The following is a 144,179-nucleotide window of genomic DNA, read 5'->3' as shown; positions in this document are numbered from 1 at the left end:
CCTGATTTTTGCTATTGGGCTCTATTGAATAATGAATGTTTTGAATTTTCTCCAAAAGTAAAGTAGTTGCAAACTCATGCTTTTAGAGACTTGTTTGGGCTTATGAGAGGAGTAGAAAAACATCAAAAATTTCAGTCCTGCATGATTCTACCAAGAAATGTGTGTTCATTGAAACCGCTGGTTTTTGATAGTTTGGGCCCTATTGAATAATGAATGTTTTGAATTTTCTCCAAAAGTAAAGTAGTTGCAAACTCATCCTTTTAGAAACTTGTTTGGGCTGTTGAGAGGAGTAAAAAACCATCAAAAATTTCAATCCTGCATGATTCTACCAAGAAATGTGATTCTTCATTCAAAACCTGATTTTTGCTATTGGGCTCTATTGAATAATGAATGTTTTGAATTTTCTCCAAAAGTAAAGTAGTTGCAAACTCATCCTTTTAGAAACTTGTTTGGGCTGTTGAGAGGAGTAAAAAACCATCAAAAATTTCAATCCTGCATGATTCTACCAAGAACTGTGATTCTTCATTCAAAACCTGATTTTTGCTATTGGGCTCTATTGAATAATGAATGTTTTGAATTTTCTCCAAAAGTAAAGTAGTTGCAAACATGCTTTTAGAGACTTGTTTGGGCTCATGAGAGGAGTAGAAAAACATCAAAAATTTCAGTCCTGCATGATTCTTCCAAGAAATGTGTGTTCATTGAAACCGCTGGTTTTTGATAGTTTGGGCCCTATTGAATAATGAATGTTTTGAATTTTCTCCAAAAGTAAAGTAGTTGCAAACTCATCCTTTTAGAAACTTGTTTGGGCTGTTGAGAGGAGTAAAAAACCATCAAAAATTTCAATCCTGCATGATTCTACCAAGAAATGTGATTCTTCATTCAAAACCTGATTTTTGCTATTGGGCTCTATTGAATAATGAATGTTTTGAATTTTCTTCAAAAGTAAAGTAGTTGCAAACTCATGCTTTTAGAGACTTGTTTGGGCTCATGAGAGTAGAAAAACATCAAAAATTTCAGTCCTGCATGATTCTACCAAGAAATGTGTGTTCATTGAAACCGCTGGTTTTTGATAGTTTGGGCCCTATTGAATAATGAATGTTTTGAATTTTCTCCAAAAGTAAAGCAGTTGCAAACTCATCCTTTTAGAAACTTGTTTGGGCTGTTGAGAGGAGTAAAAAACCATCAAAAATTTCAATCCTGCATGATTCTACCAAGAAATGTGATTCTTCATTCAAAACCTGATTTTTGCTATTGGGCTCTATTGAATAATGAATGTTTTGAATTTTCTCCAAAAGTAAAGTAGTTGCAAACTCATGCTTTTAGAGACTTGTTTGGGCTCATGAGAGGAGTAGAAAAACATCAAAAATTTCAGTCCTGCATGATTCTACCAAGAAATGTGTGTTCATTGAAACCGCTGGTTTTTGATAGTTTGGGCCCTATTGAATAATGAATGTTTTGAATTTTCTCCGAAAGTAAAGTAGTTGCAAACTCATCCTTTTAGAAACTTGTTTGGGCTGTTGAGAGGAGTAAAAAACCATCAAAAATTTCAATCCTGCATGATTCTACCAAGAAATGTGATTCTTCATTCAAAACCTGATTTTTGCTATTGGGCTCTATTTAATAATGAATGTTTTGAATTTTCTCCAAAAGTAAAGTAGTTGCAAACTCATGCTTTTAGAGACTTGTTTGGGCTCATGAGAGGAGTAGAAAAACATCAAAAATTTCAGTCCTGCATGATTCTACCAAGAAATGTGTGTTCATTGAAACCGCTGGTTTTTGATAGTTTGGGCCCTATTGAATAATGAATGTTTTGAATTTTCTCCAAAAGTAAAGTAGTTGCAAGCTCATCCTTTTAGAAACTTGTTTGGGCTGTTGAGAGGAGTAAAAAACCATCAAAAATTTCAATCCTGCATGATTCTACCAAGAAATGTGATTCTTCATTCAAAACCTGATTTTTGCTATTGGGCTCTATTGAATAATGAATGTTTTGAATTTTCTCCAAAAGTAAAGTAGTTGCAAACTCATGCTTTTAGAGACTTGTTTGGGCACATGAGAGGAGTAGAAAAACATCAAAAATTTCAGTCCTGCATGATTCTTCCAAGAAATGTGTGTTCATTGAAACCGCTGGTTTTTGATAGTTTGGGCCCTATTGAATAATGAATGTTTTGAATTTTCTCCAAAAGTAAAGTAGTTGCAAACTCATCCTTTTAGAAACTTGTTTGGGCTGTTGAGAGGAGTAAAAAACCATCAAAAATTTCAATCCTGCATGATTCTACCAAGAAATGTGATTCTTCATTCAAAACCTGATTTTTGCTATTGGGCTCTATTGAATAATGAATGTTTTGAATTTTCTCCAAAAGTAAAGTAGTTGCAAACTCATGCTTTTAGAGACTTGTTTGGGCTCATGAGAGGAGTAGAAAAACATCAAAAATTTCAGTCCTGCATGATTCTTCCAAGAAATGTGTGTTCATTGAAACCGCTGGTTTTTGATAGTTTGGGCCCTATTGAATAATGAATGTTTTGAATTTTCTCCAAAAGTAAAGTAGTTGCAAACTCATCCTTTTAGAAACTTGTTTGGGCTGTTGAGAGGAGTAAAAAACCATCAAAAATTTCAATCCTGCATGATTCTACCAAGAAATGTGATTCTTCATTCAAAACCTGATTTTTGCTATTGGGCTCTATTGAATAATGAATGTTTTGAATTTTCTCCAAAAGTAAAGTAGTTGCAAACTCATGCTTTTAGAGACTTGTTTGGGCTCATGAGAGGAGTAGAAAAACATCAAAAATTTCAGTCCTGCATGATTCTACCAAGAAATGTGTGTTCATTGAAACCGCTGGTTTTTGATAGTTTGGGCCCTATTGAATAATGAATGTTTTGAATTTTCTCCAAAAGTAAAGTAGTTGCAAACTCATCCTTTTAGAAACTTGTTTGGGCTGTTGAGAGGAGTAAAAAACCATCAAAAATTTCAATCCTGCATGATTTTACCAAGAAATGTGATTCTTCATTCAAAACCTGATTTTTGCTATTGGGCTCTATTGAATAGTGAATGTTTTGAATTTTCTCCAAAAGTAAAGTAGTTGCAAACTCATGCTTTTAGAAACTTGTTTGGGCTCATGAGAGGAGTAGAAAAACATCAAAAATTTCAGTCCTGCATGATTCTACCAAGAAATGTGTGTTCATTGATACCGCTGGTTTTTGATAGTTTGGGCCCTATTGAATAATGAATGTTTTGAATTTTCTCCAAAAGTAAAGTAGTTGCAAACTCATCCTTTTAGAAACTTGTTTGGGCTGTTGAGAGGAGTAAAAAACCATCAAAAATTTCAATCCTGCATGATTTTACCAAGAAATGTGATTCTTCATTCAAAACCTGATTTTTGCTATTGGGCTCTATTGAATAATGAATGTTTTGAATTTTCTCCAAAAGTAAAGTAGTTGCAAACTCATGCTTTTAGAGACTTGTTTGGGCTTATGAGAGGAGTACAAAAACATCAAAAATTTCAGTCCTGCATGATTCTACCAAGAAATGTGTGTTCATTGAAACCGCTGGTTTTTGATAGTTTGGGCCCTATTGAATAATGAATGTTTTGAATTTTCTCCAAAAGTAAAGTAGTTGCAAACTCATCCTTTTAGAAACTTGTTTGGGCTGTTGAGAGGAGTAAAAAACCATCAAAAATTTCAATCCTGCATGATTCTACCAAGAAATGTGATTCTTCATTCAAAACCTGATTTTTGCTATTGGGCTCTATTGAATAATGAATGTTTTGAATTTTCTCCAAAAGTAAAGTAGTTGCAAACTCATCCTTTTAGAGACTTGTTTGGGCTCATGAGAGGAGTAGAAAAACATCAAAAATTTCAGTCCTGCATGATTCTACCAAGAAATGTGTGTTCATTGAAACCGCTGGTTTTTGATAGTTTGGGCCCTATTGAATAATGAATGTTTTGAATTTTCTCCAAAAGTAAAGTAGTTGCAAACTCATCCTTTTAGAAACTTGTTTGGGCTGTTGAGAGGAGTAAAAAACCATCAAAAATTTCAATCCTGCATGATTTTACCAAGAAGTGTGATTCTTCATTCAAAACCTGATTTTTGCTATTGGGCTCTATTGAATAGTGAATGTTTTGAATTTTCTCCAAAAGTAAAGTAGTTGCAAACTCATGCTTTTAGAAACTTGTTTGGGCTCATGAGAGGAGTAGAAAAACATCAAAAATTTCAGTCCTGCATGATTCTACCAAGAAATGTGTGTTCATTGAAACCGCTGGTTTTTGATAGTTTGGGCCCTATTGAATAATGAATGTTTTGAATTTTCTCCAAAAGTAAAGTAGTTGCAAACTCATCCTTTTAGAAACTTGTTTGGGCTGTTGAGAGGAGTAAAAAACCATCAAAAATTTCAATCCTGCATGATTTTACCAAGAAATGTGATTCTTCATTCAAAACCTGATTTTTGCTATTGGGCTCTATTGAATAATGAATGTTTTGAATTTTCTCCAAAAGTAAAGTAGTTGCAAACTCATGCTTTTAGAGACTTGTTTGGGCTCATGAGAGGAGTAGAAAAACATCAAAAATTTCAGTCCTGCATGATTCTACCAAGAAATGTGTGTTCATTGAAACCGCTGGTTTTTGATAGTTTGGGCCCTATTGAATAATGAATGTTTTGAATTTTCTCCAAAAGTAAAGTAGTTGCAAACTCATCCTTTTAGAAACTTGTTTGGGCTGTTGAGAGGAGTAAAAAACCATCAAAAATTTCAATCCTGCATGATTCTACCAAGAAATGTGATTCTTCATTCAAAACCTGATTTTTGCAATTGGGCTCTATTGAATAATGAATGTTTTGAATTTTCTCCAAAAGTAAAGTAGTTGCAAACTCATCCTTTTAGAAACTTGTTTGGGCTGTTGAGAGGAGTAAAAAACCATCAAAAATTTCAATCCTGCATGATTCTACCAAGAACTGTGATTCTTCATTCAAAACCTGATTTTTGCTATTGGGCTCTATTGAATAATGAATGTTTTGAATTTTCTCCAAAAGTAAAGTAGTTGCAAACTCATGCTTTTAGAAACTTGTTTGGGCTCATGAGAGGAGTAGAAAAACATCAAAAATTTCAGCCCTGCATGATTCTTCCAAGAAATGTGTGTTCATTGAAACAGCTGGTTTTTGATAGTTTGGGCCCTATTGAATAATGAATGTTTTGAATTTTCTCCAAAAGTAAAGTAGTTGCAAACTCATCCTTTTAGAAACTTGTTTGGGCTGTTGAGAGGAGTAAAAAACCATCAAAAATTTCAATCCTGCATGATTCTACCAAGAAATGTGATTCTTCATTCAAAACCTGATTTTTGCTATTGGGCTCTATTGAATAATGAATGTTTTGAATTTTCTCCAAAAGTAAAGTAGTTGCAAACTCATGCTTTTAGAGACTTGTTTGGGCTCATGAGAGGAGTAGAAAAACATCAAAAATTTCAGTCCTGCATGATTCTACCAAGAAATGTGTGTTCATTGAAACCGCTGGTTTTTGATAGTTTGGGCCCTATTGAATAATGAATGTTTTGAATTTTCTCCAAAAGTAAAGTAGTTGCAAACTCATCCTTTTAGAAACTTGTTTGGGCTGTTGAGAGGAGTAAAAAACCATCAAAAATTTCAATCCTGCATGATTCTACCAAGAAATGTGATTCTTCATTCAAAACCTGATTTTTGCTATTGGGCTGTATTGAATAATGAATGTTTTGAATTTTCTCCAAAAGTAAAGTAGTTGCAAACTCATCCTTTTAGAAACTTGTTTGGGCTGTTGAGAGGAGTAAAAAACCATCAAAAATTTCAATCCTGCATGATTCTACCAAGAACTGTGATTCTTCATTCAAAACCTGATTTTTGCTATTGGGCTCTATTGAATAATGAATGTTTTGAATTTTCTCCAAAAGTAAAGTAGTTGCAAACTCATGCTTTTAGAAACTTGTTTGGGCTCATGAGAGGAGTAGAAAAACATCAAAAATTTCAGCCCTGCATGATTCTTCCAAGAAATGTGTGTTCATTGAAACCGCTGGTTTTTGATAGTTTGGGCCCTATTGAATAATGAATGTTTTGAATTTTCTCCAAAAGTAAAGTAGTTGCAAACTCATCCTTTTAGAAACTTGTTTGGGCTGTTGAGAGGAGTAAAAAACCATCAAAAATTTCAATCCTGCATGATTCTACCAAGAAATGTGATTCTTCATTCAAAACCTGATTTTTGCTATTGGGCTCTATTGAATAATGAATGTTTTGAATTTTCTCCAAAAGTAAAGTAGTTGCAAACTCATGCTTTTAGAGACTTGTTTGGGCTCATGAGAGGAGTAGAAAAACATCAAAAATTTCAGTCTTGCATGATTCTACCAAGAAATGTGTGTTCATTGAAACCGCTGGTTTTTGATAGTTTGGGCCCTATTGAATAATGAATGTTTTGAATTTTCTCCAAAAGTAAAGTAGTTGCAAACTCATCCTTTTAGAAACTTGTTTGGGCTGTTGAGAGGAGTAAAAAACCATCAAAAATTTCAATCCTGCATGATTCTACCAAGAAATGTGATTCTTCATTCAAAACCTGATTTTTGCTATTGGGCTCTATTGAATAATGAATGTTTTGAATTTTCTCCAAAAGTAAAGTAGTTGCAAACTCATGCTTTTAGAAACTTGTTTGGGCTCATGAGAGGAGTAGAAAAACATCAAAAATTTGAGTACTGCATGATTCTACCAAGAAATGTGTGTTCATTCAAACCGCTGGTTTTTGATAGTTTGGGCCCTATTGAATAATGAATGTTTTGAATTTTCTCCAAAAGTAAAGCAGTTGCAAACTCATCCTTTTAGAAACTTGTTTGGGCTGTAGAGAGGAGTAAAAAACCATCAAAAATTTCAATCCTGCATGATTCTACCAAGAAATGTGATTCTTCATTCAAAACCTGATTTTTGCTATTGGGCTCTATTGAATAATGAATGTTTTGAATTTTCTCCAAAAGTAAAGTAGTTGCAAACTCATGCTTTTAGAGACTTGTTTGGGCTCATGAGAGGAGTAGAAAAACATCAAAAATTTCAGTCCTGCATGATTCTACCAAGAAATGTGTGTTCATTGAAACCGCTGGTTTTTGATAGTTTGGGCCCTATTGAATAATGAATGTTTTGAATTTTCTCCAAAAGTAAAGCAGTTGCAAACTCATCCTTTTAGAAACTTGTTTGGGCTGTTGAGATGAATAAAAAACCATCAAAAATTTCAATCCTGCATGATTCTACCAAGAAATGTGATTCTTCATTCAAAACCTGATTTTTGCTATTGGGCTCTATTGAATAATGAATGTTTTGAATTTTCTCCAAAAGTAAAGTAGTTGCAAACTCATGCTTTTAGAGACTTGTTTGGGCTCATGAGAGGAGTAGAAAAACATCAAAAATTTCAGTCCTGCATGATTCTACCAAGAAATGTATGTTCATTGAAACCGCTGGTTTTTGATAGTTTGGGCCCTATTGAATATTGAATGTTTTGAATTTTCTCCGAAAGTAAAGTAGTTGCAAACTCATCCTTTTAGAAACTTGTTTGGGCTGTTGAGAGGAGTAAAAAACCATCAAAAATTTCAATCCTGCATGATTTTACCAAGAAATGTGATTCTTCATTCAAAACCTGATTTTTGCTATTGGGCTCTATTTAATAATGAATGTTTTGAATTTTCTCCAAAAGTAAAGTAGTTGCAAACTCATGCTTTTAGAGACTTGTTTGGGCTCATGAGAGGAGTAGAAAAACATCAAAAATTTCAGTCCTGCATGATTCTACCAAGAAATGTGTGTTCATTGAAACCGCTGGTTTTTGATAGTTTGGGCCCTATTGAATAATGAATGTTTTGAATTTTCTCCAAAAGTAAAGTAGTTGCAAACTCATCCTTTTAGAAACTTGTTTGGGCTGTTGAGAGGAGTAAAAAACCATCAAAAATTTCAATCCTGCATGATTTTACCAAGAAATGTGATTCTTCATTCAAAACCTGATTTTTGCTATTGGGCTCTATTGAATAGTGAATGTTTTGAATTTTCTCCAAAAGTAAAGTAGTTGCAAACTCATGCTTTTAGAAACTTGTTTGGGCTCATGAGAGGAGTAGAAAAACATCAAAAATTTCAGTCCTGCATGATTCTACCAAGAAATGTGTGTTCATTGAAACCGCTGGTTTTTGATAGTTTGGGCCCTATTGAATAATGAATGTTTTGAATTTTCTCCAAAAGTAAAGTAGTTGCAAACTCATCCTTTTAGAAACTTGTTTGGGCTGTTGAGAGGAGTAAAAAACCATCAAAAATTTCAATCCTGCATGATTTTACCAAGAAATGTGATTCTTCATTCAAAACCTGATTTTTGCTATTGGGCTCTATTGAATAATGAATGTTTTGAATTTTCTCCAAAAGTAAAGTAGTTGCAAACTCATGCTTTTAGAGACTTGTTTGGGCTTATGAGAGGAGTAGAAAAACATCAAAAATTTCAGTCCTGCATGATTCTACCAAGAAATGTGTGTTCATTGAAACCGCTGGTTTTTGATAGTTTGGGCCCTATTGAATAATGAATGTTTTGAATTTTCTCCAAAAGTAAAGTAGTTGCAAACTCATCCTTTTAGAAACTTGTTTGGGCTGTTGAGAGGAGTAAAAAACCATCAAAAATTTCAATCCTGCATGATTCTACCAAGAAATGTGATTCTTCATTCAAAACCTGATTTTTGCTATTGGGCTCTATTGAATAATGAATGTTTTGAATTTTCTCCAAAAGTAAAGTAGTTGCAAACTCATCCTTTTAGAAACTTGTTTGGGCTGTTGAGAGGAGTAAAAAACCATCAAAAATTTCAATCCTGCATGATTCTACCAAGAACTGTGATTCTTCATTCAAAACCTGATTTTTGCTATTGGGCTCTATTGAATAATGAATGTTTTGAATTTTCTCCAAAAGTAAAGTAGTTGCAAACTCATGCTTTTAGAGACTTGTTTGGGCTCATGAGAGGAGTAGAAAAACATCAAAAATTTCAGTCCTGCATGATTCTACCAAGAAATGTGTGTTCATTGAAACCGCTGGTTTTTGATAGTTTGGGCCCTATTGAATAATGAATGTTTTGAATTTTCTCCAAAAGTAAAGTAGTTGCAAACTCATCCTTTTAGAAACTTGTTTGGGCTGTTGAGAGGAGTAAAAAACCATCAAAAATTTCAATCCTGCATGATTTTACCAAGAAATGTGATTCTTCATTCAAAACCTGATTTTTGCTATTGGGCTCTATTGAATAATGAATGTTTTGAATTTTCTCCAAAAGTAAAGTAGTTGCAAACTCATCCTTTTAGAAACTTGTTTGGGCTGTTGAGAGGAGTAAAAAACCATCAAAAATTTCAATCCTGCATGATTCTACCAAGAAATGTGATTCTTCATTCAAAACCTGATTTTTGCTATTGGGCTCTATTGAATAATGAATGTTTTGAATTTTCTCCAAAAGTAAAGTAGTTGCAAACTCATGCTTTTAGAGACTTGTTTGGGCTCATGAGAGGAGTAGAAAAACATCAAAAATTTCAGTCCTGCATGATTCTACCAAGAAATGTGTGTTCATTGAAACCGCTGGTTTTTGATAGTTTGGGCCCTATTGAATAATGAATGTTTTGAATTTTCTCCAAAAGTAAAGTAGTTGCAAACTCATCCTTTTAGAAACTTGTTTGGGCTGTTGAGAGGAGTAAAAAACCATCAAAAATTTCAATCCTGCATGATTCTACCAAGAAATGTGATTCTTCATTCAAAACCTGATTTTTGCTATTGGGCTCTATTGAATAATGAATGTTTTGAATTTTCTCCAAAAGTAAAGTAGTTGCAAACTCATGCTTTTAGAAACTTGTTTGGGCTCATGAGAGGAGTAGAAAAACATCAAAAATTTGAGTCCTGCATGATTCTACCAAGAAATGTGTGTTCATTCAAACCGCTGGTTTTTGATAGTTTGGGCCCTATTGAATAATGAATGTTTTGAATTTTCTCCAAAAGTAAAGCAGTTGCAAACTCATCCTTTTAGAAACTTGTTTGGGCTGTAGAGAGGAGTAAAAAACCATCAAAAATTTCAATCCTGCATGATTCTACCAAGAAATGTGATTCTTCATTCAAAACCTGATTTTTGCTATTGGGCTCTATTGAATAATGAATGTTTTGAATTTTCTCCAAAAGTAAAGTAGTTGCAAACTCATGCTTTTAGAGACTTGTTTGGGCTCTTGAGAGGAGTAGAAAAACATCAAAAATTTCAGTCCTGCATGATTCTACCAAGAAATGTGTGTTCATTGAAACCGCTGGTTTTTGATAGTTTGGGCCCTATTGAATAATGAATGTTTTGAATTTTCTCCAAAAGTAAAGCAGTTGCAAACTCATCCTTTTAGAAACTTGTTTGGGCTGTTGAGAGGAGTAAAAAACCATCAAAAATTTCAATCCTGCATGATTCTACCAAGAAATGTGATTCTTCATTCAAAACCTGATTTTTGCTATTGGGCTCTATTGAATAATGAATGTTTTGAATTTTCTCCAAAAGTAAAGTAGTTGCAAACTCATGCTTTTAGAGACTTGTTTGGGCTCATGAGAGGAGTAGAAAAACATCAAAAATTTCAGTCCTGCATGATTCTACCAAGAAATGTATGTTCATTGAAACCGCTGGTTTTTGATAGTTTGGGCCCTATTGAATATTGAATGTTTTGAATTTTCTCCGAAAGTAAAGTAGTTGCAAACTCATCCTTTTAGAAACTTGTTTGGGCTGTTGAGAGGAGTAAAAAACCATCAAAAATTTCAATCCTGCATGATTCTACCAAGAAATGTGATTCTTCATTCAAAACCTGATTTTTGCTATTGGGCTCTATTGAATAATGAATGTTTTGAATTTTCTCCAAAAGTAAAGTAGTTGCAAACTCATGCTTTTAGAGACTTGTTTGGGCTCATGAGAGGAGTAGAAAAACATCAAAAATTTCAGTCCTGCATGATTCTACCAAGAAATGTGTGTTCATTGAAACCGCTGGTTTTTGATAGTTTGGGCCCTATTGAATAATGAATGTTTTGAATTTTCTCCAAAAGTAAAGTAGTTGCAAACTCATCCTTTTAGAAACTTGTTTGGGCTGTTGAGAGGAGTAAAAAACCATCAAAAATTTCAATCCTGCATGATTTTACCAAGAAATGTGATTCTTCATTCAAAACCTGATTTTTGCTATTGGGCTCTATTGAATAGTGAATGTTTTGAATTTTCTCCAAAAGTAAAGTAGTTGCAAACTCATGCTTTTAGAAACTTGTTTGGGCTCATGAGAGGAGTAGAAAAACATCAAAAATTTCAGTCCTGCATGATTCTACCAAGAAATGTGTGTTCATTGAAACCGCTGGTTTTTGATAGTTTGGGCCCTATTGAATAATGAATGTTTTGAATTTTCTCCAAAAGTAAAGTAGTTGCAAACTCATCCTTTTAGAAACTTGTTTGGGCTGTTGAGAGGAGTAAAAAACCATCAAAAATTTCAATCCTGCATGATTTTACCAAGAAATGTGATTCTTCATTCAAAACCTGATTTTTGCTATTGGGCTCTATTGAATAATGAATGTTTTGAATTTTCTCCAAAAGTAAAGTAGTTGCAAACTCATGCTTTTAGAGACTTGTTTGGGCTTATGAGAGGAGTAGAAAAACATCAAAAATTTCAGTCCTGCATGATTCTACCAAGAAATGTGTGTTCATTGAAACCGCTGGTTTTTGATAGTTTGGGCCCTATTGAATAATGAATGTTTTGAATTTTCTCCAAAAGTAAAGTAGTTGCAAACTCATCCTTTTAGAAACTTGTTTGGGCTGTTGAGAGGAGTAAAAAACCATCAAAAATTTCAATCCTGCATGATTCTACCAAGAACTGTGATTCTTCATTCAAAACCTGATTTTTGCTATTGGGCTCTATTGAATAATGAATGTTTTGAATTTTCTCCAAAAGTAAAGTAGTTGCAAACATGCTTTTAGAAACTTGTTTGGGCTCATGAGAGGAGTAGAAAAACATCAAAAATTTCAGTCCTGCATGATTCTACCAAGAAATGTGTGTTCATTGAAACCGCTGGTTTTTGATAGTTTGGGCCCTATTGAATAATGAATGTTTTGAATTTTCTCCAAAAGTAAAGTAGTTGCAAACTCATCCTTTTAGAAACTTGTTTGGGCTGTTGAGAGGAGTAAAAAACCATCAAAAATTTCAATCCTGCATGATTTTACCAAGAAATGTGATTCTTCATTCAAAACCTGATTTTTGCTATTGGGCTCTATTGAATAATGAATGTTTTGAATTTTCTCCAAAAGTAAAGTAGTTGCAAACTCATGCTTTTAGAGACTTGTTTGGGCTCATGAGAGGAGTAGAAAAACATCAAAAATTTCAGTCCTGCATGATTCTACCAAGAAATGTGTGTTCATTGAAACCGCTGGTTTTTGATAGTTTGGGCCCTATTGAATAATGAATGTTTTGAATTTTCTCCAAAAGTAAAGTAGTTGCAAACTCATCCTTTTAGAAACTTGTTTGGGCTGTTGAGAGGAGTAAAAAACCATCAAAAATTTCAATCCTGCATGATTTTACCAAGAAATGTGATTCTTCATTCAAAACCTGATTTTTGCTATTGGGCTCTATTGAATAGTGAATGTTTTGAATTTTCTCCAAAAGTAAAGTAGTTGCAAACTCATGCTTTTAGAAACTTGTTTGGGCTCATGAGAGGAGTAGAAAAACATCAAAAATTTCAGTCCTGCATGATTCTACCAAGAAATGTGTGTTCATTGAAACCGCTGGTTTTTGATAGTTTGGGCCCTATTGAATAATGAATGTTTTGAATTTTCTCCGAAAGTAAAGTAGTTGCAAACTCATCCTTTTAGAAACTTGTTTGGGCTGTTGAGAGGAGTAAAAAACCATCAAAAATTTCAATCCTGCATGATTCTACCAAGAAATGTGATTCTTCATTCAAAACCTGATTTTTGCTATTGGGCTCTATTGAATAATGAATGTTTTGAATTTTCTCCAAAAGTAAAGTAGTTGCAAACTCATGCTTTTAGAGACTTGTTTGGGCTTATGAGAGGAGTAGAAAAACATCAAAAATTTCAGTCCTGCATGATTCTACCAAGAAATGTGTGTTCATTGAAACCGCTGGTTTTTGATAGTTTGGGCCCTATTGAATAATGAATGTTTTGAATTTTCTCCAAAAGTAAAGTAGTTGCAAACTCATCCTTTTAGAAACTTGTTTGGGCTGTTGAGAGGAGTAAAAAACCATCAAAAATTTCAATCCTGCATGATTCTACCAAGAAATGTGATTCTTCATTCAAAACCTGATTTTTGCTATTGGGCTCTATTGAATAATGAATGTTTTGAATTTTCTCCAAAAGTAAAGTAGTTGCAAACTCATCCTTTTAGAAACTTGTTTGGGCTGTTGAGAGGAGTAAAAAACCATCAAAAATTTCAATCCTGCATGATTCTACCAAGAACTGTGATTCTTCATTCAAAACCTGATTTTTGCTATTGGGCTCTATTGAATAATGAATGTTTTGAATTTTCTCCAAAAGTAAAGTAGTTGCAAACATGCTTTTAGAGACTTGTTTGGGCTCATGAGAGGAGTAGAAAAACATCAAAAATTTCAGTCCTGCATGATTCTTCCAAGAAATGTGTGTTCATTGAAACCGCTGGTTTTTGATAGTTTGGGCCCTATTGAATAATGAATGTTTTGAATTTTCTCCAAAAGTAAAGTAGTTGCAAACTCATCCTTTTAGAAACTTGTTTGGGCTGTTGAGAGGAGTAAAAAACCATCAAAAATTTCAATCCTGCATGATTCTACCAAGAAATGTGATTCTTCATTCAAAACCTGATTTTTGCTATTGGGCTCTATTGAATAATGAATGTTTTGAATTTTCTCCAAAAGTAAAGTAGTTGCAAACTCATGCTTTTAGAGACTTGTTTGGGCTCATGAGAGTAGAAAAACATCAAAAATTTCAGTCCTGCATGATTCTACCAAGAAATGTGTGTTCATTGAAACCGCTGGTTTTTGATAGTTTGGGCCCTATTGAATAATGAATGTTTTGAATTTTCTCCAAAAGTAAAGCAGTTGCAAACTCATCCTTTTAGAAACTTGTTTGGGCTGTTGAGAGGAGTAAAAAACCATCAAAAATTTCAATCCTGCATGATTCTACCAAGAAATGTGATTCTTCATTCAAAACCTGATTTTTGCTATTGGGCTCTATTGAATAATGAATGTTTTGAATTTTCTCCAAAAGTAAAGTAGTTGCAAACTCATGCTTTTAGAGACTTGTTTGGGCTCATGAGAGGAGTAGAAAAACATCAAAAATTTCAGTCCTGCATGATTCTACCAAGAAATGTGTGTTCATTGAAACCGCTGGTTTTTGATAGTTTGGGCCCTATTGAATAATGAATGTTTTGAATTTTCTCCGAAAGTAAAGTAGTTGCAAACTCATCCTTTTAGAAACTTGTTTGGGCTGTTGAGAGGAGTAAAAAACCATCAAAAATTTCAATCCTGCATGATTCTACCAAGAAATGTGATTCTTCATTCAAAACCTGATTTTTGCTATTGGGCTCTATTGAATAATGAATGTTTTGAATTTTCTCCAAAAGTAAAGTAGTTGCAAACTCATGCTTTTAGAGACTTGTTTGGGCTCATGAGAGGAGTAGAAAAACATCATAAATTTCAGTCCTGCATGATTCTACCAAGAAATGTGTGTTCATTGAAACCGCTGGTTTTTGATAGTTTGGGCCCTATTGAATAATTAATGTTTTGAATTTTCTCCAAAAGTAAAGTAGTTGCAAGCTCATCCTTTTAGAAACTTGTTTGGGCTGTTGAGAGGAGTAAAAAACCATCAAAAATTTCAATCCTGCATGATTCTACCAAGAAATGTGATTCTTCATTCAAAACCTGATTTTTGCTATTGGGCTCTATTGAATAATGAATGTTTTGAATTTTCTCCAAAAGTAAAGTAGTTGCAAACTCATGCTTTTAGAGACTTGTTTGGGCTCATGAGAGGAGTAGAAAAACATCAAAAATTTCAGTCCTGCATGATTCTTCCAAGAAATGTGTGTTCATTGAAACCGCTGGTTTTTGATAGTTTGGGCCCTATTGAATAATGAATGTTTTGAATTTTCTCCAAAAGTAAAGTAGTTGCAAACTCATCCTTTTAGAAACTTGTTTGGGCTGTTGAGAGGAGTAAAAAACCATCAAAAATTTCAATCCTGCATGATTCTACCAAGAAATGTGATTCTTCATTCAAAACCTGATTTTTGCTATTGGGCTCTATTGAATAATGAATGTTTTGAATTTTCTCCAAAAGTAAAGTAGTTGCAAACTCATGCTTTTAGAGACTTGTTTGGGCTCATGAGAGGAGTAGAAAAACATCAAAAATTTCAGTCCTGCATGATTCTTCCAAGAAATGTGTGTTAATTGAAACCGCTGGTTTTTGATAGTTTGGGCCCTATTGAATAATGAATGTTTTGAATTTTCTCCAAAAGTAAAGTAGTTGCAAACTCATCCTTTTAGAAACTTGTTTGGGCTGTTGAGAGGAGTAAAAAACCATCAAAAATTTCAATCCTGCATGATTCTACCAAGAAATGTGATTCTTCATTCAAAACCTGATTTTTGCTATTGGGCTCTATTGAATAATGAATGTTTTGAATTTTCTCCAAAAGTAAAGTAGTTGCAAACTCATGCTTTTAGAGACTTGTTTGGGCTCATGAGAGGAGTAGAAAAACATCAAAAATTTCAGTCCTGCATGATTCTACCAAGAAATGTGTGTTCATTGAAACCGCTGGTTTTTGATAGTTTGGGCCCTATTGAATAATGAATGTTTTGAATTTTCTCCAAAAGTAAAGTAGTTGCAAACTCATCCTTTTAGAAACTTGTTTGGGCTGTTGAGAGGAGTAAAAAACCATCAAAAATTTCAATCCTGCATGATTTTACCAAGAAATGTGATTCTTCATTCAAAACCTGATTTTTGCTATTGGGCTCTATTGAATAGTGAATGTTTTGAATTTTCTCCAAAAGTAAAGTAGTTGCAAACTCATGCTTTTAGAAACTTGTTTGGGCTCATGAGAGGAGTAGAAAAACATCAAAAATTTCAGTCCTGCATGATTCTACCAAGAAATGTGTGTTCATTGAAACCGCTGGTTTTTGATAGTTTGGGCCCTATTGAATAATGAATGTTTTGAATTTTCTCCAAAAGTAAAGTAGTTGCAAACTCATCCTTTTAGAAACTTGTTTGGGCTGTTGAGAGGAGTAAAAAACCATCAAAAATTTCAATCCTGCATGATTTTACCAAGAAATGTGATTCTTCATTCAAAACCTGATTTTTGCTATTGGGCTCTATTGAATAATGAATGTTTTGAATTTTCTCCAAAAGTAAAGTAGTTGCAAACTCATGCTTTTAGAGACTTGTTTGGGCTTATGAGAGGAGTACAAAAACATCAAAAATTTCAGTCCTGCATGATTCTACCAAGAAATGTGTGTTCATTGAAACCGCTGGTTTTTGATAGTTTGGGCCCTATTGAATAATGAATGTTTTGAATTTTCTCCAAAAGTAAAGTAGTTGCAAACTCATCCTTTTAGAAACTTGTTTGGGCTGTTGAGAGGAGTAAAAAACCATCAAAAATTTCAATCCTGCATGATTCTACCAAGAAATGTGATTCTTCATTCAAAACCTGATTTTTGCTATTGGGCTCTATTGAATAATGAATGTTTTGAATTTTCTCCAAAAGTAAAGTAGTTGCAAACTCATCCTTTTAGAGACTTGTTTGGGCTCATGAGAGGAGTAGAAAAACATCAAAAATTTCAGTCCTGCATGATTCTACCAAGAAATGTGTGTTCATTGAAACCGCTGGTTTTTGATAGTTTGGGCCCTATTGAATAATGAATGTTTTGAATTTTCTCCAAAAGTAAAGTAGTTGCAAACTCATCCTTTTAGAAACTTGTTTGGGCTGTTGAGAGGAGTAAAAAACCATCAAAAATTTCAATCCTGCATGATTTTACCAAGAAATGTGATTCTTCATTCAAAACCTGATTTTTGCTATTGGGCTCTATTGAATAGTGAATGTTTTGAATTTTCTCCAAAAGTAAAGTAGTTGCAAACTCATGCTTTTAGAAACTTGTTTGGGCTCATGAGAGGAGTAGAAAAACATCAAAAATTTCAGTCCTGCATGATTCTACCAAGAAATGTGTGTTCATTGAAACCGCTGGTTTTTGATAGTTTGGGCCCTATTGAATAATGAATGTTTTGAATTTTCTCCAAAAGTAAAGTAGTTGCAAACTCATCCTTTTAGAAACTTGTTTGGGCTGTTGAGAGGAGTAAAAAACCATCAAAAATTTCAATCCTGCATGATTTTACCAAGAAATGTGATTCTTCATTCAAAACCTGATTTTTGCTATTGGGCTCTATTGAATAATGAATGTTTTGAATTTTCTCCAAAAGTAAAGTAGTTGCAAACTCATGCTTTTAGAGACTTGTTTGGGCTCATGAGAGGAGTAGAAAAACATCAAAAATTTCAGTCCTGCATGATTCTACCAAGAAATGTGTGTTCATTGAAACCGCTGGTTTTTGATAGTTTGGGCCCTATTGAATAATGAATGTTTTGAATTTTCTCCAAAAGTAAAGTAGTTGCAAACTCATCCTTTTAGAAACTTGTTTGGGCTGTTGAGAGGAGTAAAAAACCATCAAAAATTTCAATCCTGCATGATTCTACCAAGAAATGTGATTCTTCATTCAAAACCTGATTTTTGCTATTGGGCTCTATTGAATAATGAATGTTTTGAATTTTCTCCAAAAGTAAAGTAGTTGCAAACTCATCCTTTTAGAAACTTGTTTGGGCTGTTGAGAGGAGTAAAAAACCATCAAAAATTTCAATCCTGCATGATTCTATCAAGAACTGTGATTCTTCATTCAAAACCTGATTTTTGCTATTGGGCTCTATTGAATAATGAATGTTTTGAATTTTCTCCAAAAGTAAAGTAGTTGCAAACTCATGCTTTTAGAAACTTGTTTGGGCTCATGAGAGGAGTAGAAAAACATCAAAAATTTCAGTCCTGCATGATTCTACCAAGAAATGTATGTTCATTGAAACCGCTGGTTTTTGATAGTTTGGGCCCTATTGAATATTGAATGTTTTGAATTTTCTCCGAAAGTAAAGTAGTTGCAAACTCATCCTTTTAGAAACTTGTTTGGGCTGTTGAGAGGAGTAAAAAACCATCAAAAATTTCAATCCTGCATGATTCTACCAAGAAATGTGATTCTTCATTCAAAACCTGATTTTTGCTATTGGGCTCTATTGAATAATGAATGTTTTGAATTTTCTCCAAAAGTAAAGTAGTTGCAAACTCATGCTTTTAGAGACTTGTTTGGGCTCATGAGAGGAGTAGAAAAACATCAAAAATTTCAGTCCTGCATGATTCTACCAAGAAATGTGTGTTCATTGAAACCGCTGTTTTTTGATAGTTTGGGCCCTATTGAATAATGAATGTTTTGAATTTTCTCCAAAAGTAAAGTAGTTGCAAACTCATCCTTTTAGAAACTTGTTTGGGCTGTTGAGAGGAGTAAAAAACCATCAAAAATTTCAATCCTGCATGATTTTACCAAGAAATGTGATTCTTCATTCAAAACCTGATTTTTGCTATTGGGCTCTATTGAATAATGAATGTTTTGAATTTTCTCCAAAAGTAAAGTAGTTGCAAACTCATGCTTTTAGAGACTTGTTTGGGCTTATGAGAGGAGTAGAAAAACATCAAAAATTTCAGTCCTGCATGATTCTACCAAGAAATGTGTGTTCATTGAAACCGCTGGTTTTTGATAGTTTGGGCCCTATTGAATAATGAATGTTTTGAATTTTCTCCAAAAGTAAAGTAGTTGCAAACTCATCCTTTTAGAAACTTGTTTGGGCTGTTGAGAGGAGTAAAAAACCATCAAAAATTTCAATCCTGCATGATTCTACCAAGAAATGTGATTCTTCATTCAAAACCTGATTTTTGCTATTGGGCTCTATTGAATAATGAATGTTTTGAATTTTCTCCAAAAGTAAAGTAGTTGCAAACTCATCCTTTTAGAAACTTGTTTGGGCTGTTGAGAGGAGTAAAAAACCATCAAAAATTTCAATCCTGCATGATTCTACCAAGAACTGTGATTCTTCATTCAAAACCTGATTTTTGCTATTGGGCTCTATTGAATAATGAATGTTTTGAATTTTCTCCAAAAGTAAAGTAGTTGCAAACTCATGCTTTTAGAGACTTGTTTGGGCTCATGAGAGGAGTAGAAAAACATCAAAAATTTCAGTCCTGCATGATTCTACCAAGAAATGTGTGTTCATTGAAACCGCTGGTTTTTGATAGTTTGGGCCCTATTGAATAATGAATGTTTTGAATTTTCTCCAAAAGTAAAGTAGTTGCAAACTCATCCTTTTAGAAACTTGTTTGGGCTGTTGAGAGGAGTAAAAAACCATCAAAAATTTCAATCCTGCATGATTTTACCAAGAAATGTGATTCTTCATTCAAAACCTGATTTTTGCTATTGGGCTCTATTGAATAATGAATGTTTTGAATTTTCTCCAAAAGTAAAGTAGTTGCAAACTCATGCTTTTAGAGACTTGTTTGGGCTCATGAGAGGAGTAGAAAAACATCAAAAATTTCAGTCCTGCATGATTCTACCAAGAAATGTGTGTTCATTGAAACCGCTGGTTTTTGATAGTTTGGGCCCTATTGAATAATGAATGTTTTGAATTTTCTCCAAAAGTAAAGTAGTTGCAAACTCATCCTTTTAGAAACTTGTTTGGGCTGTTGAGAGGAGTAAAAAACCATCAAAAATTTCAATCCTGCATGATTTTACCAAGAAATGTGATTCTTCATTCAAAACCTGATTTTTGCTATTGGGCTCTATTGAATAATGAATGTTTTGAATTTTCTCCAAAAGTAAAGTAGTTGCAAACTCATGCTTTTAGAGACTTGTTTGGGCTCATGAGAGGAGTAGAAAAACATCAAAAATTTCAGTCCTGCATGATTCTACCAAGAAATGTGTGTTCATTGAAACCGCTGGTTTTTGATAGTTTGGGCCCTATTGAATAATGAATGTTTTGAATTTTCTCCAAAAGTAAAGTAGTTGCAAACTCATCCTTTTAGAAACTTGTTTGGGCTGTTGAGAGGAGTAAAAAACCATCAAAAATTTCAATCCTGCATGATTCTACCAAGAAATGTGATTCTTCATTCAAAACCTGATTTTTGCTATTGGGCTCTATTGAATAATGAATGTTTTGAATTTTCTCCAAAAGTAAAGTAGTTGCAAACTCATCCTTTTAGAAACTTGTTTGGGCTGTTGAGAGGAGTAAAAAACCATCAAAAATTTCAATCCTGCATGATTCTACCAAGAACTGTGATTCTTCATTCAAAACCTGATTTTTGCTATTGGGCTCTATTGAATAATGAATGTTTTGAATTTTCTCCAAAAGTAAAGTAGTTGCAAACTCATGCTTTTAGAAACTTGTTTGGGCTCATGAGAGGAGTAGAAAAACATCAAAAATTTCAGCCCTGCATGATTCTTCCAAGAAATGTGTGTTCATTGAAACCGCTGGTTTTTGATAGTTTGGGCCCTATTGAATAATGAATGTTTTGAATTTTCTCCAAAAGTAAAGTAGTTGCAAACTCATCCTTTTAGAAACTTGTTTGGGCTGTTGAGAGGAGTAAAAAACCATCAAAAATTTCAATCCTGCATGATTCTACCAAGAAATGTGATTCTTCATTCAAAACCTGATTTTTGCTATTGGGCTCTATTGAATAATGAATGTTTTGAATTTTCTCCAAAAGTAAAGTAGTTGCAAACTCATGCTTTTAGAGACTTGTTTGGGCTCATGAGAGGAGTAGAAAAACATCAAAAATTTCAGTACTGCATGATTCTACCAAGAAATGTGTGTTCATTGAAACCGCTGGTTTTTGATAGTTTGGGCCCTATTGAATAATGAATGTTTTGAATTTTCTCCAAAAGTAAAGTAGTTGCAAACTCATCCTTTTAGAAACTTGTTTGGGCTGTTGAGAGGAGTAAAAAACCATCAAAAATTTCAATCCTGCATGATTCTACCAAGAAATGTGATTCTTCATTCAAAACCTGATTTTTGCTATTGGGCTCTATTGAATAATGAATGTTTTGAATTTTCTCCAAAAGTAAAGTAGTTGCAAACTCATGCTTTTAGAAACTTGTTTGGGCTCATGAGAGGAGTAGAAAAACATCAAAAATTTGAGTCCTGCATGATTCTACCAAGAAATGTGTGTTCATTCAAACCGCTGGTTTTTGATAGTTTGGGCCCTATTGAATAATGAATGTTTTGAATTTTCTCCAAAAGTAAAGCAGTTGCAAACTCATCCTTTTAGAAACTTGTTTGGGCTGTAGAGAGGAGTAAAAAACCATCAAAAATTTCAATCCTGCATGATTCTACCAAGAAATGTGATTCTTCATTCAAAACCTGATTTTTGCTATTGGGCTCTATTGAATAATGAATGTTTTGAATTTTCTCCAAAAGTAAAGTAGTTGCAAACTCATGCTTTTAGAGACTTGTTTGGGCTCATGAGAGGAGTAGAAAAACATCAAAAATTTCAGTCCTGCATGATTCTACCAAGAAATGTGTGTTCATTGAAACCGCTGGTTTTTGATAGTTTGGGCCCTATTGAATAATGAATGTTTTGAATTTTCTCCAAAAGTAAAGCAGTTGCAAACTCATCCTTTTAGAAACTTGTTTGGGCTGTTGAGAGGAGTAAAAAACCATCAAAAATTTCAATCCTGCATGATTCTACCAAGAAATGTGATTCTTCATTCAAAACCTGATTTTTGCTATTGGGCTCTATTGAATAATGAATGTTTTGAATTTTCTCCAAAAGTAAAGTAGTTGCAAACTCATGCTTTTAGAGACTTGTTTGGGCTCATGAGAGGAGTAGAAAAACATCAAAAATTTCAGTCCTGCATGATTCTACCAAGAAATGTATGTTCATTGAAACCGCTGGTTTTTGATAGTTTGGGCCCTATTGAATATTGAATGTTTTGAATTTTCTCCGAAAGTAAAGTAGTTGCAAACTCATCCTTTTAGAAACTTGTTTGGGCTGTTGAGAGGAGTAAAAAACCATCAAAAATTTCAATCCTGCATGATTCTACCAAGAAATGTGATTCTTCATTCAAAACCTGATTTTTGCTATTGGGCTCTATTGAATAATGAATGTTTTGAATTTTCTCCAAAAGTAAAGTAGTTGCAAACTCATGCTTTTAGAGACTTGTTTGGGCTCATGAGAGGAGTAGAAAATCATCAAAAATTTCAGTCCTGCATGATTCTACCAAGAAATGTGTGTTCATTGAAACCGCTGGTTTTTGATAGTTTGGGCCCTATTGAATAATGAATGTTTTGAATTTTCTCCAAAAGTAAAGTAGTTGCAAACTCATCCTTTTAGAAACTTGTTTGGGCTGTTGAGAGGAGTAAAAAACCATCAAAAATTTCAATCCTGCATGATTTTACCAAGAAATGTGATTCTTCATTCAAAACCTGATTTTTGCTATTGGGCTCTATTGAATAATGAATGTTTTGAATTTTCTCCAAAAGTAAAGTAGTTGCAAACTCATGCTTTTAGAGACTTGTTTGGGCTCATGAGAGGAGTAGAAAAACATCAAAAATTTCAGTCCTGCATGATTCTACCAAGAAATGTGTGTTCATTGAAACCGCTGTTTTTTGATAGTTTGGGCCCTATTGAATAATGAATGTTTTGAATTTTCTCCAAAAGTAAAGTAGTTGCAAACTCATCCTTTTAGAAACTTGTTTGGGCTGTTGAGAGGAGTAAAAAACCATCAAAAATTTCAATCCTGCATGATTTTACCAAGAAATGTGATTCTTCATTCAAAACCTGATTTTTGCTATTGGGCTCTATTGAATAATGAATGTTTTGAATTTTCTCCAAAAGTAAAGTAGTTGCAAACTCATGCTTTTAGAGACTTGTTTGGGCTTATGAGAGGAGTAGAAAAACATCAAAAATTTCAGTCCTGCATGATTCTACCAAGAAATGTGTGTTCATTGAAACCGCTGGTTTTTGATAGTTTGGGCCCTATTGAATAATGAATGTTTTGAATTTTCTCCAAAAGTAAAGTAGTTGCAAACTCATCCTTTTAGAAACTTGTTTGGGCTGTTGAGAGGAGTAAAAAACCATCAAAAATTTCAATCCTGCATGATTCTACCAAGAAATGTGATTCTTCATTCAAAACCTGATTTTTGCTATTGGGCTCTATTGAATAATGAATGTTTTGAATTTTCTCCAAAAGTAAAGTAGTTGCAAACTCATCCTTTTAGAAACTTGTTTGGGCTGTTGAGAGGAGTAAAAAACCATCAAAAATTTCAATCCTGCATGATTCTACCAAGAACTGTGATTCTTCATTCAAAACCTGATTTTTGCTATTGGGCTCTATTGAATAATGAATGTTTTGAATTTTCTCCAAAAGTAAAGTAGTTGCAAACTCATGCTTTTAGAGACTTGTTTGGGCTCATGAGAGGAGTAGAAAAACATCAAAAATTTCAGTCCTGCATGATTCTACCAAGAAATGTGTGTTCATTGAAACCGCTGGTTTTTGATAGTTTGGGCCCTATTGAATAATGAATGTTTTGAATTTTCTCCAAAAGTAAAGTAGTTGCAAACTCATCCTTTTAGAAACTTGTTTGGGCTGTTGAGAGGAGTAAAAAACCATCAAAAATTTCAATCCTGCATGATTTTACCAAGAAATGTGATTCTTCATTCAAAACCTGATTTTTGCTATTGGGCTCTATTGAATAATGAATGTTTTGAATTTTCTCCAAAAGTAAAGTAGTTGCAAACTCATGCTTTTAGAGACTTGTTTGGGCTCATGAGAGGAGTAGAAAAACATCAAAAATTTCAGTCCTGCATGATTCTACCAAGAAATGTGTGTTCATTGAAACCGCTGGTTTTTGATAGTTTGGGCCCTATTGAATAATGAATGTTTTGAATTTTCTCCAAAAGTAAAGTAGTTGCAAACTCATCCTTTTAGAAACTTGTTTGGGCTGTTGAGAGGAGTAAAAAACCATCAAAAATTTCAATCCTGCATGATTTTACCAAGAAATGTGATTCTTCATTCAAAACCTGATTTTTGCTATTGGGCTCTATTGAATAATGAATGTTTTGAATTTTCTCCAAAAGTAAAGTAGTTGCAAACTCATGCTTTTAGAGACTTGTTTGGGCTCATGAGAGGAGTAGAAAAACATCAAAAATTTCAGTCCTGCATGATTCTACCAAGAAATGTGTGTTCATTGAAACCGCTGGTTTTTGATAGTTTGGGCCCTATTGAATAATGAATGTTTTGAATTTTCTCCAAAAGTAAAGTAGTTGCAAACTCATCCTTTTAGAAACTTGTTTGGGCTGTTGAGAGGAGTAAAAAACCATCAAAAATTTCAATCCTGCATGATTCTACCAAGAAATGTGATTCTTCATTCAAAACCTGATTTTTGCTATTGGGCTCTATTGAATAATGAATGTTTTGAATTTTCTCCAAAAGTAAAGTAGTTGCAAACTCATCCTTTTAGAAACTTGTTTGGGCTGTTGAGAGGAGTAAAAAACCATCAAAAATTTCAATCCTGCATGATTCTACCAAGAACTGTGATTCTTCATTCAAAACCTGATTTTTGCTATTGGGCTCTATTGAATAATGAATGTTTTGAATTTTCTCCAAAAGTAAAGTAGTTGCAAACTCATGCTTTTAGAAACTTGTTTGGGCTCATGAGAGGAGTAGAAAAACATCAAAAATTTCAGCCCTGCATGATTCTTCCAAGAAATGTGTGTTCATTGAAACCGCTGGTTTTTGATAGTTTGGGCCCTATTGAATAATGAATGTTTTGAATTTTCTCCAAAAGTAAAGTAGTTGCAAACTCATCCTTTTAGAAACTTGTTTGGGCTGTTGAGAGGAGTAAAAAACCATCAAAAATTTCAATCCTGCATGATTCTACCAAGAAATGTGATTCTTCATTCAAAACCTGATTTTTGCTATTGGGCTCTATTGAATAATGAATGTTTTGAATTTTCTCCAAAAGTAAAGTAGTTGCAAACTCATCCTTTTAGAAACTTGTTTGGGCTGTTGAGAGGAGTAAAAAACCATCAAAAATTTCAATCCTGCATGATTCTACCAAGAACTGTGATTCTTCATTCAAAACCTGATTTTTGCTATTGGGCTCTATTGAATAATGAATGTTTTGAATTTTCTCCAAAAGTAAAGTAGTTGCAAACTCATGCTTTTAGAGACTTGTTTGGGCTCATGAGAGGAGTAGAAAAACATCAAAAATTTCAGTCCTGCATGATTCTACCAAGAAATGTGTGTTCATTGAAACCGCTGGTTTTTGATAGTTTGGGCCCTATTGAATAATGAATGTTTTGAATTTTCTCCAAAAGTAAAGTAGTTGCAAACTCATCCTTTTAGAAACTTGTTTGGGCTGTTGAGAGGAGTAAAAAACCATCAAAAATTTCAATCCTGCATGATTTTACCAAGAAATGTGATTCTTCATTCAAAACCTGATTTTTGCTATTGGGCTCTATTGAATAATGAATGTTTTGAATTTTCTCCAAAAGTAAAGTAGTTGCAAACTCATGCTTTTAGAGACTTGTTTGGGCTCATGAGAGGAGTAGAAAAACATCAAAAATTTCAGTCCTGCATGATTCTACCAAGAAATGTGTGTTCATTGAAACCGCTGGTTTTTGATAGTTTGGGCCCTATTGAATAATGAATGTTTTGAATTTTCTCCAAAAGTAAAGTAGTTGCAAACTCATCCTTTTAGAAACTTGTTTGGGCTGTTGAGAGGAGTAAAAAACCATCAAAAATTTCAATCCTGCATGATTTTACCAAGAAATGTGATTCTTCATTCAAAACCTGATTTTTGCTATTGGGCTCTATTGAATAATGAATGTTTTGAATTTTCTCCAAAAGTAAAGTAGTTGCAAACTCATGCTTTTAGAGACTTGTTTGGGCTCATGAGAGGAGTAGAAAAACATCAAAAATTTCAGTCCTGCATGATTCTACCAAGAAATGTGTGTTCATTGAAACCGCTGGTTTTTGATAGTTTGGGCCCTATTGAATAATGAATGTTTTGAATTTTCTCCAAAAGTAAAGTAGTTGCAAACTCATCCTTTTAGAAACTTGTTTGGGCTGTTGAGAGGAGTAAAAAACCATCAAAAATTTCAATCCTGCATGATTCTACCAAGAAATGTGATTCTTCATTCAAAACCTGATTTTTGCTATTGGGCTCTATTGAATAATGAATGTTTTGAATTTTCTCCAAAAGTAAAGTAGTTGCAAACTCATCCTTTTAGAAACTTGTTTGGGCTGTTGAGAGGAGTAAAAAACCATCAAAAATTTCAATCCTGCATGATTCTACCAAGAACTGTGATTCTTCATTCAAAACCTGATTTTTGCTATTGGGCTCTATTGAATAATGAATGTTTTGAATTTTCTCCAAAAGTAAAGTAGTTGCAAACTCATGCTTTTAGAAACTTGTTTGGGCTCATGAGAGGAGTAGAAAAACATCAAAAATTTCAGCCCTGCATGATTCTTCCAAGAAATGTGTGTTCATTGAAACCGCTGGTTTTTGATAGTTTGGGCCCTATTGAATAATGAATGTTTTGAATTTTCTCCAAAAGTAAAGTAGTTGCAAACTCATCCTTTTAGAAACTTGTTTGGGCTGTTGAGAGGAGTAAAAAACCATCAAAAATTTCAATCCTGCATGATTCTACCAAGAAATGTGATTCTTCATTCAAAACCTGATTTTTGCTATTGGGCTCTATTGAATAATGAATGTTTTGAATTTTCTCCAAAAGTAAAGTAGTTGCAAACTCATGCTTTTAGAGACTTGTTTGGGCTCATGAGAGGAGTAGAAAAACATCAAAAATTTCAGTACTGCATGATTCTACCAAGAAATGTGTGTTCATTGAAACCGCTGGTTTTTGATAGTTTGGGCCCTATTGAATAATGAATGTTTTGAATTTTCTCCAAAAGTAAAGTAGTTGCAAACTCATCCTTTTAGAAACTTGTTTGGGCTGTTGAGAGGAGTAAAAAACCATCAAAAATTTCAATCCTGCATGATTCTACCAAGAAATGTGATTCTTCATTCAAAACCTGATTTTTGCTATTGGGCTCTATTGAATAATGAATGTTTTGAATTTTCTCCAAAAGTAAAGTAGTTGCAAACTCATGCTTTTAGAAACTTGTTTGGGCTCATGAGAGGAGTAGAAAAACATCAAAAATTTGAGTCCTGCATGATTCTACCAAGAAATGTGTGTTCATTCAAACCGCTGGTTTTTGATAGTTTGGGCCCTATTGAATAATGAATGTTTTGAATTTTCTCCAAAAGTAAAGCAGTTGCAAACTCATCCTTTTAGAAACTTGTTTGGGCTGTAGAGAGGAGTAAAAAACCATCAAAAATTTCAATCCTGCATGATTCTACCAAGAAATGTGATTCTTCATTCAAAACCTGATTTTTGCTATTGGGCTCTATTGAATAATGAATGTTTTGAATTTTCTCCAAAAGTAAAGTAGTTGCAAACTCATGCTTTTAGAGACTTGTTTGGGCTCATGAGAGGAGTAGAAAAACATCAAAAATTTCAGTCCTGCATGATTCTACCAAGAAATGTGTGTTCATTGAAACCGCTGGTTTTTGATAGTTTGGGCCCTATTGAATAATGAATGTTTTGAATTTTCTCCAAAAGTAAAGCAGTTGCAAACTCATCCTTTTAGAAACTTGTTTGGGCTGTTGAGAGGAGTAAAAAACCATCAAAAATTTCAATCCTGCATGATTCTACCAAGAAATGTGATTCTTCATTCAAAACCTGATTTTTGCTATTGGGCTCTATTGAATAATGAATGTTTTGAATTTTCTCCAAAAGTAAAGTAGTTGCAAACTCATGCTTTTAGAGACTTGTTTGGGCTCATGAGAGGAGTAGAAAAACATCAAAAATTTCAGTCCTGCATGATTCTACCAAGAAATGTATGTTCATTGAAACCGCTGGTTTTTGATAGTTTGGGCCCTATTGAATATTGAATGTTTTGAATTTTCTCCGAAAGTAAAGTAGTTGCAAACTCATCCTTTTAGAAACTTGTTTGGGCTGTTGAGAGGAGTAAAAAACCATCAAAAATTTCAATCCTGCATGATTCTACCAAGAAATGTGATTCTTCATTCAAAACCTGATTTTTGCTATTGGGCTCTATTGAATAATGAATGTTTTGAATTTTCTCCAAAAGTAAAGTAGTTGCAAACTCATGCTTTTAGAGACTTGTTTGGGCTCATGAGAGGAGTAGAAAATCATCAAAAATTTCAGTCCTGCATGATTCTACCAAGAAATGTGTGTTCATTGAAACCGCTGGTTTTTGATAGTTTGGGCCCTATTGAATAATGAATGTTTTGAATTTTCTCCAAAAGTAAAGTAGTTGCAAACTCATCCTTTTAGAAACTTGTTTGGGCTGTTGAGAGGAGTAAAAAACCATCAAAAATTTCAATCCTGCATGATTTTACCAAGAAATGTGATTCTTCATTCAAAACCTGATTTTTGCTATTGGGCTCTATTGAATAGTGAATGTTTTGAATTTTCTCCAAAAGTAAAGTAGTTGCAAACTCATGCTTTTAGAAACTTGTTTGGGCTCATGAGAGGAGTAGAAAAACATCAAAAATTTCAGTCCTGCATGATTCTACCAAGAAATGTGTGTTCATTGAAACCGCTGGTTTTTGATAGTTTGGGCCCTATTGAATAATGAATGTTTTGAATTTTCTCCAAAAGTAAAGTAGTTGCAAACTCATCCTTTTAGAAACTTGTTTGGGCTGTTGAGAGGAGTAAAAAACCATCAAAAATTTCAATCCTGCATGATTTTACCAAGAAATGTGATTCTTCATTCAAAACCTGATTTTTGCTATTGGGCTCTATTGAATAATGAATGTTTTGAATTTTCTCCAAAAGTAAAGTAGTTGCAAACTCATGCTTTTAGAGACTTGTTTGGGCTTATGAGAGGAGTAGAAAAACATCAAAAATTTCAGTCCTGCATGATTCTACCAAGAAATGTGTGTTCATTGAAACCGCTGGTTTTTGATAGTTTGGGCCCTATTGAATAATGAATGTTTTGAATTTTCTCCAAAAGTAAAGTAGTTGCAAACTCATCCTTTTAGAAACTTGTTTGGGCTGTTGAGAGGAGTAAAAAACCATCAAAAATTTCAATCCTGCATGATTCTACCAAGAACTGTGATTCTTCATTCAAAACCTGATTTTTGCTATTGGGCTCTATTGAATAATGAATGTTTTGAATTTTCTCCAAAAGTAAAGTAGTTGCAAACATGCTTTTAGAGACTTGTTTGGGCTCATGAGAGGAGTAGAAAAACATCAAAAATTTCAGTCCTGCATGATTCTACCAAGAAATGTGTGTTCATTGAAACCGCTGGTTTTTGATAGTTTGGGCCCTATTGAATAATGAATGTTTTGAATTTTCTCCAAAAGTAAAGTAGTTGCAAACTCATCCTTTTAGAAACTTGTTTGGGCTGTTGAGAGGAGTAAAAAACCATCAAAAATTTCAATCCTGCATGATTTTACCAAGAAATGTGATTCTTCATTCAAAACCTGATTTTTGCTATTGGGCTCTATTGAATAATGAATGTTTTGAATTTTCTCCAAAAGTAAAGTAGTTGCAAACTCATGCTTTTAGAGACTTGTTTGGGCTCATGAGAGGAGTAGAAAAACATCAAAAATTTCAGTCCTGCATGATTCTACCAAGAAATGTGTGTTCATTGAAACCGCTGGTTTTTGATAGTTTGGGCCCTATTGAATAATGAATGTTTTGAATTTTCTCCAAAAGTAAAGTAGTTGCAAACTCATCCTTTTAGAAACTTGTTTGGGCTGTTGAGAGGAGTAAAAAACCATCAAAAATTTCAATCCTGCATGATTTTACCAAGAAATGTGATTCTTCATTCAAAACCTGATTTTTGCTATTGGGCTCTATTGAATAGTGAATGTTTTGAATTTTCTCCAAAAGTAAAGTAGTTGCAAACTCATGCTTTTAGAAACTTGTTTGGGCTCATGAGAGGAGTAGAAAAACATCAAAAATTTCAGTCCTGCATGATTCTACCAAGAAATGTGTGTTCATTGAAACCGCTGGTTTTTGATAGTTTGGGCCCTATTGAATAATGAATGTTTTGAATTTTCTCCGAAAGTAAAGTAGTTGCAAACTCATCCTTTTAGAAACTTGTTTGGGCTGTTGAGAGGAGTAAAAAACCATCAAAAATTTCAATCCTGCATGATTCTACCAAGAAATGTGATTCTTCATTCAAAACCTGATTTTTGCTATTGGGCTCTATTGAATAATGAATGTTTTGAATTTTCTCCAAAAGTAAAGTAGTTGCAAACTCATGCTTTTAGAGACTTGTTTGGGCTTATGAGAGGAGTAGAAAAACATCAAAAATTTCAGTCCTGCATGATTCTACCAAGAAATGTGTGTTCATTGAAACCGCTGGTTTTTGATAGTTTGGGCCCTATTGAATAATGAATGTTTTGAATTTTCTCCAAAAGTAAAGTAGTTGCAAACTCATCCTTTTAGAAACTTGTTTGGGCTGTTGAGAGGAGTAAAAAACCATCAAAAATTTCAATCCTGCATGATTCTACCAAGAAATGTGATTCTTCATTCAAAACCTGATTTTTGCTATTGGGCTCTATTGAATAATGAATGTTTTGAATTTTCTCCAAAAGTAAAGTAGTTGCAAACTCATCCTTTTAGAAACTTGTTTGGGCTGTTGAGAGGAGTAAAAAACCATCAAAAATTTCAATCCTGCATGATTCTACCAAGAACTGTGATTCTTCATTCAAAACCTGATTTTTGCTATTGGGCTCTATTGAATAATGAATGTTTTGAATTTTCTCCAAAAGTAAAGTAGTTGCAAACATGCTTTTAGAGACTTGTTTGGGCTCATGAGAGGAGTAGAAAAACATCAAAAATTTCAGTCCTGCATGATTCTTCCAAGAAATGTGTGTTCATTGAAACCGCTGGTTTTTGATAGTTTGGGCCCTATTGAATAATGAATGTTTTGAATTTTCTCCAAAAGTAAAGTAGTTGCAAACTCATCCTTTTAGAAACTTGTTTGGGCTGTTGAGAGGAGTAAAAAACCATCAAAAATTTCAATCCTGCATGATTCTACCAAGAAATGTGATTCTTCATTCAAAACCTGATTTTTGCTATTGGGCTCTATTGAATAATGAATGTTTTGAATTTTCTCCAAAAGTAAAGTAGTTGCAAACTCATGCTTTTAGAGACTTGTTTGGGCTCATGAGAGTAGAAAAACATCAAAAATTTCAGTCCTGCATGATTCTACCAAGAAATGTGTGTTCATTGAAACCGCTGGTTTTTGATAGTTTGGGCCCTATTGAATAATGAATGTTTTGAATTTTCTCCAAAAGTAAAGCAGTTGCAAACTCATCCTTTTAGAAACTTGTTTGGGCTGTTGAGAGGAGTAAAAAACCATCAAAAATTTCAATCCTGCATGATTCTACCAAGAAATGTGATTCTTCATTCAAAACCTGATTTTTGCTATTGGGCTCTATTGAATAATGAATGTTTTGAATTTTCTCCAAAAGTAAAGTAGTTGCAAACTCATGCTTTTAGAGACTTGTTTGGGCTCATGAGAGGAGTAGAAAAACATCAAAAATTTCAGTCCTGCATGATTCTACCAAGAAATGTGTGTTCATTGAAACCGCTGGTTTTTGATAGTTTGGGCCCTATTGAATAATGAATGTTTTGAATTTTCTCCGAAAGTAAAGTAGTTGCAAACTCATCCTTTTAGAAACTTGTTTGGGCTGTTGAGAGGAGTAAAAAACCATCAAAAATTTCAATCCTGCATGATTCTACCAAGAAATGTGATTCTTCATTCAAAACCTGATTTTTGCTATTGGGCTCTATTGAATAATGAATGTTTTGAATTTTCTCCAAAAGTAAAGTAGTTGCAAACTCATGCTTTTAGAGACTTGTTTGGGCTCATGAGAGGAGTAGAAAAACATCAAAAATTTCAGTCCTGCATGATTCTACCAAGAAATGTGTGTTCATTGAAACCGCTGGTTTTTGATAGTTTGGGCCCTATTGAATAATGAATGTTTTGAATTTTCTCCAAAAGTAAAGTAGTTGCAAGCTCATCCTTTTAGAAACTTGTTTGGGCTGTTGAGAGGAGTAAAAAACCATCAAAAATTTCAATCCTGCATGATTCTACCAAGAAATGTGATTCTTCATTCAAAACCTGATTTTTGCTATTGGGCTCTATTGAATAATGAATGTTTTGAATTTTCTCCAAAAGTAAAGTAGTTGCAAACTCATGCTTTTAGAGACTTGTTTGGGCTCATGAGAGGAGTAGAAAAACATCAAAAATTTCAGTCCTGCATGATTCTTCCAAGAAATGTGTGTTCATTGAAACCGCTGGTTTTTGATAGTTTGGGCCCTATTGAATAATGAATGTTTTGAATTTTCTCCAAAAGTAAAGTAGTTGCAAACTCATCCTTTTAGAAACTTGTTTGGGCTGTTGAGAGGAGTAAAAAACCATCAAAAATTTCAATCCTGCATGATTCTACCAAGAAATGTGATTCTTCATTCAAAACCTGATTTTTGCTATTGGGCTCTATTGAATAATGAATGTTTTGAATTTTCTCCAAAAGTAAAGTAGTTGCAAACTCATGCTTTTAGAGACTTGTTTGGGCTCATGAGAGGAGTAGAAAAACATCAAAAATTTCAGTCCTGCATGATTCTTCCAAGAAATGTGTGTTCATTGAAACCGCTGGTTTTTGATAGTTTGGGCCCTATTGAATAATGAATGTTTTGAATTTTCTCCAAAAGTAAAGTAGTTGCAAACTCATCCTTTTAGAAACTTGTTTGGGCTGTTGAGAGGAGTAAAAAACCATCAAAAATTTCAATCCTGCATGATTCTACCAAGAAATGTGATTCTTCATTCAAAACCTGATTTTTGCTATTGGGCTCTATTGAATAATGAATGTTTTGAATTTTCTCCAAAAGTAAAGTAGTTGCAAACTCATGCTTTTAGAGACTTGTTTGGGCTCATGAGAGGAGTAGAAAAACATCAAAAATTTCAGTCCTGCATGATTCTACCAAGAAATGTGTGTTCATTGAAACCGCTGGTTTTTGATAGTTTGGGCCCTATTGAATAATGAATGTTTTGAATTTTCTTAAACAATATTTTTATTGAGTTTTCAAAATAATAGGAATGTATAAACATACCTCATATATATCATGTTCGAATAGAGTCAAGATAATGTACATCAGGACATCATCATATGGTATCTGAACATCATATCATCATTTAAAGTATGTACAATTAACATTAATTGAAATAGATTTGAAAAACAATTACAACAGTACAGGCAAACACCAAATACATGTGAAATTTTGGCACACAAAAAGAGCAAAAATCAAGATATCAAGATATAAATTCTTCTTCTATCTTAGATTTGAGTTTCAACCATCTATGCCATCTGTCGTCAAATAACTTTATTGACATATTGTTAATATAATGAATTTTTTCATAAACACAATGTTTGTCCACCAACATGATCAATGTGGCAATGTTCGGAGGTTGCTTGTTGTTCCAACCTTTCGCTATAAGGTATATTGCAGACATGAGTATGTGGGCAACCAAATACTTTGTTGTTTTGAATCTGCAAATATCTATGAGTAGTAAGGCCAAGGCAGGGTGCAACTGAACACGCCAGTTGCATATGATCGAAATCAAATTGGAGACCTTAAGCCAGTATGGTTTCAGTACCGGGCATCCCCAGAAAATATGGAGTAAGTCAGCCTGAGACCCGCATCCCCGCCAACACAGATCAGATCCCCCTTCCCCAAAATGTTTAATCCTGTTTGGGGTCAAGTAATATCTGTGGACTAGTTTGTAATGTGTTTCCAAAATGTTCATGCAATTTGTAGACCTCACTGCAGTCTTAAAAGACAATGTCCACTGTGGGGCACAAATCTGCTTCTGCAGAGTAGTCTCCCATTTTTCAAAGCATCCACCCTTAGAAAAGGTGTATTTGCCGGTCAGGAAGTTATACAGGGGTTTAAGAGAGCTCTTGTGCCTGGGGGTTGTGCTGGTTAGGAAATTATAAATGGTATGGTTGACCAAAACTATCTTGCAGAAATATCTCTTAAATTTGTTATATTCCTCTTTGAGTATGAGGTATTTCATATATTCCGTATTAGGGATTTTAAATTTAGCCTTGACCAACTCAAAAGGCATGACTTTATTATTGTCCAATAAATCATCCACATAAGCAATGGGGAATGTTTTCCAGTTATCAAACATGGGTCTCAAAGAAACCTTGACAGGTGCCAAAAAGTGAAGTCTCAGTCTTTTGGTTGAAACAGGGGAGACATTAAACCTTCTCCTGCACATATGTGACCAGCTCTGCACAGAGGCTCTGAGTATTGGGTTTTCTATGTCTCCAATCTCTCCTCTGTGCAGAAGAAAATAGGAAACATAAAGTGTCGGTTCTTTATTAGGCATTAAATCTCTTTCAATTTTTGGCCATCCCAATTCTGTCTGTTCTGTGAGCCACATTTTTGTCAATTCAGTTGTGGTGGCAAAGTAATACGCCTCCAAGTCTGGAAGGGCTATCCCCCCATTTTCTCTAGATTTAAGTAGTGTGTGTTTCTTTACCCTAGGCTTTTTATTATTCCAAATAAATCTGTTCATTTGATGAGTTAATTTTTGTATGTGTTGCATTGATAAAGGCAGAGGGACATTCCTGTACAAAAACAACACCTTTGGGAGGCAGAACATCTTATATAGTACTATTCTTCCCAACCAAGTGGCTGGGGTTTTTGACAATTCTCCCAACTTAGTGTCAAGGGATTTCAAAAGGCTATCTATGTTTACCTCACTTGTGTGTGTGAGGTCGCTTGTGAGCCAAATTCCTAGATATGGGATTTTAGTGCAGTCCCAAGTAAAAGGGTACTTATCTTGTAATTGCTGTTTTATAGGGGCTGAAATAAATAGTGACAAAACGTTAGTCTTTTTTACATTGAGTTTATAATATGATATTGAACCAAACAACTCTATGATGTCCCAAGTCGCCTTCAACGACTCAACAGGATCTGTCAGTGTGAGTATGATATCGTCTGCATATAAATTTATTTTATGCTCTACATCTCCCAACCGTACTCCCCTCACCTCACTCGAGTCCCTTATCCTTTGAGCCAGTGGTTCCAGACTCAGGATAAAAATAATTGGGGACAGAGGGCATCCCTGTCTTGTTCCGTTTGTTATGTCAAATTTCCCTGACATCGTGCTATTGACCAGCACAGAGGCAGACGGTTGGGAGTACAGAGCCTGAACACTTTTCAACATCTCCTCACCAAAACCCATCTTCTTTAATACTGCGAATGCATATGTCCAATTGATGCGGTCAAAAGCTTTCTCCGCATCAAGGGCCACAAACAGACTGGGAATTTTTTTCTTGTTACAAAAGTGTATATGGTGCAAGACACTTCTTGAACTGTCAGAAGTCTGTCTAAATTTTACAAAACCCACTTGATCGGGATGTATGAGATATTGGATAACATCCTGCACCCTTTCTGCCAGTATTTTTGCATAGACCTTGATGTCTGCATTCAGGAGGGATATGGGTCTATAGTTTTCTATCTTGGTGGGATCTTTGTCCGGTTTGGGGATTACCACTATGGTGGCTCTCAGCATATCTGCACTACATGTTCCTTTTGATTTTATAAAATTTAGGGTGTTTGTTAAATAGGGGACCAGATTTTCCTGAAATGTTTTATAATATTCCACAGGGAATCCGTCTGGACCAGGAGCCTTATTACATTTGAGATTTTTTATTGCCAGAGAGACCTCTCCCTCAGAGAAGGGTGCATCAAGCATTTCCCTTTGCTCAGAAGACAGAGATCTCAACTCTACTCCTCCCAGGAAATTATCTATCATCTCCTCTGTAGGAGGGGGATAAGTCCCATTTTTCCCTATATTGTAAAGGTTTGAGTAGTATTTTTCAAAAGCCAAAGCTATGTCCCTTGGCTTTTCTATATTCACTGAGTTCTGGGAAAGTTTTTTAATTAAATGCTTTTTATTTATGGGTTTGAATCTATTTGCCATAGTTTTTGAGTTTTTGTTGTTATTTATGTAGAACCCTGCCCTGTTAAACAGAGTCTTTTTTTCGTAAATATTTATGAGAAGATTTCTAAATTCCAATCTAAGGGAGTATAACTCCTTGTATTTAGTAAAAGATTTTTCCACTTTGGCCTGGTCTTCAAGTTTTTTGATTTGTTCTAGTAACAGCCTCTGTTTGCTCTCTCTTTCCCTCTTTTGTCTTGAGGCCATCTGAATTAAGTGGCCTCTAATGACACATTTATGTGCTAACCATAAGGTTTCAGGGGAGATTTCCTGGGAGTCATTTTCTTTAAAATAATTCATTATAGTGTTTTTTATTGTTGCTATATTATCTGGGGAGTCTACTACAAATTTGCTATATCTCCAATTGTAGTGTCTTTGAGTCGAAGAGGAAACCTGTAATGTTAATAGAATTGGAGCATGGTCCGACCATGTGATGGGGCCAGTTTGGAAATCTATATACGAATCTAGTAAGGAAAAACTGGTAAATATATGATCTATTTTGGTATAAGATCTGTTGTGTGGGCAGAATCTGGTGTATTCTCTAGAATTAGGGTTCAATATTTTACAACTGTCGTGCAGGTTAGCATTGCTCAGCCACTTCCCCAAATTCACACTTCTGTAGTATGGAGCAGAGGATGAGCAATCAGTGCTTGGGTCAACAATACAATTAAAGTCTCCCCCCCATATGATTTGTCCCTTGCTAAATTTGGATAATTTTCTTTTGACTTTATTGAGAAAGCTAATTTGTCTCACATTAGGGGCGTATACATTAACCACAGTGTATTCCATTCCCTCCAAGGTAAAATTGATGATTAAATATCTGCCTTTATTGTCTTTATAAACATCTGAAATAACCACTGGTAGGTCTCTGTGGAAGGCAATGGCCACCCCAGCTTTTTTCCCTCCCTCGTTGTTGGAGAAGAAAATCTGAGGATAATCTTTGTTTTTAAATCTGTTATTATCAGTTTCCAGGAGGTGGGTTTCCTGTATCATAGCAACATTTGCTTTCAATCTTTTGATCTCCTTCCACAGAGCATACCTTTTAAAGGGACTATTAAGCCCATTTACATTAAATGATAGGATTTTCAACTCCATAATATATCAAAAAGAAAGAAATGTGTTAAATAACTCAATAAGATAGAATAGTCCATCTGGACATATATCCAAGAAGAGTGGTATTTCTCTAGAAATTTGTTGTCAGTGCCTGGTGTGCCTGTGAATAGAAACATGTTATAACCTGGAATAACCTAGAACAAAACAAACTTGTTAACAAGGAAGGTGAATTTCTCAAAAGAAATGATACCAAGAGAAATCTCTCGGTTAGTGTTTGGGGATGAAAGTTCAGGCCAAGAGCCAGGGTCAACACCTACCAAGTCCATTATCTTTTCTTTTGTGTGGTCCAGGACTGTGACAAACGTCTTGGCTGTCGTGAAGAGTTGCTCCTCTCTTGATTGTAGGATAAAGATGAGTTCTTCATTGGAGGAATACCAAGGTCCTGAAAGAATCTATCACAGTTATCAATGTTAGATAAGGCAAAAGTAGTGTTTTCCTTCATGACCAATATTTTTGTAGGAAAGCCCCATCTGTATAGCACCCTGTGCTCCCGTAGGTGTGCAGTGATAGGGAAAAAGTCTCTCCTTTTTTGCAACGTGGCTTTTGAAAAGTCTGCAAAGATCTTAATACCCTCATATGGTCTTGGTAAGATGGGTGACTGCTTGCTCTTCCTCAAAATGTCCTCCTTTGTCAGAAAATAGTGAAAGAATGCAATAACATCCCGCGGAGCTCTTTCAGGGGCATATTTGGACTTAGGTAGTCTGTGTATGCGTTCTATTAAGAGGTCTCCTTTGGAAGCACCTGGGAGCATAGCATGGAGCATTTTTTGCACATATGAATCAAGATCTCTGTCCTTGACATTCTCAGGTATTCCTCTGAATTTAAGGTTGTTTCTCCTACTCCTGTCCTCTTGTTCTATCAGTCTTGACTTTAGGAAGGTAACTTCTTTCTCTAAGGCATAATGTTCGTCTATCAAATTGTTGTGAGACTGGACTATCTCCTCCATTTTCGACTCCAAGTGATTCACCCTCTGACCCAGACTGTCTATATTGTTTTGGAGGTTTGTATTATATCCCTCTAGTTGTTTTTGGAATGTCTTTGCAAGAAGGCACACCATATTTTTTATGAACATTTCTGAAGCTGCTTTGTTGGTAGCCTCTACCTCAGTCAAAACATGTAAAAAGTTTTCAGGCATGGGGTTATCTGGAGTGCAGAAGTCCTCCATCTGCGTCTCACTTTGCAGCTCAGCCGAGCTACTGCTTAATCTGCAGCTATTTTGTGAGGCAGGGGACAGTTCCCTCTGTGGTGGCGTTAGAGGGGTGTCTGAAATTGTGGAGATATCTGGACAAGATGAGGAGGCCCTTATTGTATTTGTGGCCTCCATAGCGGCTGTGAGCGTTGCTGCTGTGCAAGATTTCACAGGCTGCGCAAGATTTTTGCTTAAGGTACGCAATTTGCGTACTTGCTGCGCAATCCCGTCTGTTTCCCGGTTAATCTCGCGATATTTTGCCTCCTTCTTCTCAGCGCTACTTTTAACACTGAATTTAGCGCTTTCTTTAATATATGGAGCGGCGGTTTTTGCAGGGATGGGGGCAGACTTACCCCCTGACTTGAATACTGCGTGTTTCAGTCTCTGTGGCGTTCTCTCCCGCTGTGCGCCGCTCAGGCTGGGGCTGCAGGCTGTGGCTGCTGTGTGGCGGGCGCCATCTTGGCTCCTCAGCATGAGGGGAGAGCGCTCCAGATTTTTTGATTTTCCTGCTTTTCTATTAAGCGGATCCATTATGTGGGGGCACCGCTGGTGCCTATGGAGGTTCCCACAAGTTTTCAGCCAGTCCTGGCTTGTAAGTCGCTTGTTAATAGCGCTTGGTAGGCTGCCCTGTGGAGGAGCTCAGAGCTCAGGCTTCCATTCAGCTCAGACGCTGGCCACGCCCCCAATGTTTTGAATTTTCTCCAAAAGTAAAGTAGTTGCAAACTCATCCTTTTAGAAACTTGTTTGGGCTGTTGAGAGGAGTAAAAAACCATCAAAAATTTCAATCCTGCATGATTTTACCAAGAAATGTGATTCTTCATTCAAAACCTGATTTTTGCTATTGGGCTCTATTGAATAGTGAATGTTTTGAATTTTCTCCAAAAGTAAAGTAGTTGCAAACTCATGCTTTTAGAAACTTGTTTGGGCTCATGAGAGGAGTAGAAAAACATCAAAAATTTCAGTCCTGCATGATTCTACCAAGAAATGTGTGTTCATTGAAACCGCTGGTTTTTGATAGTTTGGGCCCTATTGAATAATGAATGTTTTGAATTTTCTCCAAAAGTAAAGTAGTTGCAAACTCATCCTTTTAGAAACTTGTTTGGGCTGTTGAGAGGAGTAAAAAACCATCAAAAATTTCAATCCTGCATGATTTTACCAAGAAATGTGATTCTTCATTCAAAATCTGATTTTTTCTATTGGGCTCTATTGAATAGTGAATGTTTTGAATTTTCTCCAAAAGTAAAGTAGTTGCAAACTCATGCTTTTAGAAACTTGTTTGGGCTCATGAGAGGAGTAGAAAAATATCAAAAATTTCAGTCCTGCATGATTCTACCAAGAAATGTGTGTTCATTGAAACCGCTGGTTTTTGATAGTTTGGGCCCTATTGAATAATGAATGTTTTGAATTTTCTCCAAAAGTAAAGTAGTTGCAAACTCATCCTTTTAGAAACTTGTTTGGGCTGTTGAGAGGAGTAAAAAACCATCAAAAATTTCAATCCTGCATGATTCTACCAAGAAATGTGATTCTTCATTCAAAACCTGATTTTTGCTATTGGGCTCTATTGAATAATGAATGTTTTGAATTTTCTCCAAAAGTAAAGTAGTTGCAAACTCATCCTTTTAGAAACTTGTTTGGGCTGTTGAGAGGAGTAAAAAACCATCAAAAATTTCAATCCTGCATGATTCTACCAAGAACTGTGATTCTTCATTCAAAACCTGATTTTTGCTATTGGGCTCTATTGAATAATGAATGTTTTGAATTTTCTCCAAAAGTAAAGTAGTTGCAAACTCATGCTTTTAGAAACTTGTTTGGGCTCATGAGAGGAGTAGAAAAACATCAAAAATTTCAGCCCTGCATGATTCTTCCAAGAAATGTGTGTTCATTGAAACCGCTGGTTTTTGATAGTTTGGGCCCTATTGAATAATGAATGTTTTGAATTTTCTCCAAAAGTAAAGTAGTTGCAAACTCATCCTTTTAGAAACTTGTTTGGGCTGTTGAGAGGAGTAAAAAACCATCAAAAATTTCAATCCTGCATGATTCTACCAAGAAATGTGATTCTTCATTCAAAACCTGATTTTTGCTATTGGGCTCTATTGAATAATGAATGTTTTGAATTTTCTCCAAAAGTAAAGTAGTTGCAAACTCATGCTTTTAGAGACTTGTTTGGGCTCATGAGAGGAGTAGAAAAACATCAAAAATTTCAGTCCTGCATGATTCTACCAAGAAATGTGTGTTCATTGAAACCGCTGGTTTTTGATAGTTTGGGCCCTATTGAATAATGAATGTTTTGAATTTTCTCCAAAAGTAAAGTAGTTGCAAACTCATCCTTTTAGAAACTTGTTTGGGCTGTTGAGAGGAGTAAAAAACCATCAAAAATTTCAATCCTGCATGATTCTACCAAGAAATGTGATTCTTCATTCAAAACCTGATTTTTGCTATTGGGCTCTATTGAATAATGAATGTTTTGAATTTTCTCCAAAAGTAAAGTAGTTGCAAACTCATGCTTTTAGAGACTTGTTTGGGCTCATGAGAGGAGTAGAAAAACATCAAAAATTTCAGTCCTGCATGATTCTTCCAAGAAATGTGTGTTCATTGAAACCGCTGGTTTTTGATAGTTTGGGCCCTATTGAATAATGAATGTTTTGAATTTTCTCCAAAAGTAAAGTAGTTGCAAACTCATCCTTTTAGAAACTTGTTTGGGCTGTTGAGAGAAGTAAAAAACCATCAAAAATTTCAATCCTGCATGATTCTACCAAGAAATGTGATTCTTCATTCAAAACCTGATTTTTGCTATTGGGCTCTATTGAATAATGAATGTTTTGAATTTTCTCCAAAAGTAAAGTAGTTGCAAACTCATGCTTTTAGAGACTTGTTTGGGCTCATGAGAGGAGTAGAAAAACATCAAAAATTTCAGTCCTGCATGATTCTACCAAGAAATGTGTGTTCATTGAAACCGCTGGTTTTTGATAGTTTGGGCCCTATTGAATAATGAATGTTTTGAATTTTCTCCAAAAGTAAAGTAGTTGCAAACTCATCCTTTTAGAAACTTGTTTGGGCTGTTGAGAGGAGTAAAAAACCATCAAAAATTTCAATCCTGCATGATTTTACCAAGAAATGTGATTCTTCATTCAAAACCTGATTTTTGCTATTGAGCTCTATTGAATAGTGAATGTTTTGAATTTTCTCCAAAAGTAAAGTAGTTGCAAACTCATGCTTTTAGAAACTTGTTTGGGCTCATGAGAGGAGTAGAAAAACATCAAAAATTTCAGTCCTGCATGATTCTACCAAGAAATGTGTGTTCATTGAAACCGCTGGTTTTTGATAGTTTGGGCCCTATTGAATAATGAATGTTTTGAATTTTCTCCAAAAGTAAAGTAGTTGCAAACTCATCCTTTTAGAAACTTGTTTGGGCTGTTGAGAGGAGTAAAAAACCATCAAAAATTTCAATCCTGCATGATTTTACCAAGAAATGTGATTCTTCATTCAAAACCTGATTTTTGCTATTGGGCTCTATTGAATAATGAATGTTTTGAATTTTCTCCAAAAGTAAAGTAGTTGCAAACTCATGCTTTTAGAGACTTGTTTGGGCTTATGAGAGGAGTACAAAAACATCAAAAATTTCAGTCCTGCATGATTCTACCAAGAAATGTGTGTTCATTGAAACCGCTGGTTTTTGATAGTTTGGGCCCTATTGAATAATGAATGTTTTGAATTTTCTCCAAAAGTAAAGTAGTTGCAAACTCATCCTTTTAGAAACTTGTTTGGGCTGTTGAGAGGAGTAAAAAACCATCAAAAATTTCAATCCTGCATGATTCTACCAAGAAATGTGATTCTTCATTCAAAACCTGATTTTTGCTATTGGGCTCTATTGAATAATGAATGTTTTGAATTTTCTCCAAAAGTAAAGTAGTTGCAAACTCATCCTTTTAGAGACTTGTTTGGGCTCATGAGAGGAGTAGAAAAACATCAAAAATTTCAGTCCTGCATGATTCTACCAAGAAATGTGTGTTCATTGAAACCGCTGGTTTTTGATAGTTTGGGCCCTATTGAATAATGAATGTTTTGAATTTTCTCCAAAAGTAAAGTAGTTGCAAACTCATCCTTTTAGAAACTTGTTTGGGCTGTTGAGAGGAGTAAAAAACCATCAAAAATTTCAATCCTGCATGATTTTACCAAGAAATGTGATTCTTCATTCAAAACCTGATTTTTGCTATTGGGCTCTATTGAATAGTGAATGTTTTGAATTTTCTCCAAAAGTAAAGTAGTTGCAAACTCATGCTTTTAGAAACTTGTTTGGGCTCATGAGAGGAGTAGAAAAACATCAAAAATTTCAGTCCTGCATGATTCTACCAAGAAATGTGTGTTCATTGAAACCGCTGGTTTTTGATAGTTTGGGCCCTATTGAATAATGAATGTTTTGAATTTTCTCCAAAAGTAAAGTAGTTGCAAACTCATCCTTTTAGAAACTTGTTTGGGCTGTTGAGAGGAGTAAAAAACCATCAAAAATTTCAATCCTGCATGATTTTACCAAGAAATGTGATTCTTCATTCAAAACCTGATTTTTGCTATTGGGCTCTATTGAATAATGAATGTTTTGAATTTTCTCCAAAAGTAAAGTAGTTGCAAACTCATGCTTTTAGAGACTTGTTTGGGCTCATGAGAGGAGTAGAAAAACATCAAAAATTTCAGTCCTGCATGATTCTACCAAGAAATGTGTGTTCATTGAAACCGCTGGTTTTTGATAGTTTGGGCCCTATTGAATAATGAATGTTTTGAATTTTCTCCAAAAGTAAAGTAGTTGCAAACTCATCCTTTTAGAAACTTGTTTGGGCTGTTGAGAGGAGTAAAAAACCATCAAAAAATTCAATCCTGCATGATTCTACCAAGAAATGTGATTCTTCATTCAAAACCTGATTTTTACTATTGGGCTCTATTGAATAATGAATGTTTTGAATTTTCTCCAAAAGTAAAGTAGTTGCAAACTCATCCTTTTAGAAACTTGTTTGGGCTGTTGAGAGGAGTAAAAAACCATCAAAAATTTCAATCCTGCATGATTCTACCAAGAACTGTGATTCTTCATTCAAAACCTGATTTTTGCTATTGGGCTCTATTGAATAATGAATGTTTTGAATTTTCTCCAAAAGTAAAGTAGTTGCAAACTCATGCTTTTAGAAACTTGTTTGGGCTCATGAGAGGAGTAGAAAAACATCAAAAATTTCAGCCCTGCATGATTCTTCCAAGAAATGTGTGTTCATTGAAACCGCTGGTTTTTGATAGTTTGGGCCCTATTGAATAATGAATGTTTTGAATTTTCTCCAAAAGTAAAGTAGTTGCAAACTCATCCTTTTAGAAACTTGTTTGGGCTGTTGAGAGGAGTAAAAAACCATCAAAAATTTCAATCCTGCATGATTCTACCAAGAAATGTGATTCTTCATTCAAAACCTGATTTTTGCTATTGGGCTCTATTGAATAATGAATGTTTTGAATTTTCTCCAAAAGTAAAGTAGTTGCAAACTCATGCTTTTAGAGACTTGTTTGGGCTCATGAGAGGAGTAGAAAAACATCAAAAATTTCAGTCCTGCATGATTCTACCAAGAAATGTGTGTTCATTGAAACCGCTGGTTTTTGATAGTTTGGGCCCTATTGAATAATGAATGTTTTGAATTTTCTCCAAAAGTAAAGTAGTTGCAAACTCATCCTTTTAGAAACTTGTTTGGGCTGTTGAGAGGAGTAAAAAACCATCAAAAATTTCAATCCTGCATGATTCTACCAAGAAATGTGATTCTTCATTCAAAACCTGATTTTTGCTATTGGGCTCTATTGAATAATGAATGTTTTGAATTTTCTCCAAAAGTAAAGTAGTTGCAAACTCATGCTTTTAGAAACTTGTTTGGGCTCATGAGAGGAGTAGAAAAACATCAAAAATTTGAGTCCTGCATGATTCTACCAAGAAATGTGTGTTCATTCAAACCGCTGGTTTTTGATAGTTTGGGCCCTATTGAATAATGAATGTTTTGAATTTTCTCCAAAAGTAAAGCAGTTGCAAACTCATCCTTTTAGAAACTTGTTTGGGCTGTAGAGAGGAGTAAAAAACCATCAAAAATTTCAATCCTGCATGATTCTACCAAGAAATGTGATTCTTCATTCAAAACCTGATTTTTGCTATTGGGCTCTATTGAATAATGAATGTTTTGAATTTTCTCCAAAAGTAAAGTAGTTGCAAACTCATGCTTTTAGAGACTTGTTTGGGCTCATGAGAGGAGTAGAAAAACATCAAAAATTTCAGTCCTGCATGATTCTACCAAGAAATGTGTGTTCATTGAAACCGCTGGTTTTTGATAGTTTGGGCCCTATTGAATAATGAATGTTTTGAATTTTCTCCAAAAGTAAAGCAGTTGCAAACTCATCCTTTTAGAAACTTGTTTGGGCTGTTGACAGGAGTAAAAAACCATCAAAAATTTCAATCCTGCATGATTCTACCAAGAAATGTGATTCTTCATTCAAAACCTGATTTTTGCTATTGGGCTCTATTGAATAATGAATGTTTTGAATTTTCTCCAAAAGTAAAGTAGTTGCAAACTCATGCTTTTAGAGACTTGTTTGGGCTCATGAGAGGAGTAGAAAAACATCAAAAATTTCAGTCCTGCATGATTCTACCAAGAAATGTGTGTTCATTGAAACCGCTGGTTTTTGATAGTTTGGGCCCTATTGAATAATGAATGTTTTGAATTTTCTCCGAAAGTAAAGTAGTTGCAAACTCATCCTTTTAGAATCTTGTTTGGGCTGTTGAGAGGAGTAAAAAACCATCAAAAATTTCAATCCTGCATGATTCTACCAAGAAATGTGATTCTTCATTCAAAACCTGATTTTTGCTATTGGGCTCTATTGAATAATGAATGTTTTGAATTTTCTCCAAAAGTAAAGTAGTTGCAAACTCATGCTTTTAGAGACTTGTTTGGGCTCATGAGAGGAGTAGAAAAACATCAAAAATTTCAGTCCTGCATGATTCTACCAAGAAATGTGTGTTCATTGAAACCGCTGGTTTTTGATAGTTTGGGCCCTATTGAATAATGAATGTTTTGAATTTTCTCCAAAAGTAAAGTAGTTGCAAACTCATCCTTTTAGAAACTTGTTTGGGCTGTTGAGAGGAGTAAAAAACCATCAAAAATTTCAATCCTGCATGATTCTACCAAGAAATGTGATTCTTCATTCAAAACCTGATTTTTGCTATTGGGCTCTATTGAATAATGAATGTTTTGAATTTTCTCCAAAAGTAAAGTAGTTGCAAACTCATGCTTTTAGAGACTTGTTTGGGCTCATGAGAGGAGTAGAAAAACATCAAAAATTTCAGTCCTGCATGATTCTTCCAAGAAATGTGTGTTCATTGAAACCGCTGGTTTTTGATAGTTTGGGCCCTATTGAATAATGAATGTTTTGAATTTTCTCCAAAAGTAAAGTAGTTGCAAACTCATCCTTTTAGAAACTTGTTTGGGCTGTTGAGAGGAGTAAAAAACCATCAAAAATTTCAATCCTGCATGATTCTACCAAGAAATGTGATTCTTCATTCAAAACCTGATTTTTGCTATTGGGCTCTATTGAATAATGAATGTTTTGAATTTTCTCCAAAAGTAAAGTAGTTGCAAACTCATCCTTTTAGAGACTTGTTTGGGCTCATGAGAGGAGTAGAAAAACATCAAAAATTTCAGTCCTGCATGATTCTACCAAGAAATGTGTGTTCATTGAAACCGCTGGTTTTTGATAGTTTGGGCCCTATTGAATAATGAATGTTTTGAATTTTCTCCAAAAGTAAAGTAGTTGCAAACTCATCCTTTTAGAAACTTGTTTGGGCTGTTGAGAGGAGTAAAAAACCATCAAAAATTTCAATCCTGCATGATTTTACCAAGAAATGTGATTCTTCATTCAAAACCTGATTTTTGCTATTGGGCTCTATTGAATAGTGAATGTTTTGAATTTTCTCCAAAAGTAAAGTAGTTGCAAACTCATGCTTTTAGAAACTTGTTTGGGCTCATGAGAGGAGTAGAAAAACATCAAAAATTTCAGTCCTGCATGATTCTACCAAGAAATGTGTGTTCATTGAAACCGCTGGTTTTTGATAGTTTGGGCCCTATTGAATAATGAATGTTTTGAATTTTCTCCAAAAGTAAAGTAGTTGCAAACTCATCCTTTTAGAAACTTGTTTGGGCTGTTGAGAGGAGTAAAAAACCATCAAAAATTTCAATCCTGCATGATTTTACCAAGAAATGTGATTCTTCATTCAAAACCTGATTTTTGCTATTGGGCTCTATTGAATAATGAATGTTTTGAATTTTCTCCAAAAGTAAAGTAGTTGCAAACTCATGCTTTTAGAGACTTGTTTGGGCTCATGAGAGGAGTAGAAAAACATCAAAAATTTCAGTCCTGCATGATTCTACCAAGAAATGTGTGTTCATTGAAACCGCTGGTTTTTGATAGTTTGGGCCCTATTGAATAATGAATGTTTTGAATTTTCTCCAAAAGTAAAGTAGTTGCAAACTCATCCTTTTAGAAACTTGTTTGGGCTGTTGAGAGGAGTAAAAAACCATCAAAAATTTCAATCCTGCATGATTCTACCAAGAAATGTGATTCTTCATTCAAAACCTGATTTTTGCTATTGGGCTCTATTGAATAATGAATGTTTTGAATTTTCTCCAAAAGTAAAGTAGTTGCAAACTCATGCTTTTAGAAACTTGTTTGGGCTCATGAGAGGAGTAGAAAAACATCAAAAATTTGAGTCCTGCATGATTCTACCAAGAAATGTGTGTTCATTCAAACCGCTGGTTTTTGATAGTTTGGGCCCTATTGAATAATGAATGTTTTGAATTTTCTCCAAAAGTAAAGCAGTTGCAAACTCATTCTTTTAGAAACTTGTTTGGGCTGTAGAGAGGAGTAAAAAACCATCAAAAATTTCAATCCTGCATGATTCTACCAAGAAATGTGATTCTTCATTCAAAACCTGATTTTTGCTATTGGGCTCTATTGAATAATGAATGTTTTGAATTTTCTCCAAAAGTAAAGTAGTTGCAAACTCATGCTTTTAGAGACTTGTTTGGGCTCATGAGAGGAGTAGAAAAACATCAAAAATTTCAGTCCTGCATGATTCTACCAAGAAATGTGTGTTCATTGAAACCGCTGGTTTTTGATAGTTTGGGCCCTATTGAATAATGAATGTTTTGAATTTTCTCCGAAAGTAAAGTAGTTGCAAACTCATCCTTTTAGAAACTTGTTTGGGCTGTTGAGAGGAGTAAAAAACCATCAAAAATTTCAATCCTGCATGATTCTACCAAGAAATGTGATTCTTCATTCAAAACCTGATTTTTGCTATTGGGCTCTATTGAATAATGAATGTTTTGAATTTTCTCCAAAAGTAAAGTAGTTGCAAACTCATGCTTTTAGAGACTTGTTTGGGCTCATGAGAGGAGTAGAAAAACATCAAAAATTTCAGTCCTGCATGATTCTACCAAGAAATGTGTGTTCATTGAAACCGCTGGTTTTTGATAGTTTGGGCCCTATTGAATAATGAATGTTTTGAATTTTCTCCAAAAGTAAAGTAGTTGCAAACTCATCCTTTTAGAAACTTGTTTGGGCTGTTGAGAGGAGTAAAAAACCATCAAAAATTTCAATCCTGCATGATTCTACCAAGAAATGTGATTCTTCATTCAAAACCTGATTTTTGCTATTGGGCTCTATTGAATAATGAATGTTTTGAATTTTCTCCAAAAGTAAAGTAGTTGCAAACTCATGCTTTTAGAGACTTGTTTGGGCTCATGAGAGGAGTAGAAAAACATCAAAAATTTCAGTCCTGCATGATTCTTCCAAGAAATGTGTGTTCATTGAAACCGCTGGTTTTTGATAGTTTGGGCCCTATTGAATAATGAATGTTTTGAATTTTCTCCAAAAGTAAAGTAGTTGCAAACTCATCCTTTTAGAAACTTGTTTGGGCTGTTGAGAGGAGTAAAAAACCATCAAAAATTTCAATCCTGCATGATTCTACCAAGAAATGTGATTCTTCATTCAAAACCTGATTTTTGCTATTGGGCTCTATTGAATAATGAATGTTTTGAATTTTCTCCAAAAGTAAAGTAGTTGCAAACTCATGCTTTTAGAGACTTGTTTGGGCTCATGAGAGGAGTAGAAAAACATCAAAAATTTCAGTCCTGCATGATTCTTCCAAGAAATGTGTGTTCATTGAAACCGCTGGTTTTTGATAGTTTGGGCCCTAGTGAATAATAAATGTTTTGAATTTTCTCCAAAAGTAAAGTAGTTGCAAACTCATCCTTTTAGAAACTTGTTTGGGCTGTTGAGAGGAGTAAAAAACCATCAAAAATTTAAATCCTGCATGATTCTACCAAGAAATGTGATTCTTCATTCAAAACCTGATTTTTGCTATTGGGCTCTATTGAATAATGAATGTTTTGAATTTTCTCCAAAAGTAAAGTAGTTGCAAACTCATGCTTTTAGAGACTTGTTTGGGCTCATGAGAGGAGTAGAAAAACATCAAAAATTTCAGTCCTGCATGATTCTACCAAGAAATGTGTGTTCATTGAAACCGCTGGTTTTTGATAGTTTGGGCCCTATTGAATAATGAATGTTTTGAATTTTCTCCAAAAGTAAAGTAGTTGCAAACTCATCCTTTTAGAAACTTGTTTGGGCTGTTGAGAGGAGTAAAAAACCATCAAAAATTTCAATCCTGCATGATTCTACCAAGAAATGTGATTCTTCATTCAAAACCTGATTTTTGCTATTGGGCTCTATTGAATAATGAATATTTTGAATTTTCTCCAAAAGTAAAGTAGTTGCAAACTCATGCTTTTAGAAACTTGTTTGGGCTCATGAGAGGAGTAGAAAAACATCAAAAATTTGAGTCCTGCATGATTCTACCAAGAAATGTGTGTTCATTCAAACCGCTGGTTTTTGATAGTTTGGGCCCTATTGAATAATGAATGTTTTGAATTTTCTCCAAAAGTAAAGCAGTTGCAAACTCATCCTTTTAGAAACTTGTTTGGGCTGTAGAGAGGAGTAAAAAACCATCAAAAATTTCAATCCTGCATGATTCTACCAAGAAATGTGATTCTTCATTCAAAACCTGATTTTTGCTATTGGGCTCTATTGAATAATGAATGTTTTGAATTTTCTCCAAAAGTAAAGTAGTTGCAAACTCATGCTTTTAGAGACTTGTTTGGGCTCATGAGAGGCGTAGAAAAACATCAAAAATTTCAGTCCTGCATGATTCTACCAAGAAATGTGTGTTCATTGAAACCGCTGGTTTTTGATAGTTTGGGCCCTATTGAATAATGAATGTTTTGAATTTTCTCCAAAAGTAAAGTAGTTGCAAACTCATCCTTTTAGAAACTTGTTTGGGCTGTTGAGAGGAGTAAAAAACCATCAAAAATTTCAATCCTGCATGATTTTACCAAGAAATGTGATTCTTCATTCAAAACCTGATTTTTGCTATTGGGCTCTATTGAATAATGAATGTTTTGAATTTTCTCCAAAAGTAAAGTAGTTGCAAACTCATGCTTTTAGAGACTTGTTTGGGCTTATGAGAGGAGTAGAAAAACATCAAAAATTTCAGTCCTGCATGATTCTACCAAGAAATGTGTGTTCATTGAAACCGCTGGTTTTTGATAGTTTGGGCCCTATTGAATAATGAATGTTTTGAATTTTCTCCAAAAGTAAAGTAGTTGCAAACTCATCCTTTTAGCAACTTGTTTGGGCTGTTGAGAGGAGTAAAAAACCATCAAAAATTTCAATCCTGCATGATTCTACCAAGAAATGTGATTCTTCATTCAAAACCTGATTTTTGCTATTGGGCTCTATTGAATAATGAATGTTTTGAATTTTCTCCAAAAGTAAAGTAGTTGCAAACTCATCCTTTTAGAAACTTGTTTGGGCTGTTGAGAGGAGTAAAAAACCATCAAAAATTTCAATCCTGCATGATTCTACCAAGAACTGTGATTCTTCATTCAAAACCTGATTTTTGCTATTGGGCTCTATTGAATAATGAATGTTTTGAATTTTCTCCAAAAATAAAGTAGTTGCAAACTCATGCTTTTAGAAACTTGTTTGGGCTCATGAGAGGAGTAGAAAAACATCAAAAATTTCAGTCCTGCATGATTCTTCCAAGAAATGTGTGTTCATTGAAACCGCTGGTTTTTGATAGTTTGGGCCCTATTGAATAATGAATGTTTTGAATTTTCTCCAAAAGTAAAGTAGTTGCAAACTCATCCTTTTAGAAACTTGTTTGGGCTGTTGAGAGGAGTAAAAAACCATCAAAAATTTCAATCCTGCATGATTTTACCAAGAAATGTGATTCTTCATTCAAAACCTGATTTTTGCTATTGGGCTCTATTGAATAGTGAATGTTTTGAATTTTCTCCAAAAGTAAAGTAGTTGCAAACTCATGCTTTTAGAAACTTGTTTGGGCTCATGAGAGGAGTAGAAAAACATCAAAAATTTCAGTCCTGCATGATTCTACCAAGAAATGTGTGTTCATTGAAACCGCTGGTTTTTGATAGTTTGGGCCCTATTGAATAATGAATGTTTTGAATTTTCTCCAAAAGTAAAGTAGTTGCAAACTCATCCTTTTAGAAACTTGTTTGGGCTGTTGAGAGGAGTAAAAAAACCATCAAAAATTTCAATCCTGCATGATTTTACCAAGAAATGTGATTCTTCATTCAAAACCTGATTTTTGCTATTGGGCTCTATTGAATAATGAATGTTTTGAATTTTCTCCAAAAGTAAAGTAGTTGCAAACTCATGCTTTTAGAGACTTGTTTGGGCTCATGAGAGGAGTAGAAAAACATCAAAAATTTCAGTCCTGCATGATTCTACCAAGAAATGTGTGTTCATTGAAACCGCTGGTTTTTGATAGTTTGGGCCCTATTGAATAATGAATGTTTTGAATTTTCTCCAAAAGTAAAGTAGTTGCAAACTCATCCTTTTAGAAACTTGTTTGGGCTGTTGAGAGGAGTAAAAAACCATCAAAAATTTCAATCCTGCATGATTCTACCAAGAAATGTGATTCTTCATTCAAAACCTGATTTTTGCTATTGGGCTCTATTGAATAATGAATGTTTTGAATTTTCTCCAAAAGTAAAGTAGTTGCAAACTCATCCTTTTAGAAACTTGTTTGGGCTGTTGAGAGGAGTAAAAAACCATCAAAAATTTCAATCCTGCATGATTCTACCAAGAACTGTGATTCTTCATTCAAAACCTGATTTTTGCTATTGGGCTCTATTGAATAATGAATGTTTTGAATTTTCTCCAAAAGTAAAGTAGTTGCAAACTCATGCTTTTAGAAACTTGTTTGGGCTCATGAGAGGAGTAGAAAAACATCAAAAATTTCAGCCCTGCATGATTCTTCCAAGAAATGTGTGTTCATTGAAACCGCTGGTTTTTGATAGTTTGGGCCCTATTGAATAATGAATGTTTTGAATTTTCTCCAAAAGTAAAGTAGTTGCAAACTCATCCTTTTAGAAACTTGTTTGGGCTGTTGAGAGGAGTAAAAAACCATCAAAAATTTCAATCCTGCATGATTCTACCAAGAAATGTGATTCTTCATTCAAAACCTGATTTTTGCTATTGGGCTCTATTGAATAATGAATGTTTTGAATTTTCTCCAAAAGTAAAGTAGTTGCAAACTCATGCTTTTAGAGACTTGTTTGGGCTCATGAGAGGAGTAGAAAAACATCAAAAATTTCAGTCCTGCATGATTCTACCAAGAAATGTGTGTTCATTGAAACCGCTGGTTTTTGATAGTTTGGGCCCTATTGAATAATGAATGTTTTGAATTTTCTCCAAAAGTAAAGTAGTTGCAAACTCATCCTTTTAGAAACTTGTTTGGGCTGTTGAGAGGAGTAAAAAACCATCAAAAATTTCAATCCTGCATGATTCTACCAAGAAATGTGATTCTTCATTCAAAACCTGATTTTTGCTATTGGGCTCTATTGAATAATGAATGTTTTGAATTTTCTCCAAAAGTAAAGTAGTTGCAAACTCATGCTTTTAGAAACTTGTTTGGGCTCATGAGAGGAGTAGAAAAACATCAAAAATTTGAGTCCTGCATGATTCTACTAAGAAATGTGTGTTCATTCAAACCGCTGGTTTTTGATAGTTTGGGCCCTATTGAATAATGAATGTTTTGAATTTTCTCCAAAAGTAAAGCAGTTGCAAACTCATCCTTTTAGAAACTTGTTTGGGCTGTAGAGAGGAGTAAAAAACCATCAAAAATTTCAATCCTGCATGATTCTACCAAGAAATGTGATTCTTCATTCAAAACCTGATTTTTGCTATTGGGCTCTATTGAATAATGAATGTTTTGAATTTTCTCCAAAAGTAAAGTAGTTGCAAACTCATGCTTTTAGAGACTTGTTTGGGCTCATGAGAGGAGTAGAAAAACATCAAAAATTTCAGTCCTGCATGATTCTACCAAGAAATGTGTATTCATTGAAACCGCTGGTTTTTGATAGTTTGGGCCCTATTGAATAATGAATGTTTTGAATTTTCTCCAAAAGTAAAGTAGTTGCAAACTCATCCTTTTAGAAACTTGTTTGGGCTGTTGAGAGGAGTAAAAAACCATCAAAAATTTCAATCCTGCATGCTTCTACCAAGAAATGTGATTCTTCATTCAAAACCTGATTTTTGCTATTGGGCTCTATTGAATAATGAATGTTTTGAATTTTCTCCAAAAGTAAAGTAGTTGCAAACTCATGCTTTTAGAGACTTGTTTGGGCTCATGAGAGGAGTAGAAAAACATCAAAAATTTCAGTCCTGCATGATTCTACCAAGAAATGTGTGTTCATTCAAACCGCTGGTTTTTGATAGTTTGGGCCCTATTGAATAATGAATGTTTTGAATTTTCTCCAAAAGTAAAGTAGTTGCAAACTCATCCTTTTAGAAACTTGTTTGGGCTGTTGAGAGGAGTAAAAAACCATCAAAAATTTCAATCCTGCATGATTCTACCAAGAAATGTGATTCTTCATTCAAAACCTGATTTTTGCTATTGGGCTCTATTGAAAAGTGAATGTTTTGAATTTTCTCCAAAAGTAAAGTAGTTGCAAACTCATGCTTTTAGAGACTTGTTTGGGCTCATGAGAGGAGTAGAAAAACATCAAAAATTTCAGTCCTGCATGATTCTACCAAGAAATGTGTGTTCATTGAAACCGCTGGTTTTTGATAGTTTGGGCCCTATTGAATAATGAATGTTTTGAATTTTCTCCAAAAGTAAAGTAGTTGCAAACTCATCCTTTTAGAAACTTGTTTGGGCTGTTGAGAGGAGTAAAAAACCATCAAAAATTTCAATCCTGCATGATTCTACCAAGAAATGTGATTCTTCATTCAAAACCTGATTTTTGCTATTGGGCTCTATTGAATAATGAATGTTTTGAATTTTCTCCAAAAATAAAGTAGTTGCAAACTCATGTTTTTAGAGACTTGTTTGGGCTCATGAGAGGAGTAGAAAAACATCAAAAATTTCAGTCCTGCATGATTCTACCAAGAAATGTGTGTTCATTGAAACCGCTGGTTTTTGATAGTTTGGGCCCTATTGAATAATGAATGTTTTGAATTTTCTCCAAAAGTAAAGTAGTTGCAAACTCATCCTTTTAGAAACTTGTTTGGGCTGTTGAGAGGAGTAAAAAACCATCAAAAATTTCAATCCTGCATGATTTTACCAAGAAATGTGATTCTTCATTCAAAACCTGATTTTTGCTATTGGGCTCTATTGAATAGTGAATGTTTTGAATGTTCTCCAAAAGTAAACTAGTTGCAAACTCATGCTTTTAGAAACTTGTTTGGGCTCATGAGAGGAGTAGAAAAACATCAAAAATTTCAGTCCTGCATGATTCTACCAAGAAATGTGTGTTCATTGAAACCGCTGGTTTTTGATAGTTTGGGCCCTATTGAATAATGAATGTTTTGAATTTTCTCCAAAAGTAAAGTAGTTGCAAACTCATCCTTTTAGAAACTTGTTTGGGCTGTTGAGAGGAGTAAAAAACCATCAAAAATTTCAATCCTGCATGATTTTACCAAGAAATGTGATTCTTCATTCAAAACCTGATTTTTGCTATTGGGCTCTATTGAATAGTGAATGTTTTGAATTTTCTCCAAAAGTAAAGTAGTTGCAAACTCATGCTTTTAGAAACTTGTTTGGGCTCATGAGAGGAGTAGAAAAACATCAAAAATTTCAGTCCTGCATGATTCTACCAAGAAATGTGTGTTCATTGAAACCGCTGGTTTTTGATAGTTTGGGCCCTATTGAATAATGAATGTTTTGAATTTTCTCCAAAAGTAAAGTAGTTGCAAACTCATCCTTTTAGAAACTTGTTTGGGCTGTTGAGAGGAGTAAAAAAACCATCAAAAATTTCAATCCTGCATGATTTTACCAAGAAATGTGATTCTTCATTCAAAACCTGATTTTTGCTATTGGGCTCTATTGAATAATGAATGTTTTGAATTTTCTCCAAAAGTAAAGTAGTTGCAAACTCATGCTTTTAGAGACTTGTTTGGGCTCATGAGAGGAGTAGAAAAACATCAAAAATTTCAGTCCTGCATGATTCTACCAAGAAATGTGTGTTCATTGAAACCGCTGGTTTTTGATAGTTTGGGCCCTATTGAATAATGAATGTTTTGAATTTTCTCCAAAAGTAAAGTAGTTGCAAACTCATCCTTTTAGAAACTTGTTTGGGCTGTTGAGAGGAGTAAAAAACCATCAAAAATTTCAATCCTGCATGATTCTACCAAGAAATGTGATTCTTCATTCAAAACCTGATTTTTGCTATTGGGCTCTATTGAATAATGAATGTTTTGAATTTTCTCCAAAAGTAAAGTAGTTGCAAACTCATCCTTTTAGAAACTTGTTTGGGCTGTTGAGAGGAGTAAAAAACCATCAAAAATTTCAATCCTGCATGATTCTACCAAGAACTGTGATTCTTCATTCAAAACCTGATTTTTGCTATTGGGCTCTATTGAATAATGAATGTTTTGAATTTTCTCCAAAAGTAAAGTAGTTGCAAACTCATGCTTTTAGAAACTTGTTTGGGCTCATGAGAGGAGTAGAAAAACATCAAAAATTTCAGCCCTGCATGATTCTTCCAAGAAATGTGTGTTCATTGAAACCGCTGGTTTTTGATAGTTTGGGCCCTATTGAATAATGAATGTTTTGAATTTTCTCCAAAAGTAAAGTAGTTGCAAACTCATCCTTTTAGAAACTTGTTTGGGCTGTTGAGAGGAGTAAAAAACCATCAAAAATTTCAATCCTGCATGATTCTACCAAGAAATGTGATTCTTCATTCAAAACCTGATTTTTGCTATTGGGCTCTATTGAATAATGAATGTTTTGAATTTTCTCCAAAAGTAAAGTAGTTGCAAACTCATGCTTTTAGAGACTTGTTTGGGCTCATGAGAGGAGTAGAAAAACATCAAAAATTTCAGTCCTGCATGATTCTACCAAGAAATGTGTGTTCATTGAAACCGCTGGTTTTTGATAGTTTGGGCCCTATTGAATAATGAATGTTTTGAATTTTCTCCAAAAGTAAAGTAGTTGCAAACTCATCCTTTTAGAAACTTGTTTGGGCTGTTGAGAGGAGTAAAAAACCATCAAAAATTTCAATCCTGCATGATTCTACCAAGAAATGTGATTCTTCATTCAAAACCTGATTTTTGCTATTGGGCTCTATTGAATAATGAATGTTTTGAATTTTCTCCAAAAGTAAAGTAGTTGCAAACTCATGCTTTTAGAAACTTGTTTGGGCTCATGAGAGGAGTAGAAAAACATCAAAAATTTGAGTCCTGCATGATTCTACTAAGAAATGTGTGTTCATTCAAACCGCTGGTTTTTGATAGTTTGGGCCCTATTGAATAATGAATGTTTTGAATTTTCTCCAAAAGTAAAGTAGTTGCAAACTCATCCTTTTAGAAACTTGTTTGGGCTGTAGAGAGGAGTAAAAAACCATCAAAAATTTCAATCCTGCATGATTCTACCAAGAAATGTGATTCTTCATTCAAAACCTGATTTTTGCTATTGGGCTCTATTGAATAATGAATGTTTTGAATTTTCTCCAAAAGTAAAGTAGTTGCAAACTCATGCTTTTAGAGACTTGTTTGGGCTCATGAGAGGAGTAGAAAAACATCAATAATTTCAGTCCTGCATGATTCTACCAAGAAATGTGTGTTCATTGAAACCGCTGGTTTTTGATAGTTTGGGCCCTATTGAATAATGAATGTTTTGAATTTTCTCCAAAAGTAAAGTAGTTGCAAACTCATCCTTTTAGAAACTTGTTTGGGCTGTTGAGAGGAGTAAAAAACCATCAAAAATTTCAATCCTGCATGATTCTACCAAGAAATGTGATTCTTCATTCAAAACCTGATTTTTGCTATTGGGCTCTATTGAATAATGAATGTTTTGAATTTTCTCCAAAAGTAAAGTAGTTGCAAACTCATCCTTTTAGAAACTTGTTTGGGCTGTTGAGAGGAGTAAAAAACCATCAAAAATTTCAATCCTGCATGATTCTACCAAGAACTGTGATTCTTCATTCAAAACCTGATTTTTGCTATTGGGCTCTATTGAATAATGAATGTTTTGAATTTTCTCCAAAAGTAAAGTAGTTGCAAACTCATGCTTTTAGAAACTTGTTTGGGCTCATGAGAGGAGTAGAAAAACATCAAAAATTTCAGCCCTGCATGATTCTTCCAAGAAATGTGTGTTCATTGAAACCGCTGGTTTTTGATAGTTTGGGCCCTATTGAATAATGAATGTTTTGAATTTTCTCCAAAAGTAAAGTAGTTGCAAACTCATCCTTTTAGAAACTTGTTTGGGCTGTTGAGAGGAGTAAAAAACCATCAAAAATTTCAATCCTGCATGATTCTACCAAGAAATGTGATTCTTCATTCAAAACCTGATTTTTGCTATTGGGCTCTATTGAATAATGAATGTTTTGAATTTTCTCCAAAAGTAAAGTAGTTGCAAACTCATGCTTTTAGAGACTTGTTTGGGCTCATGAGAGGAGTAGAAAAACATCAAAAATTTCAGTCCTGCATGATTCTACCAAGAAATGTGTGTTCATTGAAACCGCTGGTTTTTGATAGTTTGGGCCCTATTGAATAATGAATGTTTTGAATTTTCTCCAAAAGTAAAGTAGTTGCAAACTCATCCTTTTAGAAACTTGTTTGGGCTGTTGAGAGGAGTAAAAAACCATCAAAAATTTCAATCCTGCATGATTCTACCAAGAAATGTGATTCTTCATTCAAAACCTGATTTTTGCTATTGGGCTCTATTGAATAATGAATGTTTTGAATTTTCTCCAAAAGTAAAGTAGTTGCAAACTCATGCTTTTAGAAACTTGTTTGGGCTCATGAGAGGAGTAGAAAAACATCAAAAATTTGAGTTCTGCATGATTCTACTAAGAAATGTGTGTTCATTCAAACCGCTGGTTTTTGATAGTTTGGGCCCTATTGAATAATGAATGTTTTGAATTTTCTCCAAAAGTAAAGCAGTTGCAAACTCATCCTTTTAGAAACTTGTTTGGGCTGTAGAGAGGAGTAAAAAACCATCAAAAATTTCAATCCTGCATGATTCTACCAAGAAATGTGATACTTCATTCAAAACCTGATTTTTGCTATTGGGCTCTATTGAATAATGAATGTTTTGAATTTTCTCCAAAAGTAAAGTAGTTGCAAACTCATGCTTTTAGAGACTTGTTTGGGCTCATGAGAGGAGTAGAAAAACATCAAAAATTTCAGTCCTGCATGATTCTACCAAGAAATGTGTGTTCATTGAAACCGCTGGTTTTTGATAGTTTGGGCCCTATTGAATAATGAATGTTTTGAATTTTCTCCAAAAGTAAAGTAGTTGCAAACTCATCCTTTTAGAAACTTGTTTGGGCTGTTGAGAGGAGTAAAAAACCATCAAAAATTTCAATCCTGCATGCTTCTACCAAGAAATGTGATTCTTCATTCAAAACCTGATTTTTGCTATTGGGCTCTATTGAATAATGAATGTTTTGAATTTTCTCCAAAAGTAAAGTAGTTGCAAACTCATGCTTTTAGAGACTTGTTTGGGCTCATGAGAGGAGTAGAAAAACATCAAAAATTTCAGTCCTGCATGATTCTACCAAGAAATGTGTGTTCATTCAAACCGCTGGTTTTTGATAGTTTGGGCCCTATTGAATAATGAATGTTTTGAATTTTCTCCAAAAGTAAAGTAGTTGCAAACTCATCCTTTTAGAAACTTGTTTGGGCTGTTGAGAGGAGTAAAAAACCATCAAAAATTTCAATCCTGCATGATTCTACCAAGAAATGTGATTCTTCATTCAAAACCTGATTTTTGCTATTGGGCTCTATTGAAAAGTGAATGTTTTGAATTTTCTCCAAAAGTAAAGTAGTTGCAAACTCATGCTTTTAGAGACTTGTTTGGGCTCATGAGAGGAGTAGAAAAACATCAAAAATTTCAGTCCTGCATGATTCTACCAAGAAATGCGTGTTCATTGAAACCGCTGGTTTTTGATAGTTTGGGCCCTATTGAATAATGAATGTTTTGAATTTTCTCCAAAAGTAAAGTAGTTGCAAACTCATCCTTTTAGAAACTTGTTTGGGCTGTTGAGAGGAGTAAAAAACCATCAAAAATTTCAATCCTGCATGATTCTACCAAGAAATGTGATTCTTCATTCAAAACCTGATTTTTGCTATTGGGCTCTATTGAATAATGAATGTTTTGAATTTTCTCCAAAAGTAAAGTAGTTGCAAACTCATGCTTTTAGAGACTTGTTTGGGCTCATGAGAGGAGTAGAAAAACATCAAAAATTTCAGTCCTGCATGATTCTACCAAGAAATGTGTGTTCATTGAAACCGCTGGTTTTTGATAGTTTGGGCCCTATTGAATAATGAATGTTTTGAATTTTCTCCAAAAGTAAAGTAGTTGCAAACTCATCCTTTTAGAAACTTGTTTGGGCTGTTGAGAGGAGTAAAAAACCATCAAAAATTTCAATCCTGCATGATTTTACCAAGAAATGTGATTCTTCATTCAAAACCTGATTTTTGCTATTGGGCTCTATTGAATAGTGAATGTTTTGAATGTTCTCCAAAAGTAAACTAGTTGCAAACTCATGCTTTTAGAAACTTGTTTGGGCTCATGAGAGGAGTAAAAAAACATCAAAAATTTCAGTCCTGCATGATTCTACCAAGAAATGTGTGTTCATTGAAACCGCTGGTTTTTGATAGTTTGGGCCCTATTGAATAATGAATGTTGTGAATTTTCTCCAAAAGTAAAGTAGTTGCAAACTCATCCTTTTAGAAACTTGTTTGGGCTGTTGAGAGGAGTAAAAAACCATCAAAAATTTCAATCCTGCATGATTTTACCAAGAAATGTGATTCTTCATTCAAAACCTGATTTTTGCTATTGGGCTCTATTGAATAATGAATGTTTTGAATTTTCTCCAAAAGTAAAGTAGTTGCAAACTCATGCTTTTAGAGACTTGTTTGGGCTCATGAGAGGAGTAGAAAAACATCAAAAATTTCAGTCCTGCATGATTCTACCAAGAAATGTGTGTTCATTGAAACCGCTGGTTTTTGATAGTTTGGGCCCTATTGAATAATGAATGCTTTGAATTTTCTCCAAAAGTAAAGTAGTTGCAAACTCATCCTTTTAGAAACTTGTTTGGGCTGTTGAGAGGAGTAAAAAACCATCAAAAATTTCAATCCTGCATGATTCTACCAAGAAATGTGATTCTTCATTCAAAACCTGATTTTTGCTATTGGGCTCTATTGAATAATGAATGTTTTGAATTTTCTCCAAAAGTAAAGTAGTTGCAAACTCATCCTTTTAGAAACTTGTTTGGGCTGTTGAGAGGAGTAAAAAACCATCAAAAATTTCAATCCTGCATGATTCTACCAAGAAATGTGATTCTTCATTCAAAACCTGATTTTTGCTATTGGGCTCTATTGAATAATGAATGTTTTGAATTTTCTCCAAAAGTAAAGTAGTTGCAAACTCATGCTTTTAGAGACTTGTTTGGGCTCATGAGAGGAGTAGAAAAACATCAAAAATTTCAGTCCTGCATGATTCTACCAAGAAATGTGTGTTCATTGAAACCGCTGGTTTTTGATAGTTTGGGCCCTATTGAATAATGAATGTTTTGAATTTTCTCCAAAAGTAAAGTAGTTGCAAACTCATCCTTTTAGAAACTTGTTTGGGCTGTTGAGAGGAGTAAAAAACCATCAAAAATTTCAATCCTGCATGATTCTACCAAGAAATGTGATTCTTCATTCAAAACCTGATTTTTGCTATTGGGCTCTATTGAATAAAGAATGTTTTGAATTTTCTCCAAAAGTAAAGTAGTTGCAAACTCATGCTTTTAGAGACTTGTTTGGGCTCATGAGAGGAGTAGAAAAATATCAAAAATTTCAGTCCTGCATGATTCTACCAAGAAATGTGTGTTCATTGAAACCGCTGGTTTTTGATAGTTTGGGCCCTATTGAATAATGAATGTTTTGAATTTTCTCCAAAAGTAAAGTAGTTGCAAACTCATCCTTTTAGAAACTTGTTTGGGCTGTTGAGAGGAGTAAAAAACCATCAAAAATTTCAATCCTGCATGATTCTACCAAGAAATGTGATTCTTCATTCAAAACCTGATTTTTGCTATTGGGCTCTATTGAATAATGAATGTTTTGAATTTTCTCCAAAAGTAAAGTAGTTGCAAACTCATGCTTTTAGAGACTTGTTTGGGCTCATGAGAGGAGTAGAAAAACATCAAAAATTTCAGTCCTGCATGATTCTACCAAGAAATGTGTGTTCATTGAAACCGCTGGTTTTTGATAGTTTGGGCCCTATTGAATAATGAATGTTTTGAATTTTCTCCAAAAGTAAAGTAGTTGCAAACTCATCCTTTTAGAAACTTGTTTGGGCTGTTGAGAGGAGTAAAAAACCATCAAAAATTTCAATCCTGCATGATTTTACCAAGAAATGTGATTCTTCATTCAAAACCTGATTTTTGCTATTGGGCTCTATTGAATAGTGAATGTTTTGAATGTTCTCCAAAAGTAAACTAGTTGCAAACTCATGCTTTTAGAAACTTGTTTGGGCTCATGAGAGGAGTAGAAAAACATCAAAAATTTCAGTCCTGCATGATTCTACCAAGAAATGTGTGTTCATTGAAACCGCTGGTTTTTGATAGTTTGGGCCCTATTGAATAATGAATGTTTTGAATTTTCTCCAAAAGTAAAGTAGTTGCAAACTCATCCTTTTAGAAACTTGTTTGGGCTGTTGAGAGGAGTAAAAAACCATCAAAAATTTCAATCCTGCATGATTTTACCAAGAAATGTGATTCTTCATTCAAAACCTGATTTTTGCTATTGGGCTCTATTGAATAATGAATGTTTTGAATTTTCTCCAAAAGTAAAGTAGTTGCAAACTCATGCTTTTAGAGACTTGTTTGGGCTCATGAGAGGAGTAGAAAAACATCAAAAATTTCAGTCCTGCATGATTCTACCAAGAAATGTGTGTTCATTGAAACCGCTGGTTTTTGATAGTTTGGGCCCTATTGAATAATGAATGCTTTGAATTTTCTCCAAAAGTAAAGTAGTTGCAAACTCATCCTTTTAGAAACTTGTTTGGGCTGTTGAGAGGAGTAAAAAACCATCAAAAATTTCAATCCTGCATGATTCTACCAAGAAATGTGATTCTTCATTCAAAACCTGATTTTTGCTATTGGGCTCTATTGAATAATGAATGTTTTGAATTTTCTCCAAAAGTAAAGTAGTTGCAAACTCATCCTTTTAGAAACTTGTTTGGGCTGTTGAGAGGAGTAAAAAACCATCAAAAATTTCAATCCTGCATGATTCTACCAAGAAATGTGATTCTTCATTCAAAACCTGATTTTTGCTATTGGGCTCTATTGAATAATGAATGTTTTGAATTTTCTCCAAAAGTAAAGTAGTTGCAAACTCATGCTTTTAGAGACTTGTTTGGGCTCATGAGAGGAGTAGAAAAACATCAAAAATTTCAGTCCTGCATGATTCTACCAAGAAATGTGTGTTCATTGAAACCGCTGGTTTTTGATAGTTTGGGCCCTATTGAATAATGAATGTTTTGAATTTTCTCCAAAAGTAAAGTAGTTGCAAACTCATCCTTTTAGAAACTTGTTTGGGCTGTTGAGAGGAGTAAAAAACCATCAAAAATTTCAATCCTGCATGATTCTACCAAGAAATGTGATTCTTCATTCAAAACCTGATTTTTGCTATTGGGCTCTATTGAATAAAGAATGTTTTGAATTTTCTCCAAAAGTAAAGTAGTTGCAAACTCATGCTTTTAGAGACTTGTTTGGGCTCATGAGAGGAGTAGAAAAATATCAAAAATTTCAGTCCTGCATGATTCTACCAAGAAATGTGTGTTCATTGAAACCGCTGGTTTTTGATAGTTTGGGCCCTATTGAATAATGAATGTTTTGAATTTTCTCCAAAAGTAAAGTGGTTGCAAACTCATCCTTTTAGAAACTTGTTTGGGCTGTTGAGAGGAGTAAAAACCATCAAAAATTTCAATCCTGCATGATTTTACCAAGAAATGTGATTCTTCATTCAAAACCTGATTTTTGCTATTGGGCTCTATTGAATAATGAATGTTTTGAATTTTCTCCAAAAGTAAAGTAGTTGCAAACTCATGCTTTTAGAGACTTGTTTGGGCTCATGAGAGGAGTAGAAAAACATCAAAAATTTCAGTCCTGCATGATTCTACCAAGAAATGTGTGTTCATTGAAACCGCTGTTTTTTGATAGTTTGGGCCCTATTGAATAATGAATGTTTTGAATTTTCTCCAAAAGTAAAGTAGTTGCAAACTCATCCTTTTAGAAACTTGTTTGGGCTGTTGAGAGGAGTAAAAAACCATCAAAAATTTCAATCCTGCATGATTCTACCAAGAAATGTGATTCTTCATTCAAAACCTGATTTTTGCTATTGGGCTCTATTGAATAATGAATGTTTTGAATTTTCTCCAAAAGTAAAGTAGTTGCAAACTCATGCTTTTAGAAACTTGTTTGGGCTCATGAGAGGAGTAGAAAAACATCAAAAATTTGAGTCCTGCATGATTCTACCAAGAAATGTGTGTTCATTCAAACCGCTGGTTTTTGATAGTTTGGGCCCTATTGAATAATGAATGTTTTGAATTTTCTCCAAAAGTAAAGCAGTTGCAAACTCATCCTTTTAGAAACTTGTTTGGGCTGTAGAGAGGAGTAAAAAACCATCAAAAATTTCAATCCTGCATGATTCTACCAAGAAATGTGATTCTTCATTCAAAACCTGATTTTTGCTATTGGGCTCTATTGAATAATGAATGTTTTGAATTTTCTCCAAAAGTAAAGTAGTTGCAAACTCATGCTTTTAGAGACTTGTTTGGGCTCATGAGAGGAGTAGAAAAACATCAAAAATTTCAGTCCTGCATGATTCTTCCAAGAAATGTGTGTTCATTGAAACCGCTGGTTTTTGATAGTTTGGGCCCTATTGAATAATGAATGTTTTGAATTTTCTCCAAAAGTAAAGTAGTTGCAAACTCATCCTTTTAGAAACTTGTTTGGGCTGTTGAGAGGAGTAAAAAACCATCAAAAATTTCAATCCTGCATGATTCTACCAAGAAATGTGATTCTTCATTCAAAACCTGATTTTTGCTATTGGGCTCTATTGAATAATGAATGTTTTGAATTTTCTCCAAAAGTAAAGTAGTTGCAAACTCATCCTTTTAGAGACTTGTTTGGGCTCATGAGAGGAGTAGAAAAACATCAAAAATTTCAGTCCTGCATGATTCTACCAAGAAATGTGTGTTCATTGAAACCGCTGGTTTTTGATAGTTTGGGCCCTATTGAATAATGAATGTTTTGAATTTTCTCCGAAAGTAAAGTAGTTGCAAACTCATCCTTTTAGAAACTTGTTTGGGCTGTTGAGAGGAGTAAAAAACCATCAAAAATTTCAATCCTGCATGATTCTACCAAGAAATGTGATTCTTCATTCAAAACCTGATTTTTGCTATTGGGCTCTATTGAATAATGAATGTTTTGAATTTTCTCCAAAAGTAAAGTAGTTGCAAACTCATGCTTTTAGAGACTTGTTTGGGCTCATGAGAGGAGTAGAAAAACATCAAAAATTTCAGTCCTGCATGATTCTACCAAGAAATGTGTGTTCATTGAAACCGCTGGTTTTTGATAGTTTGGGCCCTATTGAATAATGAATGTTTTGAATTTTCTCCAAAAGTAAAGTAGTTGCAAACTCATCCTTTTAGAAACTTGTTTGGGCTGTTGAGAGGAGTAAAAAACCATCAAAAATTTCAATCCTGCATGATTCTACCAAGAAATGTGATTCTTCATTCAAAACCTGATTTTTGCTATTGGGCTCTATTGAATAATGAATGTTTTGAATTTTCTCCAAAAGTAAAGTAGTTGCAAACTCATGCTTTTAGAGACTTGTTTGGGCTCATGAGAGGAGTAGAAAAACATCAAAAATTTCAGTCCTGCATGATTCTTCCAAGAAATGTGTGTTCATTGAAACCGCTGGTTTTTGATAGTTTGGGCCCTATTGAATAATGAATGTTTTGAATTTTCTCCAAAAGTAAAGTAGTTGCAAACTCATCCTTTTAGAAACTTGTTTGGGCTGTTGAGAGGAGTAAAAAACCATCAAAAATTTCAATCCTGCATGATTCTACCAAGAAATGTGATTCTTCATTCAAAACCTGATTTTTGCTATTGGGCTCTATTGAATAATGAATGTTTTGAATTTTCTCCAAAAGTAAAGTAGTTGCAAACTCATGCTTTTAGAGACTTGTTTGGGCTCATGAGAGGAGTAGAAAAACATCAAAAATTTCAGTCCTGCATGATTCTTCCAAGAAATGTGTGTTCATTGAAACCGCTGGTTTTTGATAGTTTGGGCCCTAGTGAATAATAAATGTTTTGAATTTTCTCCAAAAGTAAAGTAGTTGCAAACTCATCCTTTTAGAAACTTGTTTGGGCTGTTGAGAGGAGTAAAAAACCATCAAAAATTTAAATCCTGCATGATTCTACCAAGAAATGTGATTCTTCATTCAAAACCTGATTTTTGCTATTGGGCTCTATTGAATAATGAATGTTTTGAATTTTCTCCAAAAGTAAAGTAGTTGCAAACTCATGCTTTTAGAGACTTGTTTGGGCTCATGAGAGGAGTAGAAAAACATCAAAAATTTCAGTCCTGCATGATTCTACCAAGAAATGTGTGTTCATTGAAACCGCTGGTTTTTGATAGTTTGGGCCCTATTGAATAATGAATGTTTTGAATTTTCTCCAAAAGTAAAGTAGTTGCAAACTCATCCTTTTAGAAACTTGTTTGGGCTGTTGAGAGGAGTAAAAAACCATCAAAAATTTCAATCCTGCATGATTCTACCAAGAAATGTGATTCTTCATTCAAAACCTGATTTTTGCTATTGGGCTCTATTGAATAATGAATATTTTGAATTTTCTCCAAAAGTAAAGTAGTTGCAAACTCATGCTTTTAGAAACTTGTTTGGGCTCATGAGAGGAGTAGAAAAACATCAAAAATTTGAGTCCTGCATGATTCTACCAAGAAATGTGTGTTCATTCAAACCGCTGGTTTTTGATAGTTTGGGCCCTATTGAATAATGAATGTTTTGAATTTTCTCCAAAAGTAAAGCAGTTGCAAACTCATCCTTTTAGAAACTTGTTTGGGCTGTAGAGAGGAGTAAAAAACCATCAAAAATTTCAATCCTGCATGATTCTACCAAGAAATGTGATTCTTCATTCAAAACCTGATTTTTGCTATTGGGCTCTATTGAATAATGAATGTTTTGAATTTTCTCCAAAAGTAAAGTAGTTGCAAACTCATGCTTTTAGAGACTTGTTTGGGCTCATGAGAGGCGTAGAAAAACATCAAAAATTTCAGTCCTGCATGATTCTACCAAGAAATGTGTGTTCATTGAAACCGCTGGTTTTTGATAGTTTGGGCCCTATTGAATAATGAATGTTTTGAATTTTCTCCAAAAGTAAAGTAGTTGCAAACTCATCCTTTTAGAAACTTGTTTGGGCTGTTGAGAGGAGTAAAAAACCATCAAAAATTTCAATCCTGCATGATTTTACCAAGAAATGTGATTCTTCATTCAAAACCTGATTTTTGCTATTGGGCTCTATTGAATAATGAATGTTTTGAATTTTCTCCAAAAGTAAAGTAGTTGCAAACTCATGCTTTTAGAGACTTGTTTGGGCTTATGAGAGGAGTAGAAAAACATCAAAAATTTCAGTCCTGCATGATTCTACCAAGAAATGTGTGTTCATTGAAACCGCTGGTTTTTGATAGTTTGGGCCCTATTGAATAATGAATGTTTTGAATTTTCTCCAAAAGTAAAGTAGTTGCAAACTCATCCTTTTAGCAACTTGTTTGGGCTGTTGAGAGGAGTAAAAAACCATCAAAATTTCAATCCTGCATGATTCTACCAAGAAATGTGATTCTTCATTCAAAACCTGATTTTTGCTATTGGGCTCTATTGAATAATGAATGTTTTGAATTTTCTCCAAAAGTAAAGTAGTTGCAAACTCATCCTTTTAGAAACTTGTTTGGGCTGTTGAGAGGAGTAAAAAACCATCAAAAATTTCAATCCTGCATGATTCTACCAAGAACTGTGATTCTTCATTCAAAACCTGATTTTTGCTATTGGGCTCTATTGAATAATGAATGTTTTGAATTTTCTCCAAAAATAAAGTAGTTGCAAACTCATGCTTTTAGAAACTTGTTTGGGCTCATGAGAGGAGTAGAAAAACATCAAAAATTTCAGTCCTGCATGATTCTTCCAAGAAATGTGTGTTCATTGAAACCGCTGGTTTTTGATAGTTTGGGCCCTATTGAATAATGAATGTTTTGAATTTTCTCCAAAAGTAAAGTAGTTGCAAACTCATCCTTTTAGAAACTTGTTTGGGCTGTTGAGAGGAGTAAAAAACCATCAAAAATTTCAATCCTGCATGATTTTACCAAGAAATGTGATTCTTCATTCAAAACCTGATTTTTGCTATTGGGCTCTATTGAATAGTGAATGTTTTGAATTTTCTCCAAAAGTAAAGTAGTTGCAAACTCATGCTTTTAGAAACTTGTTTGGGCTCATGAGAGGAGTAGAAAAACATCAAAAATTTCAGTCCTGCATGATTCTACCAAGAAATGTGTGTTCATTGAAACCGCTGGTTTTTGATAGTTTGGGCCCTATTGAATAATGAAGGTTTTGAATTTTCTCCAAAAGTAAAGTAGTTGCAAACTCATCCTTTTAGAAACTTGTTTGGGCTGTTGAGAGGAGTAAAAAAACCATCAAAAATTTCAATCCTGCATGATTTTACCAAGAAATGTGATTCTTCATTCAAAACCTGATTTTTGCTATTGGGCTCTATTGAATAATGAATGTTTTGAATTTTCTCCAAAAGTAAAGTAGTTGCAAACTCATGCTTTTAGAGACTTGTTTGGGCTCATGAGAGGAGTAGAAAAACATCAAAAATTTCAGTCCTGCATGATTCTACCAAGAAATGTGTGTTCATTGAAACCGCTGGTTTTTGATAGTTTGGGCCCTATTGAATAATGAATGTTTTGAATTTTCTCCAAAAGTAAAGTAGTTGCAAACTCATCCTTTTAGAAACTTGTTTGGGCTGTTGAGAGGAGTAAAAAACCATCAAAAATTTCAATCCTGCATGATTCTACCAAGAAATGTGATTCTTCATTCAAAACCTGATTTTTGCTATTGGGCTCTATTGAATAATGAATGTTTTGAATTTTCTCCAAAAGTAAAGTAGTTGCAAACTCATCCTTTTAGAAACTTGTTTGGGCTGTTGAGAGGAGTAAAAAACCATCAAAAATTTCAATCCTGCATGATTCTACCAAGAACTGTGATTCTTCATTCAAAACCTGATTTTTGCTATTGGGCTCTATTGAATAATGAATGTTTTGAATTTTCTCCAAAAGTAAAGTAGTTGCAAACTCATGCTTTTAGAAACTTGTTTGGGCTCATGAGAGGAGTAGAAAAACATCAAAAATTTCAGCCCTGCATGATTCTTCCAAGAAATGTGTGTTCATTGAAACCGCTGGTTTTTGATAGTTTGGGCCCTATTGAATAATGAATGTTTTGAATTTTCTCCAAAAGTAAAGTAGTTGCAAACTCATCCTTTTAGAAACTTGTTTGGGCTGTTGAGAGGAGTAAAAAACCATCAAAAATTTCAATCCTGCATGATTCTACCAAGAAATGTGATTCTTCATTCAAAACCTGATTTTTGCTATTGGGCTCTATTGAATAATGAATGTTTTGAATTTTCTCCAAAAGTAAAGTAGTTGCAAACTCATGCTTTTAGAGACTTGTTTGGGCTCATGAGAGGAGTAGAAAAACATCAAAAATTTCAGTCCTGCATGATTCTACCAAGAAATGTGTGTTCATGAAACCGCTGGTTTTTGATAGTTTGGGCCCTATTGAATAATGAATGTTTTGAATTTTCTCCAAAAGTAAAGTAGTTGCAAACTCATCCTTTTAGAAACTTGTTTGGGCTGTTGAGAGGAGTAAAAAACCATCAAAAATTTCAATCCTGCATGATTCTACCAAGAAATGTGATTCTTCATTCAAAACCTGATTTTTGCTATTGGGCTCTATTGAATAATGAATGTTTTGAATTTTCTCCAAAAGTAAAGTAGTTGCAAACTCATGCTTTTAGAAACTTGTTTGGGCTCATGAGAGGAGTAGAAAAACATCAAAAATTTGAGTCCTGCATGATTCTACTAAGAAATGTGTGTTCATTCAAACCGCTGGTTTTTGATAGTTTGGGCCCTATTGAATAATGAATGTTTTGAATTTTCTCCAAAAGTAAAGCAGTTGCAAACTCATCCTTTAGAAACTTGTTTGGGCTGTAGAGAGGAGTAAAAAACCATCAAAATTTCAATCCTGCATGATTCTACCAAGAAATGTGATTCTTCATTCAAAACCTGATTTTTGCTATTGGGCTCTATTGAATAATGAATGTTTTGAATTTTCTCCAAAAGTAAAGTAGTTGCAAACTCATGCTTTTAGAGACTTGTTTGGGCTCATGAGAGGAGTAGAAAAACATCAAAAATTTCAGTCCTGCATGATTCTACCAAGAAATGTGTATTCATTGAAACCGCTGGTTTTTGATAGTTTGGGCCCTATTGAATAATGAATGTTTTGAATTTTCTCCAAAAGTAAAGTAGTTGCAAACTCATCCTTTTAGAAACTTGTTTGGGCTGTTGAGAGGAGTAAAAAACCATCAAAAATTTCAATCCTGCATGCTTCTACCAAGAAATGTGATTCTTCATTCAAAACCTGATTTTTGCTATTGGGCTCTATTGAATAATGAATGTTTTGAATTTTCTCCAAAAGTAAAGTAGTTGCAAACTCATGCTTTTAGAGACTTGTTTGGGCTCATGAGAGGAGTAGAAAAACATCAAAAATTTCAGTCCTGCATGATTCTACCAAGAAATGTGTGTTCATTCAAACCGCTGGTTTTTGATAGTTTGGGCCCTATTGAATAATGAATGTTTTGAATTTTCTCCAAAAGTAAAGTAGTTGCAAACTCATCCTTTTAGAAACTTGTTTGGGCTGTTGAGAGGAGTAAAAAACCATCAAAAATTTCAATCCTGCATGATTCTACCAAGAAATGTGATTCTTCATTCAAAACCTGATTTTTGCTATTGGGCTCTATTGAAAAGTGAATGTTTTGAATTTTCTCCAAAAGTAAAGTAGTTGCAAACTCATGCTTTTAGAGACTTGTTTGGGCTCATGAGAGGAGTAGAAAAACATCAAAAATTTCAGTCCTGCATGATTCTACCAAGAAATGTGTGTTCATTGAAACCGCTGGTTTTTGATAGTTTGGGCCCTATTGAATAATGAATGTTTTGAATTTTCTCCAAAAGTAAAGTAGTTGCAAACTCATCCTTTTAGAAACTTGTTTGGGCTGTTGAGAGGAGTAAAAAAACCATCAAAAATTTCAATCCTGCATGATTCTACCAAGAAATGTGATTCTTCATTCAAAAACCTGATTTTTGCTATTGGGCTCTATTGAATAATGAATGTTTTGAATTTTCTCCAAAAATAAAGTAGTTGCAAACTCATGTTTTTAGAGACTTGTTTGGGCTCATGAGAGGAGTAGAAAAACATCAAAAATTTCAGTCCTGCATGATTCTACCAAGAAATGTGTGTTCATTGAAACCGCTGGTTTTTGATAGTTTGGGCCCTATTGAATAATGAATGTTTTGAATTTTCTCCAAAAGTAAAGTAGTTGCAAACTCATCCTTTTAGAAACTTGTTTGGGCTGTTGAGAGGAGTAAAAAACCATCAAAAATTTCAATCCTGCATGATTTTACCAAGAAATGTGATTCTTCATTCAAAACCTGATTTTTGCTATTGGGCTCTATTGAATAGTGAATGTTTTGAATGTTCTCCAAAAGTAAACTAGTTGCAAACTCATGCTTTTAGAAACTTGTTTGGGCTCATGAGAGGAGTAGAAAAACATCAAAAATTTCAGTCCTGCATGATTCTACCAAGAAATGTGTGTTCATTGAAACCGCTGGTTTTTGATAGTTTGGGCCCTATTGAATAATGAATGTTTTGAATTTTCTCCAAAAGTAAAGTAGTTGCAAACTCATCCTTTTAGAAACTTGTTTGGGCTGTTGAGAGGAGTAAAAAACCATCAAAAATTTCAATCCTGCATGATTTTACCAAGAAATGTGATTCTTCATTCAAAACCTGATTTTTGCTATTGGGCTCTATTGAATAGTGAATGTTTTGAATTTTCTCCAAAAGTAAAGTAGTTGCAAACTCATGCTTTTAGAAACTTGTTTGGGCTCATGAGAGGAGTAGAAAAACATCAAAAATTTCAGTCCTGCATGATTCTACCAAGAAATGTGTGTTCATTGAAACCGCTGGTTTTTGATAGTTTGGGCCCTATTGAATAATGAATGTTTTGAATTTTCTCCAAAAGTAAAGTAGTTGCAAACTCATCCTTTTAGAAACTTGTTTGGGCTGTTGAGAGGAGTAAAAAAACCATCAAAAATTTCAATCCTGCATGATTTTACCAAGAAATGTGATTCTTCATTCAAAACCTGATTTTTGCTATTGGGCTCTATTGAATAATGAATGTTTTGAATTTTCTCCAAAAGTAAAGTAGTTGCAAACTCATGCTTTTAGAGACTTGTTTGGGCTCATGAGAGGAGTAGAAAAACATCAAAAATTTCAGTCCTGCATGATTCTACCAAGAAATGTGTGTTCATTGAAACCGCTGGTTTTTGATAGTTTGGGCCCTATTGAATAATGAATGTTTTGAATTTTCTCCAAAAGTAAAGTAGTTGCAAACTCATCCTTTTAGAAACTTGTTTGGGCTGTTGAGAGGAGTAAAAAACCATCAAAAATTTCAATCCTGCATGATTCTACCAAGAAATGTGATTCTTCATTCAAAACCTGATTTTTGCTATTGGGCTCTATTGAATAATGAATGTTTTGAATTTTCTCCAAAAGTAAAGTAGTTGCAAACTCATCCTTTTAGAAACTTGTTTGGGCTGTTGAGAGGAGTAAAAAACCATCAAAAATTTCAATCCTGCATGATTCTACCAAGAACTGTGATTCTTCATTCAAAACCTGATTTTTGCTATTGGGCTCTATTGAATAATGAATGTTTTGAATTTTCTCCAAAAGTAAAGTAGTTGCAAACTCATGCTTTTAGAAACTTGTTTGGGCTCATGAGAGGAGTAGAAAAACATCAAAAATTTCAGCCCTGCATGATTCTTCCAAGAAATGTGTGTTCATTCAAACCGCTGGTTTTTGATAGTTTGGGCCCTATTGAATAATGAATGTTTTGAATTTTCTCCAAAAGTAAAGTAGTTGCAAACTCATCCTTTTAGAAACTTGTTTGGGCTGTTGAGAGGAGTAAAAAACCATCAAAAATTTCAATCCTGCATGATTCTACCAAGAAATGTGATTCTTCATTCAAAACCTGATTTTTGCTATTGGGCTCTATTGAATAATGAATGTTTTGAATTTTCTCCAAAAGTAAAGTAGTTGCAAACTCATGCTTTTAGAGACTTGTTTGGGCTCATGAGAGGAGTAGAAAAACATCAAAAATTTCAGTCCTGCATGATTCTACCAAGAAATGTGTGTTCATTGAAACCGCTGGTTTTTGATAGTTTGGGCCCTATTGAATAATGAATGTTTTGAATTTTCTCCAAAAGTAAAGTAGTTGCAAACTCATCCTTTTAGAAACTTGTTTGGGCTGTTGAGAGGAGTAAAAAACCATCAAAAATTTCAATCCTGCATGATTCTACCAAGAAATGTGATTCTTCATTCAAAACCTGATTTTTGCTATTGGGCTCTATTGAATAATGAATGTTTTGAATTTTCTCCAAAAGTAAAGTAGTTGCAAACTCATGCTTTTAGAAACTTGTTTGGGCTCATGAGAGGAGTAGAAAAACATCAAAAATTTGAGTCCTGCATGATTCTACTAAGAAATGTGTGTTCATTCAAACCGCTGGTTTTTGATAGTTTGGGCCCTATTGAATAATGAATGTTTTGAATTTTCTCCAAAAGTAAAGTAGTTGCAAACTCATCCTTTTAGAAACTTGTTTGGGCTGTAGAGAGGAGTAAAAAACCATCAAAAATTTCAATCCTGCATGATTCTACCAAGAAATGTGATTCTTCATTCAAAACCTGATTTTTGCTATTGGGCTCTATTGAATAATGAATGTTTTGAATTTTCTCCAAAAGTAAAGTAGTTGCAAACTCATGCTTTTAGAGACTTGTTTGGGCTCATGAGAGGAGTAGAAAAACATCAATAATTTCAGTCCTGCATGATTCTACCAAGAAATGTGTGTTCATTGAAACCGCTGGTTTTTGATAGTTTGGGCCCTATTGAATAATGAATGTTTTGAATTTTCTCCAAAAGTAAAGTAGTTGCAAACTCATCCTTTTAGAAACTTGTTTGGGCTGTTGAGAGGAGTAAAAAACCATCAAAAATTTCAATCCTGCATGATTCTACCAAGAAATGTGATTCTTCATTCAAAACCTGATTTTTGCTATTGGGCTCTATTGAATAATGAATGTTTTGAATTTTCTCCAAAAGTAAAGTAGTTGCAAACTCATCCTTTTAGAAACTTGTTTGGGCTGTTGAGAGGAGTAAAAAACCATCAAAAATTTCAATCCTGCATGATTCTACCAAGAACTGTGATTCTTCATTCAAAACCTGATTTTTGCTATTGGGCTCTATTGAATAATGAATGTTTTGAATTTTCTCCAAAAGTAAAGTAGTTGCAAACTCATGCTTTTAGAAACTTGTTTGGGCTCAAGAGAGGAGTAGAAAAACATCAAAAATTTCAGCCCTGCATGATTCTTCCAAGAAATGTGTGTTCATTGAAACCGCTGGTTTTTGATAGTTTGGGCCCTATTGAATAATGAATGTTTTGAATTTTCTCCAAAAGTAAAGTAGTTGCAAACTCATCCTTTTAGAAACTTGTTTGGGCTGTTGAGAGGAGTAAAAAACCATCAAAAATTTCAATCCTGCATGATTCTACCAAGAAATGTGATTCTTCATTCAAAACCTGATTTTTGCTATTGGGCTCTATTGAATAATGAATGTTTTGAATTTTCTCCAAAAGTAAAGTAGTTGCAAACTCATGCTTTTAGAGACTTGTTTGGGCTCATGAGAGGAGTAGAAAAACATCAAAAATTTCAGTCCTGCATGATTCTACCAAGAAATGTGTGTTCATTGAAACCGCTGGTTTTTGATAGTTTGGGCCCTATTGAATAATGAATGTTTTGAATTTTCTCCAAAAGTAAAGTAGTTGCAAACTCATCCTTTTAGAAACTTGTTTGGGCTGTTGAGAGGAGTAAAAAACCATCAAAAATTTCAATCCTGCATGATTCTACCAAGAAATGTGATTCTTCATTCAAAACCTGATTTTTGCTATTGGGCTCTATTGAATAATGAATGTTTTGAATTTTCTCCAAAAGTAAAGTAGTTGCAAACTCATGCTTTTAGAAACTTGTTTGGGCTCATGAGAGGAGTAGAAAAACATCAAAAATTTGAGTTCTGCATGATTCTACTAAGAAATGTGTGTTCATTCAAACCGCTGGTTTTTGATAGTTTGGGCCCTATTGAATAATGAATGTTTTGAATTTTCTCCAAAAGTAAAGCAGTTGCAAACTCATCCTTTTAGAAACTTGTTTGGGCTGTAGAGAGGAGTAAAAAACCATCAAAAATTTCAATCCTGCATGATTCTACCAAGAAATGTGATTCTTCATTCAAAACCTGATTTTTGCTATTGGGCTCTATTGAATAATGAATGTTTTGAATTTTCTCCAAAAGTAAAGTAGTTGCAAACTCATGCTTTTAGAGACTTGTTTGGGCTCATGAGAGGAGTAGAAAAACATCAAAAATTTCAGTCCTGCATGATTCTACCAAGAAATGTGTGTTCATTGAAACCGCTGGTTTTTGATAGTTTGGGCCCTATTGAATAATGAATGTTTTGAATTTTCTCCAAAAGTAAAGTAGTTGCAAACTCATCCTTTTAGAAACTTGTTTGGGCTGTTGAGAGGAGTAAAAAACCATCAAAAATTTCAATCCTGCATGCTTCTACCAAGAAATGTGATTCTTCATTCAAAACCTGATTTTTGCTATTGGGCTCTATTGAATAATGAATGTTTTGAATTTTCTCCAAAAGTAAAGTAGTTGCAAACTCATGCTTTTAGAGACTTGTTTGGGCTCATGAGAGGAGTAGAAAAACATCAAAAATTTCAGTCCTGCATGATTCTACCAAGAAATGTGTGTTCATTGAAACCGCTGGTTTTTGATAGTTTGGGCCCTATTGAATAATGAATGTTTTGAATTTTCTCCAAAAGTAAAGTAGTTGCAAACTCATCCTTTTAGAAACTTGTTTGGGCTGTTGAGAGGAGTAAAAAACCATCAAAAATTTCAATCCTGCATGATTCTACCAAGAAATGTGATTCTTCATTCAAAACCTGATTTTTGCTATTGGGCTCTATTGAAAAGTGAATGTTTTGAATTTTCTCCAAAAGTAAAGTAGTTGCAAACTCATGCTTTTAGAGACTTGTTTGGGCTCATGAGAGGAGTAGAAAAACATCAAAAATTTCAGTCCTGCATGATTCTACCAAGAAATGCGTGTTCATTGAAACCGCTGGTTTTTGATAGTTTGGGCCCTATTGAATAATGAATGTTTTGAATTTTCTCCAAAAGTAAAGTAGTTGCAAACTCATCCTTTTAGAAACTTGTTTGGGCTGTTGAGAGGAGTAAAAAACCATCAAAAATTTCAATCCTGCATGATTCTACCAAGAAATGTGATTCTTCATTCAAAACCTGATTTTTGCTATTGGGCTCTATTGAATAATGAATGTTTTGAATTTTCTCCAAAAGTAAAGTAGTTGCAAACTCATGCTTTTAGAGACTTGTTTGGGCTCATGAGAGGAGTAGAAAAACATCAAAAATTTCAGTCCTGCATGATTCTACCAAGAAATGTGTGTTCATTGAAACCGCTGGTTTTTGATAGTTTGGGCCCTATTGAATAATGAATGTTTTGAATTTTCTCCAAAAGTAAAGTAGTTGCAAACTCATCCTTTTAGAAACTTGTTTGGGCTGTTGAGAGGAGTAAAAAACCATCAAAAATTTCAATCCTGCATGATTTTACCAAGAAATGTGATTCTTCATTCAAAACCTGATTTTTGCTATTGGGCTCTATTGAATAGTGAATGTTTTGAATGTTCTCCAAAAGTAAACTAGTTGCAAACTCATGCTTTTAGAAACTTGTTTGGGCTCATGAGAGGAGTAAAAAAACATCAAAAATTTCAGTCCTGCATGATTCTACCAAGAAATGTGTGTTCATTGAAACCGCTGGTTTTTGATAGTTTGGGCCCTATTGAATAATGAATGTTTTGAATTTTCTCCAAAAGTAAAGTAGTTGCAAACTCATCCTTTTAGAAACTTGTTTGGGCTGTTGAGAGGAGTAAAAAACCATCAAAAATTTCAATCCTGCATGATTTTACCAAGAAATGTGATTCTTCATTCAAAACCTGATTTTTGCTATTGGGCTCTATTGAATAATGAATGTTTTGAATTTTCTCCAAAAGTAAAGTAGTTGCAAACTCATGCTTTTAGAGACTTGTTTGGGCTCATGAGAGGAGTAGAAAAACATCAAAAATTTCAGTCCTGCATGATTCTACCAAGAAATGTGTGTTCATTGAAACCGCTGGTTTTTGATAGTTTGGGCCCTATTGAATAATGAATGCTTTGAATTTTCTCCAAAAGTAAAGTAGTTGCAAACTCATCCTTTTAGAAACTTGTTTGGGCTGTTGAGAGGAGTAAAAAACCATCAAAAATTTCAATCCTGCATGATTCTACCAAGAAATGTGATTCTTCATTCAAAACCTGATTTTTGCTATTGGGCTCTATTGAATAATGAATGTTTTGAATTTTCTCCAAAAGTAAAGTAGTTGCAAACTCATCCTTTTAGAAACTTGTTTGGGCTGTTGAGAGGAGTAAAAAACCATCAAAAATTTCAATCCTGCATGATTCTACCAAGAAATGTGATTCTTCATTCAAAACCTGATTTTTGCTATTGGGCTCTATTGAATAATGAATGTTTTGAATTTTCTCCAAAAGTAAAGTAGTTGCAAACTCATGCTTTTAGAGACTTGTTTGGGCTCATGAGAGGAGTAGAAAAACATCAAAAATTTCAGTCCTGCATGATTCTACCAAGAAATGTGTGTTCATTGAAACCGCTGGTTTTTGATAGTTTGGGCCCTATTGAATAATGAATGTTTTGAATTTTCTCCAAAAGTAAAGTAGTTGCAAACTCATCCTTTTAGAAACTTGTTTGGGCTGTTGAGAGGAGTAAAAAACCATCAAAAATTTCAATCCTGCATGATTCTACCAAGAAATGTGATTCTTCATTCAAAACCTGATTTTTGCTATTGGGCTCTATTGAATAAAGAATGTTTTGAATTTTCTCCAAAAGTAAAGTAGTTGCAAACTCATGCTTTTAGAGACTTGTTTGGGCTCATGAGAGGAGTAGAAAAATATCAAAAATTTCAGTCCTGCATGATTCTACCAAGAAATGTGTGTTCATTGAAACCGCTGGTTTTTGATAGTTTGGGCCCTATTGAATAATGAATGTTTTGAATTTTCTCCAAAAGTAAAGTAGTTGCAAACTCATCCTTTTAGAAACTTGTTTGGGCTGTTGAGAGGAGTAAAAAACCATCAAAAATTTCAATCCTGCATGATTCTACCAAGAAATGTGATTCTTCATTCAAAACCTGATTTTTGCTATTGGGCTCTATTGAATAATGAATGTTTTGAATTTTCTCCAAAAGTAAAGTAGTTGCAAACTCATGCTTTTAGAGACTTGTTTGGGCTCATGAGAGGAGTAGAAAAACATCAAAAATTTCAGTCCTGCATGATTCTACCAAGAAATGTGTGTTCATTGAAACCGCTGGTTTTTGATAGTTTGGGCCCTATTGAATAATGAATGTTTTGAATTTTCTCCAATAGTAAAGTAGTTGCAAACTCATCCTTTTAGAAACTTGTTTGGGCTGTTGAGAGGAGTAAAAAACCATCAAAAATTTCAATCCTGCATGATTTTACCAAGAAATGTGATTCTTCATTCAAAACCTGATTTTTGCTATTGGGCTCTATTGAATAGTGAATGTTTTGAATGTTCTCCAAAAGTAAACTAGTTGCAAACTCATGCTTTTAGAAACTTGTTTGGGCTCATGAGAGGAGTAGAAAAACATCAAAAATTTCAGTCCTGCATGATTCTACCAAGAAATGTGTGTTCATTGAAACCGCTGGTTTTTGATAGTTTGGGCCCTATTGAATAATGAATGTTTTGAATTTTCTCCAAAAGTAAAGTAGTTGCAAACTCATCCTTTTAGAAACTTGTTTGGGCTGTTGAGAGGAGTAAAAAACCATCAAAAATTTCAATCCTGCATGATTTTACCAAGAAATGTGATTCTTCATTCAAAACCTGATTTTTGCTATTGGGCTCTATTGAATAATGAATGTTTTGAATTTTCTCCAAAAGTAAAGTAGTTGCAAACTCATGCTTTTAGAGACTTGTTTGGGCTCATGAGAGGAGTAGAAAAACATCAAAAATTTCAGTCCTGCATGATTCTACCAAGAAATGTGTGTTCATTGAAACCGCTGGTTTTTGATAGTTTGGGCCCTATTGAATAATGAATGCTTTGAATTTTCTCCAAAAGTAAAGTAGTTGCAAACTCATCCTTTTAGAAACTTGTTTGGGCTGTTGAGAGGAGTAAAAAACCATCAAAAATTTCAATCCTGCATGATTCTACCAAGAAATGTGATTCTTCATTCAAAACCTGATTTTTGCTATTGGGCTCTATTGAATAATGAATGTTTTGAATTTTCTCCAAAAGTAAAGTAGTTGCAAACTCATCCTTTTAGAAACTTGTTTGGGCTGTTGAGAGGAGTAAAAAACCATCAAAAATTTCAATCCTGCATGATTCTACCAAGAAATGTGATTCTTCATTCAAAACCTGATTTTTGCTATTGGGCTCTATTGAATAATGAATGTTTTGAATTTTCTCCAAAAGTAAAGTAGTTGCAAACTCATGCTTTTAGAGACTTGTTTGGGCTCATGAGAGGAGTAGAAAAACATCAAAAATTTCAGTCCTGCATGATTCTACCAAGAAATGTGTGTTCATTGAAACCGCTGGTTTTTGATAGTTTGGGCCCTATTGAATAATGAATGTTTTGAATTTTCTCCAAAAGTAAAGTAGTTGCAAACTCATCCTTTTAGAAACTTGTTTGGGCTGTTGAGAGGAGTAAAAAACCATCAAAAATTTCAATCCTGCATGATTCTACCAAGAAATGTGATTCTTCATTCAAAACCTGATTTTTGCTATTGGGCTCTATTGAATAAAGAATGTTTTGAATTTTCTCCAAAAGTAAAGTAGTTGCAAACTCATGCTTTTAGAGACTTGTTTGGGCTCATGAGAGGAGTAGAAAAATATCAAAAATTTCAGTCCTGCATGATTCTACCAAGAAATGTGTGTTCATTGAAACCGCTGGTTTTTGATAGTTTGGGCCCTATTGAATAATGAATGTTTTGAATTTTCTCCAAAAGTAAAGTGGTTGCAAACTCATCCTTTTAGAAACTTGTTTGGGCTGTTGAGAGGAGTAAAAACCATCAAAAATTTCAATCCTGCATGATTTTACCAAGAAATGTGATTCTTCATTCAAAACCTGATTTTTGCTATTGGGCTCTATTGAATAATGAATGTTTTGAATTTTCTCCAAAAGTAAAGTAGTTGCAAACTCATGCTTTTAGAGACTTGTTTGGGCTCATGAGAGGAGTAGAAAAACATCAAAAATTTGAGTCCTGCATGATTCTACCAAGAAATGTGTGTTCATTGAAACCGCTGTTTTTTGATAGTTTGGGCCCTATTGAATAATGAATGTTTTGAATTTTCTCCAAAAGTAAAGTAGTTGCAAACTCATCCTTTTAGAAACTTGTTTGGGCTGTTGAGAGGAGTAAAAAACCATCAAAAATTTCAATCCTGCATGATTCTACCAAGAAATGTGATTCTTCATTCAAAACCTGATTTTTGCTATTGGGCTCTATTGAATAATGAATGTTTTGAATTTTCTCCAAAAGTAAAGTAGTTGCAAACTCATGCTTTTAGAAACTTGTTTGGGCTCATGAGAGGAGTAGAAAAACATCAAAAATTTGAGTCCTGCATGATTATACCAAGAAATGTGTGTTCATTCAAACCGCTGGTTTTTGATAGTTTGGGCCCTATTGAATAATGAATGTTTTGAATTTTCTCCAAAAGTAAAGCAGTTGCAAACTCATCCTTTTAGAAACTTGTTTGGGCTGTAGAGAGGAGTAAAAAACCATCAAAAATTTCAATCCTGCATGATTCTACCAAGAAATGTGATTCTTCATTCAAAACCTGATTTTTGCTATTGGGCTCTATTGAATAATGAATGTTTTGAATTTTCTCCAAAAGTAAAGTAGTTGCAAACTCATGCTTTTAGAGACTTGTTTGGGCTCATGAGAGGAGTAGAAAAGCATCAAAAACTTCAGTCCTGCATGATTCTACCAAGAAATGTGTGTTCATTGAAACCGCTGGTTTTTGATAGTTTGGGCCCTATTGAATAATGAATGTTTTGAATTTTCTCCAAAAGTAAAGTAGTTGCAAACTCATCCTTTTAGAAACTTGTTTGGGCTGTTGAGAGGAGTAAAAAACCATCAAAAATTTCAATCCTGCATGATTCTACCAAGAAATGTGATTCTTCATTCAAAACCTGATTTTTGCTATTGGGCTCTATTGAATAATGAATGTTTTGAATTTTCTCCAAAAGTAAAGTAGTTGCAAACTCATGCTTTTAGAGACTTGTTTGGGCTCATGAGAGGAGTAGAAAAACATCAAAAATTTCAGTCCTACATGATTCTACCAAGAAATGTGTGTTCACTCAAACCGCTGGTTTTTGATAGTTTGGGCCCTATTGAATAATGAATGTTTTGAATTTTCTCCAAAAGTAAAGCAGTTGCAAACTCATTCTTTTAGAAACTTGTTTGGGCTGTTGAGAGGAGTAAAAAACCATCAAAAATTTCAATCCTGCATGATTCTACCAAGAAATGTGATTCTTCATTTAAAACCTGATTTTTGCTATTGGGCTCTATTGAATAATGAATGTTTTGAATTTTCTCCAAAAGTAAAGTAGTTGCAAACTCATGCTTTTAAAGACTTGTTTGGGCTCATGAGAGGAGTAGAAAAACATCAAAAATTTCAGTCCTGCATGATTCTACCAAGAAATGTGTGTTCATTGAAACCGCTGGTTTTTGATAGTTTGGGCCCTATTGAATAATGAATGTTTTGAATTTTCTCCAAAAGTAAAGTAGTTGCAAACTCATCCTTTTAGAAACTTGTTTGGGCTGTTGAGAGGAGTAAAAAACCATCAAAAATTTCAATCCTGCATGATTTTACCAAGAAATGTGATTCTTCATTCAAAACCTGATTTTTGCTATTGGGCTCTATTGAATAATGAATGTTTTGAATTTTCTCCAAAAGTAAAGTAGTTGCAAACTCATGCTTTTAGAGACTTGTTTGGGCTCATGAGAGGAGTAGAAAAACATCAAAAATTTCAGTCCTGCATGATTCTACCAAGAAATGTGTGTTCATTGAAACCGCTGTTTTTTGATAGTTTGGGCCCTATTGAATAATGAATGTTTTGAATTTTCTCCAAAAGTAAAGTAGTTGCAAACTCATCCTTTTAGAAACTTGTTTGGGCTGTTGAGAGGAGTAAAAAACCATCAAAAATTTCAATCCTGCATGATTCTACCAAGAAATGTGATTCTTCATTCAAAACCTGATTTTTGCTATTGGGCTCTATTGAATAATGAATGTTTTGAATTTTCTCCAAAAGTAAAGTAGTTGCAAACTCATGCTTTTAGAAACTTGTTTGGGCTCATGAGAGGAGTAGAAAAACATCAAAAATTTGAGTCCTGCATGATTCTACCAAGAAATGTGTGTTCATTCAAACCGCTGGTTTTTGATAGTTTGGGCCCTATTGAATAATGAATGTTTTGAATTTTCTCCAAAAGTAAAGCAGTTGCAAACTCATCCTTTTAGAAACTTGTTTGGGCTGTAGAGAGGAGTAAAAAACCATCAAAAATTTCAATCCTGCATGATTCTACCAAGAAATGTGATTCTTCATTCAAAACCTGATTTTTGCTATTGGGCTCTATTGAATAATGAATGTTTTGAATTTTCTCCAAAAGTAAAGTAGTTGCAAACTCATGCTTTTAGAGACTTGTTTGGGCTCATGAGAGGAGTAGAAAAACATCAAAAACTTCAGTCCTGCATGATTCTACCAAGAAATGTGTGTTCATTGAAACCGCTGGTTTTTGATAGTTTGGGCCCTATTGAATAATGAATGTTTTGAATTTTCTCCAAAAGTAAAGTAGTTGCAAACTCATCCTTTTAGAAACTTGTTTGGGCTGTTGAGAGGAGTAAAAAACCATCAAAAATTTCAATCCTGCATGATTCTACCAAGAAATGTGATTCTTCATTCAAAACCTGATTTTTGCTATTGGGCTCTATTGAATAATGAATGTTTTGAATTTTCTCCAAAAGTAAAGTAGTTGCAAACTCATGCTTTTAGAGACTTGTTTGGGCTCATGAGAGGAGTAGAAAAACATCAAAAATTTCAGTCCTGCATGATTCTACCAAGAAATGTGTGTTCATTCAAACCGCTGGTTTTTGATAGTTTGGGCCCTATTGAATAATGAATGTTTTGAATTTTCTCCAAAAGTAAAGCAGTTGCAAACTCATTCTTTTAGAAACTTGTTTGGGCTGTTGAGAGGAGTAAAAAACCATCAAAAATTTCAATCCTGCATGATTCTACCAAGAAATGTAATTCTTCATTTAAAACCTGATTTTTGCTATTGGGCTCTATTGAATAATGAATGTTTTGAATTTTCTCCAAAAGTAAAGTAGTTGCAAACTCATGCTTTTAGAGACTTGTTTGGGTTCATGAGAGGAGTAGAAAAACATCAAAAATTTCAGTCCTGCATGATTCTACCAAGAAATGTGTGTTCATTGAAACCGCTGGTTTTTGATAGTTTGGGCCCTATTGAATAATGAATGTTTTGAATTTTCTCCAAAAGTAAAGTAGTTGCAAACTCATCCTTTTAGAAACTTGTTTGGGCTGTTGAGAGGAGTAAAAAACCATCAAAAATTTCAATCCTGCATGATTCTACCAAGAAATGTGATTCTTCATTCAAAACGCTGGTTTTTGCTATTGGGCTCTATTGAATAATGAATGTTTTGAATTTTCTCCAAAAGTAAAGTAGTTGCAAACTCATCCTTTTAGAGACTTGTTTGGGCTCATGAGAGGAGTAGAAAAACATCAAAAATTTCAGTCCTGCACGATTCTACCAAGAAATATGTGTTCATTCAAACCCCTGGTTTTTGATATTTTGGGCCCTATTGAATAATGAATGTTTTGAATTTTCTCCAAAAGTAAAGTAGTTGCAAACTCATCCTTTTAGAGACTTGTTTGGGCTCATGAGAGGAGTAGAAAAACATCAAAAATTTCAGTCCTGCATGATTCTACCAAGAAATGTGTGTTCATTGAAACCGCTGGTTTTTGATAGTTTGGGCCCTATTGAATAATGAATGTTTTGAATTTTCTCCAAAAGTAAAGTAGTTGCAAACTCATCCTTTTAGAAACTTGTTTGGGCTGTTGAGAGGAGTAAAAAAACATCAAAAATTTCAATCCTGCATGATTCTACCAAGAAATGTGATTCTTCATTCAAAACCTGATTTTTGCTATTGGGCTCTATTGAATAATGAATGTTTTGAATTTTCTCCAAAAGTAAAGTAGTTGCAAACTCATCCTTTTAGAAACTTGTTTGGGCTGTTGAGAGGAGTAAAAAACCATCAAAAATTTCAATCCTGCATGATTCTACCAAGAAATGTGATTCTTCATTCAAAACCTGATTTTTGCTATTGGGCTATATTGAATAATGAATGTTTTGAATTTTCTCCAAAAGTAAAGTAGTTGCAAACTCATGCTTTTAGAAACTTGTTTGGGCTCATGAGAGGAGTAGAAAAACATCAAAAATTTCAGTCCTGCATGATTCTTCCAAGAAATGTGTGTTCATTGAAACCGCTGGTTTTTGACAGTTTGGGCCCTATTGAATAATGAATGTTTTGAATTTTCTCCAAAAGTAAAGTAGTTGCAAACTCATCCTTTTAGAAACTTGTTTGGGCTGTTGAGAGGAGTAAAAAACCATCAAAAATTTCAATCCTGCATGATTCTACCAAGAAATGTGATTCTTCATTCAAAACCTGATTTTTGCTATTGGGCTCTATTGAATAATGAATGTTTTGAATTTTCTCCAAAAGTAAAGTAGTTGCAAACTCATGCTTTTAGAGACTTGTTTGGGCTCACGAGAGGAATAGAAAAACATCAAAAATTTGAGTCCTGCATGATTCTACCAAGAAATGTGTGTTCATTGAAACCGCTGGTTTTTGATAGTTTGGGCCCTATTGAATAATGAATGTTTTGAATTTTCTCCAAAAGTAAAGTAGTTGCAAACTCATCCTTTTAGAAACTTGTTTGGGCTGTTGAGAGGAGTAAAAAACCATCAAAAATTTCAATCCTGCATGATTCTACCAAGAAATGTGATTCTTCATTCAAAACCTGATTTTTGCTATTGGGCTCTATTGAATAATGAATGTTTTGAATTTTCTCCAAAAGTAAAGTAGTTGCAAACTCATGCTTTTAGAGACTTGTTTGGGCTCATGAGAGGAGTAGAAAAACATCAAAAATTTCAGTCCTGCATGATTCTACCAAGAAATGTGTGTTCATTGAAACCGCTGGTTTTTGATAGTTTGGGCCCTATTGAATAATGAATGTTTTGAATTTTCTCCAAAAGTAAAGCAGTTGCAAACTCATTCTTTTAGAAACTTGTTTGGGCTGTTGAGAGGAGTAAAAAACCATGAAAAATTTCAATCCTGCATGATTCTACCAAGAAATGTGATTCTTCATTTAAAACCTGATTTTTGCTATTGGGCTCTATTGAATAATGAATGTTTTGAATTTTCTCCAAAAGTAAAGTAGTTGCAAACTCATGCTTTTAGAGACTTGTTTGGGCTCATGAGAGGAGTAGAAAAACATCAAAAATTTCAGTCCTGCATGATTCTACCAAGAAATGTGTGTTCATTGAAACCGCTGGTTTTTGATAGTTTGGGCCCTATTGAATAATGAATGTTTTGAATTTTCTCCAAAAGTAAAGTAGTTGCAAACTCATCCTTTTAGAAACTTGTTTGGGCTGTTGAGAGGAGTAAAAAACCATCAAAAATTTCAATCCTGCATGATTTTACCAAGAAATGTGATTCTTCATTCAAAACCTGATTTTTGCTATTGGGCTCTATTGAATAATGAATGTTTTGAATTTTCTCCAAAAGTAAAGTAGTTGCAAACTCATGCTTTTAGAGACTTGTTTGGGCTCATGAGAGGAGTAGAAAAACATCAAAAATTTCAGTCCTGCATGATTCTACCAAGAAATGTGTGTTCATTGAAACCGCTGTTTTTTGATAGTTTGGGCCCTATTGAATAATGAATGTTTTGAATTTTCTCCAAAAGTAAAGTAGTTGCAAACTCATCCTTTTAGAAACTTGTTTGGGCTGTTGAGAGGAGTAAAAAACCATCAAAAATTTCAATCCTGCATGATTCTACCAAGAAATGTGATTCTTCATTCAAAACCTGATTTTTGCTATTGGGCTCTATTGAATAATGAATGTTTTGAATTTTCTCCAAAAGTAAAGTAGTTGCAAACTCATGCTTTTAGAAACTTGTTTGGGCTCATGAGAGGAGTAGAAAAACATCACAAATTTGAGTCCTGCATGATTCTACCAAGAAATGTGTGTTCATTCAAACCGCTGGTTTTTGATAGTTTGGGCCCTATTGAATAATGAATGTTTTGAATTTTCTCCAAAAGTAAAGCAGTTGCAAACTCATCCTTTTAGAAACTTGTTTGGGCTGTAGAGAGGAGTAAAAAACCATCAAAAATTTCAATCCTGCATGATTCTACCAAGAAATGTGATTCTTCATTCAAAACCTGATTTTTGCTATTGGGCTCTATTGAATAATGAATGTTTTGAATTTTCTCCAAAAGTAAAGTAGTTGCAAACTCATGCTTTTAGAGACTTGTTTGGGCTCATGAGAGGAGTAGAAAAACATCAAAAACTTCAGTCCTGCATGATTCTACCAAGAAATGTGTGTTCATTGAAACCGCTGGTTTTTGATAGTTTGGGCCCTATTGAATAATGAATGTTTTGAATTTTCTCCAAAAGTAAAGTAGTTGCAAACTCATCCTTTTAGAAACTTGTTTGGGCTGTTGAGAGGAGTAAAAAACCATCAAAAATTTAAATCCTGCATGATTCTACCAAGAAATGTGATTCTTCATTCAAAACCTGATTTTTGCTATTGGGCTCTATTGAATAATGAATGTTTTGAATTTTCTCCAAAAGTAAAGTAGTTGCAAACTCATGCTTTTAGAGACTTGTTTGGGCTCATGAGAGGAGTAGAAAAACATCAAAAATTTCAGTCCTGCATGATTCTACCAAGAAATGTGTGTTCATTCAAACCGCTGGTTTTTGATAGTTTGGGCCCTATTGAATAATGAATGTTTTGAATTTTCTCCAAAAGTAAAGCAGTTGCAAACTCATTCTTTTAGAAACTTGTTTGGGCTGTTGAGAGGAGTAAAAAACCATCAAAAATTTCAATCCTGCATGATTCTACCAAGAAATGTAATTCTTCATTTAAAACCTGATTTTTGCTATTGGGCTCTATTGAATAATGAATGTTTTGAATTTTCTCCAAAAGTAAAGTAGTTGCAAACTCATGCTTTTAGAGACTTGTTTGGGCTCATGAGAGGAGTAGAAAAACATCAAAAATTTCAGTCCTGCATGATTCTACCAAGAAATGTGTGTTCATTGAAACCGCTGGTTTTTGATAGTTTGGGCCCTATTGAATAATGAATGTTTTGAATTTTCTCCAAAAGTAAAGTAGTTGCAAACTCATCCTTTTAGAAACTTGTTTGGGCTGTTGAGAGGAGTAAAAAACCATCAAAAATTTCAATCCTGCATGATTCTACCAAGAAATGTGATTCTTCATTCAAAACGCTGGTTTTTGCTATTGGGCTCTATTGAATAATGAATGTTTTGAATTTTCTCCAAAAGTAAAGTAGTTGCAAACTCATCCTTTTAGAGACTTGTTTGGGCTCATGAGAGGAGTAGAAAAACATCAAAAATTTCAGTCCTGCACGATTCTACCAAGAAATGTGTGTTCATTCAAACCCCTGGTTTTTGATATTTTGGGCCCTATTGAATAATGAATGTTTTGAATTTTCTCCAAAAGTAAAGTAGTTGCAAACTCATCCTTTTAGAGACTTGTTTGGGCTCATGAGAGGAGTAGAAAAACATCAAAAATTTCAGTCCTGCATGATTCTACCAAGAAATGTGTGTTCATTGAAACCGCTGGTTTTTGATAGTTTGGGCCCTATTGAATAATGAATGTTTTGAATTTTCTCCAAAAGTAAAGTAGTTGCAAACTCATCCTTTTAGAAACTTGTTTGGGCTGTTGAGAGGAGTAAAAAACCATCAAAAATTTCAATCCTGCATGATTCTACCAAGAAATGTGATTCTTCATTCAAAACCTGATTTTTGCTATTGGGCTCTATTGAATAATGAATGTTTTGAATTTTCTCCAAAAGTAAAGTAGTTGCAAACTCATGCTTTTAGAAACTTGTTTGGGCTCATGAGAGGAGTAGAAAAACATCAAAAATTTCAGTCCTGCATGATTCTTCCAAGAAATGTGTGTTCATTGAAACCGCTGGTTTTTGACAGTTTGGGCCCTATTGAATAATGAATGTTTTGAATTTTCTCCAAAAGTAAAGTAGTTGCAAACTCATCCTTTTAGAAACTTGTTTGGGCTGTTGAGAGGAGTAAAAAACCATCAAAAATTTCAATCCTGCATGATTCTACCAAGAAATGTGATTCTTCATTCAAAACCTGATTTTTGCTATTGGGCTCTATTGAATAATGAATGTTTTGAATTTTCTCCAAAAGTAAAGTAGTTGCAAACTCATCCTTTTAGAGACTTGTTTGGGCTCATGAGAGGAATAGAAAAACATCAAAAATTTGAGTCCTGCATGATTCTACCAAGAAATGTGTGTTCATTGAAACCGCTGGTTTTTGATAGTTTGGGCCCTATTGAATAATGAATGTTTTGAATTTTCTCCAAAAGTAAAGTAGTTGCAAACTCATCCTTTTCGAAACTTGTTTGGGCTGTTGAGAGGAGTAAAAACCCATCAAAAATTTCAATCCTGCATGATTCTACCAAGAAATGTGATTCTTCATTCAAAACCTGATTTTTGCTATTGGGCTCTATTGAATAATGAATGTTTTGAATTTTCTCCAAAAGTAAAGTAGTTGCAAACTCATGCTTTTAGAAACTTGTTTGAGCTCATGAGAGGAGTAGAAAAACATCAAAAATTTGAGTCCTGCATGATTCTACCAAGAAATGTGTGTTCATTCAAACCGCTGGTTTTTGATAGTTTGGGCCCTATTGAATAATGAATGTTTTGAATTTTCTCCAAAAGTAAAGCAGTTGCAAACTCATCCTTTTAGAAACTTGTTTGGGCTGTAGAGAGGAGTAAAAAACCATCAAAAATTTCAATCCTGCATGATTCTACCAAGAAATGTGATTCTTCATTCAAAACCTGATTTTTGCTATTGGGCTCTATTGAATAATGAATGTTTTGAATTTTCTCCAAAAGTAAAGTAGTTGCAAACTCATGCTTTTAGAGACTTGTTTGGGCTCATGAGAGGAGTAGAAAAACATCAAAAATTTCAGTCCTGCATGATTCTACCAAGAAATGTGTGTTCATTGAAACCGCTGGTTTTTGATAGTTTGGGCCCTATTGAATAATGAATGTTTTGAATTTTCTCCAAAAGTAAAGTAGTTGCAAACTCATCCTTTTAGAAACTTGTTTGGGCTGTTGAGAGGAGTAAAAAACCATCAAAAATTTCAATCCTGCATGATTTTACCAAGAAATGTGATTCTTCATTCAAAACCTGATTTTTGCTATTGGGCTCTATTGAATAATGAATGTTTTGAATTTTCTCCAAAAGTAAAGTAGTTGCAAACTCATGCTTTTAGAGACTTGTTTGGGCTTATGAGAGGAGTAGAAAAACATCAAAAATTTCAGTCCTGCATGATTCTACCAAGAAATGTGTGTTCATTGAAACCGCTGGTTTTTGATAGTTTGGGCCCTATTGAATAATGAATGTTTTGAATTTTCTCCAAAAGTAAAGTAGTTGCAAACTCATCCTTTTAGAAACTTGTTTGGGCTGTTGAGAGGAGTAAAAAACCATCAAAAATTTCAATCCTGCATGATTCTACCAAGAAATGTGATTCTTCATTCAAAACCTGATTTTTGCTATTGGGCTCTATTGAATAATGAATGTTTTGAATTTTCTCCAAAAGTAAAGTAGTTGCAAACTCATCCTTTTAGAAACTTGTTTGGGCTGTTGAGAGGAGTAAAAAACCATCAAAAATTTCAATCCTGCATGATTCTACCAAGAACTGTGATTCTTCATTCAAAACCTGATTTTTGCTATTGGGCTCTATTGAATAATGAATGTTTTGAATTTTCTCCAAAAGTAAAGTAGTTGCAAACTCATGCTTTTAGAGACTTGTTTGGGCTCATGAGAGGAGTAGAAAAACATCAAAAATTTCAGTCCTGCATGATTCTACCAAGAAATGTGTGTTCATTGAAACCGCTGGTTTTTGATAGTTTGGGCCCTATTGAATAATGAATGTTTTGAATTTTCTCCAAAAGTAAAGTAGTTGCAAACTCATCCTTTTAGAAACTTGTTTGGGCTGTTGAGAGGAGTAAAAAACCATCAAAAATTTCAATCCTGCATGATTTTACCAAGAAATGTGATTCTTCATTCAAAACCTGATTTTTGCTATTGGGCTCTATTGAATAGTGAATGTTTTGAATTTTCTCCAAAAGTAAAGTAGTTGCAAACTCATGCTTTTAGAAACTTGTTTGGGCTCATGAGAGGAGTAGAAAAACATCAAAAATTTCAGTCCTGCATGATTCTACCAAGAAATGTGTGTTCATTGAAACCGCTGGTTTTTGATAGTTTGGGCCCTATTGAATAATGAATGTTTTGAATTTTCTCCAAAAGTAAAGTAGTTGCAAACTCATCCTTTTAGAAACTTGTTTGGGCTGTTGAGAGGAGTAAAAAACCATCAAAAATTTCAATCCTGCATGATTCTACCAAGAAATGTGATTCTTCATTCAAAACGCTGGTTTTTGCTATTGGGCTCTATTGAATAATGAATGTTTTGAATTTTCTCCAAAAGTAAAGTAGTTGCAAACTCATCCTTTTAGAGACTTGTTTGGGCTCATGAGAGGAGTAGAAAAACATCAAAAATTTCAGTCCTGCACGATTCTACCAAGAAATATGTGTTCATTCAAACCCCTGGTTTTTGATATTTTGGGCCCTATTGAATAATGAATGTTTTGAATTTTCTCCAAAAGTAAAGTAGTTGCAAACTCATCCTTTTAGAGACTTGTTTGGGCTCATGAGAGGAGTAGAAAAACATCAAAAATTTCAGTCCTGCATGATTCTACCAAGAAATGTGTGTTCATTGAAACCGCTGGTTTTTGATAGTTTGGGCCCTATTGAATAATGAATGTTTTGAATTTTCTCCAAAAGTAAAGTAGTTGCAAACTCATCCTTTTAGAAACTTGTTTGGGCTGTTGAGAGGAGTAAAAAAACATCAAAAATTTCAATCCTGCATGATTCTACCAAGAAATGTGATTCTTCATTCAAAACCTGATTTTTGCTATTGGGCTCTATTGAATAATGAATGTTTTGAATTTTCTCCAAAAGTAAAGTAGTTGCAAACTCATCCTTTTAGAAACTTGTTTGGGCTGTTGAGAGGAGTAAAAAACCATCAAAAATTTCAATCCTGCATGATTCTACCAAGAAATGTGATTCTTCATTCAAAACCTGATTTTTGCTATTGGGCTATATTGAATAATGAATGTTTTGAATTTTCTCCAAAAGTAAAGTAGTTGCAAACTCATGCTTTTAGAAACTTGTTTGGGCTCATGAGAGGAGTAGAAAAACATCAAAAATTTCAGTCCTGCATGATTCTTCCAAGAAATGTGTGTTCATTGAAACCGCTGGTTTTTGACAGTTTGGGCCCTATTGAATAATGAATGTTTTGAATTTTCTCCAAAAGTAAAGTAGTTGCAAACTCATCCTTTTAGAAACTTGTTTGGGCTGTTGAGAGGAGTAAAAAACCATCAAAAATTTCAATCCTGCATGATTCTACCAAGAAATGTGATTCTTCATTCAAAACCTGATTTTTGCTATTGGGCTCTATTGAATAATGAATGTTTTGAATTTTCTCCAAAAGTAAAGTAGTTGCAAACTCATGCTTTTAGAGACTTGTTTGGGCTCACGAGAGGAATAGAAAAACATCAAAAATTTGAGTCCTGCATGATTCTACCAAGAAATGTGTGTTCATTGAAACCGCTGGTTTTTGATAGTTTGGGCCCTATTGAATAATGAATGTTTTGAATTTTCTCCAAAAGTAAAGTAGTTGCAAACTCATCCTTTTAGAAACTTGTTTGGGCTGTTGAGAGGAGTAAAAAACCATCAAAAATTTCAATCCTGCATGATTCTACCAAGAAATGTGATTCTTCATTCAAAACCTGATTTTTGCTATTGGGCTCTATTGAATAATGAATGTTTTGAATTTTCTCCAAAAGTAAAGTAGTTGCAAACTCATGCTTTTAGAGACTTGTTTGGGCTCATGAGAGGAGTAGAAAAACATCAAAAATTTCAGTCCTGCATGATTCTACCAAGAAATGTGTGTTCATTGAAACCGCTGGTTTTTGATAGTTTGGGCCCTATTGAATAATGAATGTTTTGAATTTTCTCCAAAAGTAAAGCAGTTGCAAACTCATTCTTTTAGAAACTTGTTTGGGCTGTTGAGAGGAGTAAAAAACCATGAAAAATTTCAATCCTGCATGATTCTACCAAGAAATGTGATTCTTCATTTAAAACCTGATTTTTGCTATTGGGCTCTATTGAATAATGAATGTTTTGAATTTTCTCCAAAAGTAAAGTAGTTGCAAACTCATGCTTTTAGAGACTTGTTTGGGCTCATGAGAGGAGTAGAAAAACATCAAAAATTTCAGTCCTGCATGATTCTACCAAGAAATGTGTGTTCATTGAAACCGCTGGTTTTTGATAGTTTGGGCCCTATTGAATAATGAATGTTTTGAATTTTCTCCAAAAGTAAAGTAGTTGCAAACTCATCCTTTTAGAAACTTGTTTGGGCTGTTGAGAGGAGTAAAAAACCATCAAAAATTTCAATCCTGCATGATTTTACCAAGAAATGTGATTCTTCATTCAAAACCTGATTTTTGCTATTGGGCTCTATTGAATAATGAATGTTTTGAATTTTCTCCAAAAGTAAAGTAGTTGCAAACTCATGCTTTTAGAGACTTGTTTGGGCTCATGAGAGGAGTAGAAAAACATCAAAAATTTCAGTCCTGCATGATTCTACCAAGAAATGTGTGTTCATTGAAACCGCTGTTTTTTGATAGTTTGGGCCCTATTGAATAATGAATGTTTTGAATTTTCTCCAAAAGTAAAGTAGTTGCAAACTCATCCTTTTAGAAACTTGTTTGGGCTGTTGAGAGGAGTAAAAAACCATCAAAAATTTCAATCCTGCATGATTCTACCAAGAAATGTGATTCTTCATTCAAAACCTGATTTTTGCTATTGGGCTCTATTGAATAATGAATGTTTTGAATTTTCTCCAAAAGTAAAGTAGTTGCAAACTCATGCTTTTAGAAACTTGTTTGGGCTCATGAGAGGAGTAGAAAAACATCACAAATTTGAGTCCTGCATGATTCTACCAAGAAATGTGTGTTCATTCAAACCGCTGGTTTTTGATAGTTTGGGCCCTATTGAATAATGAATGTTTTGAATTTTCTCCAAAAGTAAAGCAGTTGCAAACTCATCCTTTTAGAAACTTGTTTGGGCTGTAGAGAGGAGTAAAAAACCATCAAAAATTTCAATCCTGCATGATTCTACCAAGAAATGTGATTCTTCATTCAAAACCTGATTTTTGCTATTGGGCTCTATTGAATAATGAATGTTTTGAATTTTCTCCAAAAGTAAAGTAGTTGCAAACTCATGCTTTTAGAGACTTGTTTGGGCTCATGAGAGGAGTAGAAAAACATCAAAAACTTCAGTCCTGCATGATTCTACCAAGAAATGTGTGTTCATTGAAACCGCTGGTTTTTGATAGTTTGGGCCCTATTGAATAATGAATGTTTTGAATTTTCTCCAAAAGTAAAGTAGTTGCAAACTCATCCTTTTAGAAACTTGTTTGGGCTGTTGAGAGGAGTAAAAAACCATCAAAAATTTAAATCCTGCATGATTCTACCAAGAAATGTGATTCTTCATTCAAAACCTGATTTTTGCTATTGGGCTCTATTGAATAATGAATGTTTTGAATTTTCTCCAAAAGTAAAGTAGTTGCAAACTCATGCTTTTAGAGACTTGTTTGGGCTCATGAGAGGAGTAGAAAAACATCAAAAATTTCAGTCCTGCATGATTCTACCAAGAAATGTGTGTTCATTCAAACCGCTGGTTTTTGATAGTTTGGGCCCTATTGAATAATGAATGTTTTGAATTTTCTCCAAAAGTAAAGCAGTTGCAAACTCATTCTTTTAGAAACTTGTTTGGGCTGTTGAGAGGAGTAAAAAACCATCAAAAATTTCAATCCTGCATGATTCTACCAAGAAATGTAATTCTTCATTTAAAACCTGATTTTTGCTATTGGGCTCTATTGAATAATGAATGTTTTGAATTTTCTCCAAAAGTAAAGTAGTTGCAAACTCATGCTTTTAGAGACTTGTTTGGGCTCATGAGAGGAGTAGAAAAACATCAAAAATTTCAGTCCTGCATGATTCTACCAAGAAATGTGTGTTCATTGAAACCGCTGGTTTTTGATAGTTTGGGCCCTATTGAATAATGAATGTTTTGAATTTTCTCCAAAAGTAAAGTAGTTGCAAACTCATCCTTTTAGAAACTTGTTTGGGCTGTTGAGAGGAGTAAAAAACCATCAAAAATTTCAATCCTGCATGATTCTACCAAGAAATGTGATTCTTCATTCAAAACGCTGGTTTTTGCTATTGGGCTCTATTGAATAATGAATGTTTTGAATTTTCTCCAAAAGTAAAGTAGTTGCAAACTCATCCTTTTAGAGACTTGTTTGGGCTCATGAGAGGAGTAGAAAAACATCAAAAATTTCAGTCCTGCACGATTCTACCAAGAAATGTGTGTTCATTCAAACCCCTGGTTTTTGATATTTTGGGCCCTATTGAATAATGAATGTTTTGAATTTTCTCCAAAAGTAAAGTAGTTGCAAACTCATCCTTTTAGAGACTTGTTTGGGCTCATGAGAGGAGTAGAAAAACATCAAAAATTTCAGTCCTGCATGATTCTACCAAGAAATGTGTGTTCATTGAAACCGCTGGTTTTTGATAGTTTGGGCCCTATTGAATAATGAATGTTTTGAATTTTCTCCAAAAGTAAAGTAGTTGCAAACTCATCCTTTTAGAAACTTGTTTGGGCTGTTGAGAGGAGTAAAAAACCATCAAAAATTTCAATCCTGCATGATTCTACCAAGAAATGTGATTCTTCATTCAAAACCTGATTTTTGCTATTGGGCTCTATTGAATAATGAATGTTTTGAATTTTCTCCAAAAGTAAAGTAGTTGCAAACTCATGCTTTTAGAAACTTGTTTGGGCTCATGAGAGGAGTAGAAAAACATCAAAAATTTCAGTCCTGCATGATTCTTCCAAGAAATGTGTGTTCATTGAAACCGCTGGTTTTTGACAGTTTGGGCCCTATTGAATAATGAATGTTTTGAATTTTCTCCAAAAGTAAAGTAGTTGCAAACTCATCCTTTTAGAAACTTGTTTGGGCTGTTGAGAGGAGTAAAAAACCATCAAAAATTTCAATCCTGCATGATTCTACCAAGAAATGTGATTCTTCATTCAAAACCTGATTTTTGCTATTGGGCTCTATTGAATAATGAATGTTTTGAATTTTCTCCAAAAGTAAAGTAGTTGCAAACTCATCCTTTTAGAGACTTGTTTGGGCTCATGAGAGGAATAGAAAAACATCAAAAATTTGAGTCCTGCATGATTCTACCAAGAAATGTGTGTTCATTGAAACCGCTGGTTTTTGATAGTTTGGGCCCTATTGAATAATGAATGTTTTGAATTTTCTCCAAAAGTAAAGTAGTTGCAAACTCATCCTTTTCGAAACTTGTTTGGGCTGTTGAGAGGAGTAAAAACCCATCAAAAATTTCAATCCTGCATGATTCTACCAAGAAATGTGATTCTTCATTCAAAACCTGATTTTTGCTATTGGGCTCTATTGAATAATGAATGTTTTGAATTTTCTCCAAAAGTAAAGTAGTTGCAAACTCATGCTTTTAGAAACTTGTTTGAGCTCATGAGAGGAGTAGAAAAACATCAAAAATTTGAGTCCTGCATGATTCTACCAAGAAATGTGTGTTCATTCAAACCGCTGGTTTTTGATAGTTTGGGCCCTATTGAATAATGAATGTTTTGAATTTTCTCCAAAAGTAAAGCAGTTGCAAACTCATCCTTTTAGAAACTTGTTTGGGCTGTAGAGAGGAGTAAAAAACCATCAAAAATTTCAATCCTGCATGATTCTACCAAGAAATGTGATTCTTCATTCAAAACCTGATTTTTGCTATTGGGCTCTATTGAATAATGAATGTTTTGAATTTTCTCCAAAAGTAAAGTAGTTGCAAACTCATGCTTTTAGAGACTTGTTTGGGCTCATGAGAGGAGTAGAAAAACATCAAAAATTTCAGTCCTGCATGATTCTACCAAGAAATGTGTGTTCATTGAAACCGCTGGTTTTTGATAGTTTGGGCCCTATTGAATAATGAATGTTTTGAATTTTCTCCAAAAGTAAAGTAGTTGCAAACTCATCCTTTTAGAAACTTGTTTGGGCTGTTGAGAGGAGTAAAAAACCATCAAAAATTTCAATCCTGCATGATTTTACCAAGAAATGTGATTCTTCATTCAAAACCTGATTTTTGCTATTGGGCTCTATTGAATAATGAATGTTTTGAATTTTCTCCAAAAGTAAAGTAGTTGCAAACTCATGCTTTTAGAGACTTGTTTGGGCTTATGAGAGGAGTAGAAAAACATCAAAAATTTCAGTCCTGCATGATTCTACCAAGAAATGTGTGTTCATTGAAACCGCTGGTTTTTGATAGTTTGGGCCCTATTGAATAATGAATGTTTTGAATTTTCTCCAAAAGTAAAGTAGTTGCAAACTCATCCTTTTAGAAACTTGTTTGGGCTGTTGAGAGGAGTAAAAAACCATCAAAAATTTCAATCCTGCATGATTCTACCAAGAAATGTGATTCTTCATTCAAAACCTGATTTTTGCTATTGGGCTCTATTGAATAATGAATGTTTTGAATTTTCTCCAAAAGTAAAGTAGTTGCAAACTCATCCTTTTAGAAACTTGTTTGGGCTGTTGAGAGGAGTAAAAAACCATCAAAAATTTCAATCCTGCATGATTCTACCAAGAACTGTGATTCTTCATTCAAAACCTGATTTTTGCTATTGGGCTCTATTGAATAATGAATGTTTTGAATTTTCTCCAAAAGTAAAGTAGTTGCAAACTCATGCTTTTAGAGACTTGTTTGGGCTCATGAGAGGAGTAGAAAAACATCAAAAATTTCAGTCCTGCATGATTCTACCAAGAAATGTGTGTTCATTGAAACCGCTGGTTTTTGATAGTTTGGGCCCTATTGAATAATGAATGTTTTGAATTTTCTCCAAAAGTAAAGTAGTTGCAAACTCATCCTTTTAGAAACTTGTTTGGGCTGTTGAGAGGAGTAAAAAACCATCAAAAATTTCAATCCTGCATGATTTTACCAAGAAATGTGATTCTTCATTCAAAACCTGATTTTTGCTATTGGGCTCTATTGAATAGTGAATGTTTTGAATTTTCTCCAAAAGTAAAGTAGTTGCAAACTCATGCTTTTAGAAACTTGTTTGGGCTCATGAGAGGAGTAGAAAAACATCAAAAATTTCAGTCCTGCATGATTCTACCAAGAAATGTGTGTTCATTGAAACCGCTGGTTTTTGATAGTTTGGGCCCTATTGAATAATGAATGTTTTGAATTTTCTCCAAAAGTAAAGTAGTTGCAAACTCATCCTTTTAGAAACTTGTTTGGGCTGTTGAGAGGAGTAAAAAACCATCAAAAATTTCAATCCTGCATGATTTTACCAAGAAATGTGATTCATCATTCAAAACCTGATTTTTGCTATTGGGCTCTATTGAATAATGAATGTTTTGAATTTTCTCCAAAAGTAAAGTAGTTGCAAACTCATGCTTTTAGAGACTTGTTTGGGCTCATGAGAGGAGTAGAAAAACATCAAAAATTTCAGTCCTGCATGATTCTACCAAGAAATGTGTGTTCATTGAAACCGCTGGTTTTTGATAGTTTGGGCCCTATTGAATAATGAATGTTTTGAATTTTCTCCAAAAGTAAAGTAGTTGCAAACTCATCCTTTTAGAAACTTGTTTGGGCTGTTGAGAGGAGTAAAAAACCATCAAAAATTTCAATCCTGCATGATTCTACCAAGAAATGTGATTCTTCATTCAAAACCTGATTTTTGCTATTGGGCTCTATTGAATAATGAATGTTTTGAATTTTCTCCAAAAGTAAAGTAGTTGCAAACTCATCCTTTTAGAAACTTGTTTGGGCTGTTGAGAGGAGTAAAAAACCATCAAAAATTTCAATCCTGCATGATTCTACCAAGAACTGTGATTCTTCATTCAAAACCTGATTTTTGCTATTGGGCTCTATTGAATAATGAATGTTTTGAATTTTCTCCAAAAGTAAAGTAGTTGCAAACTCATGCTTTTAGAAACTTGTTTGGGCTCATGAGAGGAGTAGAAAAACATCAAAAATTTCAGCCCTGCATGATTCTTCCAAGAAATGTGTGTTCATTGAAACCGCTGGTTTTTGATAGTTTGGGCCCTATTGAATAATGAATGTTTTGAATTTTCTCCAAAAGTAAAGTAGTTGCAAACTCATCCTTTTAGAAACTTGTTTGGGCTGTTGAGAGGAGTAAAAAACCATCAAAAATTTCAATCCTGCATGATTCTACCAAGAAATGTGATTCTTCATTCAAAACCTGATTTTTGCTATTGGGCTCTATTGAATAATGAATGTTTTGAATTTTCTCCAAAAGTAAAGTAGTTGCAAACTCATGCTTTTAGAGACTTGTTTGGGCTCATGAGAGGAGTAGAAAAACATCAAAAATTTCAGTCCTGCATGATTCTACCAAGAAATGTGTGTTCATTGAAACCGCTGGTTTTTGATAGTTTGGGCCCTATTGAATAATGAATGTTTTGAATTTTCTCCAAAAGTAAAGTAGTTGCAAACTCATCCTTTTAGAAACTTGTTTGGGCTGTTGAGAGGAGTAAAAAACCATCAAAAATTTCAATCCTGCATGATTCTACCAAGAAATGTGATTCTTCATTCAAAACCTGATTTTTGCTATTGGGCTCTATTGAATAATGAATGTTTTGAATTTTCTCCAAAAGTAAAGTAGTTGCAAACTCATCCTTTTAGAAACTTGTTTGGGCTGTTGAGAGGAGTAAAAAACCATCAAAAATTTCAATCCTGCATGATTCTACCAAGAAATGTGATTCTTCATTCAAAACCTGATTTTTGCTATTGGGCTCTATTGAATAATGAATGTTTTGAATTTTCTCCAAAAGTAAAGTAGTTGCAAACTCATGCTTTTAGAAACTTGTTTGGGCTCATGAGAGGAGTAGAAAAACATCAAAAATTTGAGTCCTGCATGATTCTACCAAGAAATGTGTGTTCATTCAAACCGCTGGTTTTTGATAGTTTGGGCCCTATTGAATAATGAATGTTTTGAATTTTCTCCAAAAGTAAAGCAGTTGCAAACTCATCCTTTTAGAAACTTGTTTGGGCTGTAGAGAGGAGTAAAAAACCATCAAAAATTTCAATCCTGCATGATTCTACCAAGAAATGTGATTCTTCATTCAAAACCTGATTTTTGCTATTGGGCTCTATTGAATAATGAATGTTTTGAATTTTCTCCAAAAGTAAAGTAGTTGCAAACTCATGCTTTTAGAGACTTGTTTGGGCTCATGAGAGGAGTAGAAAAACATCAAAAATTTCAGTCATGCATGATTCTTCCAAGAAATGTGTGTTCATTGAAACCGCTGGTTTTTGATAGTTTGGGCCCTATTGAATAATGAATGTTTTGAATTTTCTCCAAAAGTAAAGTAGTTGCAAACTCATCCTTTTAGAAACTTGTTTGGGCTGTTGAGAGGAGTAAAAAACCATCAAAAATTTCAATCCTGCATGATTCTACCAAGAAATGTGATTCTTCATTCAAAACCTGATTTTTGCTATTGGGCTCTATTGAATAATGAATGTTTTGAATTTTCTCCAAAAGTAAAGTAGTTGCAAACTCATGCTTTTAGAGACTTGTTTGGGCTCATGAGAGGAGTAGAAAAACATCAAAAATTTCAGTCCTGCATGATTCTACCAAGAAATGTGTGTTCATTGAAACCGCTGGTTTTTGATAGTTTGGGCCCTATTGAATAATGAATGTTTTGAATTTTCTCCAAAAGTAAAGTAGTTGCAAACTCATCCTTTTAGAAACTTGTTTGGGCTGTTGAGAGGAGTAAAAAACCATCAAAAATTTCAATCCTGCATGATTCTACCAAGAAATGTGATTCTTCATTCAAAACCTGATTTTTGCTATTGGGCTCTATTGAATAATGAATATTTTGAATTTTCTCCAAAAGTAAAGTAGTTGCAAACTCATGCTTTTAGAAACTTGTTTGGGCTCATGAGAGGAGTAGAAAAACATCAAAAATTTGAGTCCTGCATGATTCTACCATGAAATGTGTGTTCATTCAAACCGCTGGTTTTTGATAGTTTGGGCCCTATTGAATAATGAATGTTTTGAATTTTCTCCAAAAGTAAAGCAGTTGCAAACTCATCCTTTTAGAAACTTGTTTGGGCTGTAGAGAGTAGTAAAAAACCATCAAAAATTTCAATCCTGCATGATTCTACCAAGAAATGTGATTCTTCATTCAAAACCTGATTTTTGCTATTGGGCTCTATTGAATAATGAATGTTTTGAATTTTCTCCAAAAGTAAAGTAGTTGCAAACTCATGCTTTTAGAGACTTGTTTGGGCTCATGAGAGGAGTAGAAAAACATCAAAAACTTCAGTCCTGCATGATTCTACCAAGAAATGTGTGTTCATTGAAACCGCTGGTTTTTGATAGTTTGGGCCCTATTGAATAATGAATGTTTTGAATTTTCTCCAAAAGTAAAGTAGTTGCAAACTCATCCTTTTAGAAACTTGTTTGGGCTGTTGAGAGGAGTAAAAAACCATCAAAAATTTCAATCCTGCATGCTTCTACCAAGAAATGTGATTCTTCATTCAAAACCTGATTTTTGCTATTGGGCTCTATTGAATAATGAATGTTTTGAATTTTCTCCAAAAGTAAAGTAGTTGCAAACTCATGCTTTTAGAAACTTGTTTGGGCTCATGAGAGGAGTAGAAAAGCATCAAAAATTTGAGTCCTGCATGATTCTACCAAGAAATGTGTGTTCATTCAAACCGCTGGTTTTTGATAGTTTGGGCCCTATTGAATAATGAATGTTTTGAATTTTCTCCAAAAGTAAAGCAGTTGCAAACTCATCCTTTTAGAAACTTGTTTGGGCTGTAGAGAGGAGTAAAAAACCATCAAAAATTTCAATCCTGCATGATTCTACCAAGAAATGTGATTCTTCATTCAAAACCTGATTTTTGCTATTGGGCTCTATTGAATAATGAATGTTTTGAATTTTCTCCAAAAGTAAAGTAGTTGCAAACTCATGCTTTTAGAGACTTGTTTGGGCTCATGAGAGGAGTAGAAAAACATCAAAAATTTCAGTCATGCATGATTCTTCCAAGAAATGTGTGTTCATTGAAACCGCTGGTTTTTGATAGTTTGGGCCCTATTGAATAATGAATGTTTTGAATTTTCTCCAAAAGTAAAGTAGTTGCAAACTCATCCTTTTAGAAACTTGTTTGGGCTGTTGAGAGGAGTAAAAAACCATCAAAAATTTCAATCCTGCATGATTCTACCAAGAAATGTGATTCTTCATTCAAAACCTGATTTTTGCTATTGGGCTCTATTGAATAATGAATGTTTTGAATTTTCTCCAAAAGTAAAGTAGTTGCAAACTCATGCTTTTAGAGACTTGTTTGGGCTCATGAGAGGAGTAGAAAAACATCAAAAATTTCAGTCCTGCATGATTCTTCCAAGAAATGTGTGTTCATTGAAACCGCTGGTTTTTGATAGTTTGGGCCCTATTGAATAATGAATGTTTTGAATTTTCTCCAAAAGTAAAGTAGTTGCAAACTCATCCTTTTAGAAACTTGTTTGGGCTGTTGAGAGGAGTAAAAAACCATCAAAAATTTCAATCCTGCATGATTCTACCAAGAAATGTGATTCTTCATTCAAAACCTGATTTTTGCTATTGGGCTCTATTGAATAATGAATGTTTTGAATTTTCTCCAAAAGTAAAGTAGTTGCAAACTCATGCTCTTAGAGACTTGTTTGGGCTCATGAGAGGAGTAGAAAAACATCAAAAATTTCAGTCCTGCATGATTCTACCAAGAAATGTGTGTTCATTGAAACCGCTGGTTTTTGATAGTTTGGGCCCTATTGAATAATGAATGTTTTGAATTTTCTCCAAAAGTAAAGTAGTTGCAAACTCATCCTTTTAGAAACTTGTTTGGGCTGTTGAGAGGAGTAAAAAACCATCAAAAATTTCAATCCTGCATGATTCTACCAAGAAATGTGATTCTTCATTCAAAACCTGATTTTTGCTATTGGGCTCTATTGAATAATGAATATTTTGAATTTTCTCCAAAAGTAAAGTAGTTGCAAACTCATGCTTTTAGAAACTTGTTTGGGCTCATGAGAGGAGTAGAAAAACATCAAAAATTTGAGTCCTGCATGATTCTACCATGAAATGTGTGTTCATTCAAACCGCTGTTTTTTGATAGTTTGGGCCCTATTGAATAATGAATGTTTTGAATTTTCTCCAAAAGTAAAGTAGTTGCAAACTCATCCTTTTAGAAACTTGTTTGGGCTGTTGAGAGGAGTAAAAAACCATCAAAAATTTCAATCCTGCATGATTTTACCAAGAAATGTGATTCTTCATTCAAAACCTGATTTTTGCTATTGGGCTCTATTGAATAGTGAATGTTTTGAATTTTCTCCAAAAGTAAAGTAGTTGCAAACTCATGCTTTTAGAAACTTGTTTGGGCTCAGGAGAGGAGTAGAAAAACATCAAAAATTTCAGTCCTGCATGATTCTACCAAGAAATGTGTGTTCATTGAAACCGCTGGTTTTTGATAGTTTGGGCCCTATTGAATAATGAATGTTTTGAATTTTCTCCAAAAGTAAAGTAGTTGCAAACTCATCCTTTTAGAAACTTGTTTGGGCTGTTGAGAGGAGTAAAAAACCATCAAAAATTTCAATCCTGCATGATTCTACCAAGAAATGTGATTCTTCATTCAAAACCTGATTTTTGCTATTGGGCTCTATTGAATAATGAATATTTTGAATTTTCTCCAAAAGTAAAGTAGTTGCAAACTCATGCTTTTAGAAACTTGTTTGGGCTCATGAGAGGAGTAGAAAAACATCAAAAATTTGAGTCCTGCATGATTCTACCATGAAATGTGTGTTCATTCAAACCGCTGGTTTTTGATAGTTTGGGCCCTATTGAATAATGAATGTTTTGAATTTTCTCCAAAAGTAAAGCAGTTGCAAACTCATCCTTTTAGAAACTTGTTTGGGCTGTAGAGAGTAGTAAAAAACCATCAAAAATTTCAATCCTGCATGATTCTACCAAGAAATGTGATTCTTCATTCAAAACCTGATTTTTGCTATTGGGCTCTATTGAATAATGAATGTTTTGAATTTTCTCCAAAAGTAAAGTAGTTGCAAACTCATGCTTTTAGAGACTTGTTTGGGCTCATGAGAGGAGTAGAAAAACATCAAAAACTTCAGTCCTGCATGATTCTACCAAGAAATGTGTGTTCATTGAAACCGCTGGTTTTTGATAGTTTGGGCCCTATTGAATAATGAATGTTTTGAATTTTCTCCAAAAGTAAAGTAGTTGCAAACTCATCCTTTTAGAAACTTGTTTGGGCTGTTGAGAGGAGTAAAAAACCATCAAAAATTTCAATCCTGCATGCTTCTACCAAGAAATGTGATTCTTCATTCAAAACCTGATTTTTGCTATTGGGCTCTATTGAATAATGAATGTTTTGAATTTTCTCCAAAAGTAAAGTAGTTGCAAACTCATGCTTTTAGAGACTTGTTTGGGCTCATGAGAGGAGTAGAAAAACATCAAAAATTTCAGTCCTGCATGATTCTACCAAGAAATGTGTGTTCATTCAAACCGCTGGTTTTTGATAGTTTGGGCCCTATTGAATAATGAATGTTTTGAATTTTCTCCAAAAGTAAAGTAGTTGCAAACTCATCCTTTTAGAAACTTGTTTGGGCTGTTGAGAGGAGTAAAAAACCATCAAAAATTTCAATCCTGCATGATTCTACCAAGAAATGTGATTCTTCATTCAAAACCTGATTTTTGCTATTGGGCTCTATTGAATAATGAATGTTTTGAATTTTCTCCAAAAGTAAAGTAGTTGCAAACTCATGCTTTTAGAGACTTGTTTGGGCTCATGAGAGGAGTAGAAAAACATCAAAAATTTCAGTCCTGCATGATTCTACCAAGAAATGTGTGTTCATTGAAACCGCTGGTTTTTGATAGTTTGGGCCCTATTGAATAATGAATGTTTTGAATTTTCTCCAAAAGTAAAGTAGTTGCAAACTCATCCTTTTAGAAACTTGTTTGGGCTGTTGAGAGGAGTAAAAAACCATCAAAAATTTCAATCCTGCATGATTCTACCAAGAAATGTGATTCTTCATTCAAAACCTGATTTTTGCTATTGGGCTCTATTGAATAATGAATGTTTTGAATTTTCTCCAAAAGTAAAGTAGTTGCAAACTCATGCTTTTAGAGACTTGTTTGGGCTCATGAGAGGAGTAGAAAAACATCAAAAATTTCAGTCCTGCATGATTCTACCAAGAAATGTGTGTTCATTGAAACCGCTGGTTTTTGATAGTTTGGGCCCTATTGAATAATGAATGTTTTGAATTTTCTCCAAAAGTAAAGTAGTTGCAAACTCATCCTTTTAGAAACTTGTTTGGGCTGTTGAGAGGAGTAAAAAACCATCAAAAATTTCAATCCTGCATGATTCTACCAAGAAATGTGATTCTTCATTCAAAACCTGATTTTTGCTATTGGGCTCTATTGAATAATGAATGTTTTGAATTTTCTCCAAAAGTAAAGTAGTTGCAAACTCATGCTTTTAGAAACTTGTTTGGGCTCATGAGAGGAGTAGAAAAACATCAAAAATTTGAGTCCTGCATGATTCTACCAAGAAATGTGTGTTCATTCAAACCGCTGGTTTTTGATAGTTTGGGCCCTATTGAATAATGAATGTTTTGAATTTTCTCCAAAAGTAAAGCAGTTGCAAACTCATCCTTTTAGAAACTTGTTTGGGCTGTAGAGAGGAGTAAAAAACCATCAAAAATTTCAATCCTGCATGATTCTACCAAGAAATGTGATTCTTCATTCAAAACCTGATTTTTGCTATTGGGCTCTATTGAATAATGAATGTTTTGAATTTTCTCCAAAAGTAAAGTAGTTGCAAACTCATGCTTTTAGAGACTTGTTTGGCCTCATGAGAGGAGTAGAAAAACATCAAAAATTTCAGTCATGCATGATTCTTCCAAGAAATGTGTGTTCATTGAAACCGCTGGTTTTTGATAGTTTGGGCCCTATTGAATAATGAATGTTTTGAATTTTCTCCAAAAGTAAAGTAGTTGCAAACTCATCCTTTTAGAAACTTGTTTGGGCTGTTGAGAGGAGTAAAAAACCATCAAAAATTTCAATCCTGCATGATTCTACCAAGAAATGTGATTCTTCATTCAAAACCTGATTTTTGCTATTGGGCTCTATTGAATAATGAATGTTTTGAATTTTCTCCAAAAGTAAAGTAGTTGCAAACTCATGCTTTTAGAGACTTGTTTGGGCTCATGAGAGGAGTAGAAAAACATCAAAAATTTCAGTCCTGCATGATTCTTCCAAGAAATGTGTGTTCATTGAAACCGCTGGTTTTTGATAGTTTGGGCCCTATTGAATAATGAATGTTTTGAATTTTCTCCAAAAGTAAAGTAGTTGCAAACTCATCCTTTTAGAAACTTGTTTGGGCTGTTGAGAGGAGTAAAAAACCATCAAAAATTTCAATCCTGCATGATTCTACCAAGAAATGTGATTCTTCATTCAAAACCTGATTTTTGCTATTGGGCTCTATTGAATAATGAATGTTTTGAATTTTCTCCAAAAGTAAAGTAGTTGCAAACTCATGCTCTTAGAGACTTGTTTGGGCTCATGAGAGGAGTAGAAAAACATCAAAAATTTCAGTCCTGCATGATTCTACCAAGAAATGTGTGTTCATTGAAACCGCTGGTTTTTGATAGTTTGGGCCCTATTGAATAATGAATGTTTTGAATTTTCTCCAAAAGTAAAGTAGTTGCAAACTCATCCTTTTAGAAACTTGTTTGGGCTGTTGAGAGGAGTAAAAAACCATCAAAAATTTCAATCCTGCATGATTCTACCAAGAAATGTGATTCTTCATTCAAAACCTGATTTTTGCTATTGGGCTCTATTGAATAATGAATATTTTGAATTTTCTCCAAAAGTAAAGTAGTTGCAAACTCATGCTTTTAGAAACTTGTTTGGGCTCATGAGAGGAGTAGAAAAACATCAAAAATTTGAGTCCTGCATGATTCTACCATGAAATGTGTGTTCATTCAAACCGCTGGTTTTTGATAGTTTGGGCCCTATTGAATAATGAATGTTTTGAATTTTCTCCAAAAGTAAAGTAGTTGCAAACTCATCCTTTTAGAAACTTGTTTGGGCTGTTGAGAGGAGTAAAAAACCATCAAAAATTTCAATCCTGCATGATTCTACCAAGAAATGTGATTCTTCATTCAAAACCTGATTTTTGCTATTGGGCTCTATTGAATAATGAATGTTTTGAATTTTCTCCAAAAGTAAAGTAGTTGCAAACTCATGCTTTTAGAGACTTGTTTGGGCTCATGAGAGGAGTAGAAAAACATCAAAAATTTCAGTCCTGCATGATTCTACCAAGAAATGTGTGTTCATTGAAACCGCTGGTTTTTGATAGTTTGGGCCCTATTGAATAATGAATGTTTTGAATTTTCTCCAAAAGTAAAGTAGTTGCAAACTCATCCTTTTAGAAACTTGTTTGGGCTGTTGAGAGGAGTAAAAAACCATCAAAAATTTCAATCCTGCATGATTTTACCAAGAAATGTGATTCTTCATTCAAAACCTGATTTTTGCTATTGGGCTCTATTGAATAGTGAATGTTTTGAATTTTCTCCAAAAGTAAAGTAGTTGCAAACTCATGCTTTTAGAAACTTGTTTGGGCTCATGAGAGGAGTAGAAAAACATCAAAAATTTCAGTCCTGCATGATTCTACCAAGAAATGTGTGTTCATTGAAACCGCTGGTTTTTGATAGTTTGGGCCCTATTGAATAATGAATGTTTTGAATTTTCTCCAAAAGTAAAGTAGTTGCAAACTCATCCTTTTAGAAACTTGTTTGGGCTGTTGAGAGGAGTAAAAAACCATCAAAAATTTCAATCCTGCATGATTCTACCAAGAAATGTGATTCTTCATTCAAAACCTGATTTTTGCTATTGGGCTCTATTGAATAATGAATATTTTGAATTTTCTCCAAAAGTAAAGTATTTGCAAACTCATGCTTTTAGAAACTTGTTTGGGCTCATGAGAGGAGTAGAAAAACATCAAAAATTTGAGTCCTGCATGATTCTACCATGAAATGTGTGTTCATTCAAACCGCTGGTTTTTGATAGTTTGGGCCCTATTGAATAATGAATGTTTTGAATTTTCTCCAAAAGTAAAGCAGTTGCAAACTCATCCTTTTAGAAACTTGTTTGGGCTGTAGAGAGTAGTAAAAAACCATCAAAAATTTCAATCCTGCATGATTCTACCAAGAAATGTGATTCTTCATTCAAAACCTGATTTTTGCTATTGGGCTCTATTGAATAATGAATGTTTTGAATTTTCTCCAAAAGTAAAGTAGTTGCAAACTCATGCTTTTAGAGACTTGTTTGGGCTCATGAGAGGAGTAGAAAAACATCAAAAACTTCAGTCCTGCATGATTCTACCAAGAAATGTGTGTTCATTGAAACCGCTGGTTTTTGATAGTTTGGGCCCTATTGAATAATGAATGTTTTGAATTTTCTCCAAAAGTAAAGTAGTTGCAAACTCATCCTTTTAGAAACTTGTTTGGGCTGTTGAGAGGAGTAAAAAACCATCAAAAATTTCAATCCTGCATGCTTCTACCAAGAAATGTCATTCTTCATTCAAAACCTGATTTTTCCTATTGGGCTCTATTGAATAATGAATGTTTTGAATTTTCTCCAAAAGTAAAGTAGTTGCAAACTCATGCTTTTAGAGACTTGTTTGGGCTCATGAGAGGAGTAGAAAAACATCAAAAATTTCAGTCCTGCATGATTCTACCAAGAAATGTGTGTTCATTCAAACCGCTGGTTTTTGATAGTTTGGGCCCTATTGAATAATGAATGTTTTGAATTTTCTCCAAAAGTAAAGTAGTTGCAAACTCATCCTTTTAGAAACTTGTTTGGGCTGTTGAGAGGAGTAAAAAACCATCAAAAATTTCAATCCTGCATGATTCTACCAAGAAATGTGATTCTTCATTCAAAACCTGATTTTTGCTATTGGGCTCTATTGAATAATGAATGTTTTGAATTTTCTCCAAAAGTAAAGTAGTTGCAAACTCATGCTTTTAGAGACTTGTTTGGGCTCATGAGAGGATTAGAAAAACATCAAAAATTTCAGTCCTGCATGATTCTACCAAGAAATGTGTGTTCATTGAAACCGCTGGTTTTTGATAGTTTGGGCCCTATTGAATAATGAATGTTTTGAATTTTCTCCAAAAGTAAAGTAGTTGCAAACTCATCCTTTTAGAAACTTGTTTGGGCTGTTGAGAGGAGTAAAAAACCATCAAAAATTTCAATCCTGCATGATTCTACCAAGAAATGTGATTCTTCATTCAAAACCTGATTTTTGCTATTGGGCTCTATTGAATAATGAATGTTTTGAATTTTCTCCAAAAGTAAAGTAGTTGCAAACTCATGCTTTTAGAAACTTGTTTGGGCTCATGAGAGGAGTAGAAAAACATCAAAAATTTGAGTCCTGCATGATTCTACCAAGAAATGTGTGTTCATTCAAACCGCTGGTTTTTGATAGTTTGGGCCCTATTGAATAATGAATGTTTTGAATTTTATCCAAAAGTAAAGCAGTTGCAAACTCATCCTTTTAGAAACTTGTTTGGGCTGTAGAGAGGAGTAAAAAACCATCAAAAATTTCAATCCTGCATGATTCTACCAAGAAATGTGATTCTTCATTCAAAACCTGATTTTTGCTATTGGGCTCTATTGAATAATGAATGTTTTGAATTTTCTCCAAAAGTAAAGTAGTTGCAAACTCATGCTTTTAGAGACTTGTTTGGGCTCATGAGAGGAGTAGAAAAACATCAAAAATTTCAGTCATGCATGATTCTTCCAAGAAATGTGTGTTCATTGAAACCGCTGGTTTTTGATAGTTTGGGCCCTATTGAATAATGAATGTTTTGAATTTTCTCCAAAAGTAAAGTAGTTGCAAACTCATCCTTTTAGAAACTTGTTTGGGCTGTTGAGAGGAGTAAAAAACCATCAAAAATTTCAATCCTGCATGATTCTACCAAGAAATGTGATTCTTCATTCAAAACCTGATTTTTGCTATTGGGCTCTATTGAATAATGAATGTTTTGAATTTTCTCCAAAAGTAAAGTAGTTGCAAACTCATGCTTTTAGAGACTTGTTTGGGCTCATGAGAGGAGTAGAAAAACATCAAAAATTTCAGTCCTGCATGATTCTTCCAAGAAATGTGTGTTCATTGAAACCGCTGGTTTTTGATAGTTTGGGCCCTATTGAATAATGAATGTTTTGAATTTTCTCCAAAAGTAAAGTAGTTGCAAACTCATCCTTTTAGAAACTTGTTTGGGCTGTTGAGAGGAGTAAAAAACCATCAAAAATTTCAATCCTGCATGATTCTACCAAGAAATGTGATTCTTCATTCAAAACCTGATTTTTGCTATTGGGCTCTATTGAATAATGAATGTTTTGAATTTTCTCCAAAAGTAAAGTAGTTGCAAACTCATGCTTTTAGAGACTTGTTTGGGCTCATGAGAGGAGTAGAAAAACATCAAAAATTTCAGTCCTGCATGATTCTACCAAGAAATGTGTGTTCATTGAAACCGCTGGTTTTTGATAGTTTGGGCCCTATTGAATAATGAATGTTTTGAATTTTCTCCAAAAGTAAAGTAGTTGCAAACTCATCCTTTTAGAAACTTGTTTGGGCTGTGGAGAGGAGTAAAAAACCATCAAAAATTTCAATCCTGCATGATTCTACCAAGAAATGTGATTCTTCATTCAAAACCTGATTTTTGCTATTGGGCTCTATTGAATAATGAATATTTTGAATTTTCTCCAAAAGTAAAGTAGTTGCAAACTCATGCTTTTAGAAACTTGTTTGGGCTCATGAGAGGAGTAGAAAAACATCAAAAATTTGAGTCCTGCATGATTCTACCATGAAATGTGTGTTCATTCAAACCGCTGGTTTTTGATAGTTTGGGCCCTATTGAATAATGAATGTTTTGAATTTTCTCCAAAAGTAAAGTAGTTGCAAACTCATCCTTTTAGAAACTTGTTTGGGCTGTTGAGAGGAGTAAAAAACCATCAAAAATTTCAATCCTGCATGATTCTACCAAGAAATGTGATTCTTCATTCAAAACCTGATTTTTGCTATTGGGCTCTATTGAATAATGAATGTTTTGAATTTTCTCCAAAAGTAAAGTAGTTGCAAACTCATGCTTTTAGAGACTTGTTTGGGCTCATGAGAGGAGTAGAAAAACATCAAAAATTTCAGTCCTGCATGATTCTACCAAGAAATGTGTGTTCATTGAAACCGCTGGTTTTTGATAGTTTGGGCCCTATTGAATAATGAATGTTTTGAATTTTCTCCAAAAGTAAAGTAGTTGCAAACTCATCCTTTTAGAAACTTGTTTGGGCTGTTGAGAGGAGTAAAAAACCATCAAAAATTTCAATCCTGCATGATTTTACCAAGAAATGTGATTCTTCATTCAAAACCTGATTTTTGCTATTGGGCTCTATTGAATAGTGAATGTTTTGAATTTTCTCCAAAAGTAAAGTAGTTGCAAACTCATGCTTTTAGAAACTTGTTTGGGCTCATGAGAGGAGTAGAAAAACATCAAAAATTTCAGTCCTGCATGATTCTACCAAGAAATGTATGTTCATTGAAACCGCTGGTTTTTGATAGTTTGGGCCCTATTGAATAATGAATGTTTTGAATTTTCTCCAAAAGTAAAGTAGTTGCAAACTCATCTTTTTAGAAACTTGTTTGGGCTGTTGAGAGGAGTAAAAAACCATCAAAAATTTCAATCCTGCATGATTTTACCAAGAAATGTGATTCTTCATTCAAAACCTGATTTTTGCTATTGGGCTCTATTGAATAATGAATGTTTTGAATTTTCTCCAAAAGTAAAGTAGTTGCAAACTCATGCTTTTAGAGACTTGTTTGGGCTTATGAGAGGAGTAGAAAAACATCAAAAATTTCAGTCCTGCATGATTCTACCAAGAAATGTGTGTTCATTGAAACCGCTGGTTTTTGATAGTTTGGGCCCTATTGAATAATGAATGTTTTGAATTTTCTCCAAAAGTAAAGTAGTTGCAAACTCATCCTTTTAGAAACTTGTTTGGGCTGTTGAGAGGAGTAAAAAGCCATCAAAAATTTCAATCCTGCATGATTCTACCAAGAAATGTGATTCTTCATTCAAAACCTGATTTTTGCTATTGGGCTCTATTGAATAATGAATGTTTTGAATTTTCTCCAAAAGTAAAGTAGTTGCAAACTCATCCTTTTAGAAACTTGTTTGGGCTGTTGAGAGGAGTAAAAAACCATCAAAAATTTCAATCCTGCATGATTCTACCAAGAACTGTGATTCTTCATTCAAAACCTGATTTTTGCTATTGGGCTCTATTGAATAATGAATGTTTTGAATTTTCTCCAAAAGTAAAGTATTTGCAAACTCATGCTTTTAGAAACTTGTTTGGGCTCATGAGAGGAGTAGAAAAACATCAAAAATTTCAGTCCTGCATGATTCTTCCAAGAAATGTGTGTTCATTGAAACCGCTGGTTTTTGATAGTTTGGGCCCTATTGAATAATGAATGTTTTGAATTTTCTCCAAAAGTAAAGTAGTTGCAAACTTATCCTTTTAGAAACTAGTTTGGGCTGTTGAGAGGAGTAAAAAACCATCAAAAATTTCAATCCTGCATGATTCTACCAAGAAATGTGATTCTTCATTCAAAACCTGATTTTTGCTATTGGGCTCTATTGAATAATGAATGTTTTGAATTTTCTCCAAAAGTAAAGTAGTTGCAAACTCATGCTTTTAGAGACTTGTTTGGGCTCATGAGAGGAGTAGAAAAACATCAAAAATTTCAGTCCTGCATGATTCTACCAAGAAATGTGTGTTCTTTGAAACCACTGGTTTTTGATAGTTTGGGCCCTATTGAATAATGAATGTTTTGAATTTTCTCCAAAAGTAAAGTAGTTGCAAACTCATCCTTTTAGAAACTTGTTTGGGCTGTTGAGAGGAGTAAAAAACCATCAAAAATTTCAATCCTGCATGATTTTACCAAGAAATGTGATTCTTCATTCAAAACCTGATTTTTGCTATTGGGCTCTATTGAATAGTGAATGTTTTGAATTTTCTCCAAAAGTAAAGTAGTTGCAAACTCATGCTTTTAGAAACTTGTTTGGGCTCATGAGAGGAGTAGAAAAACATCAAAAATTTCAGTCCTGCATGATTCTACCAAGAAATGTGTGTTCATTGAAACCGCTGGTTTTTGATAGTTTGGGCCCTATTGAATAATGAATGTTTTGAATTTTCTCCAAAAGTAAAGTAGTTGCAAACTCATCCTTTTAGAAACTTGTTTGGGCTGTTGAGAGGAGTAAAAAAACCATCAAAAATTTCAATCCTGCATGATTTTACCAAGAAATGTGATTCTTCATTCAAAACCTGATTTTTGCTATTGGGCTCTATTGAATAATGAATGTTTTGAATTTTCTCCAAAAGTAAAGTAGTTGCAAACTCATGCTTTTAGAGACTTGTTTGGGCTCATGAGAGGAGTAGAAAAACATCAAAAATTTCAGTCCTGCATGATTCTACCAAGAAATGTGTGTTCATTGAAACCGCTGGTTTTTGATAGTTTGGGCCCTATTGAATAATGAATGTTTTGAATTTTCTCCAAAAGTAAAGTAGTTGCAAACTCATCCTTTTAGAAACTTGTTTGGGCTGTTGAGAGGAGTAAAAAACCATCAAAAATTTCAATCCTGCATGATTCTACCAAGAAATGTGATTCTTCATTCAAAACCTGATTTTTGCTATTGGGCTCTATTGAATAATGAATGTTTTGAATTTTCTCCAAAAGTAAAGTAGTTGCAAACTCATCCTTTTAGAAACTTGTTTGGGCTGTTGAGAGGAGTAAAAAACCATCAAAAATTTCAATCCTGCATGATTCTACCAAGAACTGTGATTCTTCATTCAAAACCTGATTTTTGCTATTGGGCTCTATTGAATAATGAATGTTTTGAATTTTCTCCAAAAGTAAAGTAGTTGCAAACTCATGCTTTTAGAAACTTGTTTGGGCTCATGAGAGGAGTAGAAAAACATCAAAAATTTCAGCCCTGCATGATTCTTCCAAGAAATGTGTGTTCATTGAAACCGCTGGTTTTTGATAGTTTGGGCCCTATTGAATAATGAATGTTTTGAATTTTCTCCAAAAGTAAAGTAGTTGCAAACTCATCCTTTTAGAAACTTGTTTGGGCTGTTGAGAGGAGTAAAAAACCATCAAAAATTTCAATCCTGCATGATTCTACCAAGAAATGTGATTCTTCATTCAAAACCTGATTTTTGCTATTGGGCTCTATTGAATAATGAATGTTTTGAATTTTCTCCAAAAGTAAAGTAGTTGCAAACTCATGCTTTTAGAGACTTGTTTGGGCTCATGAGAGGAGTAGAAAAACATCAAAAATTTCAGTCCTGCATGATTCTACCAAGAAATGTGTGTTCATTGAAACCGCTGGTTTTTGATAGTTTGGGCCCTATTGAATAATGAATGTTTTGAATTTTCTCCAAAAGTAAAGTAGTTGCAAACTCATCCTTTTAGAAACTTGTTTGGGCTGTTGAGAGGAGTAAAAAACCATCAAAAATTTCAATCCTGCATGATTCTACCAAGAAATGTGATTCTTCATTCAAAACCTGATTTTTGCTATTGGGCTCTATTGAATAATGAATGTTTTGAATTTTCTCCAAAAGTAAAGTAGTTGCAAACTCATGCTTTTAGAGACTTGTTTGGGCTCATGAGAGGAGTAGAAAAACATCAAAAATTTCAGTCCTGCATGATTCTACCAAGAAATGTGTGTTCTTTGAAACCGCTGGTTTTTGATAGTTTGGGCCCTATTGAATAATGAATGTTTTGAATTTTCTCCAAAAGTAAAGTAGTTGCAAACTCATCCTTTTAGAAACTTGTTTGGGCTGTTGAGAGGAGTAAAAAACCATCAAAAATTTCAATCCTGCATGATTTTACCAAGAAATGTGATTCTTCATTCAAAACCTGATTTTTGCTATTGGGCTCTATTGAATAGTGAATGTTTTGAATTTTCTCCAAAAGTAAAGTAGTTGCAAACTCATGCTTTTAGAAACTTGTTTGGGCTCATGAGAGGAGTAGAAAAACATCAAAAATTTCAGTCCTGCATGATTCTACCAAGAAATGTGTGTTCATTGAAACCGCTGGTTTTTGATAGTTTGGGCCCTATTGAATAATGAATGTTTTGAATTTTCTCCAAAAGTAAAGTAGTTGCAAACTCATCCTTTTAGAAACTTGTTTGGGCTGTTGAGAGGAGTAAAAAAACCATCAAAAATTTCAATCCTGCATGATTTTACCAAGAAATGTGATTCTTCATTCAAAACCTGATTTTTGCTATTGGGCTCTATTGAATAATGAATGTTTTGAATTTTCTCCAAAAGTAAAGTAGTTGCAAACTCATGCTTTTAGAGACTTGTTTGGGCTCATGAGAGGAGTAGAAAAACATCAAAAATTTCAGTCCTGCATGATTCTACCAAGAAATGTGTGTTCATTGAAACCGCTGGTTTTTGATAGTTTGGGCCCTATTGAATAATGAATGTTTTGAATTTTCTCCAAAAGTAAAGTAGTTGCAAACTCATCCTTTTAGAAACTTGTTTGGGCTGTTGAGAGGAGTAAAAAACCATCAAAAATTTCAATCCTGCATGATTCTACCAAGAAATGTGATTCTTCATTCAAAACCTGATTTTTGCTATTGGGCTCTATTGAATAATGAATGTTTTGAATTTTCTCCAAAAGTAAAGTAGTTGCAAACTCATCCTTTTAGAAACTTGTTTGGGCTGTTGAGAGGAGTAAAAAACCATCAAAAATTTCAATCCTGCATGATTCTACCAAGAACTGTGATTCTTCATTCAAAACCTGATTTTTGCTATTGGGCTCTATTGAATAATGAATGTTTTGAATTTTCTCCAAAAGTAAAGTAGTTGCAAACTCATGCTTTTAGAAACTTGTTTGGGCTCATGAGAGGAGTAGAAAAACATCAAAAATTTCAGCCCTGCATGATTCTTCCAAGAAATGTGTGTTCATTGAAACCGCTGGTTTTTGATAGTTTGGGCCCTATTGAATAATGAATGTTTTGAATTTTCTCCAAAAGTAAAGTAGTTGCAAACTCATCCTTTTAGAAACTTGTTTGGGCTGTTGAGAGGAGTAAAAAACCATCAAAAATTTCAATCCTGCATGATTCTACCAAGAAATGTGATTCTTCATTCAAAACCTGATTTTTGCTATTGGGCTCTATTGAATAATGAATGTTTTGAATTTTCTCCAAAAGTAAAGTAGTTGCAAACTCATGCTTTTAGAGACTTGTTTGGGCTCATGAGAGGAGTAGAAAAACATCAAAAATTTCAGTCCTGCATGATTCTACCAAGAAATGTGTGTTCATTGAAACCGCTGGTTTTTGATAGTTTGGGCCCTATTGAATAATGAATGTTTTGAATTTTCTCCAAAAGTAAAGTAGTTGCAAACTCATCCTTTTAGAAACTTGTTTGGGCTGTTGAGAGGAGTAAAAAACCATCAAAAATTTCAATCCTGCATGATTCTACCAAGAAATGTGATTCTTCATTCAAAACCTGATTTTTGCTATTGGGCTCTATTGAATAATGAATGTTTTGAATTTTCTCCAAAAGTAAAGTAGTTGCAAACTCATGCTTTTAGAAACTTGTTTGGGCTCATGAGAGGAGTAGAAAAACATCAAAAATTTGAGTCCTGCATGATTCTACTAAGAAATGTGTGTTCATTCAAACCGCTGGTTTTTGATAGTTTGGGCCCTATTGAATAATGAATGTTTTGAATTTTCTCCAAAAGTAAAGCAGTTGCAAACTCATCCTTTTAGAAACTTGTTTGGGCTGTAGAGAGGAGTAAAAAACCATCAAAAATTTCAATCCTTCATGATTCTACCAAGAAATGTGATTCTTCATTCAAAACCTGATTTTTGCTATTGGGCTCTATTGAATAATGAATGTTTTGAATTTTCTCCAAAAGTAAAGTAGTTGCAAACTCATGCTTTTAGAGACTTGTTTGGGCTCATGAGAGGAGTAGAAAAACATCAAAAATTTCAGTCCTGCATGATTCTACCAAGAAATGTGTGTTCATTGAAACCGCTGGTTTTTGATAGTTTGGGCCCTATTGAATAATGAATGTTTTGAATTTTCTCCAAAAGTAAAGTAGTTGCAAACTCATCCTTTTAGAAACTTGTTTGGGCTGTTGAGAGGAGTAAAAAACCATCAAAAATTTCAATCCAGCATGCTTCTACCAAGAAATGTGATTCTTCATTCAAAACCTGATTTTTGCTATTGGGCTCTATTGAATAATGAATGTTTTGAATTTTCTCCAAAAGTAAAGTAGTTGCAAACTCATGCTTTTAGAGACTTGTTTGGGCTCATGAGAGGAGTAGAAAAACATCAAAAATTTCAGTCCTGCATGATTCTACCAAGAAATGTGTGTTCATTCAAACCGCTGGTTTTTGATAGTTTGGGCCCTATTGAATAATGAATGTTTTGAATTTTCTCCAAAAGTAAAGTAGTTGCAAACTCATCCTTTTAGAAACTTGTTTGGGCTGTTGAGAGGAGTAAAAAACCATCAAAAATTTCAATCCTGCATGATTCTACCAAGAAATGTGATTCTTCATTCAAAACCTGATTTTTGCTATTGGGCTCTATTGAAAAGTGAATGTTTTGAATTTTCTCCAAAAGTAAAGTAGTTGCAAACTCATGCTTTTAGAGACTTGTTTGGGCTCATGAGAGTCGTAGAAAAACATCAAAAATTTCAGTCCTGCATGATTCTACCAAGAAATGTGTGTTCATTGAAACCGCTGGTTTTTGATAGTTTGGGCCCTATTGAATAATGAATGTTTTGAATTTTCTCCAAAAGTAAAGTAGTTGCAAACTCATCCTTTTAGAAACTTGTTTGGGCTGTTGAGAGGAGTAAAAAACCATCAAAAATTTCAATTCTGCATGATTCTACCAAGAAATGTGATTCTTCATTCAAAACCTGATTTTTGCTATTGGGCTCTATTGAATAATGAATGTTTTGAATTTTCTCCAAAAGTAAAGTAGTTGCAAACTCATGCTTTTAGAGACTTGTTTGGGCTCATGAGAGGAGTAGAAAAACATCAAAAATTTCAGTCCTGCATGATTCTACCAAGAAATGTGTGTTCATTGAAACCGCTGGTTTTTGATAGTTTGGGCCCTATTGAATAATGAATGTTTTGAATTTTCTCCAAAAGTAAAGTAGTTGCAAACTCATCCTTTTAGAAACTTGTTTGGGCTGTTGAGAGGAGTAAAAAACCATCAAAAATTTCAATCCTGCATGATTTTACCAAGAAATGTGATTCTTCATTCAAAACCTGATTTTTGCTATTGGGCTCTATTGAATAGTGAATGTTTTGAATGTTCTCAAAAAGTAAACTAGTTGCAAACTCATGCTTTTAGAAACTTGTTTGGGCTCATGAGAGGAGTAGAAAAACATCAAAAATTTCAGTCCTGCATGATTCTACCAAGAAATGTGTGTTCATTGAAACCGCTGGTTTTTGATAGTTTGGGCCCTATTGAATAATGAATGTTTTGAATTTTCTCCAAAAGTAAAGTAGTTGCAAACTCATCCTTTTAGAAACTTGTTTGGGCTGTTGAGAGGAGTAAAAAACCATCAAAAATTTCAATCCTGCATGATTCTACCAAGAAATGTGATTCTTCATTCAAAACCTGATTTTTGCTATTGGGCTCTATTGAATAATGAATGTTTTGAATTTTCTCCAAAAGTAAAGTAGTTGCAAACTCATGCTTTTAGAGACTTGTTTGGGCTCATGAGAGGAGTAGAAAAACATCAAAAATTTCAGTCCTGCATGATTCTTCCAAGAAATGTGTGTTCATTGAAACCGCTGGTTTTTGATAGTTTGGGTCCTATTGAATAATGAATGTTTTGAATTTTCTCCAAAAGTAAAGTAGTTGCAAACTCATCCTTTTAGAAACTTGTTTGGGCTGTTGAGAGGAGTAAAAAACCATCAAAAATTTCAATCCTGCATGATTCTACCAAGAAATGTGATTCTTCATTCAAAACCTGATTTTTGCTATTGGGCTCTATTGAATAATGAATGTTTTGAATTTTCTCCAAAAGTAAAGTAGTTGCAAACTCATGCTTTTAGATACTTGTTTGGGCTCATGAGAGGAGTAGAAAAACATCAAAAATTTCAGTCCTGCATGATTCTTCCAAGAAATGTGTGTTCATTGAAACCGCTGGTTTTTGATAGTTTGGGCCCTAGTGAATAATGAATGTTTTGAATTTTCTCCAAAAGTAAAGTAGTTGCAAACTCATCCTTTTAGAAACTTGTTTGGGCTGTTGAGAGGAGTAAAAAACCATCAAAAATTTCAATCCTGCATGATTCTACCAAGAAATGTGATTCTTCATTCAAAACCTGATTTTTGCTATTGGGCTCTATTGAATAATGAATGTTTTGAATTTTCTCCAAAAGTAAAGTAGTTGCAAACTCATGCTTTTAGAGACTTGTTTGGGCTCATGAGAGGAGTAGAAAAACATCAAAAATTTCAGTCCTGCATGATTCTACCAAGAAATGTGTGTTCATTCAAACCGCTGGTTTTTGATAGTTTGGGCCCTATTGAATAATGAATGTTTTGAATTTTCTCCAAAAGTAAAGTAGTTGCAAACTCATCCTTTTAGAAACTTGTTTGGGCTGTTGAGAGGAGTAAAAAACCATCAAAAATTTCAATCCTGCATGATTCTACCAAGAAATGTGATTCTTCATTCAAAACCTGATTTTTGCTATTGGGCTCTATTGAAAAGTGAATGTTTTGAATTTTCTCCAAAAGTAAAGTAGTTGCAAACTCATGCTTTTAGAGACTTGTTTGGGCTCATGAGAGTCGTAGAAAAACATCAAAAATTTCAGTCCTGCATGATTCTACCAAGAAATGTGTGTTCATTGAAACCGCTGGTTTTTGATAGTTTGGGCCCTATTGAATAATGAATGTTTTGAATTTTCTCCAAAAGTAAAGTAGTTGCAAACTCATCCTTTTAGAAACTTGTTTGGGCTGTTGAGAGGAGTAAAAAACCATCAAAAATTTCAATTCTGCATGATTCTACCAAGAAATGTGATTCTTCATTCAAAACCTGATTTTTGCTATTGGGCTCTATTGAATAATGAATGTTTTGAATTTTCTCCAAAAGTAAAGTAGTTGCAAACTCATGCTTTTAGAGACTTGTTTGGGCTCATGAGAGGAGTAGAAAAACATCAAAAATTTCAGTCCTGCATGATTCTACCAAGAAATGTGTGTTCATTGAAACCGCTGGTTTTTGATAGTTTGGGCCCTATTGAATAATGAATGTTTTGAATTTTCTCCAAAAGTAAAGTAGTTGCAAACTCATCCTTTTAGAAACTTGTTTGGGCTGTTGAGAGAAGTAAAAAACCATCAAAAATTTCAATCCTGCATGATTTTACCAAGAAATGTGATTCTTCATTCAAAACCTGATTTTTGCTATTGGGCTCTATTGAATAGTGAATGTTTTGAATGTTCTCAAAAAGTAAACTAGTTGCAAACTCATGCTTTTAGAAACTTGTTTGGGCTCATGAGAGGAGTAGAAAAACATCAAAAATTTCAGTCCTGCATGATTCTACCAAGAAATGTGTGTTCATTGAAACCGCTGGTTTTTGATAGTTTGGGCCCTATTGAATAATGAATGTTTTGAATTTTCTCCAAAAGTAAAGTAGTTGCAAACTCATCCTTTTAGAAACTTGTTTGGGCTGTTGAGAGGAGTAAAAAACCATCAAAAATTTCAATCCTGCATGATTCTACCAAGAAATGTGATTCTTCATTCAAAACCTGATTTTTGCTATTGGGCTCTATTGAATAATGAATGTTTTGAATTTTCTCCAAAAGTAAAGTAGTTGCAAACTCATGCTTTTAGAGACTTGTTTGGGCTCATGAGAGGAGTAGAAAAACATCAAAAATTTCAGTCCTGCATGATTCTTCCAAGAAATGTGTGTTCATTGAAACCGCTGGTTTTTGATAGTTTGGGCCCTATTGAATAATGAATGTTTTGAATTTTCTCCAAAAGTAAAGTAGTTGCAAACTCATCCTTTTAGAAACTTGTTTGGGCTGTTGAGAGGAGTAAAAAACCATCAAAAATTTCAATCCTGCATGATTCTACCAAGAAATGTGATTCTTCATTCAAAACCTGATTTTTGCTATTGGGCTCTATTGAATAATGAATGTTTTGAATTTTCTCCAAAAGTAAAGTAGTTGCAAACTCATGCTTTTAGAGACTTGTTTGGGCTCATGAGAGGAGTAGAAAAACATCAAAAATTTCAGTCCTGCATGATTCTACCAAGAAATGTGTGTTCATTGAAACCGCTGGTTTTTGATAGTTTGGGCCCTATTGAATAATGAATGTTTTGAATTTTCTCCAAAAGTAAAGTAGTTGCAAACTCATCCTTTTAGAAACTTGTTTGGGCTGTTGAGAGGAGTAAAAAACCATCAAAAATTTCAATCCTGCATGATTCTACCAAGAAATGTGATTCTTCATTCAAAACCTGATTTTTGCTATTGGGCTCTATTGAATAATGAATATTTTGAATTTTCTCCAAAAGTAAAGTAGTTGCAAACTCATGCTTTTAGAAACTTGTTTGGGCTCATGAGAGGAGTAGAAAAACATCAAAAATTTGAGTCCTGCATGATTCTACCAAGAAATGTGTGTTCATTCAAACCGCTGGTTTTTGATAGTTTGGGCCCTATTGAATAATGAATGTTTTGAATTTTCTCCAAAAGTAAAGCAGTTGCAAACTCATCCTTTTAGAAACTTGTTTGGGCTGTAGAGAGGAGTAAAAAACCATCAAAAATTTCAATCCTGCATGATTCTACCAAGAAATGTGATTCTTCATTCAAAACCTGATTTTTGCTATTGGGCTCTATTGAATAATGAATGTTTTGAATTTTCTCCAAAAGTAAAGTAGTTGCAAACTCATGCTTTTAGAGACTTGTTTGGGCTCATGAGAGGCGTAGAAAAACATCAAAAATTTCAGTCCTGCATGATTCTACCAAGAAATGTGTGTTCATTGAAACCGCTGGTTTTTGATAGTTTGGGCCCTATTGAATAATGAATGTTTTGAATTTTCTCCAAAAGTAAAGTAGTTGCAAACTCATCCTTTTAGAAACTTGTTTGGGCTGTTGAGAGGAGTAAAAAACCATCAAAAATTTCAATCCTGCATGATTTTACCAAGAAATGTGATTCTTCATTCAAAACCTGATTTTTGCTATTGGGCTCTATTGAATAATGAATGTTTTGAATTTTCTCCAAAAGTAAAGTAGTTGCAAACTCATGCTTTTAGAGACTTGTTTGGGCTTATGAGAGGAGTAGAAAAACATCAAAAATTTCAGTCCTGCATGATTCTACCAAGAAATGTGTGTTCATTGAAACCGCTGGTTTTTGATAGTTTGGGCCCTATTGAATAATGAATGTTTTGAATTTTCTCCAAAAGTAAAGTAGTTGCAAACTCATCCTTATAGCAACTTGTTTGGGCTGTTGAGAGGAGGAAAAAACCATCAAAAATTTCAATCCTGCATGATTCTACCAAGAAATGTGATTCTTCATTCAAAACCTGATTTTTGCTATTGGGCTCTATTGAATAATGAATGTTTTGAATTTTCTCCAAAAGTAAAGTAGTTGCAAACTCATCCTTTTAGAAACTTGTTTGGGCTGTTGAGAGGAGTAAAAAACCATCAAAAATTTCAATCCTGCATGATTCTACCAAGAACTGTGATTCTTCATTCAAAACCTGATTTTTGCTATTGGGCTCTATTGAATAATGAATGTTTTGAATTTTCTCCAAAAGTAAAGTAGTTGCAAACTCATGCTTTTAGAAACTTGTTTGGGCTCATGAGAGGAGTAGAAAAACATCAAAAATTTCAGTCCTGCATGATTCTTCCAAGAAATGTGTGTTCATTGAAACCGCTGGTTTTTGATAGTTTGGGCCCTATTGAATAATGAATGTTTTGAATTTTCTCCAAAAGTAAAGTAGTTGCAAACTCATCCTTTTAGAAACTTGTTTGGGCTGTTGAGAGGAGTAAAAAACCATCAAAAATTTCAATCCTGCATGATTCTACCAAGAAATGTGATTCTTCATTCAAAACCTGATTTTTGCTATTGGGCTCTATTGAATAATGAATGTTTTGAATTTTCTCCAAAAGTAAAGTAGTTGCAAACTCATGCTTTTAGAGACTTGTTTGGGCTCATGAGAGGAGTAGAAAAACATCAAAAATTTCAGTCCTGCATGATTCTACCAAGAAATGTGTGTTCATTGAAACCGCTGGTTTTTGATAGTTTGGGCCCTATTGAATAATGAATGTTTTGAATTTTCTCCAAAAGTAAAGTAGTTGCAAACTCATCCTTTTAGAAACTTGTTTGGGCTGTTGAGAGGAGTAAAAAACCATCAAAAATTTCAATCCTGCATGATTTTACCAAGAAATGTGATTCTTCATTCAAAACCTGATTTTTGCTATTGGGCTCTATTGAATAGTGAATGTTTTGAATTTTCTCCAAAAGTAAAGTAGTTGCAAACTCATGCTTTTAGAAACTTGTTTGGGCTCATGAGAGGAGTAGAAAAACATCAAAAATTTCAGTCCTGCATGATTCTACCAAGAAATGTGTGTTCATTGAAACCGCTGGTTTTTGATAGTTTGGGCCCTATTGAATAATGAATGTTTTGAATTTTCTCCAAAAGTAAAGTAGTTGCAAACTCATCCTTTTAGAAACTTGTTTGGGCTGTTGAGAGGAGTAAAAAACCATCAAAAATTTCAATCCTGCATGATTCTACCAAGAACTGTGATTCTTCATTCAAAACCTGATTTTTGCTATTGGGCTCTATTGAATAATGAATGTTTTGAATTTTCTCCAAAAGTAAAGTAGTTGCAAACTCATGCTTTTAGAAACTTGTTTGGGCTCATGAGAGGAGTAGAAAAACATCAAAAATTTCAGCCCTGCATGATTCTTCCAAGAAATGTGTGTTCATTGAAACCGCTGGTTTTTGATAGTTTGGGCCCTATTGAATAATGAATGTTTTGAATTTTCTCCAAAAGTAAAGTAGTTGCAAACTCATCCTTTTAGAAACTTGTTTGGGCTGTTGAGAGGAGTAAAAAACCATCAAAAATTTCAATCCTGCATGATTCTACCAAGAAATGTGATTCTTCATTCAAAACCTGATTTTTGCTATTGGGCTCTATTGAATAATGAATGTTTTGAATTTTCTCCAAAAGTAAAGTAGTTGCAAACTCATGCTTTTAGAGACTTGTTTGGGCTCATGAGAGGAGTAGAAAAACATCAAAAATTTCAGTCCTGCATGATTCTACCAAGAAATGTGTGTTCATTGAAACCGCTGGTTTTTGATAGTTTGGGCCCTATTGAATAATGAATGTTTTGAATTTTCTCCAAAAGTAAAGTAGTTGCAAACTCATCCTTTTAGAAACTTGTTTGGGCTGTTGAGAGGAGTAAAAAACCATCAAAAATTTCAATCCTGCATGATTCTACCAAGAAATGTGATTCTTCATTCAAAACCTGATTTTTGCTATTGGGCTCTATTGAATAATGAATGTTTTGAATTTTCTCCAAAAGTAAAGTAGTTGCAAACTCATGCTTTTAGAAACTTGTTTGGGCTCATGAGAGGAGTAGAAAAACATCAAAAATTTGAGTCCTGCATGATTCTACTAAGAAATGTGTGTTCATTCAAACCGCTGGTTTTTGATAGTTTGGGCCCTATTGAATAATGAATGTTTTGAATTTTCTCCAAAAGTAAAGCAGTTGCAAACTCATCCTTTTAGAAACTTGTTTGGGCTGTAGAGAGGAGTAAAAAACCATCAAAAATTTCAATCCTTCATGATTCTACCAAGAAATGTGATTCTTCATTCAAAACCTGATTTTTGCTATTGGGCTCTATTGAATAATGAATGTTTTGAATTTTCTCCAAAAGTAAAGTAGTTGCAAACTCATGCTTTTAGAGACTTGTTTGGGCTCATGAGAGGAGTAGAAAAACATCAAAAATTTCAGTCCTGCATGATTCTACCAAGAAATGTGTGTTCATTGAAACCGCTGGTTTTTGATAGTTTGGGCCCTATTGAATAATGAATGTTTTGAATTTTCTCCAAAAGTAAAGTAGTTGCAAACTCATCCTTTTAGAAACTTGTTTGGGCTGTTGAGAGGAGTAAAAAACCATCAAAAATTTCAATCCAGCATGCTTCTACCAAGAAATGTGATTCTTCATTCAAAACCTGATTTTTGCTATTGGGCTCTATTGAATAATGAATGTTTTGAATTTTCTCCAAAAGTAAAGTAGTTGCAAACTCATGCTTTTAGAGACTTGTTTGGGCTCATGAGAGGAGTAGAAAAACATCAAAAATTTCAGTCCTGCATGATTCTACCAAGAAATGTGTGTTCATTCAAACCGCTGGTTTTTGATAGTTTGGGCCCTATTGAATAATGAATGTTTTGAATTTTCTCCAAAAGTAAAGTAGTTGCAAACTCATCCTTTTAGAAACTTGTTTGGGCTGTTGAGAGGAGTAAAAAACCATCAAAAATTTCAATCCTGCATGATTCTACCAAGAAATGTGATTCTTCATTCAAAACCTGATTTTTGCTATTGGGCTCTATTGAAAAGTGAATGTTTTGAATTTTCTCCAAAAGTAAAGTAGTTGCAAACTCATGCTTTTAGAGACTTGTTTGGGCTCATGAGAGTCGTAGAAAAACATCAAAAATTTCAGTCCTGCATGATTCTACCAAGAAATGTGTGTTCATTGAAACCGCTGGTTTTTGATAGTTTGGGCCCTATTGAATAATGAATGTTTTGAATTTTCTCCAAAAGTAAAGTAGTTGCAAACTCATCCTTTTAGAAACTTGTTTGGGCTGTTGAGAGGAGTAAAAAACCATCAAAAATTTCAATTCTGCATGATTCTACCAAGAAATGTGATTCTTCATTCAAAACCTGATTTTTGCTATTGGGCTCTATTGAATAATGAATGTTTTGAATTTTCTCCAAAAGTAAAGTAGTTGCAAACTCATGCTTTTAGAGACTTGTTTGGGCTCATGAGAGGAGTAGAAAAACATCAAAAATTTCAGTCCTGCATGATTCTACCAAGAAATGTGTGTTCATTGAAACCGCTGGTTTTTGATAGTTTGGGCCCTATTGAATAATGAATGTTTTGAATTTTCTCCAAAAGTAAAGTAGTTGCAAACTCATCCTTTTAGAAACTTGTTTGGGCTGTTGAGAGGAGTAAAAAACCATCAAAAATTTCAATCCTGCATGATTTTACCAAGAAATGTGATTCTTCATTCAAAACCTGATTTTTGCTATTGGGCTCTATTGAATAGTGAATGTTTTGAATGTTCTCAAAAAGTAAACTAGTTGCAAACTCATGCTTTTAGAAACTTGTTTGGGCTCATGAGAGGAGTAGAAAAACATCAAAAATTTCAGTCCTGCATGATTCTACCAAGAAATGTGTGTTCATTGAAACCGCTGGTTTTTGATAGTTTGGGCCCTATTGAATAATGAATGTTTTGAATTTTCTCCAAAAGTAAAGTAGTTGCAAACTCATCCTTTTAGAAACTTGTTTGGGCTGTTGAGAGGAGTAAAAAACCATCAAAAATTTCAATCCTGCATGATTCTACCAAGAAATGTGATTCTTCATTCAAAACCTGATTTTTGCTATTGGGCTCTATTGAATAATGAATGTTTTGAATTTTCTCCAAAAGTAAAGTAGTTGCAAACTCATGCTTTTAGAGACTTGTTTGGGCTCATGAGAGGAGTAGAAAAACATCAAAAATTTCAGTCCTGCATGATTCTTCCAAGAAATGTGTGTTCATTGAAACCGCTGGTTTTTGATAGTTTGGGCCCTATTGAATAATGAATGTTTTGAATTTTCTCCAAAAGTAAAGTAGTTGCAAACTCATCCTTTTAGAAACTTGTTTGGGCTGTTGAGAGGAGTAAAAAACCATCAAAAATTTCAATCCTGCATGATTCTACCAAGAAATGTGATTCTTCATTCAAAACCTGATTTTTGCTATTGGGCTCTATTGAATAATGAATGTTTTGAATTTTCTCCAAAAGTAAAGTAGTTGCAAACTCATGCTTTTAGATACTTGTTTGGGCTCATGAGAGGAGTAGAAAAACATCAAAAATTTCAGTCCTGCATGATTCTTCCAAGAAATGTGTGTTCATTGAAACCGCTGGTTTTTGATAGTTTGGGCCCTAGTGAATAATGAATGTTTTGAATTTTCTCCAAAAGTAAAGTAGTTGCAAACTCATCCTTTTAGAAACTTGTTTGGGCTGTTGAGAGGAGTAAAAAACCATCAAAAATTTCAATCCTGCATGATTCTACCAAGAAATGTGATTCTTCATTCAAAACCTGATTTTTGCTATTGGGCTCTATTGAATAATGAATGTTTTGAATTTTCTCCAAAAGTAAAGTAGTTGCAAACTCATGCTTTTAGAGACTTGTTTGGGCTCATGAGAGGAGTAGAAAAACATCAAAAATTTCAGTCCTGCATGATTCTACCAAGAAATGTGTGTTCATTCAAACCGCTGGTTTTTGATAGTTTGGGCCCTATTGAATAATGAATGTTTTGAATTTTCTCCAAAAGTAAAGTAGTTGCAAACTCATCCTTTTAGAAACTTGTTTGGGCTGTTGAGAGGAGTAAAAAACCATCAAAAATTTCAATCCTGCATGATTCTACCAAGAAATGTGATTCTTCATTCAAAACCTGATTTTTGCTATTGGGCTCTATTGAAAAGTGAATGTTTTGAATTTTCTCCAAAAGTAAAGTAGTTGCAAACTCATGCTTTTAGAGACTTGTTTGGGCTCATGAGAGTCGTAGAAAAACATCAAAAATTTCAGTCCTGCATGATTCTACCAAGAAATGTGTGTTCATTGAAACCGCTGGTTTTTGATAGTTTGGGCCCTATTGAATAATGAATGTTTTGAATTTTCTCCAAAAGTAAAGTAGTTGCAAACTCATCCTTTTAGAAACTTGTTTGGGCTGTTGAGAGGAGTAAAAAACCATCAAAAATTTCAATTCTGCATGATTCTACCAAGAAATGTGATTCTTCATTCAAAACCTGATTTTTGCTATTGGGCTCTATTGAATAATGAATGTTTTGAATTTTCTCCAAAAGTAAAGTAGTTGCAAACTCATGCTTTTAGAGACTTGTTTGGGCTCATGAGAGGAGTAGAAAAACATCAAAAATTTCAGTCCTGCATGATTCTACCAAGAAATGTGTGTTCATTGAAACCGCTGGTTTTTGATAGTTTGGGCCCTATTGAATAATGAATGTTTTGAATTTTCTCCAAAAGTAAAGTAGTTGCAAACTCATCCTTTTAGAAACTTGTTTGGGCTGTTGAGAGAAGTAAAAAACCATCAAAAATTTCAATCCTGCATGATTTTACCAAGAAATGTGATTCTTCATTCAAAACCTGATTTTTGCTATTGGGCTCTATTGAATAGTGAATGTTTTGAATGTTCTCAAAAAGTAAACTAGTTGCAAACTCATGCTTTTAGAAACTTGTTTGGGCTCATGAGAGGAGTAGAAAAACATCAAAAATTTCAGTCCTGCATGATTCTACCAAGAAATGTGTGTTCATTGAAACCGCTGGTTTTTGATAGTTTGGGCCCTATTGAATAATGAATGTTTTGAATTTTCTCCAAAAGTAAAGTAGTTGCAAACTCATCCTTTTAGAAACTTGTTTGGGCTGTTGAGAGGAGTAAAAAACCATCAAAAATTTCAATCCTGCATGATTCTACCAAGAAATGTGATTCTTCATTCAAAACCTGATTTTTGCTATTGGGCTCTATTGAATAATGAATGTTTTGAATTTTCTCCAAAAGTAAAGTAGTTGCAAACTCATGCTTTTAGAGACTTGTTTGGGCTCATGAGAGGAGTAGAAAAACATCAAAAATTTCAGTCCTGCATGATTCTTCCAAGAAATGTGTGTTCATTGAAACCGCTGGTTTTTGATAGTTTGGGCCCTATTGAATAATGAATGTTTTGAATTTTCTCCAAAAGTAAAGTAGTTGCAAACTCATCCTTTTAGAAACTTGTTTGGGCTGTTGAGAGGAGTAAAAAACCATCAAAAATTTCAATCCTGCATGATTCTACCAAGAAATGTGATTCTTCATTCAAAACCTGATTTTTGCTATTGGGCTCTATTGAATAATGAATGTTTTGAATTTTCTCCAAAAGTAAAGTAGTTGCAAACTCATGCTTTTAGAGACTTGTTTGGGCTCATGAGAGGAGTAGAAAAACATCAAAAATTTCAGTCCTGCATGATTCTTCCAAGAAATGTGTGTTCATTGAAACCGCTGGTTTTTGATAGTTTGGGCCCTAGTGAATAATGAATGTTTTGAATTTTCTCCAAAAGTAAAGTAGTTGCAAACTCATCCTTTTAGAAACTTGTTTGGGCTGTTGAGAGGAGTAAAAAACCATCAAAAATTTCAATCCTGCATGATTCTACCAAGAAATGTGATTCTTCATTCAAAACCTGATTTTTGCTATTGGGCTCTATTGAATAATGAATGTTTTGAATTTTCTCCAAAAGTAAAGTAGTTGCAAACTCATGCTTTTAGAGACTTGTTTGGGCTCATGAGAGGAGTAGAAAAACATCAAAAATTTCAGTCCTGCATGATTCTACCAAGAAATGTGTGTTCATTGAAACCGCTGGTTTTTGATAGTTTGGGCCCTATTGAATAATGAATGTTTTGAATTTTCTCCAAAAGTAAAGTAGTTGCAAACTCATCCTTTTAGAAACTTGTTTGGGCTGTTGAGAGGAGTAAAAAACCATCAAAAATTTCAATCCTGCATGATTCTACCAAGAAATGTGATTCTTCTTTCAAAACCTGATTTTTGCTATTGGGCTCTATTGAATAATGAATATTTTGAATTTTCTCCAAAAGTAAAGTAGTTGCAAACTCATGCTTTTAGAAACTTGTTTGGGCTCATGAGAGGAGTAGAAAAACATCAAAAATTTGAGTCCTGCATGATTCTACCAAGAAATGTGTGTTCATTCAAACCGCTGGTTTTTGATAGTTTGGGCCCTATTGAATAATGAATGTTTTGAATTTTCTCCAAAAGTAAAGCAGTTGCAAACTCATCCTTTTAGAAACTTGTTTGGGCTGTAGAGAGGAGTAAAAAACCATCAAAAATTTCAATCCTGCATGATTCTACCAAGAAATGTGATTCTTCATTCAAAACCTGATTTTTGCTATTGGGCTCTATTGAATAATGAATGTTTTGAATTTTCTCCAAAAGTAAAGTAGTTGCAAACTCATGCTTTTAGAGACTTGTTTGGGCTCATGAGAGGCGTAGAAAAACATCAAAAATTTCAGTCCTGCATGATTCTACCAAGAAATGTGTGTTCATTGAAACCGCTGGTTTTTGATAGTTTGGGCCCTATTGAATAATGAATGTTTTGAATTTTCTCCAAAAGTAAAGTAGTTGCAAACTCATCCTTTTAGAAACTTGTTTGGGCTGTTGAGAGGAGTAAAAAACCATCAAAAATTTCAATCCTGCATGATTTTACCAAGAAATGTGATTCTTCATTCAAAACCTGATTTTTGCTATTGGGCTCTATTGAATAATGAATGTTTTGAATTTTCTCCAAAAGTAAAGTAGTTGCAAACTCATGCTTTTAGAGACTTGTTTGGGCTTATGAGAGGAGTAGAAAAACATCAAAAATTTCAGTCCTGCATGATTCTACCAAGAAATGTGTGTTCATTGAAACCGCTGGTTTTTGATAGTTTGGGCCCTATTGAATAATGAATGTTTTGAATTTTCTCCAAAAGTAAAGTAGTTGCAAACTCATCCTTTTAGCAACTTGTTTGGGCTGTTGAGAGGAGGAAAAAACCATCAAAAATTTCAATCCTGCATGATTCTACCAAGAAATGTGATTCTTCATTCAAAACCTGATTTTTGCTATTGGGCTCTATTGAATAATGAATGTTTTGAATTTTCTCCAAAAGTAAAGTAGTTGCAAACTCATCCTTTTAGAAACTTGTTTGGGCTGTTGAGAGGAGTAAAAAACCATCAAAAATTTCAATCCTGCATGATTCTACCAAGAACTGTGATTCTTCATTCAAAACCTGATTTTTGCTATTGGGCTCTATTGAATAATGAATGTTTTGAATTTTCTCCAAAAGTAAAGTAGTTGCAAACTCATGCTTTTAGAAACTTGTTTGGGCTCATGAGAGGAGTAGAAAAACATCAAAAATTTCAGTCCTGCATGATTCTTCCAAGAAATGTGTGTTCATTGAAACCGCTGGTTTTTGATAGTTTGGGCCCTATTGAATAATGAATGTTTTGAATTTTCTCCAAAAGTAAAGTAGTTGCAAACTCATCCTTTTAGAAACTTGTTTGGGCTGTTGAGAGGAGTAAAAAACCATCAAAAATTTCAATCCTGCATGATTCTACCAAGAAATGTGATTCTTCATTCAAAACCTGATTTTTGCTATTGGGCTCTATTGAATAATGAATGTTTTGAATTTTCTCCAAAAGTAAAGTAGTTGCAAACTCATGCTTTTAGAGACTTGTTTGGGCTCATGAGAGGAGTAGAAAAACATCAAAAATTTCAGTCCTGCATGATTCTACCAAGAAATGTGTGTTCATTGAAACCGCTGGTTTTTGATAGTTTGGGCCCTATTGAATAATGAATGTTTTGAATTTTCTCCAAAAGTAAAGTAGTTGCAAACTCATCCTTTTAGAAACTTGTTTGGGCTGTTGAGAGGAGTAAAAAACCATCAAAAATTTCAATCCTGCATGATTTTACCAAGAAATGTGATTCTTCATTCAAAACCTGATTTTTGCTATTGGGCTCTATTGAATAGTGAATGTTTTGAATTTTCTCCAAAAGTAAAGTAGTTGCAAACTCATGCTTTTAGAAACTTGTTTGGGCTCATGAGAGGAGTAGAAAAACATCAAAAATTTCAGTCCTGCATGATTCTACCAAGAAATGTGTGTTCATTGAATCCGCTGGTTTTTGATAGTTTGGGCCCTATTGAATAATGAATGTTTTGAATTTTCTCCAAAAGTAAAGTAGTTGCAAACTCATCCTTTTAGAAACTTGTTTGGGCTGTTGAGAGGAGTAAAAAAACCATCAAAAATTGCAATCCTGCATGATTTTACCAAGAAATGTGATTCTTCATTCAAAACCTGATTTTTGCTATTGGGCTCTATTGAATAATGAATGTTTTGAATTTTCTCCAAAAGTAAAGTAGTTGCAAACTCATGCTTTTAGAGACTTGTTTGGGCTCATGAGAGGAGTAGAAAAATATCAAAAATTTCAGTCCTGCATGATTCTACCAAGAAATGTGTGTTCATTGAAACCGCTGGTTTTTGATAGTTTGGGCCCTATTGAATAATGAATGTTTTGAATTTTCTCCAAAAGTAAAGTAGTTGCAAACTCATCCTTTTAGAAACTTGTTTGGGCTGTTGAGAGGAGTAAAAAACCATCAAAAATTTCAATCCTGCATGATTCTACCAAGAAATGTGATTCTTCATTCAAAACCTGATTTTTGCTATTGGGCTCTATTGAATAATGAATGTTTTGAATTTTCTCCAAAAGTAAAGTAGTTGCAAACTCATCCTTTTAGAAACTTGTTTGGGCTGTTGAGAGGAGTAAAAAACCATCAAAAATTTCAATCCTGCATGATTCTACCAAGAACTGTGATTCTTCATTCAAAACCTGATTTTTGCTATTGGGCTCTATTGAATAATGAATGTTTTGAATTTTCTCCAAAAGTAAAGTAGTTGCAAACTCATGCTTTTAGAGACTTGTTTGGGCTCATGAGAGGAGTAGAAAAACATCAAAAATTTCAGTCCTGCATGATTCTACCAAGGAATGTGTGTTCATTGAAACCGCTGGTTTTTGATAGTTTGGGCCCTATTGAATAATGAATGTTTTGAATTTTCTCCAAAAGTAAAGTAGTTGCAAACTCATCCTTTTAGAAACTTGTTTGGGCTGTTGAGAGGAGTAAAAAACCATCAAAAATTTCAGTCCTGCATGATTCTACCAAGAAATGTGATTCTTCATTCAAAACCTGATTTTTGCTATTGGGCTCTATTGAATAATGAATGTTTTGAATTTTCTCCAAAAGTAAAGTAGTTGCAAACTCATGCTTTTAGAAACTTGTTTGGGCTCATGAGAGGAGTAGAAAAACATCAAAAATTTGAGTCCTGCATGATTCTACTAAGAAATGTGTGTTCATTCAAACCGCTGGTTTTTGATAGTTTGGGCCCTATTGAATAATGAATGTTTTGAATTTTCTCCAAAAGTAAAGCAGTTGCAAACTCATCCTTTTAGAAACTTGTTTGGGCTGTAGAGAGGAGTAAAAAACCATCAAAAATTTCAATCCTGCATGATTCTACCAAGAAATGTGATTCTTCATTCAAAACCTGATTTTTGCTATTGGGCTCTATTGAATAATGAATGTTTTGAATTTTCTCCAAAAGTAAAGTAGTTGCAAACTCATGCTTTTAGAGACTTGTTTGGGCTCATGAGAGGAGTAGAAAAACATCAAAAATTTCAGTCCTGCATGATTCTACCAAGAAATGTGTGTTCATTGAAACCGCTGGTTTTTGATAGTTTGGGCCCTATTGAATAATGAATGTTTTGAATTTTCTCCAAAAGTAAAGTAGTTGCAAACTCATCCTTTTAGAAACTTGTTTGGGCTGTTGAGAGGAGTAAAAAACCATCAAAAATTTCAATCCTGCATGCTTCTACCAAGAAATGTGATTCTTCATTCAAAACCTGATTTTTGCTATTGGGCTCTATTGAATAATGAATGTTTTGAATTTTCTCCAAAAGTAAAGTAGTTGCAAACTCATGCTTTTAGAGACTTGTTTGGGCTCATGAGAGGAGTAGAAAAACATCAAAAATTTCAGTCCTGCATGATTCTACCAAGAAATGTGTGTTCATTCAAACCGCTGGTTTTTGATAGTTTGGGCCCTATTGAATAATGAATGTTTTGAATTTTCTCCAAAAGTAAAGTAGTTGCAAACTCATCCTTTTAGAAACTTGTTTGGGCTGTTGAGAGGAGTAAAAAACCATCAAAAATTTCAATCCTGCATGATTCTACCAAGAAATGTGATTCTTCATTCAAAACCTGATTTTTGCTATTGGGCTCTATTGAATAATGAATGTTTTGAATTTTCTCCAAAAGTAAAGTAGTTGCAAACTCATGCTTTTAGAGACTCGTTTGGGCTCATGAGAGGAGTAGAAAAACATCAAAAATTTCAGTCCTGCATGATTCTTCCAAGAAATGTGTGTTCATTGAAACCGCTGGTTTTTGATAGTTTGGGCCCTAGTGAATAATGAATGTTTTGAATTTTCTCCAAAAGTAAAGTAGTTGCAAACTCATCCTTTTAGAAACTTGTTTGGGCTGTTGAGAGGAGTAAAAAACCATCAAAAATTTCAATCCTGCATGATTCTACCAAGAAATGTGATTCTTCATTCAAAACCTGATTTTTGCTATTGGGCTCTATTGAATAATGAATGTTTTGAATTTTCTCCAAAAGTAAAGTAGTTGCAAACTCATGCTTTTAGAGACTTGTTTGGGCTCATGAGAGGAGTAGAAAAACATCAAAAATTTCAGTCCTGCATGATTCTACCAAGAAATGTGTGTTCATTGAAACCGCTGGTTTTTGATAGTTTGGGCCCTATTGAATAATGAATGTTTTGAATTTTCTCCAAAAGTAAAGTAGTTGCAAACTCATCCTTTTAGAAACTTGTTTGGGCTGTTGAGAGGAGTAAAAAACCATCAAAAATTTCAATCCTGCATGATTCTACCAAGAAATGTGATTCTTCTTTCAAAACCTGATTTTTGCTATTGGGCTCTATTGAATAATGAATATTTTGAATTTTCTCCAAAAGTAAAGTAGTTGCAAACTCATGCTTTTAGAAACTTGTTTGGGCTCATGAGAGGAGTAGAAAAACATCAAAAATTTGAGTCCTGCATGATTCTACCAAGAAATGTGTGTTCATTCAAACCGCTGGTTTTTGATAGTTTGGGCCCTATTGAATAATGAATGTTTTGAATTTTCTCCAAAAGTAAAGCAGTTGCAAACTCATCCTTTTAGAAACTTGTTTGGGCTGTAGAGAGGAGTAAAAAACCATCAAAAATTTCAATCCTGCATGATTCTACCAAGAAATGTGATTCTTCATTCAAAACCTGATTTTTGCTATTGGGCTCTATTGAATAATGAATGTTTTGAATTTTCTCCAAAAGTAAAGTAGTTGCAAACTCATGCTTTTAGAGACTTGTTTGGGCTCATGAGAGGCGTAGAAAAACATCAAAAATTTCAGTCCTGCATGATTCTACCAAGAAATGTGTGTTCATTGAAACCGCTGGTTTTTGATAGTTTGGGCCCTATTGAATAATGAATGTTTTGAATTTTCTCCAAAAGTAAAGTAGTTGCAAACTCATCCTTTTAGAAACTTGTTTGGGCTGTTGAGAGGAGTAAAAAACCATCAAAAATTTCAATCCTGCATGATTTTACCAAGAAATGTGATTCTTCATTCAAAACCTGATTTTTGCTATTGGGCTCTATTGAATAATGAATGTTTTGAATTTTCTCCAAAAGTAAAGTAGTTGCAAACTCATGCTTTTAGAGACTTGTTTGGGCTTATGAGAGGAGTAGAAAAACATCAAAAATTTCAGTCCTGCATGATTCTACCAAGAAATGTGTGTTCATTGAAACCGCTGGTTTTTGATAGTTTGGGCCCTATTGAATAATGAATGTTTTGAATTTTCTCCAAAAGTAAAGTAGTTGCAAACTCATCCTTTTAGCAACTTGTTTGGGCTGTTGAGAGGAGGAAAAAACCATCAAAAATTTCAATCCTGCATGATTCTACCAAGAAATGTGATTCTTCATTCAAAACCTGATTTTTGCTATTGGGCTCTATTGAATAATGAATGTTTTGAATTTTCTCCAAAAGTAAAGTAGTTGCAAACTCATCCTTTTAGAAACTTGTTTGGGCTGTTGAGAGGAGTAAAAAACCATCAAAAATTTCAATCCTGCATGATTCTACCAAGAACTGTGATTCTTCATTCAAAACCTGATTTTTGCTATTGGGCTCTATTGAATAATGAATGTTTTGAATTTTCTCCAAAAGTAAAGTAGTTGCAAACTCATGCTTTTAGAAACTTGTTTGGGCTCATGAGAGGAGTAGAAAAACATCAAAAATTTCAGTCCTGCATGATTCTTCCAAGAAATGTGTGTTCATTGAAACCGCTGGTTTTTGATAGTTTGGGCCCTATTGAATAATGAATGTTTTGAATTTTCTCCAAAAGTAAAGTAGTTGCAAACTCATCCTTTTAGAAACTTGTTTGGGCTGTTGAGAGGAGTAAAAAACCATCAAAAATTTCAATCCTGCATGATTCTACCAAGAAATGTGATTCTTCATTCAAAACCTGATTTTTGCTATTGGGCTCTATTGAATAATGAATGTTTTGAATTTTCTCCAAAAGTAAAGTAGTTGCAAACTCATGCTTTTAGAGACTTGTTTGGGCTCATGAGAGGAGTAGAAAAACATCAAAAATTTCAGTCCTGCATGATTCTACCAAGAAATGTGTGTTCATTGAAACCGCTGGTTTTTGATAGTTTGGGCCCTATTGAATAATGAATGTTTTGAATTTTCTCCAAAAGTAAAGTAGTTGCAAACTCATCCTTTTAGAAACTTGTTTGGGCTGTTGAGAGGAGTAAAAAACCATCAAAAATTTCAATCCTGCATGATTTTACCAAGAAATGTGATTCTTCATTCAAAACCTGATTTTTGCTATTGGGCTCTATTGAATAGTGAATGTTTTGAATTTTCTCCAAAAGTAAAGTAGTTGCAAACTCATGCTTTTAGAAACTTGTTTGGGCTCATGAGAGGAGTAGAAAAACATCAAAAATTTCAGTCCTGCATGATTCTACCAAGAAATGTGTGTTCATTGAAACCGCTGGTTTTTGATAGTTTGGGCCCTATTGAATAATGAATGTTTTGAATTTTCTCCAAAAGTAAAGTAGTTGCAAACTCATCCTTTTAGAAACTTGTTTGGGCTGTTGAGAGGAGTAAAAAAACCATCAAAAATTGCAATCCTGCATGATTTTACCAAGAAATGTGATTCTTCATTCAAAACCTGATTTTTGCTATTGGGCTCTATTGAATAATGAATGTTTTGAATTTTCTCCAAAAGTAAAGTAGTTGCAAACTCATGCTTTTAGAGACTTGTTTGGGCTCATGAGAGGAGTAGAAAAACATCAAAAATTTCAGTCCTGCATGATTCTACCAAGAAATGTGTGTTCATTGAAACCGCTGGTTTTTGATAGTTTGGGCCCTATTGAATAATGAATGTTTTGAATTTTCTCCAAAAGTAAAGTAGTTGCAAACTCATCCTTTTAGAAACTTGTTTGGGCTGTTGAGAGGAGTAAAAAACCATCAAAAATTTCAATCCTGCATGATTCTACCAAGAAATGTGATTCTTCATTCAAAACCTGATTTTTGCTATTGGGCTCTATTGAATAATGAATGTTTTGAATTTTCTCCAAAAGTAAAGTAGTTGCAAACTCATCCTTTTAGAAACTTGTTTGGGCTGTTGAGAGGAGTAAAAAACCATCAAAAATTTCAATCCTGCATGATTCTACCAAGAACTGTGATTCTTCATTCAAAACCTGATTTTTGCTATTGGGCTCTATTGAATAATGAATGTTTTGAATTTTCTCCAAAAGTAAAGTAGTTGCAAACTCATGCTTTTAGAGACTTGTTTGGGCTCATGAGAGGAGTAGAAAAACATCAAAAATTTCAGTCCTGCATGATTCTACCAAGGAATGTGTGTTCATTGAAACCGCTGGTTTTTGATAGTTTGGGCCCTATTGAATAATGAATGTTTTGAATTTTCTCCAAAAGTAAAGTAGTTGCAAACTCATCCTTTTAGAAACTTGTTTGGGCTGTTGAGAGGAGTAAAAAACCATCAAAAATTTCAGTCCTGCATGATTCTACCAAGAAATGTGATTCTTCATTCAAAACCTGATTTTTGCTATTGGGCTCTATTGAATAATGAATGTTTTGAATTTTCTCCAAAAGTAAAGTAGTTGCAAACTCATGCTTTTAGAAACTTGTTTGGGCTCATGAGAGGAGTAGAAAAACATCAAAAATTTGAGTCCTGCATGATTCTACTAAGAAATGTGTGTTCATTCAAACCGCTGGTTTTTGATAGTTTGGGCCCTATTGAATAATGAATGTTTTGAATTTTCTCCAAAAGTAAAGCAGTTGCAAACTCATCCTTTTAGAAACTTGTTTGGGCTGTAGAGAGGAGTAAAAAACCATCAAAAATTTCAATCCTGCATGATTCTACCAAGAAATGTGATTCTTCATTCAAAACCTGATTTTTGCTATTGGGCTCTATTGAATAATGAATGTTTTGAATTTTCTCCAAAAGTAAAGTAGTTGCAAACTCATGCTTTTAGAGACTTGTTTGGGCTCATGAGAGGAGTAGAAAAACATCAAAAATTTCAGTCCTGCATGATTCTACCAAGAAATGTGTGTTCATTGAAACCGCTGGTTTTTGATAGTTTGGGCCCTATTGAATAATGAATGTTTTGAATTTTCTCCAAAAGTAAAGTAGTTGCAAACTCATCCTTTTAGAAACTTGTTTGGGCTGTTGAGAGGAGTAAAAAACCATCAAAAATTTCAATCCTGCATGCTTCTACCAAGAAATGTGATTCTTCATTCAAAACCTGATTTTTGCTATTGGGCTCTATTGAATAATGAATGTTTTGAATTTTCTCCAAAAGTAAAGTAGTTGCAAACTCATGCTTTTAGAGACTTGTTTGGGCTCATGAGAGGAGTAGAAAAACATCAAAAATTTCAGTCCTGCATGATTCTACCAAGAAATGTGTGTTCATTCAAACCGCTGGTTTTTGATAGTTTGGGCCCTATTGAATAATGAATGTTTTGAATTTTCTCCAAAAGTAAAGTAGTTGCAAACTCATCCTTTTAGAAACTTGTTTGGGCTGTTGAGAGGAGTAAAAAACCATCAAAAATTTCAATCCTGCATGATTCTACCAAGAAATGTGATTCTTCATTCAAAACCTGATTTTTGCTATTGGGCTCTATTGAAAAGTGAATGTTTTGAATTTTCTCCAAAAGTAAAGTAGTTGCAAACTCATGCTTTTAGAGACTTGTTTGGGCTCATGAGAGGAGTAGAAAAACATCAAAAATTTCAGTCCTGCATGATTCTACCAAGAAATGTGTGTTCATTGAAACCGCTGGTTTTTGATAGTTTGGGCCCTATTGAATAATGAATGTTTTGAATTTTCTCCAAAAGTAAAGTAGTTGCAAACTCATCCTTTTAGAAACTTGTTTGGGCTGTTGAGAGGAGTAAAAAACCATCAAAAATTTCAATCCTGCATGATTCTACCAAGAAATGTGATTCTTCATTCAAAACCTGATTTTTGCTATTGGGCTCTATTGAATAATGAATGTTTTGAATTTTCTCCAAAAGTAAAGTAGTTGCAAACTCATGCTTTTAGAGACTTGTTTGGGCTCATGAGAGGAGTAGAAAAACATCAAAAATTTCAGTCCTGCATGATTCTACCAAGAAATGTGTGTTCATTGAAACCGCTGGTTTTTGATAGTTTGGGCCCTATTGAATAATGAATGTTTTGAATTTTCTCCAAAAGTAAAGTAGTTGCAAACTCATCCTTTTAGAAACTTGTTTGGGCTGTTGAGAGGAGTAAAAAACCATCAAAAATTTCAATCCTGCATGATTTTACCAAGAAATGTGATTCTTCATTCAAAACCTGATTTTTGCTATTGGGCTCTATTGAATAGTGAATGTTTTGAATGTTCTCCAAAAGTAAACTAGTTGCAAACTCATGCTTTTAGAAACTTGTTTGGGCTCATGAGAGGAGTAGAAAAACATCAAAAATTTCAGTCCTGCATGATTCTACCAAGAAATGTGTGTTCATTGAAACCGCTGGTTTTTGATAGTTTGGGCCCTATTGAATAATGAATGTTTTGAATTTTCTCCAAAAGTAAAGTAGTTGCAAACTCATCCTTTTAGAAACTTGTTTGGGCTGTTGAGAGGAGTAAAAAACCATCAAAAATTTCAATCCTGCATGATTTTACCAAGAAATGTGATTCTTCATTCAAAACCTGATTTTTGCTATTGGGCTCTATTGAATAGTGAATGTTTTGAATTTTCTCCAAAAGTAAAGTAGTTGCAAACTCATGCTTTTAGAAACTTGTTTGGGCTCATGAGAGGAGTAGAAAAACATCAAAAATTTCAGTCCTGCATGATTCTACCAAGAAATGTGTGTTCATTGATACCGCTGGTTTTTGATAGTTTGGGCCCTATTGAATAATGAATGTTTTGAATTTTCTCCAAAAGTAAAGTAGTTGCAAACTCATCCTTTTAGAAACTTGTTTGGGCTGTTGAGAGGAGTAAAAAAACCATCAAAAATTTCAATCCTGCATGATTTTACCAAGAAATGTGATTCTTCATTCAAAACCTGATTTTTGCTATTGGGCTCTATTGAATAATGAATGTTTTGAATTTTCTCCAAAAGTAAAGTAGTTGCAAACTCATGCTTTTAGAGACTTGTTTGGGCTCATGAGAGGAGTAGAAAAACATCAAAAATTTCAGTCCTGCATGATTCTACCAAGAAATGTGTGTTCATTGAAACCGCTGGTTTTTGATAGTTTGGGCCCTATTGAATAATGAATGTTTTGAATTTTCTCCAAAAGTAAAGTAGTTGCAAACTCATCCTTTTAGAAACTTGTTTGGGCTGTTGAGAGGAGTAAAAAACCATCAAAAATTTCAATCCTGCATGATTCTACCAAGAAATGTGATTCTTCATTCAAAACCTGATTTTTGCTATTGGGCTCTATTGAATAATGAATGTTTTGAATTTTCTCCAAAAGTAAAGTAGTTGCAAACTCATCCTTTTAGAAACTTGTTTGGGCTGTTGAGAGGAGTAAAAAACCATCAAAAATTTCAATCCTGCATGATTTTACCAAGAAATGTGATTCTTCATTCAAAACCTGATTTTTGCTATTGGGCTCTATTGAATAATGAATGTTTTGAATTTTCTCCAAAAGTAAAGTAGTTGCAAACTCATGCTTTTAGAGACTTGTTTGGGCTCATGAGAGGAGTAGAAAAACATCAAAAATTTCAGTCCTGCATGATTCTACCAAGAAATGTGTGTTCATTGAAACCGCTGTTTTTTGATAGTTTGGGCCCTATTGAATAATGAATGTTTTGAATTTTCTCCAAAAGTAAAGTAGTTGCAAACTCATCCTTTTAGAAACTTGTTTGGGCTGTTGAGAGGAGTAAAAAACCATCAAAAATTTCAATCCTGCATGATTCTACCAAGAAATGTGATTCTTCATTCAAAACCTGATTTTTGCTATTGGGCTCTATTGAATAATGAATGTTTTGAATTTTCTCCAAAAGTAAAGTAGTTGCAAACTCATGCTTTTAGAATCTTGTTTGGGCTCATGAGAGGAGTAGAAAAACATCAAAAATTTGAGTCCTGCATGATTCTACCAAGAAATGTGTGTTCATTCAAACCGCTGGTTTTTGATAGTTTGGGCCCTATTGAATAATGAATGTTTTGAATTTTCTCCAAAAGTAAAGCAGTTGCAAACTCATCCTTTTAGAAACTTGTTTGGGCTGTAGAGAGGAGTAAAAAACCATCAAAAATTTCAATCCTGCATGATTCTACCAAGAAATGTGATTCTTCATTCAAAACCTGATTTTTGCTATTGGGCTCTATTGAATAATGAATGTTTTGAATTTTATCCAAAAGTAAAGTAGTTGCAAACTCAGGCTTTTAGAGACTTGTTTGGGCTCATGAGAGGAGTAGAAAAACATCAAAAACTTCAGTCCTGCATGATTCTACCAAGAAATGTGTGTTCATTGAAACCGCTGGTTTTTGATAGTTTGGGCCCTATTGAATAATGAATGTTTTGAATTTTCTCCAAAAGTAAAGTAGTTGCAAACTCATCCTTTTAGAAACTTGTTTGGGCTGTTGAGAGGAGTAAAAAACCATCAAAAATTTCAATCCTGCATGATTCTACCAAGAAATGTGATTCTTCATTCAAAACCTGATTTTTGCTATTGGGCTCTATTGAATAATGAATGTTTTGAATTTTCTCCAAAAGTAAAGTAGTTGCAAACTCATGCTTTTAGAGACTTGTTTGGGCTCATGAGAGGAGTAGAAAAACATCAAAAATTTCAGTCCTGCATGATTCTACCAAGAAATGTGTGTTCATTCAAACCGCTGGTTTTTGATAGTTTGGGCCCTATTGAATAATGAATGTTTTGAATTTTCTCCAAAAGTAAAGCAGTTGCAAACTCATTCTTTTAGAAACTTGTTTGGGCTGTTGAGAGGAGTAAAAAACCATCAAAAATTTCAATCCTGCATGATTCTACCAAGAAATGTAATTCTTCATTTAAAACCTGATTTTTGCTATTGGGCTCTATTGAATAATGAATGTTTTGAATTTTCTCCAAAAGTAAAGTAGTTGCAAACTCATGCTTTTAGAGACTTGTTTGGGCTCATGAGAGGAGTAGAAAAACATCAAAAATTTCAGTCCTGCATGATTCTACCAAGAAATGTGTGTTCATTGAAACCGCTGGTTTTTGATAGTTTGGGCCCTATTGAATAATGAATGTTTTGAATTTTCTCCAAAAGTAAAGTAGTTGCAAACTCATCCTTTTAGAAACTTGTTTGGGCTGTTGAGAGGAGTAAAAAACCATCAAAAATTTCAATCCTGCATGATTCTACCAAGAAATGTGATTCTTCATTCAAAACGCTGGTTTTTGCTATTGGGCTCTATTGAATAATGAATGTTTTGAATTTTCTCCAAAAGTAAAGTAGTTGCAAACTCATCCTTTTAGAGACTTGTTTGGGCTCATGAGAGGAGTAGAAAAACATCAAAAATTTCAGTCCTGCACGATTCTACCAAGAAATGTGTGTTCATTCAAACCCCTGGTTTTTGATATTTTGGGCCCTATTGAATAATGAATGTTTTGAATTTTCTCCAAAAGTAAAGTAGTTGCAAACATCCTTTTAGAGACTTGTTTGGGCTCATGAGAGGAGTAGAAAAACATCAAAAATTTCAGTCCTGCATGATTCTACCAAGAAATGTGTGTTCATTGAAACCGCTGGTTTTTGATAGTTTGGGCCCTATTGAATAATGAATGTTTTGAATTTTCTCCAAAAGTAAAGTAGTTGCAAACTCATCCTTTTAGAAACTTGTTTGGGCTGTTGAGAGGAGTAAAAAACCATCAAAAATTTCAATCCTGCATGATTCTACCAAGAAATGTGATTCTTCATTCAAAACCTGATTTTTGCTATTGGGCTCTATTGAATAATGAATGTTTTGAATTTTCTCCAAAAGTAAAGTAGTTGCAAACTCATCCTTTTAGAAACTTGTTTGGGCTGTTGAGAGGAGTAAAAAACCATCAAAAATTTCAATCCTGCATGATTCTACCAAGAAATGTGATTCTTCATTCAAAACCTGATTTTTGCTATTGGGCTCTATTGAATAATGAATGTTTTGAATTTTCTCCAAAAGTAAAGTAGTTGCAAACTCATGCTTTTAGAAACTTGTTTGGGCTCATGAGAGGAGTAGAAAAACATCAAAAATTTCAGTCCTGCATGATTCTTCCAAGAAATGTGTGTTCATTGAAACCGCTGGTTTTTGACAGTTTGGGCCCTATTGAATAATGAATGTTTTGAATTTTCTCCAAAAGTAAAGTAGTTGCAAACTCATCCTTTTAGAAACTTGTTTGGGCTGTTGAGAGGAGTAAAAAACCATCAAAAATTTCAATCCTGCATGATTCTACCAAGAAATGTGATTCTTCATTCAAAACCTGATTTTTGCTATTGGGCTCTATTGAATAATGAATGTTTTGAATTTTCTCCAAAAGTAAAGTAGTTGCAAACTCATGCTTTTAGAGACTTGTTTGGGCTCACGAGAGGAATAGAAAAACATCAAAAATTTGAGTCCTGCATGATTCTACCAAGAAATGTGTGTTCATTGAAACCGCTGGTTTTTGATAGTTTGGGCCCTATTGAATAATGAATGTTTTGAATTTTCTCCAAAAGTAAAGTAGTTGCAAACTCATCCTTTTAGAAACTTGTTTGGGCTGTTGAGAGGAGTAAAAAACCATCAAAAATTTCAATCCTGCATGATTTTACCAAGAAATGTGATTCTTCATTCAAAACCTGATTTTTGCTATTGGGCTCTATTGAATAATGAATGTTTTGAATTTTCTCCAAAAGTAAAGTAGTTGCAAACTCATGCTTTTAGAGACTTGTTTGGGCTCATGAGAGGAGTAGAAAAACATCAAAAATTTCAGTCCTGCATGATTCTACCAAGAAATGTGTGTTCATTGAAACCGCTGTTTTTTGATAGTTTGGGCCCTATTGAATAATGAATGTTTTGAATTTTCTCCAAAAGTAAAGTAGTTGCAAACTCATCCTTTTAGAAACTTGTTTGGGCTGTTGAGAGGAGTAAAAAACCATCAAAAATTTCAATCCTGCATGATTCTACCAAGAAATGTGATTCTTCATTCAAAACCTGATTTTTGCTATTGGGCTCTATTGAATAATGAATGTTTTGAATTTTCTCCAAAAGTAAAGTAGTTGCAAACTCATGCTTTTAGAAACTTGTTTGGGCTCATGAGAGGAGTAGAAAAACATCAAAAATTTGAGTCCTGCATGATTCTACCAAGAAATGTGTGTTCATTCAAACCGCTGGTTTTTGATAGTTTGGGCCCTATTGAATAATGAATGTTTTGAATTTTCTCCAAAAGTAAAGCAGTTGCAAACTCATCCTTTTAGAAACTTGTTTGGGCTGTAGAGAGGAGTAAAAAACCATCAAAAATTTCAATCCTGCATGATTCTACCAAGAAA

The sequence above is a fragment of the Dendrobates tinctorius genome, unplaced genomic scaffold (genome assembly GCF_039654945.1).
Source record: "Dendrobates tinctorius isolate UK_male_01 unplaced genomic scaffold, ASM3965494v1 ptg000076l, whole genome shotgun sequence".
NCBI classification, from domain to species: domain Eukaryota; kingdom Metazoa; phylum Chordata; class Amphibia; order Anura; family Dendrobatidae; genus Dendrobates; species Dendrobates tinctorius.
The sequence above is the reverse complement of the archived record's forward strand: the minus strand, read 5'-3'. Positions refer to the sequence as shown.